The sequence below is a fragment of the Ambystoma mexicanum genome, chromosome 2p, assembly GCF_040938575.1.
Source record: "Ambystoma mexicanum isolate Mex_15411 chromosome 2p, UKY_AmexF1_1, whole genome shotgun sequence".
In the NCBI taxonomy this organism is placed as follows: Eukaryota; Metazoa; Chordata; class Amphibia; order Caudata; family Ambystomatidae; genus Ambystoma; species Ambystoma mexicanum.
In genome coordinates this window covers 698,228,323-698,372,501 of record NC_090923.1, presented here as the reverse complement: position 1 = coordinate 698,372,501, position 144,179 = coordinate 698,228,323, and positions in this window count along the sequence as shown.

The following is a 144,179-nucleotide window of genomic DNA, read 5'->3' as shown; positions in this document are numbered from 1 at the left end:
GAAACACTTGTGAACAAGCGCAATAGAAATAAAATATCAATCAATCAATCAATCAATCAATCAAGTACATGAAGGTGGGAAGGGCATCCATGTGTCACAAAACAAACATGGCATAGTACACACATAGACATGCAAACATGCGTGCATCAACACATGCAGTTGTGCATCATTCATTGGAATCCATACACCACTGACTCTGTTCAACTGGTGTAGTGCCATCTGCATGAATGGGTGTACTACTGAGGGTTCATCATGTGTCCTGCTTACTGTCTCATTCTCATCTGCTGTGGTGTCACTTGACTGAAATGATGCAATTGACGCTAGCCAACACTGTCTGCTAATACACAGTTCTCTGGTCTACCTTTCATTGCCATGCAATGCCCCCCTGCATGTTCACTAAGGTGTGTGGGGTTAACTGTAGCCATGCAACCCAGTGCATGCACATTGCACAGCATGGCTGAACTTGCCCTTACACTGCCGTCATGTTGACTGATTGACATCAAAATGTACTTGTTGATGTGGATTGTTGGGATCGTACACATGTACTGCACTGCACCCACCCACTTCTGAGCCATGTTACACCGTTCTACATGCCTATTCACTGCTGCAATGTCAAAGTGACCTGACATGTATGTTCAGATTTTCATCCTTTCACTGTTATGAAACGCACTAGCACAGGTGCATCCTGTGACACATGTACTCCGTATTAGAACACCCTATTGGGTGTTTCACAAAGTTGATTGGTGAATCTGTGGGCGATACTAACTGGTATAGCCAGCAGATTGGTTACAGGCTGCAAATTGGATTGTAATTACGGTGGAGCTGCCTGCACGTGTGTATGTATACACTTTCACATAGATCAAAGCAAGCAGCGTTGAAGCTTCTTGCTTTGCTGTATAGGAAGGTGTTGATATACGACATACAGGTGTATATGTACACGGGAGGATATGTATAATTTCACATACACATATGCAAGCAGCTTCAACGTTGTGTTGTGCAAACATAGCAGCTACTTACTTTGGTGTGTGTGAAAGTGTTTATTTAGACATGTGTTCTCAGCAGCATTTTTGTTGAATAACAAATATGTCGTTATTTTATGAAAATGCTGCTGCAATTTCAGCATTGCATCCATTATGTTAAAACGGCACAATCCTGAAGGTGCACTGTCGTGCACTACGATTAGGCCCAGGCCCACTTAGCAATACTGGTGGAGCCTGGGCGTGGTGATTTGACACACTGAATCATGTTCTTTGGCACATTCACTGCACAAAGTGCTGAATAAGGCCCTGAATGGTGTTCTATAAGCTGCATGGAGCGGTAGTTCGGACCGTACTGGGCATTATAGTCCCTCATACCTTGTTGAAGGCCCTCGCTTTGCTCGGGACATTCCCTATGTCTTCAGGGCCCATGATGCCAGGTACGGGCCGAGCTGCACATCGATGAAGCTATATTGGTGATGATCATTTAGTTATGCATGTCTACATGCATATTACTTATGTCTTGGTGTGTTTTGATTCACTTGCAGCTGTGGCCATTTGTCTGTGCAAACATGCTTATGCTACATATCATCTATTTGTTGACATCTTTCATTTCCGCCTGTGATCTGTGCCTGCCAGAGGTTGTGTGTGATGCAGGTGATATACTACATTCAGTACAAGTGTAGGCTTCGTAATTTACACGCATCCATTTCTGCTTTCGGGATGCCCTTGCATATCAATGCACTGGATGCATGCCTGAGTTTGAGTTGTATGTGACATGTCTGCTTCATGTGTTGGCTGTCGATGTAGTGATGTCTATGTGTGTGTGTGTTATGTTCTGCTGACATGTGTACTCATGTTTGTTTTGTTCACGTTACAGGTAATGATGCAATGGAGCCATAGGATGGTGATGTCATTCCAGACACAGGGTTGCTTTTACATCAACAACCCAGCACAAGTGGGGGTCGTGGGGTGGAAGACCATGAGAACCCATTTGTACTCCAGACCGTCGTGTCCAGGGCTGGCAATCACTCAAGCTCTGATGAAGACTCTGAGCACAATGTTGAGTTGGATGTGCATCATGACGATTCATCGCCGGTGAGTGATCCTGATGTGGATGATCTTCTGTCCACAACACCTGCAGTGAGGCACCAGGCAGTGTTGGAATGTCCACCTGTGGTGGTTCTGGGTGCACGGTCACACTCCACACGAGTTGCTGATGTGAATAGGACATCATGTCGACGGAGGGATGCACTCCTGCAGCCGCGGGCGGTGGCAATCCAGCAAGGACCACAGATTCTTGGGTCCTGCAGGTGTAATGTCCGGTAACATGGTGGCTGTGTGCCACCGGGGGAATACTAAGTTGGAGCATGCCATGTATGCCAGTTCACAACAACAGGGGGCAGTTATTGAGACGATTGCTCAAGGCATGGAAATTGTGGCCCAATCCCTGCTCCCCCTGATAGGCAGGTGGCGCTCCAGCTGCAGGCAACACAGTCCACGTGCCGCACAATCAGGCTGGGCATGGCGGCCTCAAACAGGGCTGAAATGGTGTCTCTGCCGAAGCACTTGCTGCTCACGCAGAGGTACAGAGAGAGGCCTTAAGGGAAGAACAAAAATCCCTCAGATCTACTCTACTTTCCCAGTGGCAACGGTCAGAAGTGAGGGTGGAGCAGCTTAAGAACACCATCTCGGCTGAGCTACATGCAAGCTGGAAGGTGTTCCAGATGTCATGTGAGGCCATGCAGGCAAAACTCTGTGTTACACTTGCTACCGTGCAACCGTGCAAGAGGAAGCACGTGTATCACATGATGTGCTGCATGCTGACTTATGTGCCATTGCCACACAGGACCAGGCTTACCAGACCCGCATGCTTGCTGCCTTGGAGGGGCAAGCTGCGGATAGGCATGGTCAGGCAACTGTGCCATGTCCACCTTCTGATTTACATCCAGAGGGCGAGTAGGATGACATCTCATCTTCCACACAGGTCAGGCCGTGTAGGTTTTGTGCCCATGGAATTTTTTTTAATTTCAACATCATCGCATGTGGGTGTTGAGGTGCACTCTGTACCTCCCCCCGCCTGGGAGCACCCCAAACCCCCCACCCCCTTGGGTCAAATGTGGCCATTTAAAAAAAATATATATATTGTTTGTCTATTGTGCATTCATGTGACGGTGTGGTGCTTTTTGGCTTTTGAAAGCATCCACTGTATGTTACAGGTGGTCCCATACATGTTTGTCTCGTCTATGTGTTTGTGACACATTTGCCACTCCTGCTTCCCGTTTCCATGGGCTTGCAAGGATGGTTCGGTGTGACAGCAAATTACACAGGGGCATTGGACTTTCGTCATATCTGTGGCCAGTCTGCATTCCTTCTTGTGTATACACCCCTAGTGGGGATTAAGAATATTTTCTCCACAGCATGTCTGCAATCCATTTTGGTGAGAATATTTGTGAACTGTGCTTTTTTGAAGTTGATTGTGATGTTTTTTAATTACTTGCCTGTATACGTGCTTGATGCACTTCATGCTGTAGATGGTAGCCTGCACCCTTTAGCTGTCAAAGCCACACTGATCATGGGAGGGCGCCGTGTGGTGACAATGTCAAGTTGGTAGACTTGGGCTACAGCGATTGGATTGGTCACTGTCTGACATTGTCAATGTGGGGCACTATGTACATGATGTGTTTTGCTGGTCAATGGATTTTCCTGTGTTGGGTTTACTTTTCAGGTGTCAAGGGATTGGTGTGGTTTATCACACTGAGGAGTCTACAAGGGCAATGTTCACATGTGATGTGTACAGGACACGGAGGGTCACTTCATTTCACATGCATGTATTGAGTGCATGTCCCTACTGACACAAACACTTACACAATGCACCACCACACATACAACCACCCATCCATGCCCAAACGTGCACACAGATTTCCTTCTCTGCCATGCTGTGTCCGTGCAGTGTATGATCACTTACAATTTCAGGATCGTGTACATGCCTCACAGGGTAATTTTTGTTGCTTGTCCTTTTTTATATGAGGCTCAAGGTATAGCCCCAATGCATTGGACCCTCACTGTGCTGTGTGCTGAGCGGTGTGTTACAGGGGACACAAACACAGCACACAGTTTTGGTATTTGCAGATTTGGATTGGATTGGATTGCATGACAACAGGTATTCTGTCTTTTGTTGATGGTACCGCTGGTGGCATGCATTTGTGTATGACATTTGTGTGGGAGGTTGTTGGTCACTCATTTCATCTGATTCCATGTCAACTGGAATTGTCTCAGGCCTGTTTCCATTTATCACGTGGCACTTTGTGAGGATTTTGTCATGTGTTGTGCATTTGGTTTTCTCTTTTGCTGTTGCATGCCATGTCATGGTGTGGCCGACGAAGGTCATGGGATTTGGGAGGGTCTGGGTGACATTTTCATGGCCTGCTTTGCATGGGAGAGGTGGGATATGCACCTTGCATGTGTTCCTTTTGGTTACACCGGATTGGTTATGTTTAAGTAGATAGGGATGCACACAATGTAGCACTTCCGTGGAAACATTCTCAGGTTGGTAAGGTTGTGACAGTTGACTGCCTCTTTGTAATAATTGATTGTCACCTGGTATGTGCCAGGCCTGTGTGCACTCCACAGGCGTGGAGTTTAGGTGAAAAATGTGGCCATAAAATGGGTACGGGCTGCCTCGCCACATGAACTTTCTCCTCCCATGGGCAACACCTGTACGTGTGGTTGGGGATGTGGGGGCACCACCATGTCCACCGGTACGCACTGCTGTGTTGCAACATTGTGCAGGACAGATGCTGCCACAATGATCCTTCACACTACTGGGGGTGCATATAGTAGCTGCCCACAAGAGCGGTCAAGGCAGCGGAAGTGTGACTTGAGCACTCCGAACGTGCGCTCCACTATGGCCCTGGTTCGAATATGGGCTGCGTTGTATCTTACCTGGGGTGGTGTGGTGAGGTTCCGTATTGGTGTCATCATGTGCGTGCTCAGTGGGTAGGCACAGTCCTCTGGGAGGTGATGAAGGTTGTCATTAGTTGGGTTTGTGTATTTGTCGGTGTGTGATATGCATGCATGTGCACAGACATTTCTACTCCCCAACAAGCCATGTGTTGCCATGCTTCCCAGCTTCCAGGGCCCGGATCAGGGCAGACATTCTGCGTATCAAACTGTCATGGGTAGACCCAGGATAGTTTGCATAGACAGAGGTGATGATTCCATGGGCATTGCATGCAACCTGTACGTTCATGGAATGCCAGTGCTTGCGGTTGCGTAGATATTCTCAGTGGCCCTAGGTGGACGTAGGGCCACATGTGTGCAATCTATTGCACCGAGCACTTTGGGGAAGTGTGACACCCTGTTAAAGTCCTGGACCAAGGCCTGCCTTTCTGGGGTGTTCTGGACATGTAAATGTGCCTGCGGACTGAGGGGTGCGCAGTCATGATAGCCAACACCTGGTGTAGGCAGCGTGACTGAGTGGCCTGTGAGACGCCCCCAACTATGGCAGTTGTTCGCTGAAATAACCTAGTGGCCAAAAAATGCAGGACATTGAGCATCTTTTCCAAGGGGCTCAGTGCTTGGGAGCACAAGGTGGGTGATATGAGGTCATCCTCCCACTCAGTGACCAGGTTTACAATGATATGAGGTTGAAACATATACCTGCCATAGACCTGGTCATCAAGAATCCCAAAAGGATGGTCCTGGGTGCAAAAAAATACGGGGCTGGCTATTCTCCTCCTCCTGCGGTGTCAAATGATGACTGCTGATAGAAATGGGACATTCATCGTAGCTGTATATGCATGTTTGTTGTTTGCGCACACTTTTTTGCTGCGCCGGGGCACTTCCGCCTGCTTTTGTGTGGCAGACGTGTTTATGCCTGTGCGTGTCTTTTGGTGTGTGCAGGTTTTTCCTATTCGATTACATGAATATGTGTTGTTCGCAAGCGTGTGGGCATTCCGTGTATTTCCCAGCAGCACTTCCCAGTTACGCCCTCATTTTCACGTGTTGTTCCCCATTCCACATGTTCTGCACCCTTTTTGGTGTGTGCGCTATACGTTGGGCGCTTTCACTGTACGTGTTGTGCACAGCATTCCGGATGTCGTAGTGATGTGTAAGGTAGACACGGATTTGGCGCAGCTCCCAGGAAAAACACGTGCACAGACTTCTGTTAATCACTTGCGTGCGATTCGTATGCGTGCGCTGGATTTTTCACACTTGCACCACTGAATTTGGCACACAATTGTTCCAGGAATCAGCCCACTAGATGTAAGTACTATTACATCTTCTGCCAGCAGGCAGCCATATAAATATAGTCTCACAACTGCTAGCTTAGAACTGAGAGAAATCAAGTGGGGCACCCACCGTCTTCATTTGCGACTTTCACCCCTAGCAAGGAAGGTCTTAATTGTAATCACCAAATCTCTATGATGATAATTTACTTGCCATTTCCCTGTACATTCTACTTATTATTGTCTAGTCACTTTGCACATAACACGTGTATATTTGAGAATGTCACTGGATGCAACTATTACGATTAAATCTGACAGTAGGCACTTACATTAGCTCAGTCCAAGAATTGTTAGCTCAGAAAGGAGTGAAAAGAAGGGGGGACGTATGCCCGTCTCAATTTGTAATTTGTAACCTTCACCCCAAACACGGGGGGTTCTAATTGAAAGCACTAAATTAGAGCGGGAATATTTATTTCTAAATACTAACATTAGACCATGCTCGGAATATAATGTACACATTTGTAAACAAGTCTGCATTTAATTATCTCAAGAAACGTGAACAAGTGCATACATATGCACACATATTCTATTCAAAGATAGCGGACGTTTCCCACTTAGCTAACGCAAACAAAGAAGGACTACCGTCAGCTTGACGCACTGCTTTGACAACGAAGCAGCAACTCTATTGGTTACCTAGGTAACTAAACAATGCATTTCTTACTATGGTGCCGGGCTCCTGAACTGGAAGAGTCAACCTACACGATAGAACGGACCTGAATCATGGTAAGCCACTCTTGCAAATAGCTTGTCATTTAATACATTTTATAATACTAATACTACCATACCACGCTAAGAAGCAAGACAACTTAGCCTGAGTAATGATTCGCCCTGAGATAAGGCATACAACCAACCGAGACACTTAGCAACCACATTGACAGTATTGTAAGGGAAAAGCCTTTACAAAAACATGCAGTAAGTAACTATCACCAAGAGCACAGAATGGTCGAATGCTAATACACGTGCATCAACAAAGCACACTATAATTTATTTTAAAAAAATGGCAGATTTGTCCTCCTAAACTTTCAATATATCCCTTCCTTCACACTAACAGGTGTTCATTACTATTCACAGGAAATGCGGGATGTAACCCTTGAAATGCCAAATTGCAAAGATTTCGGTAAGCATATTTTTTACATTCCACTGGAAAACCATAGCTAGGTTTTCTATATATTATTACTTTTCGTGAAACACCATCATCCTATTATAGCTTTAATACAAGGTGTTGCTTTTGTTTTTCTCTCCTTCCCCCCAACAATCCTCCCCTACACCAACCCTATTATTTCTGTCCATTTATTACGATGGATTTCTGACTATTATTAATTGTGCATATCTAACTACATTGCATTTCGCAAATCCATTACTTGCATGCTTACTATGTTGTACCGTTTTATTTTTTTTTTGGATACATAATATGTGCTTATGTACATATGTGTAAAATTGTAAATTACCAAACCACGCCCAGTTTTGAGAAAGGCTGGACTGAATCAAAACACGTGTTAACGTAAGGGCACCAGCAAATAATAATCAGAAAATATTAAAAAATTAAACAATGAAGCAATGGCAACTAAATAAGTTGTGGAGTTAATTTCTTATTTTGGCACGATCTTGAGAAGTCACAATACTAATAATTACCAGCGGTTTCTGGCTATATCCACTTTCTTAACAAGGCGCGACAAAGCTATCTGTAAATAACCCAAGAGGCAGCGTGCAACAAAGCAACAGTCAACCAAATGAAACAGGCATACAGAGGAGTCGCTGCTCGACCAGTTTTTACTAAAGCCAGCCTCCTTTTCTTATCTGTACTAAGTACTAGTAAGATAAAATTATCATGAGATAAGTAAAATGATAAATCACTTCCTTTTATAAATATTCCATCATTGGTGAAAATATAATGTGCTCGAATTATTTTTACAATGATCCGATTCATTAGATAGAAGTGGCGGTACTTAATATGCATCTTCCATATCTATCTCTACTAGTTAAAAAAAGAAAAGTGCCATTTAAACTCTTAAGATCTATATAAAAGACAGGTTACAAATTGCCACTCATTTCATAGCCATTCAATAAATGTTTGGTTAATGTTGGAAATACACTAATACACCTAAAATGGCAGACGGATAGCACCCACACACGTTGCAGCCCCTTATGGAACGTATATGAGCGTCGGTCACATGACCATGCTAACGTTTCCTGTGGGTCTGAGGTATGCCAGGAAAACAAAGGTAATAGTAAATAAGGCGTTTATTTACTTATATGGATACGGCGCCCTGCACTGCCACTCACGCTCTGATCTATGTCTCTCTCTTCTCTAACCCTCACCATAGAACCTCTTTCAAACCTAAACATTCCTAACCTCGCGGCAGGCAACATTGTAAAATCTGCAATTTTTTGTAGTGTTACGTCTTTAGAGATCTCATCCAGCCATTTTTCCTTAGAGGTCACTTCAAGAACAACCGCCACCATCTCTTCATTACTTTCTGACTCCAAATCCATATTCTTTAACGGTAACCGTGACAAGTAATCTGCAACCACATTTCTCTTACTTGGTACATACCTTGTCACAAAATGATAGTCCTGTAATTTGATGCTTAATCTAGCCAATCTAGGTGATGCTTTACACATTCCTTTCACCGTCAAAACCTCATTGAGTGGCTTGTGGTCTGTTTGTATAATAAACTTGTAACCCCATAGATACTTCCTAAAATAATTTACAGCCCATGAACATGCCAATAGCTCTTTTTCAATCACAGAATACCTGCTTTCTGTGTCTGAAATCGCTCTCGAGGCATAACAGATTGTCTTCTCCTTGCCATCTTCATCAATTTGGGATAACACTGCTCCTAGACCATTTCCACTTGCGTCCACTGTAACCTTCGTCAAACTGCCAAAAACATATCCACCCAATTCTGTGGAATTGCAGATTTGCCTCTTTATGTAATTCACTGCTTCATCACACTCCCTACTCCACACAAATTTGGCCTCCTTTTTTAACAGTTTCCTTAATGGTTCTGTTACATTTGCAAACTTCTCAACAAACTTGTTATAATATTCGCAGATCCCTAGAAATGATCTAAGCTCATCCTTATTACTGGGATTGGGAGATTCCCTGATTGCTTTCATAGCATCACTCTTTGGTTTATACCCCTTGCCATTAACTGTGTGTCCCAAATAATCAACTTCATTCATGCCAAACTTGCATTTACTCTTTTCAATTTTCAAACCCACGCTCTCCAACTTCAACAAAACATCTTTCAACCTCATGGCATGCTCTTCTCGACCTTTGCCAAATACAATGGTGTCGTCTTGATATACAAATATCCCCTTCAACCCCTTCAGCACATGTTCCATGACCCGTTGAAATACGGCTGCTGCAGACGCTAACCCAAACGGCATGCGCTTGTATCTATACAATCCATGAGGGGTCCTATTGCAGGACTTTTGTTTTCCATCCATTTCAGTTTCAGGTAATTTCAATATAAACCTTTTAAAAAGATAACTCTGAGGTGAAAGATTCTCTTAAACAATTATACCTATGAGAAATCAACATTTTTAAAAAGATGACGATACATTATAATAAAATGACAGATCCTCCTTTCCTAAAAAAATGTATAAAAATCAATTAGAAATCGGGATACTTAGAATTTACAATGTCAGATATTACTAGCCAATAAGTAAATGTTTTTGTTAAACTCCTAGACAAATTGAATTTTTTCTAAGCTTTCCCCTTGTAGTTCCTCAACCACCATGATTGTCTAATTTACAAAAAGAGAGTCCATGCTACCAGGGGTGTCTCAGCTTTTAGCAGATATTATAATGCCGGGCACTATTGATGAACCCCTTAACCCGCAAGGACAGGTATTACATTTCTTGCTCTAATATGTGCATATGTAGGACAGAAAAAATGAAAATGAGCTCAATCTTCTTTGTCTCTGTTGCACAATGTACATGTCTGTTCATTGGAATTTCTGGATCTAAAGACCACAACATACCCCAACATTAGGCGATTAAAGTGCGCTCTATTAATCAGCTTTCTGTCAACCATTTGGTTACACCAAAGCAGGTCATCCTGAGATTAAATTTCTGTAATTATCAAATGTCTTCTATTGGGCTGCAAATTTACTTCAGAAGATTCTCTATTATCAAATACCTGGCATTGTATCTGTGCTACCAAATCTTTACAAACCTCAAGCACTAGGAGATTTGGACAATTCAAGTATACATCTGCGGTAATGTTATCAAAAAGACGATTAACGTGTTTCAGTTAAAAGAGCTTGATGATTTGCTTATGTAAGCAACCTCACAAGCCCAATTTTAACAGCAATTCACCTTGAAGATAATGTAGACCCACTTCCATATGTATTGCAGAAATACGGCTGATTTTGGTAGACCCAAAATCATTTTCAAATAAGAGTTTTCAACTATTTTGGTTTCTTGTCCATATGTACACCCTGAAAATTCCACCCTATACTTGACCATTGCCTTTGGCTTTATTGTAAAAATCTTTATGATTATATCAATCGGTTGGATTTTACACATTTCTTTTTTCAAAGCAAGCTATCCTGCCTAATGATTGCTTCATGAGAGATATTTGTTTTCACCCAATGTGAATTTGGGGATAGCAGGCTGGAGAATGAATGCCCAGATTATCAAACTCATTCATTCCGGGAATAGAACAGCGGTTACTGGTCATTGTTGGAACTTTTGGTTGACTCCTCCCTTTGGAGCAAACCAATATAGCTGATTTTCTCAAATAGACTTGCATGTCTATTGCATTCATAAACTCAGTATATCTGTTTATCAATATCTGTAAAGACATATACGTCCAAGCGATTAGCACAGTGTCATACGCATAGACCTACAAAGGTGTGATATTTTCACCTGTCTTTATGATGTTAGCCTTGCACTCTAACAGAGCATCCTTCAATGCATTCATGCAAATTGAGTAGAGCAGTGGGGCCTGAACACATCCATGTCATAGCCCCTATTTTTATTGGGAACCATGGAGTGCAGTGACCACTACACTGCTCCTTACACACACCTCATTATTTTTATTAAAACAAATATTTGTATTGGAGTATGTCTTGGGAGCATTTCATGGACCTGAGTACTGCCCAAAGTTTAACTCTATTTACTTTATTGATGGCTGAGCTCAGGTCCATGAAAGTTAGATGGACTAGTTTTGTTTACATATAATGAGTGAGCAATCAGTAAATAGAGATGTAATCCCTGCTCCAGGGTCCCAAAAGTCCTAATATATATGGATAGAAGAAATAATGTCATTATTAGTTAACCAGGTTTCTAGAGCATGTATCTGCCAAAGATTTATTTAATAATGAGATGGGTCTAGATGATTTTTGGGAACTCCTGTCTCCTTTTTTAACAATAAGATTTGTAATGGCCTTTTTCCATAATTCCGGTATTTTCTGCATGTGTGGAATTGCATTGAATAACTGTGTAAGTATCTGTGCCCAGACCTCTATCAAATCTTGGTAGAGGTCTGCTGGGATGCATTTTAGGCCTAGAGGAGCAAATATATGCTAGGATTTTGATCACCTATGTGACTTCTTTTAAGGAAAATGTAAGTGGGGTAAACTTGCATTCATTAATGGTCAATGGTTCTTGGGGAATCAAGATTACTTTTAGAGGGGACCCTATTATTCTTGGCAGAATCTGGTAGCTTATATAGATTTGTAAAATGATCCATCCACACTTCGTCTTAGAACATTACTTCCAGACCTGTATATGTATGACTGGAGAGAGGGCCCTTTCTTGAAATTTCCCAACATTTTTTGAGTCACCCTCGACAGAAGACGCTTCTAAATTCAGTCATACTATGTGGTAAAGTTCTGCTTTTCTTTTTTCTAAGGCTTTCTTGTATGCTGTTCTATCACCTTGAACCTGCTGTTTCATTGTGTATTGATTTTTTATGACTTGCAAAAGATTTTTCCTTGCATTTTTCTTTCATCATCAAACCAGCCTTTATTTGGAAGTTTATTTTTTTTCGATTTAGATGTCATGACAAATAGGTCTGCGATATTTGGGACTACAGTAGTAAAATCAGTTATAATTTGCTGAGGATCTGTTTCATCTGCCAAGAATGTTCTAAAAAGAAGAATAGTTGGTGCTATAATTTTATGATGCACTAGGGCTACATTCGAGGAAGCCCATTTAGGTCTTGTTGTGGAATAATTTTTAGAACTAAAACTTTTCAGCTAGACCTTACCTCTACAAATAGTTGCACCACATTGGCAAGAGCACTCGTGCTGTCCAAACTGGATTATTGCAACACCCTTATTTGGGGTCTAATAAATACATCACGCAAAAAATCCAAATACCGCAAAACAATGCCCTTAGAGCAGCATGAGGAATCTCCAAGAGAGCTCACATATCAACGACTAGAAGACAATCTAACTGGCTCTGCACAGTCGACAAAATTAAACTCAAAACTGCTTCTCTAACATTCAAGAATCCCAACAACCTAGCACCAAGCTACCTAACAGAGAGATTTAAAAGAAGAGTTTCATCTAGACCCACGAGAGCTGCCTATACGAACTGCCTATCAGTTGCCCCGTTCAAAATTACCGCAACTGGTGGAAATAGCTTCCCCGTCAAAGCCACCCAATTGTGGAACTCCCTCCCACCCACATTAAGAACGGACCAATCATACCCACATTTTAGAACAAATGTGATTAAGTGGCTTAAAGAAAATGACCTATAGTCCAGCCACATGACCTAGTTAACCCAGCAATCAAATTGGACTTTTGAACTTCCTGCACGACCCACACCTGCACTGAATTTTGGACTACTTACTGTATTGAATACTCATTTGTAATGCATATGTATTACCTGTTGTATTCATACTAATCTGCATTTTGTCTATGTAACCTGTAACCTATAAGCAACTTGTAAACCTAAAGCATTCTTTTTCCCATGCCCTGATACCTTCGCGTATGGTGCGTGCTACAAACAAATAAACAAACAAACAAACAAACATCCATCACTTCTTTAATAGTGGGTACACTGCTAAGCCTATTAGGTTTTTGGGGATGATTGTATATTTTAATTAGGCAAATGTTTTCATCCTTCTAATGTGTTAATTTAAAAGCTTGCATGATATTTTATTTGGGGGTGCATTCGTCAATTTTACACATCAATTAAATCTTAAAGAACACAGTTAAACCTCCATAGCTCTACCTCTAGACTTTTTGCTAGCTTAAATATGGTAAACAAAATAACCATCAAGGGTCAATGGATCCTCAGCCCAAGTCTCTTGGAGCAATAGTATATCAAATTGTTTGAGCTTGGATCAGGTTCCCATAGCACCAGCAATATTCCAGGAAAGAATGGAGAGGGTTGAAAACAGAAAGGGCTTTGGTGGTTCATGATTCATTTTGATAATTACAGATGTTTTATTCAGGGAAGTTTGATTGGGAGCTATGAAGGCTGTCCTTCTGTTTTCCACTTGAGTTTGTAGTGGTTCTAGTCAGTCAATTTCCTTCAAAGCGTAAAGAACAGAATATCTGATATGAGATGTCAGACCCTTGACTATATGATCAAAATCAGAATCTATTGTCCTTAATCTCGCCATTCCTTGCAGGGTTGGAGGTTGGGGGAGCACCCTCATTGGATGAGATAAACTTATTTTTCCACAATTGTTCCATGGAATCTGCTTTACTGCTGGTTTGGCATTCATGTCCCCAGTTATATTGTTTAAAGGTGACTTAGGCTTACAAGGGTAAAAGTAATCTAATGGAAGCAGCCTTGCCACCCTTGTCTGTGGGGCAACATACCAAGTTTGATTGAAAGACATAAGTAGTCCCTATCTGGGATGCAAAGGTGATAGCTATGGAGTCTCCCTTTATTGATGTATCCTTGTAGCCCATCGAGTTAGTGTGTGTGGCCATCAAAATGTCTTGTGGGTTAATGTTCGAAGCATTGAGATTTGCGTTTTACCAGTGTGAAGTTATGTTCATTAAAGACACCTTGGATTCCCAAGTCCCTAGGGGTTTCCACACCCAGAATTACTCCTACCAAAGAGGTTGCAGCAGGAGGTCGATTTAAAGTGTCTATTGGAATAATAAAAGAAAATAGTGTTTGCCTTAGATATAGATTTTCCTTCATTATGTGAATATCATGTTTCTGTTTACCTTGGATTTCTGCTTTGTTTGTTTGTTTGTTTTATTATTTATAATGCACATCAGACCCGGGGGTATCAGGGTGCAGCAGTTACAAGGATATGCAAAGCTTAGTTACAAGGATTATGGTATCAGATACCTTACTTACAAATGATTAATTACAGGAAAGGTATATATATGTGTTGCAGCCAACTTACAGAAAAGGTAAATACAAATGTTTACGGATAATACAGGATAGGCATAGATATTTACAAATATTGCAGGCAATGTTTAAAAGAGTTGCGGTTGCCACCGTGGGGGTAGCCAGTCATGAGACGCGAAGAGGGATGCATTACATACAAGGCATAAAATGTTGATTGCCGTTAGTAGAAAGTCATTGCTAGTTGCTGTACAGGACTCAATATTGTGCATTTACTGGTCATTGGATTTCAGCCACAGGATGATGTTAGTTCTAAAATGTTGGTAAGATTGGACTATTCTCAGTGTAGGAGGCAGGGAGTTCCATAATTTGGCCGCTTTCACGGGGAAGCTGTTGCCTCCAATTGTGGAAAGTTTGAATATGGGGATGGACAGGCAATCTCTGTTTACTGATCCGGATGGTCTCAGGGAGGTCTGCTTGTGGAATCTCTCAGCAAGGTAGATGGGGGCAGCTTTGTTAAGAGATTTGTGGGTGAGCGACAGGGTTTTTAGAAGGATGCTGCCATTAGTCCGCAGCCAGTTATTCTGATGATGGCTCTCGGAGATGTGATCTCTCCTGGAGATGCCTAATGCCATTCTAAGGGCATTATTTTGTAGGGTTTGGATTCTTCTGATGGTGGATTTAGTCAAACCTAGGTAGAGGGCGTTGCAGTAGTCCAAGTGGGACAGGATGAGGGCTCTGGCCAGAATGGTGCAGCTACTGTTAGAAAAAAATGGATTACCGGTTCGGATAAGTTTACACGTATAAGCCGTAGAGGACCCTAGTGAATTAACCTGTTTGGCAAAGGAGAGAGTTGAGTCGATATAAAAACCTAGGTTGTTTACCTTGTGTTCTACCTTCATGCTATTGCCGTCAATTATGAATTAGGAATAGTCAGGTCATAGATTTTTTAGGTTAGAGGGGGTGCCCAGGATGATGAGTTCTGTTTTATCATCATTCAGGCATTGACCATGCGTGGCCATCCATGCCTGAATGATGATGTACACTCTGTTCACCAAGCCCAAATCCTTGTCATAATCCCCTAAAAGTGGAAGGAGGATCTGGGTATCATCTGCTTTGGTACTCCTCTCTGCATCTGTGGCTGAAGATTTTTTGTTAGTGTGAAGTTCCATACTTTCTAGGACTGGTTGCACACTGATATGGAGATTCCACATTGGGTGAATCATAGGAGAAAACACGTTTTCTTTCAAAAAAGTGATATCCACTTTTGTTGCCCTTAAAATGTTGCCCATGATGTTAGAAACATTAAAAAGGGTAGACTTACAATTCTTCAAAACGTCTCACATTGGTTGTATCTGATTCTTAATGCTGGCTAATAGTATATCATATAGGTAATTCTTTACATCCGTCGGCTTCCCTGAATTTAAAGGGCTCCGAAGACATTGGATGATTTTTTTCTGCTTTTTTTATTTCATTAGCGGACACTGCAGAAGTGAGTAAACTGGATTCTGGTACTGGGGATGCTGGACTGTTTCAGTTCAGTTAACTCACTCTTTGTGCCTGTGTCTCTGAAATATCAGAAAAGGGGATCTGGAACTTCGCAGAGTTTGGATTGCTCGCTGATTGTCCACAGCTTGATGCAGTGGTCATTGAAGGGGCAGATGTCCGATGAGCGTCGAGAGCCTCTGGAGCCTCTATTAATGAATGTTGACATGTAAAGCCCGCACCTGTGGAAATAGCAATAGTTTGCTGGGGCATTTCTGGATTCATTATGGAGCACTTTTCTTTTACTGATCGGGGAGGGGCTCTTAGGCCCCTCATTTCCTGCTCCACTATTTGCATTTTCTGATCGAGCTTGCCACTTATCTCTGGTTTATTAGAATCTAGAAGTGACTGAATTTGTTTGGTTTGAGGTGCTTTAGGTTTTTTAGATTGTGTGGGCCTCTTTCTTTGCCCCCCCCACCCTCCACTTTGCTGCTGGCCTTTCTTTTGCCCATTGGAGTGAATTCCCCAGTGGTTGACAGTTATATAAAAACCTGCAGTCACCAATCCAGTTGCAGAATTGTTTTGTGTTCCAAGTTACTTTAAGGAAGCTGTGTCTCCCAGTGTTATAGACTCCTGGGCTATTTCCAGCATACTATCAGCGACAATGTTATGTGGCTGGTCAAAGAGCAGTCTGGAAGTTAGAACCTTTCCCATATTGTAGTTGATATATAGTAGTGTTGAGCATAGAATGACAACAACCATACTGCCCAGGGGATTTTCAGACAACCTCCCATCACCCCATACCAGCTCCTTACCTTGCCATTGATTAAAAAAAAGTGTTACCAGGCTGACGTCAGTTTCAGTTGTTTGCCATTGTTACTGGCAAACAAGTCCAGAATGTGTTCATCTGAAGGATGGAGAAAAGTGATTCCTTGATTAATATGCCTTGATTGCTATCTTGAGATTGCCTATTACACCAGCATTAATGCCAACAATAAACCTCAGTAACTCGAGCAGGGTGTTCCCGCAAGATTCTCTGCCACTGCCGGCACCTCTGGATCAGCCCGCTCTGGCCCAACTCCATTCTGCTCAAGCGAGCTTGAGGGAGATTTTGTTAGCGCCCCAATGTTCCGTGTGCTGCACCTCTACAGCACGACACATCCCCACAGCTGTCCTTTACACGTCAAGTGTTGATAGTGGGGCAAAAGCCCACTCCAGGCTACCCCTGCTCCTATTGTTATTATGATTACGATGATGATGATTATTATTATTATTATTATTATTACATTTATTGAGCACGTGCCTAGCTTTCGGAAACAACAGAGCACTTTACAATCACATGGGGAAGAACACAGTAGAAGAAGCAGAGATAAAGGGAGGAGGAAGCTAACAAAAGGAGACGGTGGGCAATTGGCAGCAAGGGATCTTCAAGCAACCAGGGGAGTAAACAGTGATGAGCAGATCACAGAGTCTCTGGTACGGAGGGGAATGGAGGGTTTGTGAAACTAGATGTTAGGAAAGAGCCATTGCTGAAAGAGGAAGGTCTTGGGCTCTTCTATGAACTCTAGAAGTGATGAGGCGAGTCTGATGTTGGCCGGATGGTGGTTCCAGAGTCTTGGGGCTTAGACAGAGAAGGCCTGTCTTCTGGTTCTTTTCATTCTGCAACAGCAGAGTTCAAGTCTGCACATGTCCTTACTTCTAGTGGATCACAGGCCTCCAGAGATGGCGAGTTTTTCAGTGAGGTAGCTTGGTGACGTCAGGTTGGCAGCCTAATAGATCATTCATTGGTACTGAGTTCCTCAGTAACATCACATTGACATATGGACCAACGAGCATTCTCTTACCTCTTGTTGAAGCAGTCAGGTTGCTTCAAACATCGCTTTTAATGGAGGACAGTAAGGTGGATCTTGTCAAGACTAATCACAAACAGGAGCCTAGCAGAATACCAGAATACAAGACTCATACATTTTAAAAGTTGGTAGGCCTTTTCTGCACCTTGCATGCTGGCAATCCTGAAATTTGATAGGCTGAAAAAGTGGACTTGCTGTTGTGATAATCATTGCCTGTTCACAATAGCTACAAGGCACCAAGTGCAACACTCGGCTTTGCTGGCCTAGGGAAACTGACAATGATTTTATTCCAAATTAATAGCCCACAATCGCTCAGCAGCAGTCGTGAGGGTTGAGGTAAACTTCAACGCTCATGGACGCATAGACAGAATCAACAGATGTGTTCGCTTTTCAGGACATCTGGTTCAGAATAATGAGAAATCCTGATAGGTAGAGTTTCCTAGAGGGGTAGTAGAGTGATGGGTGGGAAAGCGGGAAAGCACCAATTATTGGCAGGACATTTAGGACCGCGATATAGCGCTGTAGGCAGTTGCACAGTAGCATGCTAAACTCATTACTGAGGTTGAGGTTTTCTCGCTGGTTTGATAAATACATTACGGAATCTTTATATTGCGCATTCATGACCGGCTCCGACAGTCCCATTAGTTATCTGGGCTGGCGGAACATTCATCTCTTCCCACCAGGCAGGCCATGATTGTCTGTTTATTAAAAATCAAGGACCACCGTTCAAGTTTTAACGTATGCGTCTGAAGCGCGGCCCTGCTTCATAATTAACTCCCAATTCAAACAAGCAACTCGAGCGGCGATGTGGAAAATGACAGGGAATTGGCATTTAAAATGATTGATTTAGCAAGTTAATTAGGATTTAAATTGATCAGGGAAAAGCGCCGGCAAATGTTTTAGTACGGTAATTGATATGCAATTGGCGGGTGTGCTGTTGCTTCAGGCCAATCAAATTTCGAAAATGCCCTCAGCCGCTCTTAATTCCCACTCCTTGGGTCTCACTCGCATTTCTTTTTTTTAAAAGTCGGACTCCAGAGCCGGTGTGTGCGCCAACTCCGGCCTCTTCATGGAAGGGCCAGTGAGTGCAAGATGAGGTACAGTACAGTCAATTGAAAGGAAAGTTATGACTGTGAGGGGGGGCAAGGGGTGTCATTGGTGAGAAGATAATGAGCATCTAAATGTGTGCAACGTAGATACACTCACCATGATCAGTTATGCAAATCGGGGATGATTTCAAAATGGACCCCAATTCACCAACAGGGATGTGCATTAAAATTAGAAATGTTTAGCCCCAGGAATGTCATTTCACCAATGTGCCAGACTTAGTGGAAGTGACATCAAACGACCCTTGAACTCTGATGACAGACCCCATCCCAAAATGACATCACAGGAAGTGATGGAACACAACCTTTCACCCGTTGACAAAAAAAGGTAGGGGCATCGTTCCTAAGTACACAACGATAAATACGGTCATGATGTCACTGTAATTTGATATACATTTCATAGAAGAATGAATCACCATATGTATCATTAATATCAATGTGTATAGACCCATATTACCATATGACTGTGAATGCAAGCAGCCATCCAAGGCCAAATAATAATGATGAGTTATTTAATAGCACTTATGGTTAAGCCCTTTACATAGCACAAATATGCATACCATATAACCCCACCTGTGTTGGTAGTCATTTATAGACCTCAGAAGTATGAAAGGCCAAGTTAGCCTTGTCGGTATTCCAACCTGCAGATCACACACACATTATTTGTAATGCGTGTAATACCCAGAGGTTTCTAAGCGTGGACCCAGGGATCGAGCCTGCGTTGCTCTGTGTCGTCTTGCTTTCAAGGCGAGCACATTGCCCATGAGCTATCCTCCCGAGACAAACAAACATCCTGAGCAGCATGCCATGGAGATAGGAAAGATAGACACATTACAACAAAGCATTAATTGTGGCACAATGAAATCAAGGGCCACTTGATGTGTTATGGTCAAACATTTATACACTCTACACAAGCTTTTAGGCACAAGGATTTTGTCAAGTGTCCAAGGACACGGAGATGGAATGTCTAGTGATGATCGTAACAGAGACAACTGCAGAAAAAAAGTGCTATAATTGTAACTTGCGAAAAGGAAAACACAGTTTTTGGCTGCATTGTGAATTTGAGATCTTTCAGAATAGACTAAATCCGACTTAATCAGCGACTCACCCCCTGTAGGGTGCCTAAAATAAACCTTTAATGAGTCTAGCAATTATTTTATAGAATTGCAGAAAGACTATAAGTTATGCCTTTTCTTTCTTATTTAGGGTAACTGGTCAGTGTTACACTTGTGGAACCCCCTGTTTTCTTTTTTTTTTTAAGTGGCCTGAACAAGAAAGCCAGCCGCTCCAGAAACAAAGAGGCACATGGTGCTGGCAACTGCCCAGGAGCTTCCATATAAGTGTTTTCTTCTTTTTTTTCTTCCTGGGGTAGCAAGGGAGACCACAGGGGTAGCAAGGGTGACCTCAGGGGTCGCAAGGGAGACCACAGGGGTAGCAAGGGTGACCTCAGGGGTCGCAGTTGCAACACCTGGCGACACACAAATGACGTCTCTGTTTACCCCCTGATCTTTTGTACAGACGCAGGGTGATGTCAAAGCATGAGAGAGGGTAATTTTTGATTCTTCCATCCATTTCATTTTAAAAAATGTATAAGCATGTCTATCCCTCAAAAATGAAGAGCAATTGTTCTTCCTCTTTTTTTTAAAACCATTTTCCATTTCATTTTCATACTCTTTAAGAGCATGGCATTGTGAAATAGGCTTTCAGTATCTACTGGGCGCTGGAAGCCTGTCATATATGAATTCCAGCTGCACGCTCCTAACAGTAATGTATACAAGGTGGCTGACAAGTAGATTATTCCACTGGCGCACAGCCAGTGCCGTCCTTAGTGGTGGCAGCGCCCTGGGCAGAAAAATAACAATTTGGCACCCCCCCGCCCCCGGCCCCTACCATGGTCAATTTTGGGGGCGGTAGGAGTGGGGGGTTTTGGCGCCAAATGTTTATTTTCGGTGGTGGAAGAATGCACCCTATTGTTGTTAAATGCACCTGCTCCCGCAAGCTCGTTTAATTTCAAAAGGACATTTCTCCCAACACACCAGCTCACGGTAGCCTTGAAAGGCTCCCCTGAGCTGGCGCCCTGGGGGGCTATGGTACCCCGGGCGGTCGCCCGGTCTCCCTGCCCTAATGCCGGCCCTGCGCACAGCCTCTGAAGAATATGCAGTACATTTTTGTGAATACGAAGACTTGTACATTTCTTAGAATCACAAAAGTGCCTTTTCTGCACTTATTTTTTACTTGTGTGAGTCTTAGAAAAATTGGGTCAGTGTTAAAAAAATATATAATACATAACCACGCTGGTTTGATAAGTCTGCAAAGTTTGTCACCAGAGAGCTGCTTGAGAGTTCTGGTAGGTTATATATCATTGTGGTACTGAAAGGAGAAAGGAGGTTAACCTCTTCCCTATATGAACCTACTAGCTGAGGGCTCCAATGCATGTTCAACAATCAATGGAGAGGGGAAATAAACAGGAAGGAACACGCTCAGAAGCATCAGGAGCCTTGAAAGGAGGAAAGGTCATTGTGTTTGTATTGGTGGATAATTAGGGCATTTTAGTTTAGCAAGGAAGCCAAGATAAGAGATGTTACTGTGAATGTTGATCTATGCCATTAAAGTTAAACCACACTATGCAGTGTCTGTGCTCAACTACGCTCTGTCACCTGAAGGAAAGTATTGACCAAAGGGCCAAAGGGCTCACAGATTCCTGACCATTCTTTTGAATCTGATATTCAGGTCATTTTTAAATTGACTCATACAATGCACATTTATGTGGAGCAAAATGTAACATAGTCTCTCCAAATTAACATTTTGTTGGGATTGTGGGGTGTTTTGACCCACTTTTCCTCTGCCATGTGGCATCACTGTGTTCTGATGGTGCCAAAAATAGTAAAATGGCTTCAAAACCCTTGTGCGCGCCAAAACCTCTGAAAATCGCGCTTTGCAAAGCACAAAAAGATGGCTGCCCAATCTGCCATGCATGTTGTCAGTGGTGGAACAGAGATCTCTCTCCTGAAACATGTCACTGGGCTCCACAACATGTGAAAATGGAGCACAGAAGGAAAAGGTAGTGCTTTGAAAGGAAACCCCAAAATTTTGCTTTAAATAACTTTTTGTTGCTGAAACTGCAGAATGCCGATACAAAACACCCTCAAACATCCAAAATTCTTGCCGAGTAGTACAAATCACTTAGTGTAAGAAATCATTGTGAACTTGCAATGTCCTGAAAAGCTGAAAGCATCAAGGGATTTCCACAGCAAAAGTGGCCTGTCTGTGAATCTGTCAAAATCTGAGGGCAGTACCCTGGGCAGCCTGAATGACAGCTGTCAGTAGCTTGCCTGATTAAACTTTAAACTTGTATAAACTGAAATCAAATGTTTGCAATCTAAGAGGCCTGTTGTTGAGAGTAACCCATCTTGTAATTGTTTTGATTCCATGGTTTAAAATCTTGAATAAGTACTTAGCTGTGATTTGATCCCACAAGTTTGTTTTATGCTAAGGGAACATACAACATAGGTAACAATTAAAGTAAGCTGGCTAAAGCTACCAGACTGGAATAACAGCTTTTCTCACAGAGGCAAGGCCTTTCCACCAGGAAATCACACCAAAGCGATAATTATAGGGTTTGGGAAGAACCTGGTCTGCAGTGGGGAAGGAAACAATGGCAAACTGCAAAGCAGGAAATGCTAGGTGTGAGGACAGTCGTAAAATGGCCTCTGCCAAGAGAACAGGAAGGAGACTGCTTCTGAACTGAAGGGAGAAAAAAAGAGGCAGACCCGAACAGCCATCTGTGGCTGAACATTCACAAGGAACATTTTCTTTAAAGACTTCTAACTCACCACTTAAAATTGTCAAAAATACAAAACAGAATTGTAAATCTAAATTTTGGTTGCACATTTCAAGAGGCGTAAAGATCGTGTGACATGTTCTGGAAAGAAACGTCATAAAATGTGATTTTACACCAAATGTATTTCTGCTAGAAGTATAAAACTTTATATATTTATGCCCAGGTTATAGGCACACATTTATAGAAATTTGTTGATAAATTGGACATTGTGTTCCTGAGAAAAAGGGCAAAATTCGATGAAAAGCTGACACAAGATCCCACAGCGACAGGGTTTTGAGGAGTAGCTGCTACACAAAATATGTAATCTGTATATGTGATTGTTATAGAGGTTGCTCACGTGTAAATATGTATTGTGTCAAATGTAGATTTTGTGTTCAAGAGGCTAGGGGTGGACTCTAAGCCTCATAAACCCACACCATAAAGGTGACACACTGTTTATCTCCTTCTATCAAGGCAGAGAGGAGACCCTGACCAATCGCCTGTCAAAGGGGCAAGCTTAGGCTAAACCAGCACACACACCCCCTTTATCATAGCATAGCATAAATAGAGACAGCAGAGAGCATATAAAGACAGACAGATTCACTCACTAACCAGACGCTGATGGAGCACCCTGCTGCTGAACTTCCCATCTTCCTTGCTCCAGACTCCAGAAACTTGGCAAATTAGAAAGGCCCATTGCATAGCTGAACCATTTTCAGCTAGGCTCAAATTTCAGAACCAGAATCCCACAAACCTAAGGGGAACCAAAATACAGCCAGGCTGCGCTGTACTGCTTGTCTGCTGAAAATAAATTTCATCCTAACCAAGAAGGGCAGATCCAATCCAATCCTGTGCCGTGCTGTGACCAGAGAGCCATTGCAGATCCAATCTAGTCTGGTGCCGTGCGATGACCAGCGCGCCTTGACGCTGCCCAATCCGATGTGCCCAGCAGTCTGTCCTAAAACCAGATCTGTCGGAATAGAAAGTATATCATGCCCCCTATTGTGATAAATATATTAATATTGGCCTACGCCAAGCTGCTCGAAAGTTACTTGCGAGATCTGTGTTACAAGTTCCTGACCTTTAATCTACGTAGGCTGCCATTTTAGGTCAAACTGCCATTTTAGGATTTGTTGTGGAAAAGTCACCCTGTGAGCTAAAATGGTGGACGATGTCATTGCAAAATACAACATGGCCGTCTTGACCTCTGTACATAGCTAATGTGTAATCTGCCTGCAGGCCACTTGTTGAGGTCATGAACTGAGACCTCGTCCTTCGTTGACCTATGTGTAAAAGGACCGCTTGTGCGATGAAACTAATCCACGAGCATATATTGAAGATAATGTGTTTGCATACTGAATGAAGAACATCTGTCTAACTACATTGTATTTATGTTTAAGAAGGCCTGTATGCAAAACTTTAGAATACAGAGTTAAAGACAAACCAGTTAAATGCGGTTATTTGAGACTCGGCACAAACCCTAGAATTGGTGATGTATAAAGTAGAAAATTAACCCAAAGTGAGGCTGGACATAGTGCCCACAAAATGTATAAAAAGCGAATGCATTCTAATGTACAGTCTCTCACTGAACACTCTGAACTACGCTGGAGTTTGTTGTGTTGTACTGTGGGCCGATAGCTATCTGACTTTGCACTGTTTTTGTAATTGAATTCAGTAGAGAATAAAGTACTTTGTATGTTCCTTTGTAACCCGTGTTCGGTGTATTTCCTTTTGGGGTACTCAGCCTCGATATTTTATTTCTGTTTTCACAGATCCAGTTCCCTGACCCGAATCCTGACGGTTCCATTTAAAAACATATCTAGTGAGTATCTAGAGAAAGAACTGTGTCACAAGCATATGTACTGTCTATAGTCAATCCCTATCTTAAACCCATCCTACCTTGTATTCCAAATCTGTGTTGTTAGAAATAATTTTTAATTGTCTGAACTTTCCATCCAAACCATCCTGTCTTCTTCCTGTACTAGTATTGTTAAAACTATCTTTGCACTGATATTTTTCGTCTGAAGAAGGCAAGCTCCTCTGTAGACAATCACCCTGATCAAGTGGCTGTGTTCCTGTGTGGTATTCCTTTATTCGTAGTCATCCTCTAGTGTAAGAAATCCCATTTGTCATTTTAAAAGTGCATTCCTGTTTTCCATTCTTGCACCTATCTCGAAAAAACGACCTCCACTAAAACGTCCATAACTTCCTCAGTGCTAGAACCAAAATTTCACCTTCTGCTTGTAGCTAACATCCACAGCTTTAAATCACATCTAAAACCGCATCCCACATCCATACAGTTCTACCGTTATCACGATTATCACGGAGTAAAAAGTTTGCCGCAAATTTAGTTTTTGGGAAATTCTGACACGTGTAAAACAGCTTTTGATTGCTTCCAGCGTCAATTTTCAGATTTCAAATTGTTTCTTGGTATTAAATCATTGCTAGTGTTTGCGTGCAACTATCCAAAGCGGCTCCCATGAGAATTATAACAATTTCAGCAATTTAAACCATATTTAGTGTGTTTGCCCAGTCCATTCTGAGATAACTTTAAAAACATTCTAAGATAAATTTAAAACCATTCTGACAGCTTGCCAATCAATTCCGTTTTTCTCTTGTGTTGCTGGAGGAAATTGGGATTGATATTGATATGGAAAAACCAGGCGGAAAACGCTCCATGGCGCTACGGAAACTCGTAGTAGGGCGGACGGGTCCGCCGCGAATAACGCTGGCGTAAACCCACTCCGCCAGGGTCGTAATGAGGCCCATTGTCTATTGGGGGTTGAGGGGTGTGCAGGGGGTACTAGTAACCACAGTGCCATCTGATCTGAACACACACACAAAAATATTATTTCTGTGCTGGATTGTTTTGCTAACTATTACTCCTTGGGCCTCATTACAAGGTTGGAGGTAGCCATAGTTATTAGCACCATGGCTGCCTCCAAACCAGGCTCCAATACCGGGTTCCTTCAATGGGGATTTACCAGGTCATTCCAACATTGGAGGACCCCGTAATTCCTCCTTGAAGAAACCGTTCCCCATTCCCATTTGAGCCCCCACAGGGCTCAATGGGAACGGGGAGGTAGGCAATAAAGGGCACATTACGAATGGCCCGTTATTAGCTCCCTCTTCCCCCAGCGGGACCCAGAAAGGACTGTTCCGGGTCCCGCAAAGGGAACCTCGTAATCGGTGCTCACGTAATGAAGAGCACCAGGGTTGTAATGAGGCCCCTTGTGTATTAAAGAGATTATTCATTGTTACATCACCCCATTGGTGATTATTGTGTACCCATTAAAATGTAGTGTGATTAAATTGTAAATACATAAATAAATATTTTAACTTTGCAAGCCAGCCTGATTCCTGGTTCAGTGTGACAGGGGTGGGTGGGTTTCCAGGAGAGGTGCGTGATATGAGTGTTATATCGTTCAGAATAAAGAACTTTTAGACAAAAATAAATAAAGATTTCAGTTGTGCATTACATGCCAGGCATTGACTTGGGTGAGTGCCGGATTGAAATCACTTACAGAATGATCTTTGAATCCTGAATAAGTTCCTATTAGCTAGACACCTGACATTTGCACTCAAATAAATAACAAGAGAGATGTATACACCCGGCCTACAAAACACACTTTGGGGGTCATTACGAGTTTGGAGGTAGCCATGGCGCTATTAGCGCCATGGCTGCCTCCAAACCTGGGTCCGGGTCCCGTATGGCTGAATGGGGACTTACCGGGACATTCTAACCTATGTGGACCCGTTAAGTTCCCATTCAGTTAACCATTCCCCATTCTCATTTGAGCCCCCATAGGGCTCAACGGGAATGGGGAAGGTGCTAATAACGGGCCTGCAAATTGCGGGCCCATTATTAGCTCCAAGGTCCCTTTCGGGACCTGCAGAGAATGGCTGGTCAGACCAGCCGTTCCTGCTGGGACCCGCTAAGGGACCTCGGAATAGGGCGGTAAGGGTTTACCGGCACCGGCATCATTACCGGTGACCGTTAATCCTTACCGCCCAACTCGTAATTACCCCCTTTCTCTCTTATATGTTATGTTATGTTGTGTTGTATTATGTTATGTTAGAAGGCTTTTATAAAGTTTCATATATCCACAATAGTGGTTGCAGGGCACCGTGGCTTGTCTGAAAATTGCTGAATTGGGCTGCCACACAGGGATACCACACCTCAGTCTACAGCAGAAAAGTATAGGCAGAAGATAAGAGGATAGACATACATTACTATCATAGGGGGAACACAGCGAGGGTAGCAGACAGAGAAAAAAGAGAGTGGGAAGCTATTAGGGGAGGGAGAGGGTGTTCAATTAGCAGCAAGGTATCCAAAAGCAACAATGCAGGTGGCTTTGGGGAGCAGATCACTGAGTCTCAGATTTGGTGGGGAGTACAAGGTGTATGAACATAGGTGTTGGGGATGTGCCATTCCTTGAAGAGGAAGGTCATGAGCTCTTTTCTGAACTGTAGAAGCGATTGGGCAAGTCTGATGTTGACTGGGAGGAGGTTCTAGAATCTTGGAGGGTAGACAAAGAAGACCTGTCTTCTGGTTATTTGTTTCCTGTCAGAGTTCAAGTCTACACATTTCCTTACTTCTGGTGGACCACAGATTTCCAGAGATACTGAGTTTCTCAGTGAGGTAACTTGGGAACTTCAGGGTGTGTGGCAGACTTGTATATGTTACAGGTTTGCTGTGGGAACCTGTGCAGTTTGATGAGGGTATGGGTCATGTGGTCGAATTTTCAGAGTGCTTTGATGAGTCTTGCTGCAGCATGAATGAGAAATCTCAGGGGTGCCAAGGTAGTCACAGGAAGGCCTTTCAAAGAGGCAGTGCCACCATGCAGGTGGGAGAGGACCAAGGATCGGAGAGTTGATCTGAAGTTGTTTTCTGAGATAAAGGGACTGATTTTCCACATGAGAGAAAGTTGGTACCAAGCTGTGTGTGTCTTCCTTTCTATGGCCTCATTATGAGTATGGATGTAGCCAAGCCCTTAATAAAGGCATGGCTGCCTCCATACCAGTGTGAATGAGAAATTACTGGGTCATTCTGATCTTGGAGGACCCGGTAATTCCTCATGCACAAAACCATTCCCCGTTCCCATTTGAGCCCCCATAGGGCTCAATGGGGATGGAGCTAATAACGGGCAGGAACCGGAAAGCACGTCTGGTTTTATCAGACATCTGTTCCAGGTCCCGCTAGGGGACCTCGTAATCAGGCGTCCCGTAATGAACGGTGCTGGTCCCGTACCAGCACCATTCATTACGGGACACCAGGGTCGTAATGAGACCTTATGTCCTGTAGGATATTTGGCGCAGGTGGCCAGCTGCCATTTTAAGCCCTTGAGGTTAAAAGGACAGAGTCAGGTCTGGATGTCAGGGTGTTTGTTATTTTTAGTCTGCAGTAGGAATTCAGTCTTGGAGGGGTTGAACTTCAGGTAAGCACTGGACAGATGTCTTCGATGGAGGATATAGTGAGTAACATCTGTGTGTCATCTGCATATTGGTGAATGTGTATGTTGTGTGGATTGAGGAGGGTTCAGAATGGTTCTATGTAAAGATTTAAGATCACAGAGGACAGGATGGATCTGAAAAGAGCGTCCCAGGAGTGCTTCCCCTCATCCCCATGAACATGACAGCCTGAAGAGTCAAGTATGCAGAAAGTCACTCATTATACAGACAACCCCAGGAGCACCAGTTACTGACATGTATGCAGAGACACATTCTCTCAGACAGCCATTTCAACCTTATCCAGTGAATGTCTTTATGGATACAGGTGCGTCAACAGTGATCATGGATTCAAATGCCAAGATGCATGACATTGACTATTGCCAAGAAACCACTGTGCTGACGTTGTTAGTGACACCACAACATAGTTTCTCAGGGGACAAAACAGTAGTGTTATTTTATCACATATTATGGCATGAGTTGCCAGAACAGGTGCAAAAGCAACTCAAGAAACTGGTGGGGATGGAGGCAAAGCTTTGGTCAGGAATACAGCTCATGATAGTACATTATTTTAGGCCACTGCAAGAGAATGCAAGGAAAAGTGTGAGGAAAGGAAGCAAGCGGAAGCAAAGTTAGTGCAGAGGAAGCTATCCAAATATGCCATGGATGGGGAAGTATTGACGAGCACGGGAGAACAAGGGGCCCCACAGATGCAGTATGCACCACACCCACGGGGGTAGGATTCATGGGACGCGGGAATATGCAGCAGGGGTTTTTTTTGGAAGAGGTGGGCACCTAGGGGACGTGGGTATGGGCAACAGATGCAGCAGAATCAAGGGGGATTCCCAGGGGAGTTTCCGAGGATATGGGCAACAGACACAGCAGGGCCCAGGGCGATTTTCTGGGGGGTTCCAAGGGCAGGGGAAAGAGCCACCCCAGTGCTGGGTGTGTGGACAGATAGGACACATTTTGAGTGTGTGCAGAAGCATGGGAGGGTTGCAACGGAATGGGGGAATGCAAAACCAGCCAGCATATCAGGGGGAACAGGATGAGTATTGAACAAAGGACCAGACCCCATATCAAGGACAGGATCCAAACGCATACCCGCAGACACACTTGCCCATGACACAGGCACTACAAATGCAAGCACCTATGCAGCAGTATTTGCAGGCACCACAGATGTCACAGATGCAAGGTAACACACAATACACATACACAGCACAGCAAATACCACAACACACAATCAAACAACGGAACAATGGCACACGCAGACTCCGTGTCAATGACTCCCATTAGGAAACTGGGGAGGGGGCTCACTGTAGTGAGGGAACAGGATGTCCTTATACTCTCAATAGGACAGCCCACATATGGACTTGATGTGTTCCATCATATCGAGTACACCAAACCCTGTGGAAGAACCATGTATATGGCTGATGATAGGTGACAAGACTTTTTCCTTTTTTATAGATACAGGGGCAACTAAATCCTGCATCCGAGAAGGGAAATACATCATGTCAGGTGATGGCATGGATGCTCGAGGATTCTCTGGGGCGACAGAAGTGGTTCCTTTTACAGACAATATTGCACTTTCAATAGGGGAGCATGATCTATCCTTGCCCCTACTTTACTCCCAAAAGACATCCGTAAATATACTGCTGTGAGACATTATGAGCAGACTTAACATGATCATTTCATTCATTGGCAAGGGGATAGTGTGCTCCACATCAGAGATACACTGTCTCAATGTGAGGGAAATCACTCATGCCTATGGTGGATGAAGGGTGCAGAGGCGGGTGCCAGTGGATGAGGATCTGTCCAATATGGGACAGAGATTATAATAGCATGGCTTCCAGGGATTCAGGGCAAGACGTGACACCGTCCAAATGAGTACTTCATTAGTACAGAGATCCCTTAAAATGAGGAGGAATGGATGATAGTGCCACTAGAATTAGAGACATGGGATAACGGTGCAATGGACAGATAACACAGGACAACAATGGAGAGCAGTGATCACAATAGCTGAAGGGTACAGGTTAACTACAGTCACAGATGAAGAACTATTCAGAGACAACAGATGAGACCATGAGATGGTGTTTGAAGTGATCATCACATATTGGGTGAAAATACATTACAGAGAGGTACCAAAGAGAATGGCGATGGTGCTGAGAACACCACTGACATTTCTTGAGGATGATTTGGCAAATGCACCCAGCATTCTATGGACTACAAGTCCCTATGCTGTGGGGCTTCTGAAGCGGATAGGAGCAGTGAAGATAAAGCTGAATCCAGGAGCAATTTTACCATGTGTTAAACAATACCCACTCTCAAGGGAGGCAGAAGAAGGTATCGATGAAACCATTTCAGCACCTGTGAAGCAAGGCATGCTAGTGCCATCAGAATCACCATGCAACACTGCTTGGTACCCTGTCAAAAAGGCGACAGGGGTATCATGTCATTTGATATAGGACTTGCACCCTTTTAATCATATTGTAGAAGCAGAATATCCTCTAGTTCAGCAACAATGTTGTGCAGCATTCTCACAGTAGCTGCCTACTTCACGGTCATAGATCTGAAGAATACCTTCTACTCTATAGCACTACACCCAGGCTCACAAGATTTAACTTCATTTCTGTATAGAAATAAGAAGTGAAAACATGCAAGAATTCCTCCAGGGTACTGTGGAACACCTTCCATATTCAATAGGGTCCTCCAGATGGACCTAGGCAATGTACAGATGGAGAACATGGGCATATAATACGTAGATGGCATACTGATTTGTAGAAAAACAGAAGAGCAGTGTAGAAATTACTCAGTACACATGCTGACAGTATTAGCAGACAAGGGATACAAAGTGGACAAGGTCAAACTACAATATTATATTACAGAATGGTGAAATGTTTTCCCCTCTCTTAGCTCTATGCAATTTCAGTGCACCAACATTTACCTTCAGTGTGCATTTATTATTTTTCACACTGTACTGTACCCAAACACATAGTTGTTTTTCAATATATTTTATTCAAATTCTGATAATTTTAAAAACATCATTCATGTAGAAACAAAAGCTAAAGGGGACATAAGCCCAAAAACAATGTCTGTGATGGGGTTCGTAAGTGATTTGTATAACTGGCATAGTCCTGTATAATGTTATTGCTAACCATGGACAAAAAAAGGAAAATAAATGATTATTTCTCCTTTCTTCAACAATATTTGTTGCTAGTACTTTATACAAAACACAATGGAGAAATATGGTGACAATATAAGGATTAATAGAATAGCCCCAAAATAAAGCACTTAAGTGTGGCTTTCGGATGGTCGACATATGTTTCGGCCCGTCAAGATTTTGGTGCGTTATCCCTAATGCCTATCAACTACTTTTTTCTGGGCCTTCTTCAGGACAGGACATTTCTTTGCATCATGATGGTATTTCACACCAACCCCGTGAGTGTGTAGAGTTTCTTGACACTCTTGTTTTTTCATGTAGACCTGAGCAATAGCCTCTAGACTGGTTAATTCTGTCTAGAGTTGTAGTTGGTCTTGTCACTCGACCATTTCACTGATCTTGTTTTCACAGATACGTGGCATGTTTTCACAATCTTGCATTTATTGACGACAGTCAGGCCAGCAAAGACTCTGTTTTTTCTTATTATTATTTATAATAACTTGGAAGCTGAGGAACACCCGAGCCAGCAGGTAAGTTATTAAGTAGGTTTATTGTAGTTCAATTGCCAGGAACAAACATTGGCATGTCCTTTCCAAGTCAGCATACTTCCAACAGCCAAGCATAGAATCCCCTTCAGACAACAATACACCAACACTCCACTCAGACTGACCTCCCCACATTCCATGTACAGTGATGTCATCACCTCAGCTACCAAGATACATTACGACATTATTCTCTATGCTCCTTCAATCGTTGTCTGGTAATTGACTTCAGCGCACATTTAACTACTTGGGTCTTAGGTCAGACATGACAGCATTGGCTGAGTCCTCTGTTTGTTCTGGGGGATGGTTTGTTTGGCCTGTGGGAGCTGAACGGTTGAGCTCGTAGTAACCCCCAGACCTCTAGCATACCATGACCACACCATCAGATCCTTGTGGGACTCCAAAGATGATGGGTAGAGTGATGATTTGGAAGAATCCATTTGTACAAACTGCTGGCGATTATAAAGATAGGAATTAAACCAGTTTAGGATGATCTCAGTGAAAGAACCGAAAACATTTGTGTTCAAATGAAGACAGGCTTTACTAGTTAGCTAGGCAGCCCTATTATTGTCTTGGCTTGCCAAAGGTCTTGTTATCAATGTTGCTTGTCTGCTGTCTCCATTATGCACCTTTCTGTTGTTTTCCCCCTATGCCCATAAACAAATAAAAAATAAATAAATAAATCACCTTGAGTGGTGTGGATTATCGGTGAGTCTCTGGTGGTCTGTTGTGTAAAATGCTGCTAAGGGGTCAATGTAACGCTCACCTGACTCCCACGGAGGCGCTGGCCTGGTTCACGCTGCTGTGACCTCTTCTAAGGTGATGCGCAGGGTTCGGAAGACGGACTGGACCGGGCCCCCCAAATCTGGCTTGTCTGGCTCGCAGAAGTATCCATCTGTAGGCGAAAATAGGGGATTAACTGTCTGCGGGGTAATGCAATCGGCCTCCCACTTTCCCCTCTCACCCTCCTCGAAACCCTTCTGTGATTCCTCGTAGTGTCTCACCTTAGGGTCTGGAAGGACGAGCTCTCCATCCTGCTTCTGATGCAGGGGCGCGTTGGTATCCAGTTACTTCACTGGATTTTCGGATTGGTGAGAACCAAACTTGCTTGGCTTCCAGGTAAGTTTTTTGATAAGAGGTTCCCCTTGTGTCCATGCATTAATGTACTAATGCTAGTGTCTTTTTCCCCATAGGGGCCGGGGTACGGAATGCCGGGGAACAGGCACCGACCCGAGATGAGAGGTGAAATCCTTGTAGAAATCAGGTAAGTCTTTAATGAGCGTTTTTTGGTAATGTCTTTTCATTCGCTCATTAACGCTGATGTCTCTTTTTCCCCTTAGGGGCCGGGGTCCGGAAATGCCAGGATGCGGCGCGGACCCGAAATGAAGAGGGAATGAATCAACAGGTAAGTCTTAACATGGAGATTTAGCTTTCCTTATTCCCTTCTCTCTCTCACCTTTTGTTCTAGTCTTTTTCTCCCTAGGCGCTGGGGCGTGACTGCGAATCCGTATGATCTCTGCTGAACATGGAGGCGCCCTGTAAAGGTGAGTGGAATGCGGCGCTGCAGCGATCGACGCAATGAGCTTTTAAATAAAAGTCTTCCTTTTCAGGATTGTCGGCGAGATGTCTCCGGGATGCGGATTTAGCAGGTAAGGACTTTTCCTTCTTCTGTTCTCTTCTTCTCTTCCTTTGCAGGTGATCCAGGATGCTGGGAGGCGTGGCAGAAGTCAGGATGCAGGAGCAGACACGGTGAGCGTCTAGCTGCTAGATGCAGAACAACGCGAAGCACGTGTGGCTGTTCGGGTGGGGTTTAAATAGCCTTGGAAGAAGTTCCAGGTATGTATCCTTCCTCCAATCAGGTATGTATCCTTCCCTGACCACGCCCGGATGGTAAATTAGTCCCACAGGTAAAGTAGTTCCTTTCAGGCCTTAAGGAGGCCGGGATTCTGCAGCATGGTCTGCATCAGGTAAGTGCACCCAAGCACTTCCATAATGAGCCTGGCGCCTATGGCGCCAGGACTGATGTCTTTTATGAGCCTGGCGCCATAGACGCCAGGACACTGTCCAAAGGGCCCCTATATGGGGTTGCTGGGTCCTTCCTTGGGGACTGGATGTCCGCTTTCGGGGACGCAGGGCTTGAACCAGCTCCCCGGGAGCGGGCATCATGACAGTCAAGAAGAACTCAGCTCCGCATTCCACTCATTTTCAATTGTATTTTAATGGCCCAAAATGTGCCAATGTTATGGAATTTTAGTATTAAAAAATCCAATTTTGGTGCAGCCCTATTTGAAACTGTATTCCATTTCAGTCTGGTTCTGGCCACTAGGTATTTTACAGAGAGAGTCTCCAGCTGACGGTGCATTGGGTACAAGCAGCTGAAGAGTTGATGCAGGATGACCTGCCCATCTATAACATAGTGGTACAGTTTCATTTATTTACTTTGCAGTAGGTCAGATGATGCATGGAGATCTCGGTCAAGTGGACTCTGCCCACCTGTCAATCACTGATAATCTGTTGGTGCCTTCTTGCTTTGTCACTCTTTTTTACCCTACTTAAGCAACCTTCTAGCCCCTCTTTTATTTTGCCGTTTGTATGCTGGTGCAAGTTAAATAAGGTAACTTGAACTGTCTTGTTTTTTCCACTCTTTTTTCCCTTCTTAAGCAGTCATCCAGTCTCCTCCTTTTGCAGTTGGTCAACTGGTGTGAATGGATCTAGTTAACTTGACCTCTGATCCACCCACCTTTCAATCACTGCTAATCTGCTGTTGCTGTCTCATGTTGCTGTTATTATTTTCCCGCTTTAGCAGCCTTCCAAGCTGTTTTCCTCTGCAATTGGTGAGCTGGTGCAAGTGGTTATAGATTACATTACCTATGTCCCAACCACCTCCTTAGCCTTGTCCCTTCCTTTCCTTTCTTAACTTTTAGATCACAGGGCATCTCTCACCTGGGCAGATACGGAAATGGGCAATTCCTTTTAGGACCTGCTCAGAACGGGAAGACCCAGGAGCAGTACCCCTGCACCTCAAACATCAGGTAAGCTCCCTCAAATAGGTGTTTCAACCCTCTATCCCAACAGCCAATCCCCACCATCGCCACCAATCAGCTGACCAGGAACATCGTATACACTGCATCACAGCAATCTCATCTGCATCAGTATAGACGCCATCAACATTCCATAATTCACCACTCCATGAAAATTAAAGCTTGCTAGCATCAGCAATCAACCACTCAGCAGACAGTTGAGCTAATCACCACACAGGACTTGTAAGCCATCTTCATCATTGAGTCCTTGATGGCATTCACCTCCACCCACTTCTGAGACATACTCTTCCACAATGGCTACACCATTCTACAAAGAGACAGTCCAAGCATGATTAGCAGAGGCCTTGCCATCATACCCCTGGTATCATGACCATGCGCCAAATTGAATTTACCCATCATTGGATCCCTCAAAAACCTCTCTTGCACTTCCCACTTTCCAGCATGAACACATGCACGTTTCACCTCATCTGCAGATCACCCAAGTTCTAAACCTCCTTCATCTGAAACTTAACATACTCGGTAAAACTAAGGGCCTCATTACAAGGTCGGCGGTAAGGGGTTAATGGCGCCGCTAAGGATGCTGGTGCAGTTAACCCCTTACCGCCTCAATACGAGGTCCCTTAGCGGGAGCCGCTAAGGGACCAGGGAGCTAACAACGGGCCCATTATCAATGGGCCCGTTGTTAGCTCCCTACCCACTCCCATTGAGCCCTATGGGGGCTCAAATGGGAATGGGGATGGGTTTACTGAATGGGGAAATACCGTGTCCTCCAAGGTTGGAATGATCCGGTAAGTCCCCATTCAGGGAACCCGGGCCCGGTATCCGGTATAGGGGTAGCCATGGCCCTAATAGCACGATGGCTACCTCCATACTGGTAATGAGGCCCTATGTCTCTCAAGGACACCAACAATATCTTCCTCTGGGACTTTAACACCCTTGGAAGCCCAGCAACAAAGTAAGTCCATGAAGGAAGGTATTGCTGCCTTTTCAACACTTTGAAAATCCCACACAACATGAAAGATTCAACACACAGGAAAGGTAGTATCCTCCACTTCACCATTACGCCCTCACCCCTCAAAACCCACCATCCAATACAGCTCTCCAATACTACTGCACTGGTTGAAACATCTGTCAAACCCATTTGACATTAGTGAAATAAGCCCAGTCAAGCACACTCAATGTAAACCCAGGAAACAGGGTTTCAAATAATGCAAGAACTTCCTAGTGGAAGATCTCAAGAAAGACATTACCAACATCCCACTCATGTGGGCCGATCTATCTCAGATGAGCTAAGATTGCGACTTACTTCTCCAAGAACTCAAAATGACCCTTTTCAACCAACATCAACCACCAGGGCCCATGAAACAATGTACCCTCAAGACTAAACCTTCTGCACTGTGGTACAATCAAGAATGCAACTATAACAAAATAACCATCAGAAAACAAGAAACAAGTTTTGCGAAAATCCATAGTGCATCTGACCTCTCTCAGTGCTAGACGCAGATGACTAATCAACACGGACAAGGCCAAATACTACCAGAACACCATAGGCAAGATCAACAATGAAAGCAGAGCCTCCAAGCAGTGCATCAATCGTCTCTTCAACCCACAAAAGCTGCACTCCATTTAAATATTAACTGCACCAACTCTTACATCATCAACAAGATCAGTATGATCCGCCAGCACATAGTGAGCAATGCCACAACTAACTGTAAACCACATATCCCTTCTTGAAAAAACACCTCTATCTGGAAAACTTTCTGGACACTCACCACGAAACACCAGGCTGCCACTGTAGCATCACCCAAGACCATATTGTGCACAGCCGGCATTCTCCTTGCCTCCGTACTGAAGACCCTACACACTGAAGCACTCCTTCCTTAGCTGAAATCATTAAGAGCTCCCTCTTGTACGGCATGTTTCCCTTGACCCTCAAGACTGGGCAAATCTTCGTAATTCTCAAACAATAAACCCTGGACCACAACAACCTCAGACCTACTGCCCCATCACCCATATTTCCTTTCTAAGTAAGATCCTTGAGAAAGCATTAGCCACACAACTCCTCCAACTCACCAACACCAACATCCACTTGCAACCCTACCAATCTGGCTTCAGATCCAGATGCTGCATGGAAACAGCTACTATCAAAGTGATCAACAATGCTCTTAACAACGTTGACCATGGCTAACCTTGTTTCCTGGTTCTCCTCAATATATTGACAGATTAGGCCACCAGACACTGACTGACATTCTACATCACTGCATGGTGTTCAGGGAGACTGTTCTCAGCTGCTTCAAATGCTAACTCACTAGCCACTTCCAATTAATGGATTGCTACAGATAACCAACACTACCAAAAACATTTGTAGACCCGCAAGAATTCACGCTCTCTCCCTTGATCTTCAAACTTTTCATGGTACTGCTCGAACCCTCCTGACTCCACACACTATCCACATCCTCCGATATTCAGATGACACACAGGTCTACCTCAGGATCTCCTCTGAGACATCACCAGGCATATGCCCTGCCTCACAATGATCTAGTCCTGGATGTCAAGTGATTACCTGAAACACAAACCTTCCTAGATGGAATTCCTGCTGCTGACCTACAACACTGAGCACCCTGATAGCCAGACCTAGCTTTACATTATGAGCCTTGGGGGCTTCACAACACAGCTGACCCCCTGTAGCATGTCCCTTGGGTTCTAGATCAACAGAATAATCTCCTTCAAGGAACATAGAGCAAGGAGGATGCAAAAGCCTTGATGTCAATTTTACTTCCTGCTGAAAATCAAGCACTTCGTTCCAGCAAACAACTTCAGATATGTTGTCAAAGCCTTGGTCCTAGCTAACCGGGATGGTGGCAATGGCCTCGTGGAAGGAGTTCCGGCAACCACCCTGGCACCCCTGAGCTGTGTCCAACAGCTGCTGTATGACAGGCCTAAGGACTCTGCACATTCGACCACATCACCAGAGCCCTTATCAAACTGCACTGGGTCCCGCAGCAACCATGTATCAACTTCAAATCCTGCTGCATCCTCTGGTCCCTATGCTACCTCACTGAAAACCTTAGCATCTCTGGAGACTTAAGGTCCACCAGAAGGATGAAAATATATAGACTTGAACACAACTCGTGTAGTAGGGATATATCCAGAAGACATGCCTTCACTGTCTATGTCGTCATTATCTGGAATATCCTCACTATCAAAAACGGACTTGCCCCTGCTCTTCTAAATTTTATGGAGGAGCTCAGGACCCTCCTCTTCAAGAAATGGCATCTCCTTAACACCTGGGTATACATCCGCTTCACTCACCACCTACATTGCTACTGGGCGATCTGGTCCCCCTATTTCCTCCCCATGTTACTTTTTGAGCAGATTCTGCTCACTTGCCCACCCTCCCTGCCCCCAATTGTTAACTCCCTGCTCTCTTGTATTAATCCCTTGAGATGGGACTCCCTCAAGTCGTCTTTCCCCTATAGATTGTAAAGCAATGTTTTGCTTCCCAAATATAGTTCCACATTCATTAATGATAATAATAATAATAATAATAATAATAATAAGAATAATAATAATAATAATAAGAATAATAAATAATAACAGAAACGGCCAGGCCAGTTTCCTGGGCCTTAGCTCAAATCCAGAATCTGACGTTTGTGAGCTCCACAGGCAACACATGGAGAAGTCCCCTAGACAATTACCTTCTCAACGAAGAACATCACCAGTCATATTACTCTACAGTGCTGAGAGATAGAGATCCAAGTGTGCCCCAGCCCAACGACACTGAAGCATGCAAGAGAGCAACGTATCAGTCCACCAGTATGGACCAGCAAAACCATTCGACTGCCCGAGTGTATGGGACCCATCACACTTTTATGCATGACAATATATAAGATATTCTCAATTGCAAAGACAACAGATTCTAGATCATCTCTCCCTGTATTCCCCTTTTCCTCCTTGCTCCTATTCGACTCAGTCATGGAGAATGAATATCAAAGTTTCTTTCTGTCCATCTCAGGATACCCATGTCACCAGGGATATTCGTGTAGAACTTTGAAAATCACCCTTTATTCCTTCAAATAAGTTTCTGAGTTCTGTTTCATTTCAGCTTGGCTAACCTGTGCAGGTACACTGAGGGCATTGCTCTATGAATCACGTTTCAGAGGCGGCATTAAAATAGCCAGTTTACTCCATTGGGTAGACGCTTCAGGATATATTTCCCGAGGACTACGCTAATTCTGTCATATGCATAAGTCATGAAAGCTCTTGTTAGGTATTTTTAAGCTGTCCCCAGTCCCTTATACATTTATTTTGTAATGGGACACCGGGAGTCATTACTGTAGAGTTGACCCATGCAATTGGATTCTGTGCATGGACAAATGGCAATTGTTTCAGCATTGACGGGACCTTGCAGCAATTCACCTTCAACATATGTTGTTCATTTTAGAGCAGTGCACGGATAATGTGTAGACTTCTTTCCCTCGCTCCTCTGCTTCCCATGTCTTATTGGGTTACAGGTGTGCCTCAGGTTCAAAGCAGTCGTGACTCGGGTCCCGGCTATGTGCTCAGTTACCTTTCCATTCTGTCTATGTTGCAATGTACAGCTTTGTTGAAGTCAAAGAGAGTCTAAAAGGCAGACGATAATGTTAATGGGTCACAGGGCATATCTTCAGGAACAAATCGTGCACATTTTCTTGTTATCAGGGCTGTGATGGGCCATCTGAATGTTTAACTAAATCCCCACACTGCGTTAATTGTTTTGATAATGTTTTATAAGAAAAGGTAAACTAATATACTTTAGTTGTTTGCTTGATTCAGAAGTGGAACAAAGCCCGACATTTGCAACACTGGTCATTGTATTCACATAATGCCTATCCCTAACTATAAGAGGCATACCCATTAGAAATAATGCCACAATTAGGTGCATTTTCCTTGATAATACAACTCACAGAAGAATGTAGATACATTTCATGCAGTCCCCTTCCACTTGTGAGCAAGCACATCCATTCCTAAATCCTTTCCTTGCAAACTCCCTCCTGAAGACTCATTTTCATAACAGAAACGTGAAACTACATCTACCACAGTGCAAAGAAAGAAGCAGGGCAGGATACACAATTGACTCTTCAATTGGGCCATAGTTACATCTGTTGGCCTATCACACTGATTAGCACGAAGACCATCATTTCAATGGCATTCTGGAGTGCAATAAAGAAAGTGAAGTTTGCCCAATGTAACACATGGGCAACCCACCCCACCTGCATTTTCTTTTTTTCTTTGCATTCGGCTACATATACGTCTGCATTTATAATCGGATGCACATAATTTATAGGTACATCATGCAAACAACAGGGACCACTGCCCAGTGCCCTCTGCAATAGGGGTCCCACCAATTGTAGAAAAAACTGTTGCTCTTCTCTTCCAAATTAAGCCATTTGCCAATATTATGTGGCAACTGGTGGTTTTTCAAAACCAATATGTCTATAGTTTTTTGGGATGCCAGGTTACTGGAACTGCAAGAGTTGTTCGCATAGTTCCCTAACCAAACAACCACTTGGTAACAACGCAGAGCAACAATGCTTAGACATAGAAGCACAATGATTAATAATACAGGAGATTTGCAATACTTTAATTGAATTTGTTTAATGTGTTATAGTTTTAAATTAAAACTTTACACATATACATTCATTATTTAGACAACATTTTGAAAAATAAAATAAAATGAATTGCTATCATAGTATATGGTGATGCTAATATTTCAAAATATCACACAAATGACATTAGAAAAACTGAATACAATGTATATATCATACCGATAAAACGGTATCAATTTCATAGACATATAAAAGCCTTAAAAAGTATTATTCATATTCATGACAGAAAGAAAGTAAAAGTGCACAGTCCACCATTCTCCAATTAATCAGGTCATTCACAAGTGGAATGTTGGTATACATTTTAAATATGTTAGATCCGATCTTACTATAGTTTCCACTCCTGACCAGGTTTAGATGTGTCTCCATCAACTTCCAGACCCTGAAAAAGGATTGTGCTTGCTCCCGTTCTGCATGTTTATGCAGTTCTTCCAGAATGTGGAGCCTTTTATCAAGTCCTGGAGCTGAACAAACTTACTAAAGTGTTTCAGATATACCTTCTCCATACACATAGTGCACATAGTGAGAATGTGTCTGGCTGTCTCCTAGGCAGAACTATTGCCACAAATGCAGCATGTTAGCGATGTTCCATCAACACTACAGCTAAGTCATTGCCTAGTCTGGGATGCTGAGGAAAACCCTTATTGATGTATTTTTATGTCCAGTTCAGTACTCTGGATGACAACCCTTGTATAACACCTCCCTCTTAGAATCCCCCTGACCCCACTGAGCCAAGAAGTAGGTTTGTTTTGCAAATTAAAAGGTTTATTCGAGAAATATAACAATATATATCTATCACACTTTTATAATAAATTAATATTGGATATCACACTTAAAATATGACAGTGATCAACAATGGATAATGTTCTACGGGTAAACTGAGTTGGTTACTTAGAAGTAGTATAGGGGATGAGGTAACTGAAATGTGTTATGGTTTCAAGGAAATGCAAGGTGGAATAAATGCCGTACAGAAAATAAACTGATATGGTTTCACAAGAGATAATATGTTCACTTTTCCCCTGGTGGCAATTCACCCGCCCCCCTATATGCAATGCAAGGAGATGGAAGTAACACACACAGTCTTCAGGAATACAATCAAATACAATACGGAATTCAGTTCCCCCCACAGCAAGCTTAGACAAAAGGTATGCTTTTTAAAACACGGGCAAGAGTGCTTTGTAATGTGGTGGCAAGGAAGTGAAAAATGCTAAAATTGCTTTTAATTCCCTATCGGAGGGGAATTAAAAGAGATGAATCAGGGGTCTAGTGATCTCTGCGTAGCCTTCAATTAACTTTCTGCTGTAATTAGTCAGTCCAAGGAGGCTCCTTAGTTCCCGCAGAGTCGTGGGGTCTTTCAGTTTCTGAAGTGCTTCCACTTTCTTTTCCTGGGGACAGAGGCCCTGAGGAGTAATCTCATGCCCCAAGAAATTAACACGGGTTCTACACCACTGTGCTTTCTGAAAGGAAAGTTTTGCGCCGGCGGCCCTCAACTGCGTCAGAACATAACGGATCTCCGCGATGTGTTCCTCCACAGATGAACTTTTGATGAGGACATCATCTACATAAGCAGAGTTACCCCTCGCACCCAGGTCGGGCATGGCCTTATGTAAGAAAATGTTGAATTCATTGCTGGAGTTGAGGTATCCGAAGGGAGTCCGGGTCCAGGTGTACTGCTGGCCCCCAAAGGTAAAAGCCAGTTTGTATTGGTCCTCCCTACTGACAGCCACGGTCCAGTATCCATTGGTCAGGTCTATTGCAGTGAATACTTGTCATCCTTGAATCTGGACCAGCCCTTGGTCAATGTAGGGCAGAGGCCATCGGGAAGTATGGACCCGTTTGTTGAGCTCCCTAAGGTCGGCGCAGAGTCTCCACTGGCCGTTTGGCTTCAATATTCCCAGCACTGGATTTATTGAAGGTGCTGTGTACTGGACGGATTATTCCCCGGGACTCAAGGTTCTTAATTATTTCAGTAAGGGACTCCATGGATGCGAGAGGCAAACAATATTGCTTCACAAACACTGGAGTCATTCCAGGGTCCGTGAGAATTGTTGTGGTGTGGATGTCGGTGCGACCACAGTCATATGAGTCTACCGCAAAGAGATCTTGGAAATCCAAGAAAACTTGTTTCAACTTTTGCTTCTGTTCCAGAGTCACGCAGGCATCAGCTAGGTTGACCCTCTCTTCCACCATCTGCCTGAAGCCGGGAAAGACTTCTGGTTTGGCTATCTCAGCTGCCTCCTCCAGCTGGGTGGAGAAGTCCCTGGTCAGAGTGCTGATTTGGACTGGAGGCTTCAGGTGGGTAAGGCAGCCCTCATGGACCTGGAAAATCACCTCATCCCTCCTGACGTCACAAGTCACATCTTCCTTACCATAAGGGCGAGAAGTGTACACCAGGAAGTTCCCCCCATGCCGGGTGAAAATCCTGTCTGGTGTTGTATTGTCCTCACTGTCACTGTCAAAACAGTCCTTTGGGATTGGTCCTAACAGTTATTTTCCTAAATCAATGGAGAAATGTCGGTCATCAACCGCCATTCCAATAATGGTGCCTGCGGCTAGAGTAATACTCTTTAAGTCGCTGTTATCCACCTCTATTGGAATGGTGTCATGTTCTATGTTGACTAATGGAGTTGGGTTTACCCCCAACCCTTGCTGTTGGAGAGAAGCATTTAGATGTATATAAGCATCAGGGTTTTTCAATTTTTGTCCTCTTTTAACTTTCACTTCCAGGGAGAATTGTCGGGTCCTTTCTGGGATGGTGACTTCCTCTTTAATCTGAATTTCAACTGCATAAGGTAGCAATTGAGCTGACCTAAATGCTTTTTCTGGAACATCAAAGCCCATGGAATTATCCGCTAATCGGGACCAAGCTTTGAAGTTTATTAGGGCCAAACTAAAGGCGAAGCGATTGAGAATGTCACTGCCTAAGTAAAAGGCGGCAGTGACGTCTCACACGACCCAACAATTATGGACTATGCTCTTGTTGCCAATGGAGATTTTGAGCATACACCTGCTTGGCAGGAGATGTTTCGAATTGGGTGCTTCCAGGTCCATTTCCCATTTGTCTATCAGTTTGAATGTGGGAATGGCTGGATCTTTTGTTACCGTTGTTCACACACACTCGGGCGAGAACAGAGTCCTTCCCATCATTTAACTGAACAGGGATGAACAACTGCTCTCCAATTTGCTGAATATCAGCCAGGCTCTGAGCTGATTTCACCTCTTTCTGGACTATAGGAGTGGGAGTGTCTGATTGTGGATTGGTAAAGAATTTCAGAGTGTTTCCTTCCAGTGTGGAATACCACCTTAAACTGGAAGGAAGGTTGATTTTCAGAAATAGAGAGGACCCCCCATCACCAGTCTGTTGTCCTACTGCTATTACTGTCACGTCTGGAATTTGGTTGTTCTGGAAGTGAAATTCTACTTGGTCAGATTTTTGTTCAACCATGTGGCAGGTGCCATTTAAACTAACATGGTTGACACTCTGTTTTAATTTTATTGGTCGGCTAGTCTGGGTCCAGAGGACCTTGTTTACACAATCTATTAGGGGTGAAAACCTTCTCAGGAGGTCGTTCCCTAGTAAACAAGGGGTGCCCTCTGGAGTTACTACTATGACCGGGTGTTTCACCTTGTGTCGCCCAATTTTAATGTCCAAGTCTGCAGTCCCTTCGATGGGAATTTCCTTCCCGTCAAAGTTCTGCAGTTGTCCAGGAAGAGAGGGGAGAGGAATACGGTAATTCTCCCCCCTTCCTGCATTTAGTTCCTCAAAGGCCCTTTTGGACAGAAGGGTAGCTTGGGATGCAGTGTCCACCAGTGCCAAAATTGTACCCTGCCCCTGTACTTGTACCGGGGCATAATATCTTCCCTCCTTATCCTCTAGGGGGCACAGATAATGCACATTTTTGGACAACTGGTGGGATAACTTTCTGGTTTTGGACATTGCTAGCGAAGAGATTTGGGCAGAATTCTGTGAAGAGCCTGGGGAATCTGAAAGAAAAAGGTGGCAACTGGAGATTAGAGCCATTGTGGGTTCCCCTGGTTCCGGTTCTGGGCCGCCCCCCCTTTTTGGAGGCAGTCACCAGGATGGGTTTGAACCAGGGGATTTCTGTATTGTGGGTTCTGGGATGAGATGAGGGGCGGCGATAGCTCAGTCTCCATATCTCTCCTGTCTGGATTGGAATCCCTTGGGACCCATTTTTCTTTGGGAGGAGTTACCCCATATCTAAAGGAGAAGATCCTTTTCCCAGGATCTTCTGAGGATCCCTCTCCCTCAAATTGGAGGACCTGTACCTCCTCCACAAAGTGGGTCTGTTTGGGTCCTTTGTTTCTCCTACCCCCCCTCTGCTCCTTGGGAGGCAGGCTTTCAGGGGCAGGAGATTTTGTTTCTGTTTCCTGGTTTTCCAGGGGTTGTTTACAAGTTGGGAAGGAAGCTTCCTCCAAGGCTTTACACCCCCCTTCCCCTGGTGCCTCCTCCCCGGGAACCGGTGGGTTATCGGGGTGCTGCCCCCGTCATTGTTCTGGAGCACCAGGTCCAGAGTTTGGGGCATTCTGCAGTGGCATGCTCATCTGAGGGTTCTGTTGAGCCCTCAGTATGTGACCCAGATCTCGTGCCATATTTTGGACCTGGCGCTCAAGTTGTGAAACCCGCTCAGGCTGATACGGGGCTCTATTTTCTCCCGTGGGCTGATCCCGGGAAGGGTAGCTATCCCTTCTCTGGTAATACCCTGGATTGGGAAGATTTGGGTACCCCTCCACCCTTGGCCTCCCCTCTCCCGGATTAGGTTGTCTGGGCTCAGGGAATTGGGGAAAGAAGGATGGATGATTTTGGGGCTGGAAATTGGGTGGATACCTGGGGAAAAAGTTCTGCCCAGGATTTGGTGAATTTCTGCCCTCCTTGGGGAAGTTAGGAGGGAAGTTCCCCGGGTCAGGTGCTTGGCTGGATCCCCCCCTTGGGCTGGAGGAGTCCACACATAACCCAGGATTGGTAGGTTTCCCTTGTAGCAGGGACTTGCATAGTCAGGGGAGCGGGGGACCCCATTTGTGGGACTACCTCCTCGACTCCCCTGTCTGTGACTGACCCGAGGGCCTTCTGGGCTGTGAATTATTTGGTGCAGGCAGGTTTTTAGGCCCCCCCATTTCCAAATCTAAAACGGGGGCAACCTTTACCTCTGCCACCTTAGCAGCAGCAGGGGTGCTGTTGGTTTTGGGGTTTTTCTGCACATTATTTTTATTTTCGATGGGCTTCTGCACCTCATAGATCCGGGTAGCCTGTTCAATGACCCAGTCTAAAGATCTTTTCTCATGAAAATCTCTCACGAGCTGGGTCATTATGTATTTGGGTAAGGCATGGAAAAACGTATTGATAAATCTCTGCTATCCGTGTGCACCCTTCTGGTGGTCTGCGCAAAAGCACGCTTTAATTCTTGCACAAACTCTTGTGGGGCCTGATCCTCCCCACATTCAAATTGTAGGCTGCCTTGCGAGCCTCTTGAGGATTTCTGTGCACAGAAAAATGTTTCAAGATGGCCGCCTTGTATGTGGACCACCTTGAATGGTTTTGATCCTCCAGCCCCGCAAAGAAACTGGAGTATTCTGGTGAGAAGGTCCACTTTACATATTGAATACAGCTTTGGCTGTCCTTCAAATGGAAAGTCTCCATCATTTGCTCATAGAGCTCCAAGTGTTCCCAAACAGAATACTTGGCGTTCTTATGATAAGGTGTGATGACACTCCTTATTGCCTTTATTTGTTTCAATGGGTCCTTAAGCAAGGCCCTTTTTGCCTTATTGGCCTTTTTGGTTTGGGTAACCCTGGTCCATTCATCCTCCGACTCAGAAGCGCTGCTTCCAGAGGTGCCCGTCTGATCTTCCAGGTTTTCCCAGATTCTGCGAGCCTGGGAATGGCTAGCAGAATGTGGGGACCAGGTCTCCTGTGTCCTGTAATGCTCAGAGGGGTCTTTAGATCCCTCCTTGCTGCCAGGATTTGATGGGTACCCCCCACTGACCTAACTGGGCAGAGGTTTTCAGGATGCCCTTAATGGGCCTACTCTCCTGGGTTTCCCCACTAAATTGCACTGTGCTTGGGTGCCCATACCCGGATGCCCGCCCATCGATTCCTGGGAGGTACTGGCCTATGAGCCACATACTTCTAGCTGGATAGTAATCTGCCATCCCTGTGGCCCTGGGCTCATGTGCGCGAGGGGACATGGGTGTGGCAGAGTCCAGGGACTGGGAGAGATGAAGGCCTCTGGTACTAGGGCTCCTGAGGTTATGCTCAGGAGTTTCTCTTTCCCAGCGAACCTCATCTCTCTCCGCCCCTGCTCCCTGTTGCAATGCAAGAGCCTGCGCTTTCAGTTCCTCAGTTAAGGCCTTACTAGACTCAATCAGTCTCTCCTGCATCGCTACCTGTTGCTGGAGCCTATCATTGTGCTGGCAGAGAGCCTCATTCTCTCTCTGTGCCTCCTGATTGGTCCTGGAGTACTGGGCCAGTCTTTGCTGCAGGAGGGTTACCTCCTGAGCTGTGTCCCTATTTGCCTGCTTCTTTCTTGCCAGAGCATCCTCCACCCTCCTGGTGTACTCTAACAAGTTCTGGTGTTCTTTTTGGAGGTCACCCAGTCCCTGGAAGACACTTTAAATCAGTTCAGGTCAGCCCTAACAATGGTTCAGGGATGGTTATAAGGTTGCAAACGAATTTTAGCAGTTCAGGCAAAAAGCGGCTATCTTTTTACAGATGACGAAATCAGGCCAAATCGCAAATCGCGGTAAATTTTGCGAGTGCGTAAATCGCGATTGAGTGGGGTGGGTGTGGTTTAGGTTCCAAAGCAAATGGGGGAAGCTTCTGTCTGTCCGTGCCTCCAGCTCGGGTGGCTCCCAGAGGCACTTCTCCACCCACTTCTCCCAAGAGGAAGCCACTTTACGGCCCCCCCAATATAACATTTGCCTGAGTCCAGGACAAGGCTTTGTTCAACCTCCTGCAGGTGCCCCTTCCCTAATCTAATCAGAGAGGTGTCATCTCCTTTTGGTGGGGAAGCAGGAGGCAGCCAGGCCTGGGAATGCAGTTTGATCAAGTTTCAACTCCTGTCGGGGGTTGTTGTCATGCAGAATTCAGCTAAATGTCACTTTAGTTCCCAGTTTAAATCAAAACTTCCAATTTTTACATATACATTAAATAATCACTTCCTTCAAGTCATTTCAGAATATAGTTTTACATTGTATCCACCTCTTAGCAAGTCTTTCCTTGGCCTGGTCTGGGTTCCTCTGTTCAGTTTTACACAAAAGTCTGGTGGTTTTAAAACGCTGGCTTTCTGATAGTGGTGAGTACCGGTATTGCATCCATTTTTGGGATCTGTCTTGAATTAGAGTGGTCTTTTGCTTGATAGTATAGGACCCTTGCTTAACATTGTTTTGATGGCATCCTTACAGTAGAGTGGTGATGTGGAACCCCCCACAAGAAGGTTGTATCTTTGGAGTGGTCTTGTGCCAACTGCGCAGTTCTCCTGGATTCTGGCGTGAATGTGGGCGGCGACATCTCATCCCCACATCCACACAGTCTATTGATTTAGTTTGTTCTGGGATAGAATAATGGCCGGCGACAGCTCATCCCCACATCTACCCAGTCTATTGATTCAACATGGGTCAAAACCCTTGACAAGCAGGAACGTTCTAAAACAGGCATGGCGATGGACGGGCCCACTACGCTCAACACCGGGAGCCTATTAATTCATAATTGTAGAATAAATCTCCTGAAAGCCTTAGATGGACCGAGAGCAAGATAGGGTTCCATCTTTTATAAGTGTAATGGACATCTATTACAAACTTATAACTGTTCAGCCATATCAGATGCTTAAACCTTTCACACCAGTCCCATAGGTCCAGATGTTTAGCAGGACGCCATCAGAGATTAGAACTATTTTTCCCCAAATGGGATTCCAGCCCCTTAAATAGTCCATTCCTCTACTAAGGGCCAATTTAGTTTCAGATCTCTGGACCATAATGCCCAAAGTGATTAATAGTGGATTTGAGGGACCGTTCATCAGTTAAATGATTAAAGTTACCCACTTCTTCAGCAACATAGATTTAAGGGAGTGCAAGCCTAGTTCTATTCTCAAGATGGACATAGGGTCACAACTTGGGAGACCCAATAGCTTTCTACGTAATTTACTTTCGATTAGTTGCAGCCGTTCAAGGTCAATTTCCTTTAGGCTCTCCAGTCCATAAATGACTGCTGGAACCAAGCATTGCATATACAGCTGTCTAATGCCCAATAGAGAGTAGGCCACCCGTTTCCTGGCAAACTGACTAATCAATTCTGTAAGTTGAGCAGCCTTTCTTACCCGGGTTTCAATACAGATTGTATAGCCCCATCTGACTTCGAATTCTATTCCCAAGTAATTATATACTGAAGTGTAAACAATCTCGGTATTTAGAATCAGAAGTCTTGGGGCCTCATTACGAGTTTGGAGGTAACCATGCACTATTAGTGCCATGGCTGCCACCAAACCCTTAACGACTCCGCCATGGTAAATGGAGCTATTACTGCCCCATTCCAAGGTTGGAGGGGGCAGTAATTCCCCATTCACCAGGGCCCTTCCCCATTCCCATTTGAGCCCCCGTAGGGCTCAATGGGAATGGGGAAGTCGCTAATAACGGTACTGCAAATTGCGGTACCGTTATTAGCTCCAAAGTCCCTTTGCGTTCCTTCCCTTAACGCCAGGTAAAACCAGGCATTAAGGGGAGGACCCGCAAAGGGACCTCGGAATCGGGCGGTAAGGGATTACCCGCACCGGTGCCCTTGCTGGTGCCGGTAATCCCTTACCGCCCAACTCGTAATGAACCCCTTGGTCTTGCTGTTTGCTTAGCTGTAAATAGCATAATTTGGGTTTTGTCGTTATTAATGACTAGTCCATTTTGCTCTGCATTTTCCGACAGGCACCAGGCAGTACGCTGAATACTGTTGAACTTGTGGTCTAATAAGACCAAGTCATCAGTGTATGCCAGGACCCGACAGGGACAATCGCCTATTTTCGGGGGAAGGCTTTTATCAAGGCCAGATAGTGTGGCAGATCGGAAACAAAAAGATTATACAAAATTGGTGCTGTTACACAACCTTGTTTGACTCCAACATTTTGCATGACCGGGGGAGTCATTGTTCGACTATTATCCAGCCTAAGATAGACAGTATTGTTACTTGGGAGCAGTTTCAAGAAATAAAAAAGACCCGGTGGACAACCTAAGAGTTCTAATTTCCTCCATAGTTGCTCCCTCCTAACAGTGTTGAAAGCTGCTTAAGATCGACAAAAATGGCATAGAGAGGGGGCCTATTAGTTACTTGTGCCTGTTCAACCATATGGTCAAGGAGGAGAAGGTTATGGACTGTAGAGTACTCAGCAAGGAACAGCACTGGAATTTATCCAGTATGTTTCCATGCTCGGCCCAAGATTGGAGTTCTTTAAGTAGAAATTATGCAAACAAATTCCCAGAGGAATCCAACATGGATAATAGCCGGTAATTACCAGGGGAGCCTTTTTTCAAAATCGGTAGCAAGTGGGCAGTTTGCCAAGAGGCAGGAATTTTGCCTTCAGCCAGTACCTTACCAAACAATATTTTAAATAGGGAGTACCAACAAAAGGAATTATGGAGCAGGATAGCATTAGACAAGCCATAAGGGCCCGGTGCACGAGAGGATTTCAGGCTCTTTATTTTCCAATAGATGGCTTCCTCCATGATCTTAACTGCTGTTCCTGATGGATTAAGGTCCATCCCACCAAGGTTGGGTTCCTGCGCCATTATATGACGATCCCCCAGAAACGTTACTCATCCACTGCTCTCAATGGAATTCATCATATTATGGTTAGTGTTTCCCTTGGCTTCACCCAATATCATCCAGATACTACTCATGTTCCCACTAGCAAGGATCGTAGCCATACTTTGGCAGGCTACGTTATTAGTGTCCCATTGCTGCCTTTTCACCCAGTTGCTGTAGGCATTTTTTAAGGCTCTCCTCTTTTTGAGGAGGGCATCGCTAGGGAGGTTAGCTGTTTCTAGCCCCCAAACATCTCTCCTGAGTTTACATTTGGCCTCTCTAATGACTTTATCATAAGACTTGTGTACTTTGGATCCTTTGGCCAAGACTGGAGCCTTTGTCCTTGCATGTTTAACTGAAAAGGTCTGTATTCAGTCCTCAATGTCATCCTTTGCATATTCTGAAATGATTGGATAATGGGCCTCTCATGGGTGGATGTAGCTCGTGTGGCCTTTATGATATTGTTATCAGACCATTTTACCCTTTTGTCACCACTGTTTACTCCCATCTCCCCCATATGTGTAGTATTAGGTTGTGTAAACTCAGAACGAGACTAAACACTATAGCCTCTTGGTCACTCCAAGAATTTAGGCTTACACCAAAGTTCTCCACCCGCAAAGCCAAAGTTGCATTCACAACAATCTAATCTAATATAGCCACATATGTGCCTGACCTCGAGGTATATTTACCAGGACAGTCACTCTTTGTACGTCCATTTATCATTTCTAGTTCCCAAGAGTGTAAAAAATCTCATCCAGCCCTCCCCCTCACTATCCATCTGGTTCATTGTCATGGAGCTTCTTGCTGATCCCGGAGTGTTCCAGGACATCAGGGTTGTTACTAATTTTTTTGTAAGGCCAGAGGAAGAGATTCAGCCAGCCATTTCAACATAGTTTTTATGTTCTCCAAGTGGACGTTGTCCTTTCCAGGCAAGTGGGGCACCAAGCCTGTGTTGCTGGGTTTCCCTTTAGCTGTCAGAGATAATGTAGGATCTTCCATATCAGGTTTAACGCCCAATGCAGTGCCTCCAAAAGTTGTTTGTGGAAGCTCAGAAGCAATTGTGTCATAGATGCATGTTTACAATGGACCGCTGATACTTTGGGGTTGATACCCTTAAGTGGCTCCACAAATGAGAAGTCTTCAGAGACTGTGGAATCAGATGTAATCGTCCAAGAAAAGTAAACCATGTCAGCCATTTAGTCCTGCTTTTTTATTTAGATTTTTGATGATACATATCTTATTTCCCAAATGTGTTTCCTGGGCTAGAGTTATAGCTGGAAGAGCTGCCAGTAATGCAGGTATAGCTCTGCCCTTGTCCCTCAGATGGGTGTTCGTTGTAGAAGATATATCTCTCACTTCGGGTAACGGCTATATCACCAATGAAACAGAGCTTATGTCCTGCTCTTCTATTAGATTATAGAAAAGGGCTCCTGGAAAAACCCTATTCTGCCCAGGAGGGCTCAATGGTTAACAGAAAAAACACAAGTGAACGGGTCAAAAAAATGATTCCCCTCACTGTTCATTCACCATTTCCATCTAGCAAAAAAATGCCACAACTAGTTGTTTTGGAATACTTCTGTTTGTAATTAATAACATACAATTGCTGATTGTTTTAAAGCTGAACATCATACGTTACAAAGTAAAGCAAAATCAAATTGCACAACAACACAAAAGCAAGTAACAATTCTTGCATATACAATTATATAGATAACATGATGCAATTGCTCCTGCCGATATATCAAAGAAACGACAGGGGTCAATACATATAAACAAGTGGAACAGGTATATAGACTGTATATCGGTATAAAAACAGTGAGAAAAACATGTGATACTGTGGTTGAAAAAAAGGTTTGTCTACACCAAGGTGTTTCGGCCATATGTAAGGGATATCTGGGCCATTTGCTTCTTATGGCCTTCATCAGGACGGGAAAGACAATGTTGTCAAGATGTTCAGATAAAGCTCCTATGTGATTGCAATGTATGACTAAATCATTATGTGTCTATTGAGTAAATAGAAGACACAGCTTACCTGTGGGATTTATTGGAGGCCACAGGTGTACCCAAAAGGGGAAGGATTATGGGACCTGTAGTGTCTCATGAATCGCAGTTGCATTGGACAACTATTACACATAGAGGAAACCACAGTGTCACATGTTTTTCTCACTGTTTTTGTACTGATATACAGTCTGTATACCTGTTCGACTTGTTTATATGTATTGACCCCTGTCATTTCTTTGATATATGGACAGCAGCAATTGTTGTTGTTGTTATCTATATAATTGTATATGCAAGAATTGTTACTTGCTTTTGTGCAATTTGATTTTGCTTTACTTTGTAACGTATGATGTTCAGCTTTAAAACCATCAGCAATTGTATGTTATAATTACAAACTGAAGTATTCTAAAACAACTCGGTGTGGTACTTTTTTACTAGATGGAAATGGTGAATGAATAGTGAGGGGATTCATTTTTTTGACCCGTTCACTTGTGTTTTTCTGTTAACCTGCTCTTCTGTTAGTGCATTAGTGCTTTCACCTGATTATCTGCATTCACCCAACTGGTTAAGGTACCAGTCCCCCTACTTGGGCGCTTTTTGTTGCGTCTGCCATTCTTGCAGGCTTTCTTCGGTTTCTTTACTGGAGTGATGATAGGAGGCAAAGCTGCTGCCCTCTCATTAGATGTTTTGCCGGATGCCGCTCTTCTGGCTAAACGCTGTTGTTTTCTGGAGTAAAGAATGGCCGAGCTTTCAGTTGGTTCATTATTCCCTGCCTCAGGTACATTGCCATCTGGCTCATTGGGTCTTCTCCAGATTCAAGTGAATCAGGCACAGATTCTTTAACGTGTGGGATGCTCTTCAAGGATTGCTGTAAGTTCTAATGAATCTTCCCACAGAGCTTTGATAGGATCTTCATAGCAAATTGCATCAATAATATAAAGGACCGAAGATCTGCAAACACTGACTGGGTATTCATTTCTGACTCATGTAGGATTGTTTCTTCCACCTGAACATCTCCTTCAGAATCTAAAACTAGATTTGGTGAGGTGGACAGGAGGGAATCAGCCGTTGCCACTGGTGAGTTATGTTATGATATGGCATTTATAACGTGCCTATACACAAGTGTTTCATGCAGATCTTATTACCTGAACCTCCACATCTGTCCAAGGTCTCATAGGCCCTTCTGCTATCATTGCCTGGCTTTGTAGAATTGATAGGCATAGGTCCAGTAAGGAATTATTATCAATGTCGTCATAGTTAGAACAATCATGAGGCAATCTAACTGCGTCAGGACCATCCATATTTAATTCCGTCGCTAACCCCTCAGAAGCTGGAGGAGCTCCCTGAAAAAAAGCCAGGATAGTTCCTTGCTGTGGGTTAATTTTGCTCTTTTCAGTCATTCTTTTCGCACCCTTATTAGTCATGGCATGAAAGGGGGCGTCCGTTTTTGTTTCATCGCCGTTCCTCAAATTATAGCGGGAATTCTGGGGTCTGGTGTGAAATGGCGTCCTTATGTCCTTGTAAGGATAAAAACGTTATTTAAACTTTGATATGGTAGTTGCTGCCGTGCTCACACATGAACCTATGGTATTACTGCCATGGTATTACTGCCAATAGACCCAAGTATCTCAGTCTCCAGATTCGATCGTGTGCGCCCTATTCATCAAGATTCCAGAGACGCGGGACCTTCAGGCTATGGTAATTATTTAATATTATCACACTCCAGTAGGTCACTGCTTAGTGTGCCGTCAGCGAGGGCTATGAGTGACATACTGCCTGCACTGTGCAGCGCTTGTTTACTTTATCCTCACAGACAGGAGTTATGCCCACAGCGTACTTCTGGATTGTGAGTCTAACACAGAGCTTGACATCGCAGTAAGCAGGAAGGTTAAATGACATGTGCATGTGCACTCGAGGAAATGTTCAAAGGTTTATCTCCGATATGTAAATAGCTGTTGCTGGTTCCTCCTTCTCCGCAGGCACTGCCTCTCAGACCGCAGCTTGCAAATTAGTAGAAACAGTAAAAAGATTCTTCCGAGCGTTGTAGACGAATGAAAGGCAGACTGTTCTCCTAGTTCCCAATCAAACGGTGACACAATGTGCACAGAGATGAAGATAAAGCACATACTTTTCTTCAAGATCTCACTTGTATTAAGATCAAAACAATACAATCAATTTACTCGATATCTGCACACGTACATTCCTACTTTGGTGACCCACAACGGGTTACACACCACTTTAACCATCAAACACAATTCACTAGCCTTGTAATGTCATAAGGCACCACCAACTCTTGACTAAATTTAAGAAGTAGAGGTATATCCGGTAACAGTTTTCAGCAGTTTTACTGTTAGGTATCCTGCATCATTCAGGTTACTTAGAGTAATTAGTGAACAATATCATAGACACACACTGGACTTGAATGTGTGTGAAAAGTGGCTCAAACGTAGCAGTCTTTATAATATGGGTAACATTTCTATTATCTCAAATGTATCTTTCCAGTAAAAGAATGTGCATGCTACCAGTCCTATATGTCTAGTAAGGATCCCAGACAGTACATCTATATAGGCCTCATTATGGATTTGGACGTATTCCAGTGGTAAATCCACCAGAATACCACCAAATGGATTGAACGTTATCGCCACTTGTTCCAGTGGAATTACCGCTGCATCACAAGTTAAGGTATGGTGGTGTTAGTCCCAATGTATTCTATCAATTTTGCTGATTTATGTCAGTAAGGCGGCAGAATTACCTCCAGCATTTTAATGGAGGTTTTTCCTCCACCTCACCACCAAACCTTTATTACACTGGTGCGGTAATGCACCAGTAACAAAGTTACCTCCTTTTTACTGACGTGTTTTACTGCACTGCCGTACTTGTAATGAGGCCCATGTATTTTGGATTTATCTTTATTTGAAGATCAGTGATGACAATTTCAAATAGAGATGACTTAATGACACATTTACAAATGGTGAAGTCATTGCCTGCCAGGGTTAATGTATAGAATACAAAGGTGAAAACAAGTGGTGGTGAGCCAGTTTATGATAACACCGTGATTTCCAAAGATAATATTAAGCATGTGATGCAAAACGCTAAAAAAGAGTACTGTACAAGCATAAACAATTACAATGTGAGGAAGAGGTGGGGCCCTTAGAGTGCTGCAGAGAATGAGTCCAAGACAGTTCACTTTCCAAATAAGGGTGCCCTTTTAGGTATGCTTCTTGTCAATACGTAGAATGGGAGAGGCTGGGTAGGAGCATCTCCCTCCTTGGTCAGAACGCGAATGTTAAAGCAGTGGTCGCCCTTGTCACTGCTTCTTGATAAATCCTATGTACACCTACTCTGGATACGGCAACCCAGATTTTTTCACCACAGCAATTCTTTGGTACAGGAAATATCTCTGCAAGTTGAGTTTGGTTGATAATGCATGCGGCCACTAACAACACACTCTCAATGGAAAGGTGGAGGAAGCTCTCACCTGCAACGCATATCATCACAACCATTCACACTTCCATTGTTTTCAAAGATATAATTTCTCAAAGAAATAAAGAAAGCAGTCAACACCGTCATTTAAATATTTTAATAATAATAATTTTATTTTGATATAATCTTTATACTTTATACAACATCTAAAATTCATAACATAAAATACATATAGGCCCTCATTACGACCCTGGCGGAAAGTAACTGACCTGACCGCCATAGCGTAAATAGCGTTTCCGCCATTGCACGATGGAGTAAAGTGCGGCTAATTCTGACCCATCGGGCACGAGCATTACGCCATGGCGGAAGTGCAAAGTCCGCGATGGCGGAAATGTCCCCAAAACGCCCCTCACCGCCGTCGTACGGCGCCCTAGGTGCAATTCTGCCACCCATCATAGCGGTCACCGTAATGAGCGGTAATCGCAAAATACGGTGACCGTAAATATACGGAAATGGAAGTAAAAACATGGGGCCGGAATGGGAAACAGCACGCCGTACACCTATAAAATCAGAATCCCAACACAACCATCAAAAATCCGACCCTGAGACACATCCCAACCCGTTAGCCACCCTAGTTAAAACAATCAAAATGGGAAAAGTTGCTAAAAAAGCGTGCGACCGCAAACGGCAGGTCCACTTCTCCCATGAGGAACTCACCGTGCTCACAGAGACCCTCCAGGAGAATGCTGCCGTCGTCTTCTCGACGCAAATGACCAGGACGGCACTTGCGAACAAGAAGGCCATATGGGCCCTGGTGGCACAGCGGGTAAGTGCGGTGGGGACCGCACCCCGCAACCCACAGCAATGCAGAAAGCGATGGGACGACTTGCGGATACGCGTACGGAGCATACTATCAGCCAACCGTAACATTGCCACAGCAACCGGGGGAGGATCGGAATCACCCATCAAGTTGACCCCCTGGGAAGAAATCTGTGCCTCCACCATTGGAATGGAGAGTATAGAGGGAGTCGGAGGGATGGAGAAAGGAGTGCAGACAACCGAAGAATCAGGTAGGTGGGCCAAATAAAACAATGCTAAATCCACAATGTCCAATCATGTGAAGTACCATGTGTCCACATAGTGCAACAGAAACACATGTCCAGGAGAACGTCCACATACATTGGCCTGATAGCGCACTCTAAAAGTCACATAAAATACATAAATAATTAAAAATCCTAAAAACACCCTCTACACGTGCAGCATGCACACCCTAACTGCAGGCTGCAAAACAACTGCATCCTCAATCCACACAAAAATGAAACCACCTCCAAGGCCCTGACCCAAATCACCCTCAGGTACCACCCCAATGCATGTGATACATTGCCATTCCAATTTCCACAGACCCATAAATAACGCTCGCCCTCCTTTACTCCACCACAGGGTCCGATTCAAACGACGAGCTTCAGGACACCCCTACCAGCACACCTGCAAAGAGGGCCAAGACCAACGGCCAAAGACCCTCCACCTCAGCTGCACGGACCAAGACACGGCAGCAGCACAAATCAAGTGGCAGCACACAGGAGGGGACTCCAACAGGCACCCCAGCAGCCAGCATGCCCACAACAGCAGCACCACAGGTCCCCCCAATGGATGCCACAGAAGGCACTGCTTCTGGTGGCAGCAGCACCATAGGTGACACTGCATTAATGCCAGCATGCTCCGACACAGAAAACGGTGCTGTCGATGTAGGACCCATCCATGACCTGTCTCAATCCCCCTGTTTGTTTCATCCCGTACACCATGAGGATACCACGCAGGGGCACCCACAAGACGACGACTGGCCATCCCCCACAAGCCCTGTGGCAAGGCAACATGAGGTGATCAGCCCCTCTGTGACACCACCGCAAATGGCCATGGCCCAGCAGAGGCAACAGTCCCTCGACCAGGTGATCGTGCAACAGCAGCAACTGGCCACGCTCCTCAAGGAGCATGCTGATGAATGTGGGGGTTCTAAGGCAGCCATAGAAACATCTACTGAGACACTTAGGGCACAAATGGAGCGAAGTACAGAGACACTAAGGGTACAAATGGAGAGAAGTACAGAGACACTAAGGGTACAAATGGAGAGAAGCACCGAGAGCCTGAGGGGGGAACTGCATGCGACGTCCAAAGACGTATGTGGTGAACTTGCCGCTGTGCGCCGTGTGCTCACTGAGCTCTCACAAACCCTTAGGGACATGCATGGACGTGAGCAGGCAGAGACATCATCCGTTGCAAGTTCCGTCCAGGGCAGCCCCCAACGTAGATCTGGGAGGAACCTGCGCTCCACAGGCAGGGGTGCCCCTGATACCCGGAGAGGGGGCTTGCAATAGCGTCTGCCCACTGACAATGAGCATCTTTGGACACTGGTGTTCGGGGGGGAGGTAGGAGGGTGGAGGGGGGGTGTTGGGCTTTCTTGGGTGGCGGGTCGATGGGGTGTGTAATATAATTTCACATATGCAATGAACATTTCATAATCATCCAATGAGATGTGTGGACATTGATCTTTGTGTACGAGGCCTTTATAGGCGTACAGTCCACATTGTGCATGTTCCAGACACACACAGTGCCACAAGTCCCGTGTCCATGTATCAGCCACCAGGCGTGAGTGCTAGAAGCATGAATCTATGATATTCTGACGAATTTCACGGGCCTCCTGTGCCTCGCGGACTCCTTGAGGTGCTGCCACATCCCCACCCTCATCATGACCATCTTCAGGTGCTTGCAGTTCTGCGTCAGGGGGCATGGGCACATTTCTACGTACGCACATGTTGTGTAGCATGACACATGCCATGACCATCTTTGCAACCTTCTCATGGCGGTACAGGAGTGCCCCGCCAGACCTGCTGAGGCAGCGGAAACGAGCCTTCAGTAGGCCGAATGCCTGTTCTATGACTACACGGGTACGTGAGTGGGCATGGTTGTAGTCCTCCTCATGCTGGTTCTGTGGGTCCCGGAGTGGTGTAAGGAGCCATCTCTTCAGTGGATACCCGGCATCACCTGTATGTGGACAATAAAGGATGTTTGTGGAATGACATTGCTACGTACGCATCCCCCCCCCCCTTCCTGCCAGGTCATTGCCGCATCACATACCCCACATTATCATGCATGAAATGAGACTCACCGAGTAGCCAGGACCTGTTCCCTGCGTGTCGCTCCATGTAGCGTGGTATTGTAGAGTTCCTCAAGACCATAGAATCATGGGTTGATCCAGGAAATCGGGCACAACAATGTGTAAAGATCCTGTAGGAATCACAAACCATTTGTACAGTAAGAGAATGATATTGTTTCCGGTTGCGGTACTGGACCTTCATGGCATGTGGGACAACCAATTCCACATGGGTGCAGTCGATGGCACCAATGCAACCCGGTATGCCGGCAAGTGCATGGAATCCCACTTTTGTGTTTGTAATCTCCTGCTCCGAGCGTGGTAAAGAGATGTAGTCGTCTGCGTGCTTCAGGAGGGCATCGAGCACTTGCAATAGTGTCCGTGACAACAGTGGCTATGAAATGCCATGCAACTGTCCGACTGTGTGCTGGTAGGTGCCTGTGGCCAGGAAGTGGAGTACAGACACCACCTTCAGTAGGGGTGGGATGGCGGTTGGGCTATCTATCATGCTGACAAGGTCAGCGTGTGTCATGTTCACAATGGCGATTATGGTGTCCCGGTCCAAACGGTAGAGGGTGTGGATCTGCTCAGCAGTGAGGTTGAACGGATGAGCTCGGAGGCGTGGGATTGCGGGCTGCCTGCGTGGTGGTAGTGGCTGTGCTGGTGGGCCTTGCTGGCCCTGCCTTGCCCTCCTCCTCCTCCTGCGTCTCCTCTGTGCGGCCGGTTGTTGTAGTAGTTGGTGTTCGTCTTCTTCTTGAAGTTGGAGTACTTGCAGTGCTATCAGGTCCCCCAGGGCCAACATCGCTAGTCCTGCCGGTAGCATTTTGGAGTGGGTGTGGTTGTGGGAGGGGGTTGGGTGTGCAATTTATGTGTTTTCAGGCTGTATGGCCTCCACCTGTGGTGATTCATTCCACCTGTGCCAGCTGCAATCCCCTTTGGGCGAGCACGTCCCGCACACAACGCTGCAATGTGACGCATGGCATCTTGCTATTACAATCATGTATTTAATCCCGATGGCAGTGTAATATTGGTTTATATGTTCATTTTGCTATGGTCCCATTGTTTCACATACAATCTTTGCAGTCGCGAACAAACTTGTGAAGGGTCAGTGGAATGTAGTACTCGATTAATGGTGGACCCTCATGCAGCACTGTACCGAGGTTCACCGACGGGCGGGGCGTCCCATTTGTGAGTGAAGCCAGTTGCCATTTTCACACACTGCCGCACTACATGGATGAATTTGTGATTTCGAGCGGTCACAGATGCCTTTTCGACGTGATGTTGCAAATGAGGAATTCGAAGGACAGCGCTTTCGGTTTTCAGCTAGCGGCGAGGAGACGCCCACAGGTCTGACTGCAAATATAACGTTCTATTGTTTAATGTCCTTGGGACAGGGGCCATGGCGAGAATGCAATGATTGATATGAATAGTATGGGATGCGCAATAGCGTAGTGGACGATAAGGCAGGACGTTCCCAAATACATGTTACTTCACATCACTAGAATTCCGGCCTGGAGCACAGTGGATTTTGCAGACTGCATTACGCACAGACTCAATGGAAATTTCAAATGTTATGTGAGTAAATAATCAGGCGTTTTTATACCGGGATGAGGGAATGATGTATGGATGCATGGACAGATGATTTAATTGAGAGTTTGCCATGTACATGGCTTTTTGGAATCTATCCCCTTCCCCTGCGCTATGTGATGCAGAGCTGCCATAGTGGGACCATCGTCTATCTGCCCTTGTTGAACCCTCCCTGTCTCGACGCGCCTTCAAACACTTGTGTCTATGCACGTTACTAATCCCATCTAATGGATTCTGTTTTAACAGACGCATGCACACAAACACTCGTTTGTAATAGTGTTTTCACCTCGATTTATATAGTTATGATTCGCAAGTGATTTTTTGGTGGAAATAATCCTTTTGAGTGGGCTAGCATGCATATGGCTGTAGATTTAGTGTGATCATTGAAGTGAGTGAACAAATGAAGTTCTGATGCCCATACTATTCTTTTTCATTTCATTTGGGTGACAGGTATCTCCTCCCCTTTTGCCGCTGCCATCTGTATGCCACTCCTGCAGATGGCTTTTACTCCCGACACCTGCTGCTTCGAGTTAATCAGTGGAGCACCATTACGATCTTATGGGACGATCGCCAATGGGCCACATGCCCTTACGCAGTACTAGTGGCTAGGAGCAACATATCAACCTTTCAGCTGGACTAGTGCCTACCTAATGGGACGGCCCTGCGGTTCTAGGCTTTTCCATGTTGCCTTTTTGAACGTGGATGTAGCCCCTGTGTACCATGAAGGAACAGGGCGTCACACAAGAAGAAGCTGGTCATTTATTGCGGATGCAGCCCACAGTAATGAAAAATATTTTGGAGTTTATGACCTAATAGCTGTATGGTCTTGGTGAATTTGATGTGCATTAATATTTTATTCAGATATTAACCGTGTAGCATTATTCTTTGCAAGTTATGTAGCATATTCCTATTTGTGGAGCGATGTATTGTGAGAAGGTCTGCATTGGGTTCCGGCTTCTGAGTATAGTTGCGTGGTACTGTACTGGCCGCGTTTGCCTACGAAGCCCAGTAAGGTCAGGGATAGGGGCTGCCATTTTGACTGTTTTAATGATGTCATGCTCAGGGGCGGGGGATTAGCTTTTGTGTAACTGATGCCGGTCAGCCAGGTGGATTGGTGGATTGATGTGGTTATCAGAAAATGGCTGGTCACAGGTGCCTGTGTTTGCGTGCGTTTCTTGGAGGGAGACTGAGGTCATGTCCATTGGAATTGCTTCTGTATTCGTGCCATCTGTGCCCTGCAGCTCCCATTGGCCCCTCTTGGGATGAGCCTGGCTGCTCAGTCACTCTGCCAACTTGTGTGGTACATGCTTATGCTGATGGTTGGTTTGTTTACTGGCAAGAGTACAGGGCTGGTGCAGTCTCCCTCAGGATACTGCTTTGAATGTTGCCTTACACTGGTGTCAAGCGATGGGGGCCTGTTGTTGTTTTGTCTCATATTTCAGTTCATATTGCTGTACTTGGACCTTCACATGCCTGTGCTGCATCGGTACGGCAATGGTGACATGCCAAATATGGATGGCCACTCACAAGGCACTTGGAGCCCCTACATTCATTTGTTCGTTGGCATGCATGGGTGACTTGTACATTTCACTGGTTGCATTGTGTAACTTCATTGCGCCTACGAGGAGTTGTGCAATGTGGGCAGGGAGTGGTGTACAGGCACTCAGTAGGGCCATTTACGGTTGGTTCACGATGCCGTATTTCTCACCATGGCGGAATGGTACTTTCCGCCATGCTTGATGGCGTTAAGTAAATGTCCGCTAGGGTCAGAATTCGCGTACCGTTGCGCCATGGTGGTAATTACGGTTTTGCATGGCACGCGTGCGCGTACTTGGTGCAGTTAGCGTTGGCGTTCACTACGGTGTCGCTAATGGCATCGTACTTTGCGGTGACGGGTCATAATCGCACCGAGCGGTATTCGATGGCGGTATTACATTTCCGCCATCGTTTTTCGATTTCCGCCAGGGTCGTAATGAGGGCCAATGACTCAAAAAAATTATTGAGGTAAAGTGAAATACAATACTACGCAGTTTTACTTGAATTCAATGTCCAGGTTCCTCAGATATTTCCGGGACAGTTCATTGATGGTGTGCAAACAGATCAAGAATGATACAACAAGTATGTCCAAATGGTGTAACAGGGGTCTATGGGGTCTATGGTGTCACAACTAAGTGATTCCAAACTCAACAGTCACAATATCATCAATCAGGAAAGAGAGATTTAACGTGATGCCAAACCCTAAATAGTGCAAGCTGGACTGAACTAGAGTATGAATTCAAACAATAGTCCTAGGAGGAGTCTGTAGTGATTGCCTCATAAGAATGAACCAATCTGCCTAACTTGCACATATATCAAGGCCCCAGGTCTGCACACTGTGACGACATGCCTGGCCAACTCCAGTTGTCCAAGATTGCCACAAATGCAGCATGTCCTATGTTCAATGGGTATCCCCAAAAGGGGGCCCAGAACCGCCATTACAGGTAGTTGATTTATGCACAGTTTTAAAAGGAACTGTCTTACATCTGGGGTCGGGCAAATGAGGAGCAGATACGGTTGGATCTTGTGGTATCAGTGTACAACATGGGACACTGCCTCATACCCTTTTAACTTGGCTTGATGAATGTAATTTCCGCACCAATCTCATCTGCTGAATTTATGTTCAAAGGATTTTTTTAAATGGACATACTGGGTGCCTTTATCTTTATCAAAGTACCAGCCAATTTCTGCAAAGAGGGTTTCATTGAAGGTGTTAAAGTGTAACCCTCGTGGAGCCATCTTAAATATTTTTGTTAACAACAGTTATCACTTTCCACCAGTAAAATAACTTGAGATACAATATCCACCAACCTTTTCAGTGTTCATGGTATGTTAAGTGTGTTAGTTTTTATGGGTGACTAGTTACAATGGCAATACATTCTGCATTGTTTTTTCTGATTGATCAATTGTTGATCAGGAAATGATAACCCTCTGATGTGGTAATGAGTCCAAGACAGTTCCCAATCCAGACCAGGGTGTATATTTAGGTATGCTTCTTGTTGATGTGTTACAAGACCAACATATGTGTTATCAACAACACCACAGCGCGACAACAATCATATTTTTCACTCAGAGATCTCAGACAACAGGATGAGAGGCAGTCAGCGTTTTTTCTTCAAATGTTAGATAATTCTTCATTGTCATGTCACCTTTGGTTTTGTAATAAACAATGAGTTGCCAAAGATGTTGTTTGAAGGTCAAGCATCATCACAATCATCAATGTTCCATTCAGGAGGACTGCTACCGCTAGATATCGAAACAGCCTATCATTTGATAAAGTTACACCATTACATACAATGTTTTTAATAATCATGATATTTAAATAATGCCATACATCAATATAGTCTATAACTATTAAAAGAATCTCACAAAGCTGTACCATCAGTGCCATCGTACAAGATATGTGCACACCTATAAGCACACACCATTATGTATCTTTGTTTTGCAATAAGCATTGTAAAAATCGACAGCAAATAAATAAACCATCACTGGTGGTACTTAAAATATGGAACGGTTGCGTTACCCGACCACTTTAAAAAATGAAGCACCTCCCTAACACATAAACAATTGAATTCAATCACATTTTCCAAACAGTGATTTACATAGTGCTCATTGTAACCACTTCTCTTCTCCCACTATCGGTGCCAATACAAGTTATGCTACTTTAAAAACGAACATGTTCTGTGACACCTCATCAGTTTGAATACAATGGGCTTCTTCGCTTACTTACACGAAGAATGCCATCTCCATTTCCTGTTGCTCAGATGTCCAACTCTGAATGCATTCATTAATTAATCACATTATACATATTGTACAATCTGCTCTTTTTGAGAAAAAAAAAAAAAACGTTAATTATGAATGTTTACAGAAGTTGTCTGATGTTGATTCTAAAAGTTGTGAGGCTCATTATGACCTTGGAGTCCCAATAGTTAGGAGGATAGAATCTCAAAGTCTGCAAGACTCGACTCTCTTTCGGGTCAATCATTACATGTTTAGTAGAGGTACAACTGTAAAGGTGCGCCAAAGATCACACAATTAGTCAAAATAATACTCAGTGATGCAGTACTCATCTGCAAGTCAAACCCAAGCTTTATTCAAACAATGAATCCTACCCGGGTCAGCATACAAGTATCTCATTCTTGTAGCTTTCAACATTTCCAGTGTTTACAAGCGAGTTCTGTACCACAACTACATCAGCAATGACGTCACATTGTACTATCAGTTTAAAAACCTACGGGGAAGTTGTGTTGGTTTGTGACGCAAACTATATATGGAATACATATGGGTTAGTCACTTAATTGCTCATTGCCTATATGATGGCTCTGCCTGAACCCATCCTACTATTGATACAAGTTTCTAATACATCATTACAGGAAGAGTTAAAACTTGATCTGTTCTCAGACTGGGAGCCATTATGCATCTTTCCTTGCTACAGTGATGTCGGCCTATTTGCTTAGCCCCACAGCAGCACTCAGGGAATTGCTTTGGATGGTTTGTAACTTGTTCAGGTTCTGCTCTAAGGTGCCTCCAAGGAGGGTGTTGCGGTAGTCTAATTTAGAGCCAATAATATCCCTGGCAATATTTAGGCTGTTCTTGGTCGAGAAAAAAGGTTGACTTGCGTTAATGAGCTTGGTCGCATAAGCAGTGGATGAGGCAACAGCTGTTTGAATACTTTAACAAAGTGAGAGTGGCATCAAGATGGAAGCCAAGCATCTTGACAGCCGCTGAATTATAGATAGGGTGGTCATCAATGGTGAACTTCTTGTACTCCGGAATGAGATTGGCGAGGTGTGCAGGGTTGCCAATGAGAAGGAGTTCAGTTTTCTCATTGTTGAGATATAAGCAGTGGCCGGCCATCCAGTCCTGGATGGTTTCCTATAAGTGCCTGTGTTCTGTTAATCTATTACTCCCTTTCTAGTTTCTGACCTTGGCTCTGGCTGTGAGCTACTGTCTGGCTCTGCACAAGTGTTTAGAATACATTTGTTTTTGTAAATTTAGCATCTTGGCTTTTGGGTGTTTGTTAATTCTGATGCCTGCTGCAGCCACTGCGTTAGACAAATGGCTGCACTTCTGTTCTTCTTGCCTCCATTTTGGCGACCTATTGCTGCATCTATTCATCTTGTGTGCCTGCCATACAATGATGTCCCTCCCCGTGTATTCAGCATCTTATCTACATATAGTTCAACCTTCCTATCCATATAGTGAGTACCTTTCTTGGTACACAGGCAGGAACCTCCTGTCTTCTTATACTATGTACAACTATTTATAATGCATGCTATTTGTGCATTCTACAAACTACTTTTAGTCCTTACTTGTGTTATGCATCTTAACTAATCCTTTATGACAGTTTGCATATAAATTCAATCTGGTTAAGCTTCTGTTTAATGGTGCTCCATTTAACTCATATTATCAACCACCCCTAGGTTGATGGGGTAGTAAGGCTATCTCAATTTGTTACACTTTTCGCCCTTATGATACTGGGGTGGGGTCAACCAGAAGGCAGTACTGACGCATTCATCTGCGCCATAACACAACTGTAAAGACTTCATGGTGAATAGCAAAGGAGAATGTACTTTTAGCCAATGGAAAGACTAATTGGGACAGTTCTAACTGTGTTTTTCACCATGCAACTCACATTTGGATGGCATGGTTGGTGAAACAGATTGTCCTACGGTGAATTCAAAACATTTTTTTCAGAACTACTGTCTTCTTGTTTGGAGATGTTTGAAAGAAGCAATGTTCTTCAATGGCTCTGGTCAGGTGTTTAATTAAAAGTCTGGCTACTACACATGAGCATTGTTGATGAGTATGACTGGCTGCCCATCGGACAAAGAGCCACCTTCAAGACCCTTTGCATTACCCACTGAGATGTGCACAAGACTGGTCCAACATATGTACAAGAGAAGCTAAAACCCTACCTCGCACCCTAAAATCAAGCACTGCCCTCTTTCTAATGATTCTAACCTCGAAATCTGTAAGGATCTGAGGATCTGCCTTCTCAACCTCAGCCCTAACTATGCCTAACCTTAGCCCTAATTATGTGGAACTCACTCCCCCCTCATATTCGACACACCCAAGAATGCATGACCTTCCGCAAAGCTTTAAAACCTGACTCTTTCCATAAAACCGACTAAGACCATCTAAGGCGACTGAGACCTGCAACCCGATGACAAATGTTCAATGAGATCAGGAGCAATGATGCAACCAAAAACACATATTAAGTCACTAATAAGCTTACTCTGAATGCAGCAATCGCAAATGCGCACTTGAAATCCGGAATACCGAGCTCGTTAGATCAGAACTCCACCCAGACACTGACCTCTCCTATCACTATGCTCACTCTCTACTCCACACCAACACACAATTCGAGCGCCGCTACACCCCTCGATTCCTTCGGCAAAGCTGCTCAGATACAAACATTACTCCATGAACACCTCAACATTCTGATAAAATGCAGCTATAACCACAAAATTTGTTGACATTCAGTATTTAAACAACATTGTGCTTAATATATGCTCGCGGATCAGTTTCGTTGGCACAGGTAACACTTGATCTACAGGTCAACGAAGGACAAGGTCTCCTTACATGACCATAACATTTGGTCTACGGCAGTTTAGGTATTAACTTCATGTAGAGGTCAAGATGGCCAAGTTACAAACAGAAGAACACTGTCCACCATTTTAGAACACCGGGTGACTTTGGAGTGAGAATCAAAATGGCGGATGAACCTAAAATGGCAGCTAAATCGATCGAAAGTTCAGAACCTTGCAACGCGGATTTCTTCGCAGAGCGTCTGGGCTTAGGCCAATATTTACAATAAAGGAGGTATAATATGATATCCCGTTTAACAAACCCTCCTTTTGGCCTAAGCCAAGTGCTAAACTACTTCTAGTCACTTTACGAGTAAATAAACGGTTCTGGCACACGTCTTAGCGAGCTTGTTCTTGATGATGCTGTTGTGTCTTTCTACTAGTCCAGCACTCTGAGCGTGTCTGGCCGAATGGAACCGTTTATCGATCTGTAATCCTGTGTATATCTGCAGAATTACAGCAGCGATAAAGTGTGGACCACTGTCCGACCAGATGACTCTCGGCAACCCAAATCTTGGAAAATATTCCTTTAACATAGTCTTTGCCGTGGTCATAGCTGTGGCATCTTTAACAGGATAGGCTTCAATCTATTTGCTAAAAGCACAGATGAGGACTAATACATACTTGAAATTGTTGCAACGCTCCAGCTCAATAAAATCGAAATGAATATAACCTCGAAGGGGACGGAAGTTGGACCAAAACTACCCCTAGGAGTTGATGTGCCCTTTCCCACATTGTGCTGCAAACAAATCATGCACCCCTGAACGAAGCGTTCAGCTACTTTAGGGATTTTGTCATTTACCCACACATTTTGCAACACTTTAGTGATTTTACGAGCGCATATATGTGTGGGACCATGAGCCATAATGACCATCATCATAATATATGCGTCAGGCAGTAACCACTTCCCTTCAACTTTGTCCAACCAACACCCATCATCATCCAGTTTCCCCAAACCCTCAGCCCACTTCTTAGATTCTTCTAATGTGGCATTGGCTTGGAAATTCCTTACGGAATCAATACCCTCATCCAAAGTACTGGCATTTGTGACTTCCCTTGAAGTATACATTTCTGAAGAGAGATCAGTGGCAGTCTGTTTGGCTATCTGGTCAGCAAAAGCGTTCCCTTTTCCTACATGATCTACAATCTTCCGATGTGCTGCACATTTTATGATAGCTAGCTGAATAGGGAGTGCAAGCGCTGAGAGTAACCGTACTATCAAAGACCCATGTTGGATTTTTGTACCATGTGAAGTCAAGAAACCTCTTTCTGCCCAAAGTCTACCGAAGTTGTGAACCACCCCAAAGGTGTACTTACTGTCAGTATATATGTTTACTGTAAGCCCTTCAGAAAGTTCACAAGCTCGGGTCAATGCTATAATCTCTGTGGCCTGCACGGAGTTATGTGTGATTCTCTTGGTTTCCACTACCATGCTCAATGTGGTGATTGCATAAGCAGATGTGTATGAACGATCCAGAAGTTTTAAGCAGGAGACATCGCAAAACAGCTCCCCTTGTGGATTGTTCAAAGGAGTATCTTTCAGATCGATTCTACCCTTTGACTCTTGTTCGGTAGTGTAAAGGCAGTCATGTGACTCTTCGTCACTGCAAGCAGTACCTTGCGGGAAAGCTAAAAGTTCAGCCGGATTAAGAACACAACATCTCTTAATTTGTATGTGTGGTTCAAACAAGATCAATTCATATCTCGTTAATCGTGCAGAGGTGAGGTGTTGCGTTTGTGTTCTATTTAATAGAACATCTACAGAGTGAGGTACCATCAGGGTTAAAGCATGGCCTAGGACCATTCCCTCGCTCTGTTTTATGGACGCAGCAGCAGCAGCAACAGCTTGCACATATCTTGGCAAAGCGCATGCTACAGGATCAAGGGCGGATGAAAAGTAGCCGCACAACCTATTCTTCCCTCCATGTTCCTGCGTTAATACAGCCAAAGCACATCCATCACATTCATGCACATACAACACAAAGGCAATTTCATAGTTTGGTGTGCCCAAAACTGGTGCCGAGCACAATGCAGTCTTGAGCAAATCAAATGCTTGCTAGTGTTCCAAGTTCCACGGCATTGGTGAGGAAATGCCCTTCTTCATCAAAGCCAAAATTGGTTTAATCACTAGTGAGAAATTGGGGATCCACTGCCTACAGTAAGAAGCCATACCTATCAAGGCTCTAACTTCCTTCTTGATGACTTTGGAGTGAGAATCAAAATGGCAGATGAACCTAAAATGGTGGCTAAATCGATCTAAGGTTAGAACATTGGAATGCAGATTTCTTCGCAGAGCTACTGGGCCTAGGCCAATATATACAATAAAGGAGGTACAATATGATATCCCGTTTAACAACTTGAACATTACCAAGTAATTTCTTAATGGGATGGCTGTTTTTGTGATTTCTACTGGCTTTTCTATCAGACGCTAAAGTGTTTACTGCATAAATGGTGACAAAGAGCTGTATTACTGATGTGTAGTGCCTGTCTGTGATGTGTCATGTGTATTGGCAAAGGAGGGAGGTGTGTTGTGTAGTGCCTGTCTGTGTTGTGATGTAGCTGGTGATGACATGTGGAGTGTTGATGTGTGAATGGTGGAATGTTCTGTGTGAGGTTTCTCAGTGGTGGCAGTTAGTTCTAGCCTGCCTGCGTGATGGGAGCCGGTGTTGTTCTATGTCTCTATCTCCTTGTTTCCTATCTGTAACAGTATCTAAGGAACTGGTAATGAAGCAAGCTTAATCAGCCTGGAACCTGCTTCATTTCAATTACCTAATACAATTTAATTAGTAGATATATCCATCCCCTGGCTGAACAACACCGCTGATTAGTGAATTATCTTTGCCAAAATGTCTAGTGTGGTTCTTGGCTTATTTGTATGTGCAGTGTAAGGACAACCAATGATGATGCAAGATGGAATTTTACTAACAAATGTAAAATCTGCAATAAAAATATAAGACACGTTGTGGAGTAACTAATACTTAGATTGAACAAATAAGACCTTATACTAAAAAGAAAATCATACTACAAATAAAACAGAGTCAGACAGTACTTTTGGTCTATTAGCATTGATCAATATCACAATTGAAACTGTATTTCCTGTTCAGGTCCTAGTTACAATGATTATGTTTGCAAGTCTTTAAGGATGGATGAAGAGAATATCAGTATGTGAATTTTAATTTTGCGCCTAAAGATAAGACAACACTTACTTTTGTTTTGTGCTTGTTGTTGAAGAAACATGCTGTCTTGGCTAGCACCCAATAGAATATTCAGTAATGATTGACTTTGGAAGTAAACACTACATTATTCACTGGGGTCTTGAGGTGGTTATGTGGCATGGAGGCTGAATCTAACTGTGTAGCTTTCTGTATATTTTAGTCATCTATTTTTGCCTTTCTAGACATACAATATGTTTTGACATCTATGGGTGTGGGTGAAATCTTGAATGGCTTTGAAGCTATTATATATATTATACTTGATATGGAAATTGATCCAAGTTCTCAATGGCATGCAATGTTACATAATAACATCAGGATAACATGGTGCCAAATTGAGTGTTGAGACATCTTGAAAGAGTTGTCCGACATTGTGATGTGACTTCCTCATCTAGTGTATTAGCAAGTGCCATTTGATATAATGTGGTCTTGATGTGGTAATTCAACATGGAGTCCGAACATGAATGGGTAGTTCTTATATTTGTGTGTATTTTACTTGCCTCTCTTTGCCCTACTAGACATATGTGTTTTGATGTCTAAGATTATAGTTTGATTCTGGAATAGCTTTGAAGCTATAATACCATGGATAACAACATTGATCAAGTGCTCAGAGGCATCCACATTTACATAAGAACATTATGATAAAGTGGTGAACATTTTTTATGCTGTCTTAAAAGAGTTGCCCCACACCACGGGAGACATCCAGTCTATTCTCATTTGCAACCCCAAAGTCACCCAAAACAGAAAATAAACGCACATATATAACGGTATGAGATAGACAAAGGTAAATGGTTGTTTTGTGGTGACATTTATAGTACAATAAGGGCATTGCCACAACCACTTGATGCAACAGAGCTTCAAACAGTGTATGGTTGGCTAACTGGCAGCCACAACAATGGGGCAAGAATACATCACAGTATAGGCGAGGGAACCCATCACAGAATCAGCTGTTTGATTACTTTAACTGCTCTTGGTCAGTTATGAAATCATGGGACAGAACGTCCGATAGAAAAGCACAAGTAACATTTTACTCTTTCAAACATCTCACACACTATTGTGTGACCCCCACAAAACTTTACAATGTAAAATGATTTGCTCAGCATGACATTTGCATGTCGTTTTCTAAACAAACATCAGCTTTCTGATTTTTAATATGAAGTGTTTGGGTGCGGGAATCTAGATTGCAGCAGATTAAAGGACATGCTCTGTAGCCTTCCCAATTGAAGTGCATTGCTCTCTCATGTAGTAAAGTTATTTTGCAAAGACATTTTTTTTATTTTTTATTTTTATTTGATGTTTTATTCAAGTATAAATACTTGAATTTTTCAACAGTAATTCATACAAGATTTCATAATTCACAACATTCATAAAATTTCTATAATAACAAGATACAATTATTCAATATTCATGAGCAATTGATGTCATAAGAGAAAAAAAAAATCATAAAAATTTACCTGAAATACGAAAGTCCATGATAAGGTTATTCATTGATTCTACATACTTTAGTGTCATTGATGAAAAAGACAAAGACAGTTTCATTCTTGCATTTTGTGGAATCAGGTGAGATTAGATTTCACTTTTTTCCCCTTTGTCTAGGTTTTACACAGTTTTAAGCTATATAAGAAATTTAGAATAGCATATCTAACTGATTTCCTGGTTGTGTGAAATAATAAATTCCACAATTCTGCTGATGATTCAATAGTTGACCCTTCAAATAAATGTTTGAAATATACAATTCTTCGAGGTAACAAATGAATGCATTCAGTGCATAGGTGAAGTAGGGTTTCTGTACCGGAGGAGCATAATCGACAATTCACAGCCTCAGGTGGTAACATTTTTCTTTTACATAAAATCTCGTGGGTGGGCCATATGTTTAATCGAAAACGCAGAAAGTCATCTCTTTGTCGCACATTTGGAAAGAGAATCAGGTAAGGTTCAGTCATGCCATATCGCTTTAATCTGAAAGGATTCATTTCAAAAGATTTGTACTTAAGGCACGCTTCTCTTGATCTTATCCAATCTAATTTCCAAAGTTGTTTTTTAACCAAATTTGGATTTGCAATCAAGGTAGCATCAGAGATGTTTAGATGAGTTAGGACTTTCTGCGCTTTCTTTCGCCATAATGTTGGAAAATAATGATCTGATTTTAACAAATAGATGGATATGGAATACATCATCCCTTTATAGGCCCGAGCACTCGCTATTAAACATTTCCTGTATAATATACAAAGTTTCCAGTTATAAATTGCGTACAAAGATAGTAGGCCCAACTCATGTCTCAGAATCACCATAGGAGTTGACATAGGTAAATTCAAGAGTCGCTTCCAAAAGCTACCCTCTAAAATGGTCCAGTATGCATAAGATTTTATTTTTAGAGTTTCGCTGCCATATGTGACAACTGGCACAAATTTTTGCTTATAGTATATTATGAATGGTTTTAGCGAAAATTTGCAAAATTTGACCTTGATCAATTTGGCTTGGGACAGAGTCATCATTGCCTTTTTTTTAACCTGATTATCTTGATCCAGGGAGCTGAACTGTTGCGTTATCAGGATTCCTAGATATACATAAGAATGGACTGACTCTAGATCTTTCAATTGTAAAGGCCAATGGTGGTGTTTGAATTTTTGCTTAGGTGTACCAAACTGGATCACTTTGGTTTTCGCAGTATTTATGGAAATGTAATTTTGCTCACAATAGGACCCCAGGGTCTTAAGTAAGACACGGAGCCCATTCGGTGTTTTAGAAAGTAGGACCATGTCATCTGCATATAGTAAATGCTTAATGGCACTATTATTTATTTTTGGTGAATCTGATATAAGTGGACTAAATCTGTCATGGATATCTGCGATGAAAAAATTAAACAGAGCCGAAGCTAAAAGGCACCCCTGTTTCAGCCCATGGGTTGTTTTAACTGGGTCAGACAAGAGACCCTTGCTATCCAGCCTAATCTGGATGGAGGTGTTAGAATGGAATTTAATAATTCATTTGAGAATGTGCCATGGGCAACCTCTGTTCATTAACTTTAGATACAACAATTCTCTAGGCACGGTGTCAAATGCCGTGCGAAAATCAATGAAGGCAATATAGAGTGGTTCATGCTTCTCTTGAGATCTATAAATAATGCTGTTCAGGGTAATGATGTTGATTCCAGTTCCTACTTCAGGAATAAAACCTGTTTGAAAAGGATTGCGTAGGGTGTACCTATCTAGCCATGCATTGAAATTCTTGAGAATAAGTCGTCCAAAGATTTAGCCCGGACAGTCTAAAAGAGCTATCGGCCTGTAAGCTTTAGGGTCTGTTCTCTTCCCCTTTTTAAAAATGGGCACTATTACAGATTGTTTCCATGTAGGTGGAATTTGCATGGTGGAGAATATATTTTAATAGATTTGCATGAGAATAGCAGCCCATTCATAGGGATGTGCTTTTAGCATTCCATTATGAATACCATCAGGTCCACTGGCTCTGGAGTTACTCAAAGTTTTAATGCAATTAAGGATGTCAAATGAATTAATTGGAAAAGAACAATCTGTGATGTGTAACTGAAACCAACTCTCTAAATTCTGGAATGGTGATCAATACAAGTTTTCAAAATAGATTTGCCAACTTTCTTTTTGCACAGAGTTATTCATAGCCGCAAGTTGCAGTCTCACAGAGATGCTATTCATACAAGTCCAAATGCCACTAGTTGATTTTTCCACCATTTGTTTCAATATACGTTCACTATTTTGCTGATATTGATTAATCTTTAAACCCTTTAACCATTGGGAATATGATTTTTTTAGATGTTTTTTCATCGCATTTCTAAAACTGATAGGGTGGTGTATTAGGTCTCGTATAGCTTTCCTTAGACTGATCTTGGCTTGTTGGATTTGGGAATTAAAAGGGTAACGATGGCTGGTTCTAGTATACGATTCAATAGAATTAGGTTTTTTAAACAATTGCATTTTGGTCACCTAACAGTCATCATTATTAACCAATTTTCCACTATACATTTCATGGAGCAACCCCTCAAGGTGCCTTAAACTATGGGTGGTCCATTTCAGACGATTACCCTGGTTGTTAATGGTGACACCTGTGATGTTTTGATTAATTTCTTGTGCATGCTTTGAGATGGCGAGATAAAACTGTAAAAATAACTGGTTATGATCACTTGTATGTGCAGGTATAATTATTAGAGAGTCTACTTGTGGCACAAATTCCTTATTTACATATATATAAGTCCAAAATAGCTCCAGATGAACCTCTTTGCCATGTATTAGACAACGTGGTACCTTGATTGCAGGCATCATTCAGCATTATTAGGCCTCTTTCCTCCATGATAGTATTCCACATATTTTCATCGCTCGTGAATGATGACTTCTGAGATGATAATAAATGCAGGTTTAAGTCACCCATTATAAGAGTGCATCCAGAGTGTTTGTTTGATGCAATATTATCTAAGTGCCATAGAAGGGTGGCAAAGAAGTCTTCAGACGTGAGTTTAAGTCTGCTCCAATAGATGTTTATGATGGTTAGCTGGAGATTCACCGCTACTACTACCTGAAAATATGGGGATGGAGATTGGTGCATTCTGCCCATGATTCCACTCGATTTTTTGATTGCTAATAAGAGACCTCCTGAAGGTCTACCTGTTGCTTTTTTCGTGGCTAAGGTATCAAAGATGATGTGCGAATCCCATGTTGGAGAATTTATTAGCCACGTTTCTTGCAACGCCACAATATCATATTCCTCCAAAGTGCTTTGTTTTGAGTTAATAAAATGGCTATTGCCTCTTGTATTCCATGATATTAATTTGATGATGGATTGAGGATTGAATTGTTATGATCTTTTTCCATTGTTTATGTATTGGGCTGCTTGATTTTGTTTTCTATTGTTCGGATGATAAATATTCACGTATGGTTTGTCAGCCTGATTATCAGGAGTCAGGTTAACTTGTGCTAGCATAAATCCCATATCAAATAGGGTCATTCTCGCCTGCCATATTAGGTTGTATATTAGGGCAAATTTGAAATAGATATTAACTTCCGATGTATCGTCATAACTGACAAATTCGATCTGATCAAGATCTGCTGATGTGAGTTCTTCCAGCATTGGTATTTCTGTGCATATATTTAATATGCTCGTGCGATTGATTGTTTCAAAGGGGTGATCCCGGCATTTCAAATTCAAACACGGTAAAATTATGCGTTTATTTGAATTCGGCCAGTTGGATTTGGCCAAAGCTTGTAGAGCCTGTTGAGTCTGAGTACAAGACTTTTGATGTACATTTGTTTGATCATTATAGGGTTTATTCTCGAACCTTGGTCCTTGCAATAATCACCCAACTTCCGGGAACGGTCCACTTTGTTGTTGAGGCATGGTAATAAGTTGAGGTTGTGTGTCGTTTATGTAAGATTCAATGGAGGCTTTGATTAAATCACAGAGATCTTGCTGTGTTGCCATGTTTGGAGCAAAATCTCCTGCAGTAGAAGCTTGTAATTTGGTTGTTTCACACAGAGGTTGGAATTGTAAACATGGATCAGATGACGGACTTACATTCTCCAAGATATTTTTTAAAACAGTTGAACTGCATTCTTTTGCTTCTTCTGTTTTCCGACTCTCTGGAGTAGATCATTTCATGACGTTGGTATCTGCTGGAGCTTGGGTCAGAGTATCAATCTTGGTTTCAGAATTTACATTAGTTATGACCTGCTGGATGCTTTCAGATTGATGAAACTGGTAAGCTTTTATTGATTCTCTGATTTAATCTCGCAACGTTTCTATAGTTATCACTTGCTGTGGCAGATTATTATTTGCGGGGGGGATGTGTATCTATTGATTTAATTGCGGTAATGTCTTTAAACATAGTTGTATTTATTGCTGGAGCAATTGTTTTGTACACATCTCGGTAAGGCAAACCATTGCTTATCTGATCGGCCAATGCTATTAGTTTGTTTAACGGCTCATATGGAATTATTTGTTGAACTGAGGTACTTGATCCCTGTGCTATCTTCGTTTGTTCTTGCTTTTTGTGTGGTATTTTCACATATTTGCGTTTTTTCAGTTTCCGATTTTTGGTTGGGAAGCATTGCAAATTAGGTTTGTCTTGCGATTGCTCCTTGCTCTTATCCTGATCTGAATTGTTGAGATTTCTTAAATGGACTGTGTCATTTGATTCAAATGCATCAAATATGTTTTTCTTTGGCTTTGATTGATCAAATCCTTCTGTCATCAGGCTTGATTTGACGTTTATTTGAGTATCATTATTCACTTGCTGAAATGAGGGCGATTGTATGATTGGTTCTCTGTTATCTATCGACAAATGCGCTAGAGAGGAGTTCGATATTTCAGATTTCGATATTACTTTTTTGGCCAGTGATGCAGAGTCGCATAACACTATGTCTACTGCTTTAACTGAAACTGAATTAATTTCACAAGGCATGCACTTTGATGGTTCCCTATTGACCAGGTGCTTATTGGCAGGGTCTAATGATGTTCTTACAGCTTCTTGATCTTCTGATTTCCTCTTTATTATACAGCTATTGTCTATCAGTTTATCCAGTAGTGTTGTTTGATGTGCAACTTTGTTTTCCAGTGATTCATATAGTTTTGCAATAACCAGTAATGCAGTGTTCATGGCGCTCAGGGTGTTATTGAGCGCCGGAGCTTCAGGAAACGAAAATCGATTTGCTTGCGCTCTTTGGGTGAAGTAATCTGAGTCTCGTGCTTCGTCCTGAAATCTTGTATGCCATGGGGTGGGGGCGATGAATGAAGGGGATTTGTCCTCTATTTGTGCATCTTGTTGTGGTGATTCTGATAGGTGCGATTTGCTGTTCTCATTGGGGTCACTCTGAACATTTTCTTGTGCAGTTGATGTCAATTTATCTGATTCGTCTGTTATACTTCTAGTGCAATCTTCATGCAGCTGTATTAAATCTCCCGTGTTTGAGCAGATATATTGAGTTCTATATTATTTGAGCTGGACGAAGCATCCATGAAACCAAGCGCTTCCTGGTCAATTTCACCCATTAAAGTTAAATGCTCGTAGGCTTTCCGTAACTTTATTTGTGCTTCTACGGAGCAGGATACCGGCTCCAACATATGGGGAAGTGGAAGAATAGACTCAATAGCGTTCTCCTTTCTATGCTGCAGTTCTTCGTTTGGCAGTCCATTTGCAAACTGTTTTATCGAGGGAGAACTCTGCTCTGTGTCTTTCATAGGCAAATCACCTGATGTTACAGCCAATTCTAATGTAATATCCGTAAGTTCCTCATGAGATTGCGGAATAGGTGTTCGAGTAGACTTTATGCATTGATTTTCTTCCATGTTAGAAGTGGTTTCTTGTCCTATCATGCTTCCATGAGTTAAATCGACAGTATGGATAGTAGGGGGCATACTTGGTTTTGCTAGAGTCTCCCGTACTTCCAATGTGGTAATTGGGTCGGTGGGATCCACAATTAGCTGGGTCGACAATGTGTTTAGTGATGTAATTTTAATAGATAGCACTTGATTGCTATCTTTAGTCAAGCCGATAGATGGATTATTATTCAAATGATTGTTGTAGCATTCCTTAAGCAGATGTACATTAGTATCAGGCGACGCAGTCTCTACGGTTTGTTTCAATATTTTGGTTAATGGGTCACCTGCTTGCCGTTCTGTCCTGGTTAATTCCGCTGAGTTGATATTTTGAACTGGGTCGATATATGTCCGTTCACTTGTTTGGGGTTCCGCTGTGTAAAAGGAGCGAATGTCAGCTGATGAAGACGCAGTGCGACGTAGCGACGTACTCGCCGACCCCGCACGTGGGAAGGCTGTTTTCGCCAAGAGGCGTTTCATTGCTGCAGTTTGTGCTTTTGACTGGGGGAGAGCGATGGCCGTTATTTCAGGCATGCCTGTTATTAATGTATACTTCTTAGGCGTCATACGTAAAACCAAGTGTTAAAGATAAGCAGAATGAAGCAATAAAAAAACAATTACAAAGACACTAACAGATGCAATAATTTACCACCAAATAAACAGCTCTAAAAAATGTAAGTAGCTTTACATAATGTAAATTACTAAAATAAAATATTAACTGTGATATTATCTTCTGCTGTGAATTAAATGCTTACTGTCGGAGCTTGGTACTCACACCTTCGTGTGGGATAGAGCAGTAAGCTTCATGAAACTCTAATACTCTCCCGCTACCCCAGCAGCCCTCAGACAGCCGCTGACAGCCCTTAACGAACAGCGCTTTCCGAAAAAGTGTGCGCGCAAAAGCGCGGGTTTCCCAAAAATATAGGGCTTGTGGGTAGATGGGGGCGGGACTAGCATCCTTTTTTTTTTCCAAAAAACGTAATCCGAGCTCCAACACAGGTCCAACCAAGATTCGGGACAGCCGCTGACAGCCCTTAACGAACAGCGCTTTCCGAAAGAAAGAAAATATAATTATTTAAATTTCAATTCAGTGTAATTGCAGTGAAAAGCTCAACAGTACTGAATAGGCCCCTTTGCAAGTTCTTCACCTGGGCTGCTGTCATTTCATTGTTGTTTCGTTGTCCTATCTTTGTCTCATATTCAATTTCAGGGTTACTGTGAGCTTTGTCCATGTTTATTTTTAAACATTCTCTGAATGAGAGGTATACTTGGGGAAGTAATAATAGTTAATAGGTGCAGTGTTTTCACCAGTTTATTACTATATCTTGCATGTTTCTACAGGCCCTTTGTGGCCTTCATATTTAACAATTTAAAATCAGGCCAATCCAGAGAATCAAGGGTCAGTTGACAGCTATGTGCTTTATATGTTGCATTGTGGAGATATACTTTAAGTGTTTTCTGTTTAAAAATTGGTGACTCCTCTTTGCACAGTCCCCATTCACCAGCATTGCAGTGGAAGTGTGGGGGTGGGGGGGTGTTATGATTAAGTACATTGCACCCTACAACACTCCATCGTCCACCTTGTGCATTAGAAACCAGGCATAATCCCACCTGCCCTGTTCAAACAACACCTTCTCCCCTCAACGTCTGAGGGGAAAAAAGGATTACACGGTGTACTTTCGCCCAGTACCACCTGCTTAATCTATGACCGTCAGACTAATCAGAGCCAATGTTTTAGCAGTGTTTGAATCCTTAGGCAGTTTCCCAACAACACAGATGATCTGCTGAGCACACACTGTTGAGTAATAACTCCAAGAGCTGGGGCAATCCCAGTACCAAGTCTGCGTGGGTGAGGAACTGCTGCAGAGTGCAAAAACTGCTTGTAAAATGAGTTCTTAACCCTCAGAAATTGGCACTCATTTTATCAACCAATTAAGGGTGAAACTTGAATTAGGATTGCTGGTATTTGAAACAGCAAACTGCTGGGCACAAATATATAGAGATATTAAAAGGTTTGGGGAGGTGTGAGGTACAAGGGTAGAGGTACTAGGGAATTGTTCATTGTGTTGGAACATCTTCGTAGAGTGGGACTTTCTTTGTATATGGTAGGGCAATATTGTAAGTCAGTGCACTGTGCAGCTGTTAGTTTCGACAAATATGACCTATTATCCATCATGACAAGTAAAACACATGCGTTTGCCACCTGAATACAGCCTCAGTTACCAACATCATACCTGATATGTGCTTAATAAGAAGTTGATAAAGGGTGCCTTTCAAATTGTTAATAGTAATGTATTAAAATATGAGAATTGACGCATTAACATTCACTTATTAAAATTACAAGAACTATTATTTTGATCTTTTCAAAATGTCTTTTCATTTAGTTCGTGCTCATTTGATGTCTTTTACACTGCCCAAACTGGCATGAAGTCCATTAGAACTTGGGAAAATCATTACACATGGAACAAACAATGCACTCAGGTATCATGTGATGCACTTTTGTTCCAGGTTGGCTGTTAATCCATCATTTGTATGCTTGGCATGCCACAAGACGGTACCATCAATTGAGAGGAAATAAAATGTTAATTTGTTTCAATATAAAGAGTTTAGGTGAAACCAATCATCCATAGGAAATTTGAGCAGCAGGACCAATCAGCACAGCGTTTGACATTCCTATATTATGTCCCCCACGAATGGAACATGTTCTGCAAATCCGTGTTATTGTTTATACAGTCTTAACAAAGGGATTTGTTTTTCATTTTTCCATTCATTTTCCCAGAAAGAAAATGTCACATTTTTGATCATGTGCAAAGCCCATACCGCTGGACGAATTTGCGCCAAATAAGAAAGAAGTTGGACATGTCGCGCTAGAAGGAAAGCCTTTCCTTTCTTGATGCAAATCCATAGTGTTTTTTTTTTATTTTTTATTTGGTGAAGACCCCGCTCTGTACGAAATAAAACAAGCCAAAAAGTTAGTTATATCTCCCATGATGCATTGCTGTTGCCAAGCATTTTCAGTTCTGAAAGGCAGCTATTACACAATTTGCGAAACAAGTTCCGAATTGACATTGAAAAGTGCCCTAAAATTATATAATTCGTCAGTCAGTCAGTGTGCAGCTGTTTCCTCATCCCTACCGCAAAGTAGGCAGGCAACTGAGTTCATTCTTCCTCATGTCCTATTGAATGTTGCTACCCTTAGTGTGCCCATACTGAACTCCAGGTAAAGTGCCTGTGCACAAGGTGGGGTGATGATAACAAGGTACTTTTTGGAACCAAAATCCGGTTTGCTCAAAAGATATCCCGGGTCCAGCCCCAAACTGCAGCTTGCTTCCTCCATGTTGTTCCTGCTTAGCATTAGCAACACTTTCTTGACCTTCGCAGCTGTTGCTTTATTAATGAAAGATGGATTAATGCATAAGCTGCGCTGGTCCATGTTGGCAAAAGTACATTTTATGTGTGCTAACCATGGGAGAGCTTTTTCCCCCTCCAATTCCAATACATGTACTAGTGCTCCCTGATACCTCACAATGCCAAGTGTGCCCTATAACCTATCCTGCTTCCTCATAGAGACCTCGTCCCCAATGTGGCACATATTGGTCTCCAGATGAATTAAACATTGGGAGTGACCTGCGAAAGCATGAGTAGGATTTTAAGAAATGTCTTTTCATCTGGTGATAGGTCCGGTACATTTGCGTGGCCCCAAATGTCTGCACTATATGGTGCTTAGGTTTTGGCCTGCTTATTATATATTTTCAGTGCTGGTGAGAATGCATCGCTGCCATGTCTATGGAAAAAGCTTCTTACAGCTACTCTGTATTTCTCCAGATTTTTGCAAGTTTTATACACATGGGCGGTCCCGAGACCACTCTCGGTGAATCTGACGCCTAGGCAATCGCAGAAAGGGACTTGCTCCAGCCTATAGCCGCCCACACTGATATCCAGATCTCGGCATTTTATATATAATTCCAATACCTTGAATTTGCCCAAAACGCACTTCATGGTGGTTCTGAGGCCTGTAGGGTAGTTGGACAAAAGGACTTCATCATCTGCAAAGAAACAGTGCGAGATACTTGTCACTACCCGATTTTGGTGGATCTAAACTATTAAGTAACAGTCTCTCAATAACATCATCAATGTATTTGCAGAATAGGGGTGAGGTCTAGGAAACAACCCTTTCTTACACCTCTGCCAACCTCTAATAGGGATGTAACCTATCCAGCTAAGCCATAGCACACCACTGCCTGATTTTTGGAATACAAAGGCTGAACTATGGATAATAGGTGTTTAGGTACTTTTCTGTTTTCAAGAACCTGCTATAATAAGTTGTGTGTTACCCCATCTAATGTTGTCGTCAGATTGACGAAGATGGCATGGCATACAGTTTAACTTGAATAAGCACAGTAGTTCTTTGTACCAAGAGAAGCAAGGGGAAACTCTGATCAAGGGTGCATTTGACAGTTTGCTAGCCAGCTTGCAGGTTGCTAATAAACACATTGGAATCTGCCCACTCTTGAAAGTGCTTCAGAATGGTCTTGGCAAATATTTACCCAGAGCCATCCATTAGCGATATTAGACGATAGTTACCCGGGTTGTCCCTTCCTCCTTTTTTGTATATTGGAACGAGATCTCTGTTCAAGTTGATTACTGCATTAAAAAGGTGCAACAAAACAGGGATCCAAATGAATGGTTCATCCTTATATAGGTCAATGGGGATTCTGTAGGGTCTGGGTGCTTTTCCACTCTTTTGTGTCTTTATAGCCTCGTGAATTTTACTCAGGTTGACTTGGAAATCAGTCCTACCGTCATGTTGGGTCTCATATTTTGGGGCCCTCATGTTAGGCCGAGGGCTAGATCATCTAGGCTACACCATACAACTCAGAAAAGTGCTTGCGCCAGATGTCTGTGCTAATGCTACAATGTAGTACTATGTGTCCAATGACCTCTTTACCAGAGACCAAGCTGTGAGGTTGCCTGTCTCAATAGTTATTAAAAGATAATCCATTTTGGACTTTTCAAAGGCATCTTTCTTTTCCCTATTAAGGTTTTGTAATTCACTCTAAAATCATGGAATCACAGGGGAATGGTCCTCCAGGCAAGAAACCAGCCACAACTTGGCTGGTCTTCATTGCATGGCATAACTTTCCTCCTTTGTCAATGCTTGTTTTTTTTGTTTTTTTTCATAGACTAGAAGTATATCACTTGAGGTAGGATGCTTCTGGTCAGGGGTCAAACTCACGCATGGACCCCAATGTCAGAGCTCCCCACCGTACAGATGTTTTCAATGTGCCCCAAGACAGCCTTATCGATTCCTGGCTTGGAGTTGGGCTCCTCGAGTTTTGCTAATTTTTCTGAGCGTCGAGCATGGCCTGCCACTACTAGGAGCAGTGCTCTATTGCTGCATTTAGGGTTTAATACATGTTCTGATATAATTGGTGTTAATTAGGGAGATTAGAAGGCAGGGAGCTTTTGGGCAGGAATATGAAGGATGATGGATGAAGGTTTGGGGCTTAGAGATAACACAGATTTGTTATGTGTTTTCAAGCCTTTTGCAGAGATTGAGAAGCTGCGCAAACAGGGAAAAGAAAGAGCACATACTCACAAACAATGTTACATGTAGTAATCAGTATGGTTGCTGGTTATGGGAAGGAAAGAATTTCAAGTAAATTTAGGAATAAAAAAAATCAACATTTAAAAAAATGCTTTTCACATTAAATTAAAAATGTGTAGGGGAGATGAATTAATGTGATTTAACGTCTAGCGTTTGTGTATTGAGATTGAGAACTGCTATATTTAACTTTGTTTAGTTAATATAAAGGGTGCCACTGAGATGTGTTCATGACAGAGCTGTGGTTACATTGTGTTTTGTTGTCATTGGGTGAGATCTGAAGAAACCTTTCTAGATTCAGTGTTCTCTGTGGTGCGATTCTCAATTCAGAATTTGTGTAGAAACTGTAAAAGTTGATTTTAGGTTTAACATTTGATTTGTTTGAAGGGAAGATGGGAGGGGTATAAAGAAGGGAGATTAGTGTTGTCAGTTTTGTGAAAGAGACCGTGGGCACAGAGATAAATCTGCACTATTTTGCATGATTTCTCAATACGTTAGATGTAACTAACAAAGACAAGGTTGAAAAGTTGCTTTTATGTTTGTTTAATGTTTGATTTGTTTGAAGGGTGGGTGTGAGGGGTATACAGGAATAGTGTTGTTATATTTGGGAAAGAGGTAAGGGGCACAGAGATACATTTGAGACATGACTCATGAAAAGTATACAATGTAAAAACCGTGACGCATGAGTATTGGTTTGAGAAATGTGATTGCTGATTCAGAGTGTACATTTGTATATTAGGCGTTAATGGTGTCGAGTTAACTTTGTTATGTTTATATTTATATGAAAAAGAGATCAGAAGGATTAGGCATTTGTGTAGCCACTATGTTGCATTACATTCATGGAAGGGGGCGCTAGCCAGTCAGGGCTGCATTCTCTGCATGGTAAAAGGGTGTTCAATAAATATATATATATATATATATATATATATATACATATATATACATTTAAATTACCTTGCAGTGTCGCGTTGTGCTGTTCCATGTTTTCTGAAGTTTTTTCATCAGTTGATGATGTGATGGTCATTAACTGAGGAAATAGATTTCAGGAACGAGGGCATGGTGCTAAGGTGTGCTGCAAGGTAAGTGTGTTTATTTCCCCAATTAAACACTCTTAGAGTGGGATTGTGCTGTGCAGTATTTTCTGAAGTCATTTACATGTTCATTATGTCACGGTCATCAAAAGGGGAAAAAGGATTTCAGGAACTAGGGTGTGGTGCCAAAGTGTGCTTTACTTTACTTTACTTTACTTTAATTTATTTGTATCATGCATAATGGTGCCAGTATAACAAAACAAAAAAACAAAAAAAAAAGCCAAAACACAAGAACAATCAGTCAATCAAGGGGGGAGTCTCAGAGGTGTAGGGAGGCTAAGATTAAGCAAACAGACAGGTGTTTAGCTTTTTTTTTAACAGCTCGAGTTTCGGGTCGAGCCTGAGGTCCAACGGGAGACACTGAAAAGGCTCCCTTTTCCTGGATATACTTCGGGGGGTGACTAGAATTTTAGAGCTATTAGATCTGGGAGTTCTCGTAGGGGTCTTTATCATGATCAGTTCCCCAGAGTCCCCTGTAAACACTTAAAGGTAATCATAAGGAGGCGAAAACGAATTCTCGCCTCCACTGGAAGCCAATGCAGGGCTCTTCTAGCTGCTGAGATGTGATCACGTCTTGTGAGTCCCATTACCATGCTCACGGCCCCATTCTGAATCACCTGGAGGCGGTTGGTGTCGGTTTTGCTAATGCCAGTCAGAAGGCTACAGCAGTAATCCATTTGTGTACCTACAATGGCTCTAGCTAGAATTTCTGCATTGTCCTGTGTTATAAGGGTATGCAGGTGGGCAAAGAGTCTCAAGTAGTAGGCTGCTTCTGAGGCAACACTCCCCACATGGGCCTTCAAGGAGAGGTGCTGATCTAGAATAACCCCTAGGGATTTAACTTTCTTGAGCATGTCCATCTTCACGTCGTCAAGTTGAAAACCCCTATATGCTCTAACCAGCTTAGATAAGGTAATGGGTGACCCCACGATCATAAGTTCGGTCTTAGACCTGTTGAAACCAGGCCATTTAATGCCATCCAGTTGTCAATACATGTGTGAGCTTTGTTCAGCCTGGCTTCATCTTGCGCATGGGAACCTGACAGCGGGATAATACACTGGGTATCATCAGCAAAGTTTGTAAACCATATCCCTTCCCGCTACAAAATGGCAAAGAAAGGACGCATGAGAATGTTGTAAGTGCAGGGGGAGAGGCTAGATCCCAGAGGGACCCCATATTCAATAGGCATTGCAGCTGCCTCTGCAGTGTCAGAACATACACTGCTTAACCTGTTGTGAAGAAACAAAGCAACCCAGCGGAAGCTGCTGGGGAGAAGTATGCCACTTCTTCGAGCCTGGAGACCAACAGAGTGTGGTCTACCAGGTCGAAAGGGGTAGAGAGATCCAGCAGCAGCATGGTGGCAAAACCTTTGTCAGTGCGTGCAAGGAGCCTCAATTTTAGTTCCAATAGTGCCGTTTTGGTGCTGTGGCCAGCTCTAAATCACGATTGTCGGCAGTTTAAGATGGAGGAATTGTTAAGGTGAAGGGCTACCTGTTTGTATGCAACCCTGTCCAAAATCTTTAACAGGAAGGCATTGTTTGCAATAGGCCTGTAATTCAGAGGGTCTCCCTTCTGGAGATCAAGATTTTTTTTGCAAAGTGGTCACCCAAGACCGTTTCAGATCATCAGGCACGATGCACTCCCTAAATGAGGCATTTACACATGTGTGTATTGCTGCGTGGAGGGCGGGAGGACACGTTTTAATAATGATGGCAGAATACAGGTCCCCCTTGCAACTAGTGGCCTTGAGATGAGCCATTACCTCTGCCAATTCCTCCAAGGAGATCGGGGAGAAATAGAATTCAGAAACCTTAGGGCATCTTTTAAATCCCTCCAAACTCAATTTAGTAAACTCGTTTGAGGCAACAATTTTTTTGTGGATGATATTGGCCTTAATACCCTGCAATTTCGTAGCCATGGCATCCTGGATACTCTGACACCAAGCTGTGTCTTTCACCACTCAGCCCGTATCCGTGGCTGAGTTAGACTCTTGCTCCTTTAAGATTTAAAAAGATCTTTATTCTCCGACTTGGCAGAGACGATCCTGTCACTAAGAAAATGTTTCTTTGCTTCCAGTAAAGCAGCTTTATAGGCTCTAAAAGATCTTTTTATACAATGAGAAGGCTGGAGATGGGGTTGCCTTTCCAACTATAGTACTGATTAAGCATGGTAGATTTAAGATTTCGAAGAGCAGATGAAGACCAAGGCTTGTTTTTCAGCAAAGGTCTCCGTTTCCTTATTTTCTCTGGGGCCAGGAGGTTAGTAATGTCTGCGAGAGTGGTGTTGAGAGCTTTAGACATTTTCAGCATCGAACATGATGGTGAGAAGTTTATGGCGGTGTTCCGCTGATCAGGGCTGATTTTTTCCAAAGTAAGAAGTCTAGGAGTTCTGCCCCTAAAAACAGGCAGGTCTTTTCTTCTGTCTTTGACAGGAAAGGCTGATTGGATGAAAAAGGTAATACAATGGTGGTCAGACCACAGAGAGGGAGTGACCAGGAGAGCCTTAATTAGCACATTGGTGGCCGACACCCAGTCTAAGGTGTGCCCAAAATAGTGTCTCGGAAGGCGATTCATTTGGTCCAGGCCCAGGTTGGCCAGGGCTGTCTCCAATTCTAGACCTCTGGAATCGTCCCGGTGGCCTAGTAGGTGCTGCAAGGTAAGTGTGTTTTTTCGAGTTAACCACCCTTGGCACCTGCATGGTCTTAAGGGTGTTCAATGAAAACAAAATAAAAAAAAAACCTTTGCGGTGTGGCACTGTGCTGTGCTGTGCTGTACTTTCTGAAGTCTGGTTCTCTGTTGATGATATAATCATCGCCCACAGGGAAAACAGATTTGGGGAAGTAAGGCATAGTTCTGAAGTGTGCCACAAGTGAAGGTAAGTGTGTTTGTTTTCTGAATTAAATACCCTTAGCAAAGGCATGGTGCTAAAAGTTTTAAATTAAAAAATAAAATATACATATGGCCTAGCGGTGTGGCTTTGTGCCATGCACACTTGCCAAAGTCCCTTTTCCTGTAGATGATGTCACGATGATCAAAAGAGAACATTGATTTGAGGAAGTAGGGAGCTATGGATGTTCAATCAAAAATAAAATATTACGTTGCAATACAATCTGCAGCGGCAGGCTGAGACTGCTGGTAATGGTACTGCTTCCTGATTTAAGGTACCCTTGTTTCATATGGGCATTTAACTTAGGCAGTAGTGTGTGCACATTGTTGTGGTGCTTAATATTAAACCCACTTCCCCCAGCTTCGATTTTTCTTTGAACTTTCATAGTGACTCTGAAAACAACCATTGTGGGGATAAGAAGGGGATGGGAGCGGGAGGAAGTGGATATAGGAAAGATAGGTAGAAGTTGACAACTTCATTTTATACAAGTTTTATATATATATATATATATATATATATATTCAATGAAAAACCTTTGATAAAGGGACATTATGGTTACATATAAAACCGACCGAAAAACCCCAGAAATTCACCAGTTATGGTAAGCTAAGCAACCATAACTCACTCCACCACCGTGCACTGCTAAGACTAACACCCAGGACAACAAAGATGACATCACAAACATCAATGATGACATCACTGATGACATCACATGTGAAATACATTTTGATGAAAAGTCCCTACAAGAGGTTGTGTTTATATTGTTGGTAACAAGATGTGAGGGATGATCGGGAGACCTATCATGAACTACTTCATCTATTAAAGAATGTATTCATCTAAAATCCTTTTATTGGAGTGTTGTTGTTAATACAGAAACCTAGCTCCCACTTGACAAAATCCATTCAGACTTTACGAAAACATGTATATCTAGATCTATAATCTGTTTGCAAACCTTGTATTGATGTATCAAATGGCACCACATTTATAAGCCTTTTCAATATTTTGGGACCCCCCCTCTAATTCTGCCACCACTTGACAAAATCCCACCAAACTTCACAAAATCATTTATATCTAGATCTTCTATTAGTTTGCCAAATTAAGTGTAGATTTGTCAAATGGCACCTCATTAATAAGCCTTTACATTATTTTGAGAACCACCTCTTATTTTGCCCCCTCTTGACAGCATCCCATTAAACTATGCAAACTCATTCAGGATCAGGTCAGTAATATAATTGCATAATTTCATGGAGTTTCATTAAGTGTCGCCAAAGTTATAAGCCATCCAAGAACTGCTTTTCACCAACCCTGTAATGCAGAGGTATCCGTGAACTTCACAGGACTGTTCGCAGACTTTCTCTGCAAAAACACCAGTTTTCTTTGATTCTTGCAGCCATATTCCATCCCATTCTCATCACCCCTCACGTCCCAGGAGATTATTTGATAAGTTTGACAAGTGCAATGTTGTGTTTTTTTAAATGTTTTTACCGCGATGTCCGCGGACACCGGCCGCTGTCACGAATCCAAGATGGCGGGTGTTTCCAAAATCTGATGCACCTCACGCTTCACTCTAACCAATCAGCAAACACGTTGTGTGTCCGCGGACATGACGCAAGTCTATTAGCCAATCAGTGTCCTGTCCGTGGAGCGAACAGGGAAGTGTGTCCGTGGAGCGGACATAGATATCACTAATATTTTTAGACCTACTTTTTTTTTTTTTTTTTAAATACTGGACGGATTTCCACAAAATGTACAAAAGCACACTTCCGAGACCAAGCCGCCGCCCCTGTCGGGCAAGGTTATTGGGGGGGTCCCAAAATTTCTTTTTTCCCCACTTTGCGCATGCCTACAGCGCAAACCGCTGGCTGGATTTCCACCAAATTTGAGGCAGGAGCGGTGGCTTATTCCCGAAAGCATGCTTTTGTTAATTTTGTGTAAACCTGTCCAGTTGTTTTTTTTTTTTAAATAGCTGAAATGTAAAGTACGAAAATTAGTGTTATCTATTTCCGCTCAGCCGACACACTTCCCTGTTCGCTCCGCGGACAGGACACTGATTGGATAATCGGCTTACGTCATGTCTGAAGACATGCAACATGTTCGCCGATTGGCTGAGGTGAGGCGTGAGGCACCTCACATTGTATCGATGTGCCCGGCATCTTGGATTCTCCGACAGCGCGGTGGCGAACAGATGCAAAATGCAATTTTGGGGAGTGTGTTGGTGTGCAGGAGTGATTGGGGAGGGTTGAGGAGTAAAAGATGGGTCAAATACTGTATTTGTTTAGGTGACAGGTGCACTTGATGTGTTTGCCATGCCCGTGGTCATAGAGGCTGTCCGCGGACATAATGAATGCGCTTCTAGATAATTTACTTTAGTATCATGTTGTTTTTGAGTTGTTTGGTACAGCATTGATTATTATGAATATGATCTATAAGCAACCCACATACCACAGTCAAAATGTTTGGTAGTATAGGTGTTTTATGCTGCGGTGGTTGTGGCCAGGGCCTAGAGTCTTGGGTGCGTGGCCAAAGGCTGTAAGTCGTAGGCCATGCACCCAAGACTCTAGGCCCTGACCACAACCACTGCAGCATCACACCCATAGAATCAAACACCCATCAAATATGCACAACCCAAAAGTTTGTGTACTGTTTCATTTGAAGAATGTGTATGTGAAGTTTTGGCTAGGTTATGCAGTTAAGATTGTAGAGTTTGTAACAAGGAGTGCAGCATTTCTGAGTTTATTTATTGGATACTTACTGGTTGAGTTTTTTGTGGTTGTATGCAGTTTTTTCATGACATGGGTAACTGGACCAGACATACTTTTTCGATCTCTGTCATAAAAGAAAAGATCATATGTTAGAGCAGGTAGTTCATAATGAGTTATTGCATTGCATAATAGGCATTTTTGTATTTTTTGACCCTCATATTTAGTACTTTACAAGTACTGTAGTTCAAACCAGTGTAATGCGCAATTTGCTCAGTTTCTGTGTTTGTTTTCTAAATTATTGGGTCTGTGGAAAAAAAAAAATGCATGCTGGATTAAAAAAAAACTACTATGTTCTTTTACAATATATTTCGTTCATTGTTTTATGTTTATTTCTTGTTTCTTGCTAAATTTCTATCTGTTGGCTTGTTGCAGATTTTTGGGCAATTAGATACCTGTTGGCGTATTCTAATTGTTTGTTTTTACTTTTACGCTATTCATCTATCTGTTGGGTTGTTGTAGATTATTTGGGGCAGTTACGAACCTGTTGGCGTATTCAAACTGTGTATTTCTTGTTACATTTTAGTGGTATTTATGTATCTGTTTGCTTGTTGCAGAATCTTGGGACAGTTAGATACATGTTAGTGTACTCTAACTGTGCACAGTTTTGAAGTTGAAATTTTGCTTATGTTCATATATAGATTATATATTAAATTTTGGTTTTAAGAATATTAAGTAAGCGTTTACAAGATTTTCTGGCAATCTTTGCTTTAGAGTATTGGTACTATCGTTACATTCAAACCATCCACATTTTTTTTATATCTGCAATGTAGTGACCTGCATTGGTTGTGGCTCCTGCGTGGTAGATTATACCTACTGTTGTGAAGATTTTCTTACCAAGTGATACTCGACAATGTATGAATCCAGTCAGTTTACAGTTGTTTTTGGTGCCATCTGCATTGTAACGTAAAAGCATTACTATTACGTTTTTACTATGTATCTGTATTTGTAAGGTGGAGCAATTATCTGAATTGCAGTTAGTACATAATCTGCCATGGTTTGCATTTTGTACAAGTTGCTGAAATGGAATGGATTCACAGTTAGGTATGGATAAATACAAAAAGTGTTCATTAGGGACTTCTTCCTGTGCCACATGGCTGCAGAGAGTGTATGTATGTTTCCACATGTATGAAATCTGAAAGATTTAAATTATAGGTATGTTTTTGTTTTCCAGTACTTGTAGTAAGTACATTAGAAATTCTTGTGGATCTTATAGTTGAGTTTATAGTGAATGTGACAATTCCAACAAAGTAGTCCAATTCATGTCTTATTCCATGAACACTGTAAGTGCTGTCAGGTTTGTTGGTTGCAGTTCTATGAAGGACTAACATTTGCAAACACAATTGGTCTGTACTGTGTATGTAAATGTTCGCAATAATTGGTGGCTTTTGAAATAGAATATGTATTGCTACATTTGCGTAGCAATTTACAGCAGTTACATTTGAAAATTTGAATGGACCAGATAGTTCTGTGTAGAAGTCATTTGTTTGGAGTTTGTGTTGTTTTTTAAGAAGTAGTTGAGTTACTTTGACCACTAGATTCTTGTTTGATTGTGGTACTTGATGTGATGAAGTATTTGTTTTTTTTTCTTTTGGAGAAACTATATTGATATCCTGTATTGTTTCAGTTTGAGGTAGTTTTCTATTACAACGTTCGGCTTGTTGTGGAACAGGATAGGTTTTCAGATGGGGGTGTGGAGTGAGCACAGCCTATTGTATTCTATAATGCAAGGAATATCAGCATTTACTTTACTTGCATCAAGGTTGATTAGAAATAGCCTGTCAAGTGTACGTAAGCATGATAGTGCTATGTAGCTCAAGCCTTCTTTAAAGACTGTGCTACCAATATCTATTAATGCTTTATCTAGGGAAAGACCTTGTGATTTGTGAATGGTCACTGCGTAAGCTAGAGTTAGTGAAAATGTTCTCTGCATAGATACATGTCTTTGAAAAGAAGGAAGTGGGCTGTTGAGCGTCCTATCCTTTTAACTTCTGATAGTTGTCAAAGAGAATATTGACAAATTGAATGTTGTTGTCACGTGGGCATGTTTGAAAGACAACAACTGTACCAAGTGCTCCATTAACTAGTCCTTGTTCCACATCAAGGTTACGTTTTAGCATTACTCTACAGTATAAAGGTAATTTTAATATTTTCTCCAAGCCAGCCAGAGAGTGTGAGTTTTCTAGGGTATTTAGCCTTGCTGTTGCTTGTTGACACATGGGTAGTGTCCTACCATGTACGTCCAGTTTATCTGTGGAGCAAATTTCAATTATTGGTTGCATTTCTGTTTTCAACATTGTTTCATTGAATTTGGAACAGCTAGCAAGAGTTGGCATCAAGGACATACAATTGAGATTTCTGTGTGCTCATTGTTGCATGACATCAGTAGCACATGAATTATGGCCAAAGAGTGTATGGTTGTGCCTGGTTTTTAATATTGATAGTGCTTCTTGAGATAGTACACCAACTCTAATACTTTTAAAAATGTTGATGTATGTGAGGTCTGCAGGCTGGCACATCTTTTCAGTTAATTCTCTGTATTGGAAATGTTGCCAAAGGTTGACATTTCCTTTGCTGCCAAGAGTTTTACGGCACAGGTTGTGCCCTAAGGTTTTAAAAATAGGTTCAGCTTTCACTGGTGTCAATTGAAGAAGATCTCTGAAAGCAATAATGGGTTTACCTCCAAAGAGCTGGTCCTAGTCTGTTTTGAGGACCTCTTTTAATCTGAGGTAAATCAAAGCCAACATTAGGTTGGAGACCATGCTCAGCTAATCTATTAGCAGCATTTTAATTTGCTTGAAAACTACGCGCAGTTCCATTGCAGCTTCTGTGCAAAGTTTGTAATAGTCTAATTTGTTTTGGTGTTCTACTGGAAGGAGTAGTAATCAGTGTAAAGTGACACTGCCTATGTTGTAGGCAGCTAAACCTGTGGGGGCAGTTACAACAGCTGACAGTTTGTTGTTTGTCAATTGTTGAAGGAACCTGCTGATGATTTTGATTAAGAATGTTTTGCCTGAACAAGCTTCACCACTCATGTATAGAAGTATAGGTTTTTAGTCTTGGCAGGTACAGTGTTTATTTTCCTGTTCCACACCGTGTTCAATTTGTTGTGTTATTTCTTGGAAAATGCTACACAGCTCATTGTTCAGTTGTGATTTCAGTACAGCAAAGTCTTCTGTAGCTTGTTCATGCTGACACATGGTGTTTTCTACTTCTGACATGGCTATTTCTGCCTCACTTGCTATTAGTGGATGTCTGAGTGGTTCTTTGCTTCCTGTTACAGAAGGTTGACTACTGTCGAGATTGTCCACTTGAAGTTGGGCCTGGAGGTTTTCTTTGTGTTGCTGTTCATTGTGCAACATTGTTTGCTACTTTGTAAAGTTTACATCTGTTATAGTGCTTTCATTTGCTTTGAAAGCATCTTCATAGGAGTCATATGTATCCAGTAACTCTTCTTCTTTTCTCCATGGTTTAAAAAGTTGTAGCAGGGACATGTAATACAGTTTTTTATGATGAGGAGCTTTTAATGACAATTTGTTATGATTAATTAAGCTGCATTTGCTAAGTTTCACTAAGCTGCCTTCACAATTCTCTACTCTGTATCTACCTTTCTTTTCATCTGGTTTAACATTATTGTTGTATGTGAAATTTTGGGCTATGTGGTAGAGACACATGGTTTCCAAAATGGTACTCCTGTTAGGGTAGTATGTGTCTAGTAAATTGTTTTTTTCAAAATGTCTTGGCTGTGGGATCATTTTTGGCTATTGTTTCTATGTCCTCATATGATTTGAGAACTCTTTTTCTAGATTTAGCAGGACAAAGACTTAGCCATAATATGTTCTCAGATTTTCCATACAAGGCAGTACGGTCTGCAGCTTCATAGCAGCCATATTCTCTGTGAGAGAGCATTTTTTATGCCTAAGCTATACAATTTCTGTGATAGTGTTTTGTCAGATGATATGTCATCTGTGCTTTGGTTAAGTAGGCTGTGACATAAAGTGCAACTGCAGTGGAATTGTCTGCAATGTACTACACATCCATGTTTTTATTCCATAGGAGGGCAATGATTGGATTGTAATCATTGATGTATTTTGATTATTCTGTTATTTTTATGTAATATGTGTTCTTAGGTGATTTACCTTTGACACTATGTCTGACTGAAGACATGAAGTTGTTTACTTGACCTGTTGCTGAAACTGGTCTAGGGAAACCAAAGCAGCATTTGATGTAGTACTTCCATTTTTCTTAAATATTTGCAAGAGCAATATTTCCCACATTGTGTCTTTGAAATTGTAAAATGTGTGCATGAAGGTCACTATGGGACTCATTATGATTTTGGAATGGCTGCCTCCAAAATCGGGTCCGGGTCTGGGTTCCCTGAATGCAGAAATACCGGGCCATTCTGACTTTGAAGGGCTGGGTATTTCCTCCTTTCAGGGAACCCGGACCCGGTCCTTCCCCATTCCCATTCGAGCCCCCAGAGTGCTCAATGGAAATGGGGAGGGAGCTAACAACAGGCCTGTTAACAACGGGCCCATTGTTAGCTCCCTGGTCCCCACGCAGGACCCGCTCTGGACGTCTGGTAAAACCAAACACCCAGAGCGAGTCTCGCGAGGGAACCTCGTAATAGGGAAGAATGGGTTTAACGGCTCCGGCACCATTACCAGTGCCATTAAACCCATTCCGCCTTTCTTGTAATGAGGCCCTATGTGTTGTTTGTGATGGGATTTCACAATTGACATATTTTTTGATGAACTACAAAAAAGTGGCATCACTGTCCTGACCACATTTAGGAGCATCTTTAATCCATAATAGCATGTGGATGTGTGGTGCTCCTCTGGCTTGGGATTCTTTTCTCCAAAAGAAGTGTTGAACGTCTCCGAGGGGAGGAACGGTCTTATTACAAATAAAGTGTAGCATAGCAATGAAGTGATGATGGAAATATCTTGATACATTTACAGGATCTAGAGAGCAGAGTTCTCCTGGTGTTTTTATATCTGTGTTTGTTTTATTTTTGTTTGCTATGTATAGGAAATCATGTAAATCTTACCATGCATATTCTGCACAACAATGTTACAAAACAAGTGGGTGGGCCAAGGTTTTTTATCAAACAGCGTACATCTCCATGATGTTGGAACCAGTATTCTTTTGTACTACACATGTTTGCTAAAACATTTGTAATACTTGACAGTATAACCTCATCTTTTTCTTGCACTTTTTGTAATAATTGCATAGCTGACATATTTTGAAAATGGGTACCTGATTTTAATGTGAGTGCAACTCCGGAGAGTTGCTAGTTCACTTTCAAAGAGAAGGTAGAATATGTATTCCACGTTTTGTCTGAATCTGGGGTCATCAGAATACATTCGTAGAGAGTGATATTCTATGCTGTTATCTGTGTGGGTCTAGCATCGTAGGAAAGAGTAGCGGAAAGGCCCTAGCTTCTATACTTTTTTCCCATATGCTGATTGGAGATCCTTTTGCTTGTTGCATTTGGAATGTTTCAAGTGAATCATCTATAGCGTCTTTAGAGTGTAAAGGATGAATTGCATGATAGTCTAAAATATTGGATTCTGTAGTAGGATTGAATTGACCAGTGTGGCTCCTGAATTTTTCAATGGTTTCTCTCAGGTTTTCTATTTTGTTGTAGTATTCATTGTTGTTTTTTAGATATTGCAGTGCTTGTCTAACTTTATGTAAGTCCATGAGTTGTTGCCATATTTCTTTTCTTTTGTAGGTACACCATTTACTAAGACAATTAAAGATTGATCTATTGGCCGTGGCACTCCTAGAGTGTGTACTTTTTCTGTGAGATCCAATGGTAAAAAAACTACTTTGGCACGAATGCCTTTGACTAATTCAGAGGGAGGTAATTTTGCTGCTATTGATTGGGGGTGCATTATTGCTTGAAATGGGTGCAGTGTTTGAATTATGATGCTCTCATATAAATTGAGTTGTTGCAGGGATTTTGGTAGTGGGAATGATTCCAACTTATTTGTGATAGCATGTGAAGTCATTCGGTTGTTGTCAAGTTTTGCAGTGCAGTAATTGCAAAGTATTAAGGGGTCAGTAATGTTGTATTTGTTTTCTGCTATGAGGTATAGAGCTATTTGGAACCATTTCGAATCTTCATTGTCTTCATTGTCTTCTATTTTGTACGTTATGTCTATAATTTTTGTGGTACTTTTATAAGAAGTCCTGATGCAATACACGCACACATGGTTTGGTACTTCAGCGGAGGTACTTTTAAATTTTCGTTTTTCTTTTTTGTATGTGTTTAATAGAAGGTTGCTATTTGTACAGTAGTAGCTAGTTTGTTGTAAATCTATTTCATTTTGTAAGTGGCTTTCAATTCCAAAATATTATTTCTGCATATGGTCTATTTCTTCGAGTAGTTGTTTGGCTGTAGCATGTAAAAGATTGTTATTTATGTTGGCTAGTGCTAAAGCAGGACTTTTAGCATAGTAGACTAGACTATTTGGACTAGATTTCTTATAGTTGAATGATGTGTTGATATAATGTTGATATGATGGAAGGTGCTTTTGCAAATAGGTCCTGAAATGCAGCCTAATGAATGTCCTTGTAGCCCTGCGCACTGGACAGGCATCCATATTTTGTAGCAGTTTCATTTTGAATTTGTCTTTGCTTTTTACATACTGATTGAGGAACTGGCGTAAAGGTTTGAAACATTTTTTGGCAATGTTACACATTGATGTGCACGGACATTTGTAGACTGGACGTTTTGTTTCAGTATATTGGGGAGGTGATACTGAGTTTATCTGGGGATATTTTTGTGAGCAGAGTTTCTTGTTCCGTAATGGTGTTATTAAGTTGTTCATACCCTTGTCCACTGCTATGTATGGCAATTGGGTGTGTTTGCTTTTGTTTATATGCTTCTTCATTAAAATATGGTTCTGTGCTCGTGGTGTGACTCCATTCACAACCACAGATGTTTAAGAAGCTATTTTTGGTGATATTCCATTTATTAAGAAGTCTTTTTTGTAGTTTAGTAGTTAGTTTTGTTAGTGGTTTCATTCTGTTTAAAACTAAAATAAATAAATTCGAGAAGGTTTGCACTGTCTACAAGAGCTTCTATTATTAATTTTCTATGGAAGGTTTTAAGCGTTGTTCATGATTTCTCTCCTGTTTTTAAAAGGTTCTGAAGGACTCTGTGGCGAAACATTTTTTGTAAAACATTTTTTTTGCTATGCTTACTTGCCAATACATCAAGATTTAAAGGTCCACTGTTAGCAGTAGTTGTAGTTGTAGTCTTGTTAATCACTTTCTGTTTGGTTTTACATTTTTATAGAGGAGGGAAAGTTTCTGTACTGGAAGCTTGTTTTGTTTTGCTTAATGACTGTATTAGCAGTTTTGTTTGAACTTTTTGTACAAAATCTGCTAGAGATGGAAACTTATTTTGGACACTTTTATTTTGATTTGCTCTAAGTCCGCGTTGCTTTCTACGGAGTTGCTTTTTGGTAGGCATTCTTTGGGGTCTGTTGGAGAAAAAAAAGAAAGTGTGGGTTGGGCTGCTGTGCAGTGTATGTGTGCTTTGTGCATGAGTGTCTGAGTATGATGGTAAGTATGATTGTGGAGGTGTGTGAATATGCAATGGGCAGGTACATCAAGTTGTGAAGGCTATTCTTGTATGTGTGTTACTATACTGGGCTTCAGATAAAATGCTAGTGTGTTTGAGTAACAGGTAGAACAGTATGTCAGTTTTGTACTTACTTTTTTGTATGGAAAGAATAGGTTTTTTCTAAGTCCTTGTCCGTACTTCAGACGCTGCTGCTTTTCAGAAGACTGGTGTTCACTGAAAGTGTAAAAGAAAGGAGTTAGTGAATATGTGTGTTTATAACACTTTTGTTAATGTAGACATTGTTTTGCACTTTTCTTTGCCTATGTGCATCCTGTATATTGTATTTAGAATATTTAGAAAGGAGTTAGTGCATATGTGTGTTTACAGCACTTTTGTTAATGTAGACATTGTTTTGCACTTTTCTTTGCCTATGTGCATCCTATATATTGTATTTAGAATATGTTTTTCCAATTACTATAATAGTTAACGTATAGAGCACACTTGTTTTTTAATGTTATGTTAATGGATGTTAAGAGGTAGAAGAAATAATCATATACATTTTGTTCAATTTTTACAGGGTAAATGGCAGAGATTGTAAAAAAAAAGCATTCAATGTATGCCTTTGTGAAGGTGTGGGTAATAAAGCAGAAGGATATGATATAGCGGCAGTGGTGTTGTTTGATCTGCGAGCCTTTCTAATTATATTGTCTGTGTGTGTACTCATCTTGGCTGCATGTAATTTTATAACACACTGGAGAGTCTTTTTCATAATTATACTGTTATTTTTCACATCTTATAATATGAAACAATATTTTATATATAGGTGTGTAAACAAAAATTTGGAGAGCTGAAAGCTTTGCAAGTGACACTTCATCATAGCAGATGGGAGAAATATAGTAAGTTCATTTTACAGTTTATACAGATTCAGTGGCATTTACTCTGTTCATATTTTTATTTATTTTGTTTTACATTTTTAATGTGCTTACACAGCCCGCGGGCATCGAGGCGCTGATACAGGAATTGTTTGTTTATTAGTTATATAATTATTTTGTCTTAGTGCATCTTTATACTGCGTTTAAACACCCAGAGGTTTCTAAGCACAGATCCGGGGATCGAATCTGTGTTGCTTCGTGTCATCTTGCTTTCAAGCTGCGCATGTTGCCGCTGAGCTATGCTCCCGAGATGTATTGTATTTCTAGAAGACGTGTACATGTACTGTGTTCTTGCATGTGGATGTGCTTGAATCTGAAAGTGGAAATCTTGGGAAGTTTTATAGTAGTTGCTGCTGTAGGTCCTTTGCAGTGACAGCCAAATTGTACTGAGAGTGATCAATAGTACATCTACATTTCTGATGTAGAGTTCTTGGATGTGATTGGTGGATGATTGTGTGACTCCTTAACAGTCTCCAATGAGGAAATGGTGCAGAGAGTGCAGTGGAAAGGGAGGAAGGGCTGCCCTCAGTGTTACTTACGCGCTCCGCAGACAGAGCAGCTGTTTGCAGACAGGACATGCTACATCCGGGGGTACGAGCATGAAGTGGGAGTGTATTTTGTGGATTAGCCAATCAGGTGTTGAGCTTCTCCTTCATATTGAGAGAGGCTGTTTGTAGTGAAGATGGCAGAGGTGCAGAAAGTCAGGGTGTTGGTGGTTGGAGATATGTTTGTGAATGGTTTGGAGCAGTATGCAAAATCTAGGAATGTGGCTAACCATTTTGACACAAAAGGAGTGGAGGTGGTGTGGAGCACTGTGCCTGATTTGAATTTGCAGGCAATTCTAGTACTTTGCCAGGATGTGGCTAGGTTTATTAGTCCACATGTAGTTGTCCTACACTGTGGTGCTGTGCATTTGGGCTATGTTAGTGGCCCTACTGTGTTGCAAGATCTGCAAAATTTGGTTCAGGCAATCATGAAAGTCCTTCCAAATGCCAAGCATATTTTTTCTGGGTTGACACCTAAGCCAATATGGGACAATAGGGACAATAGATATGTTTTTGTCCTCAGCTAGGTGCTTAGTCAACCGAGACATGTATGGTTTTATGACTAGATCGGGCATGTTGTTTTGCAACAATGACAACACTGGTAATGTTGATTACTTTAAGGAAGATGACATTTCTTTATCTTTTATGGGAAATGCCATGCTATTTTGAAACGTAAGGGTTGCTTTGGAAAAGCTAATGTGAAGATTTTTGGAGGAAAATAAGATAGAAAAAAATAGAAAATAAAATGTCATTCAGCCGCATCTGCACAAAAAGCCCAAAAAAGGCTCTTTTCAGAGCCAACCTCAAAGGGGAAATTGGGCACACTATTTCAATTTTCATCCCCCATGCTCAGAATGTTCGATTTGACCACGGACAGCGCGGTTGTTCGCGGGCAGCATGTATTACATACAGGGATTTTGGGATTGCGAGGCATGCAAATGAGACTGAACAGAGAAGGGATTGGTCAATAAGGTTTACTGGGTGTGCTGTGTAAGGAGAGAGTTTGTCTGATAGAAAAGCAGATAGTATGGCTGTGTGTTTCAGAAAGCAGATTGTTTGGATATTGAGAGATTCGTGGATAATTGGTTGGAGGTGCATGCAGATCGCTGTGGAGTGGCTGCACATCTTGGATTCTCTCATATGGAAGTGCACTGGCATGGAGTGCATGGAATGAAGTGGGTGGATTTGGTACCTCTCTGTGCTTCTTTGGTGACACAGCAGCATCCAGACATTATTATTATTCATTGTTGAGGGAACAGTTTAGTACATGTGTCTGGAATATCTTTGCAATTTGCAATGAAAGAAGGACTTGGGAAAGTCATGGACATGCATCCAAATTTCAGAGTACTTTTTTCCCCATATTGTGCAGAGACAAATGTGGCTGCGTTCTTTTTCATTTGGTCCACAAATGGTGAAAGCAAAGCGCAATGTTAACAAGGCTGCTTGTGCCTTTTTGAGAGATGTTGGTGTGTTCTCTTTTCAGAATGAAAACATTATATTTGTAGCACACACATTTTTCACAGAGATGGAGTACATCTTACTTATGCCAGCAATCAGATTTTTCTGCAAAATATACAAAATCCATTGCAACCTTTTTTGGCATTAGAGCAATCCATTTTGCATTAGGTATTGACGATTTGAAGTTTTCAATACACAAAAAAAAACACCACAAAAAGGCTATTTTCAGAGCCACCACTTCCTCCCAGAGAAAAGTGCAATGGTTGTGACAGAGCAGCACTGCACAGTTTTTAGATGTCTGCGGACTTCTAAAAAAAGCACAGGGCCCTGCACTATTTATTTGTCACTTCTGTTTTTAAACTATGAAATGTGGCTCTGAAAAGAGCCTTTGTTTTTGTTTTTGTTTTTGTTGTTTTATGTATATTTTTTTAAACATGACACACAAAGAAAGGAGGGGAAAGGAGGGTAAGGAAGGGACACCAACGGGGGATAAGAAAGAGCAGATGGAGAGAAGAAGATGTAGGGTGGGCATTATTCAGGTAGGTCACAGACCTTGTGATGTTCCTTGACAGTAGTCTCAAAAGCAGTCCGAAGGTTCTCCCCTCTGCAGAGTACTCCATCGCTGTGCATGCACAGTATTGTGACCCTCGAAAGGTAAGGGTCAACAGCATCATGAATGGCCTGTGAGGCAGCTGGAGGGATGCACTGTCCCACAGGAGTGTCTTTTTGTGGTGACAGGAGTGGAAATGGAGGATGCTGCAGAGGAACTCAATCTACTACGTTTATCGCAAGGTACAACCTTACGAATAGCCCCATCGTGGAGTGACTTTAGGTGTTGTTTCATTGATGTAGTACCAAAGCTATATGAACCAGCCTTGCCACGACTCAGCACCATGTGTCACTGAGTGCAGATCACCTTGTTCGCTTGAGTTTTTGACTTTACATCAACGGTGGTAAATAACCATCACACCCAAGACTCATGATGAGTGCTAGTAGTAGGGGCTTCCACTACCTCATCCTCTTCATCCTCTTCATCCGTCTCCTCTGCATCCTCATGCCTGCTCCCCTTTGCAGGCCATTGGGGACGTGGTGCTGGTGGAGGGGGTGGGGGTGCTGATGCTGAGGCAGTAGCAGCAGAAGCAATTTGGGATGCCATCTGGAAGGTTAACAACCAGGAACTAGGAACGAGGAACCAAGAACAGCAACCTACACAAATGTCCTGTTGTAAATCTTGGAAATCCAAAAGCAGAATGAGGATCAGCTCTGGGGTGTGGCCTTTTATATCGGTGCTGGGGCACACTTCGCGTACACCCGCGCCATTCCTGAGCACTTCGAACACAAAGAACAGGCTCAAAAAGTTCCAAAAAGTATGTCGATCGGCAGGGACATTGTCTGGGACATGTGCAATAGTGAACTTTTACTGTAAAATACCTTGGATTGCTCAAAAAAGCAGTTTTTAAATGTGCGGGGGCCCGGACAGTGTCTGCAAATAAGGACACATGCTCAGCGTGGGTGTGGTCACATGATGACATTGCGGACACGTTCGCAAATGTGACGGCTGTCTGCAGGACACCAAATGCACAGTTACGGTTGTGCGCGGGTGTTCTACAGACAGTGTTTGGGTCCCCAAACTAATTAAAAGTGCGACACACATGCGGTGGACAGTTGCAGAGAGGCGCGATGTTCGTAGGATAAGTATGTGATGCGCATGTGCATGGGTGTTCTACAAACAATGTTGAACTCCTCGAATAAAATAAATGTGCATCAAAAAATTGCAGACAGGCGGACGGGATATGTGTTCTACGGATATATTAATTCTGGTTGCAGACATTGGATTACATTAATGTGTGTTCTAAGGACATCTCCATTTTAATTGAGAACAGTACAAACAGATATGTTGTCATTAGGACACCCTTATTTGGGTTAATTGTGGACAAGTGGACATCTTGTGTGTTCTGAGGACATCGGCAGTTCAATTACGAACAGTAGAAACAGGTATATTGTCCTTAGGACACTCCCATTTTGTTAATTGCGGACAGGCAGACATTTAATTACGGACAGTACGAACAGGTATTGTGTCCTTAGGACACCCCCATGTGGGTTAATTGATAACACTCCGGACAGCCACGCTGTCCGCGGACACCCTGTCTGCCTTTTAAAAAAAAAATAAGACACGGACATATACTAAGAACACATTTAAAATGTTATTATTGTTTAACAGTAGAAGAATTAGGAAAGAGAGAGGGAAGCAGAACTGAAACTAATACAGGGGAATTAGGGGTTTGGACATGATGTGTGGGAGGGGAGGAAGGGATGGAAGTTTCATCGTACCGTTTTTCTTGGTGGGGAGGATTTGCGGATGATATGATATGATAGTTTATTTATATAGTGCCTATTCACAATGTGTTTCCAAACGCTTCAAGGCAAGGCAAAGCAAGGGAACAAGGGAAAATACAATGACATTCTTACAGGCCATGAACAGTAAGGATGTGCAATTAACTATCGTACTCGGCTTGACGACACTTCAGATAATGCAAGAGCTAAGAAATTGATAAGGATGGGAGTGGGCGAGCGGGAAGTAAATGGAAACAGACTGGCGACTACCGTACTAGGCCTGTCGACATTTCTAGTAGAGTCGGAGAAAAACAAAAGGTGAGGGAGAGGGGTGCAGAAAGGGCGGGAAGGAACAAAACAAGCGACTATCGTACAAGGCCGGACAACATTTCAGATAGTGCTGGATGGGGGCTGGGTGGTACAGTAAGGGGAGGTGGGATGATACAGACGAGGTTGCTAGGTCCAGGGACAATTCTGATAGAGTAAGTGCATAGAAGAAAGTAAGGGGAGGAGGGAAGGATAAAGGAGAAGGAAGAGGAGGGGAGAACAGAGAGTAAGCAGTCAAACAAAGTGGAGAAGCAAGAGGGGAGAGTGAATACAATTGTAGAAGTCAGAAGTAACACATCATGTTGCAAGCCAGGATACAAGATGAAGACGGGCACAACATGATTCAGGGCCACCATGAGTACAAGATGCAAAGGAAGTCCAGCATGAGAGTTGAGAAAGGGTGACACACTGTGAATCAATTAAGTCCATACAAGTCAAATCCAGCATTGGCCACAAAACGGTGATGGTGAAACCAGAATGCATCAGGACAGACTCCTGCAGAAGTATGCTGGAAGGGGGAGGCGGGGTAGCCAGGTAGAAGAAACAAGTAAAACAGGCAACACCTGTGTGCAAGAAGTGGGGGCACAAGGGAACATCACTGGGGGACCAGAGGGGGTGAGGATGGCCTGTGGGGACAGAGGGAGTAAACACATGTTGGTGCTTGCTAACCTGCTGTCTGAGCAGGGGGTCGGCCCCTGGGTCCTCCTGGTCTGAACAGAAATTGCCCTTTTCTTTGTTTCCCCTTCGCTTCGGACGCCCGGGCGAGAGATGCCCTTGATCTAAGAGTTAAGAGCATGAAGGAAGAGGCAGGGCTAACAAGGTAGTTGGTGCTTAGGCCAGGTGACCTAGATCCACTAGCACCTGCTCCCCAACTGCAAAGGAAAAGAGGCTGGAGGGCCCCTTAAGTAGGGAAAAGAGCAGCAAGCAGGAAGGTACCAGGTGGGTGGGGCTTACTAAGTGTTCAAAAAGAGCAGCAAGCAGGAAGGCACCAGGTGTGCGGCGCTTGCTAAGTGGTGAAAAATAGCAGCAAGCAGGAAGGCACCAGGTGGGCGGGGCTTGCTAAGTGGTGAAAAAGAGCGGCAACCAGGAAGGCACCAGGTGGGTGGGGCTTAGGCCAGGTCACCTAGATCCATTTGCACCCCCTCCCCATTTTGCCAGGATAGTTGTCTGGGACAAGGAGCGGGGGAGCAGGTACATGTGGTACAGTGGTATTTAATGTGTTCTTTAATGTGGTCCACAATACACTCTTTTAGTTGATTGAAGTGTTGTAGTAATACATCCATTTTCAGTTCCATTCGTTTGAGAGGATCTTCTATTATCTCTTTTGGCATATTAGTTTTATTGGTTGTCTGGTCTGTTAAAAAAAGTAATGGTTATTAATTAGCTTATATAGAGAAATGTTGTGTCTACAATTTTTATCACCCTCTTCACTCATTTCATCTTGTGGGCAATTATCTTCCAACCATTCCAAAGTACTGGACATTTCTGTGTTAAAAAAAAAAAATATATATATATATATGTATATATATATATATCAGTTTTAGTGTACATAATACAGAAAATGTATAAGTATATGAAATAAATATAGTGTACTTACTATTTTTGTTACAAACCTTTGCTGTTACTGGTGTGCAAGTATGCTCTTACTTCTTGCTGTGCAGTTTCTGTGAGGTAATTCAGTTGGAGGCATATTTATTTTGTTTTGGTATATTCCATTATATTGGAAATGCGACATCAGTGGATGGTTGGTGTCTTACATATACCATTTTTACTTCTTATTTATGTTATGTTATGTTATGTTATTTTGCATTTGTATAGTGGCTTATGTACCATTGGTATGATCTCAAGGCGCTGTTAGGTTGAACGCCCTCGGGAACCACAGTCCTAGTCAGTTGATAGAGAGCGAGTCGTAAAGTGCGTGGGTGCACCAGGTATGTGTGCAGCTGGTGTGGTTGTTGCATGATGGCTGCTTCTTAGCGGTAGGTGTGGTGCTGAGGAGATCAGTTGAATGTGTTCAGTCTGGAGGGTTGACAACCAGACTGAGTTACGGCTGCATTAGGCCTGAGGAGACACCTAAGCTAGCCTGTGTGTGCTAGCTAGCTGTGTTTTATTAGGATGATGGGTGGTTTGATGGGTCATGTTAGTATGAGAACAGCTTTACCGAATGTGTCATACTACTGCTGTGTTCTAGTTGAATGGTGGTGTATAGGAGAGAGTAAACGTAGAAGTGTGATATTGTGGTAATCAGTGAAGTGTATGCAATCAGGCAAAATCTACCTACTAAATTTAACTTTTGACGCTATTAGCGTACATTCAATGTTGTCGGTGATACTATCTTAATTCAACTCTAATACAGTGACTCTAGTAGGGGATGCTTCTAGGATGAACTTTAACACAGTGATGCTATTGGCACACACTCAATGATGTTGGGAATACCTTCTAGGTTCAACATTAACACAGAGATGCTACAAGGGTGCGCTTTCTAAGTTCAGCTTTAACACAGTGACGTTATTAGGGCACACTTCTAAGTTTAACTTTAACACAGTGACGCTATTAGGTACACGTTCTAGATTCAACTTTAAGATAATGGCGCTATTAGGGCACAGACATTGATGTTGGGAATATCTTCTAGATTTAACATTGACACAGCGACGCTATTCGGGCATACTTTCTACATTCAACTTTAACACAGCTACTCTATTAGGGCACACTTTCTAAGTTCAACTTTAACACAGGGATGCTATGCGGGCATGCTTTCTAAGTTCAACTTTAACAGTGGCAATGCAATTTTAGCACAATTTCTAAGATTAGTTTTAATACAGTGAAGCTATTAGGGCACACTCTCTAGATTCAACATTAACACAGTGACGATCTTAGAGCACACTTATTAGATTCAATTTTAACACAGCGACTCTATTAGGGCACACTTTCTAAGTTCAACTTTGACACAGTGACAACGCAATTAGGGCACAATTTCTAAGATTACCTTTAACACAGTGACGCTATTAGGGCACACTCTCTAGATTCAACATTAACACAGTGACAATCTTAGGGCACACTTATTAGATTAAACTTTAACACAGCAACTCTATTGGGGCACACTTTCTAAGTTCAACTTTAACACAGTGACTCTATTAGGGCACACTTTCTAAGTTCAAGTTTAACACAACGACTCTATTAGGGCACACTTTCTAAGTTCAACTTTAACACAGCAAAGCTATTCGGGCACCTTTTCTAAGTTCAACTTTAACACATAGACGCCACTAGGGCACAATTTCTAAGTTTAATTCTAAGATAGTGATGCTATTAGGGCACACTCTATAGATTCAAGTTTAACACAGTGACGCTATTAGGGCACACCATCCAAGTTCAGCTCTAACACAGTGACGCTATTAGGGCTTGCACATTCTCTAGATATCATTCACAAGTCTATATAAGTGTGGGATATGCTATCATTCACAATTCAATCGAAGTGTGGCACATGCTATCCTTCGCAATTCTATCTATCATTTACAGTACCAACTAAGTGAGCTATATGCTACCAGTCATAATTCTGTCTAGATGAAGTACATGCTATCATTTACAATTCCACTTAAGTGTGGGACATGATATCATTCATGATTCCATCTAAGTGTGGGTCTTGGTAACATTGTTGCACCTGTCTTAGTGTGAGGCTAGTTAATCACCATTGTCTCTGGGAGTGGCACAAGTTAACTTTGGTAAGTATGTTAGTATGTTATGCAGGACAACCTTGAATGGATTTAGCTTGGTGGTCAAATCCCTCTAGGTGTGCATGGTGTGAGTCTTTGGCAGTTTATGTTAAGGAAAGATAAGGTAGAGTGGCGGGGGCTTTCTGAAGTAGAGTGATTGCTCTACACCCCACCCATGCCACACTTACAGTTTTGTTGGTGTCTGTTCACTGCTGGCTTCACTGGCTTCCCCTGCTGACACCTGCAGACACTTTCTGGAGCCGCCATTGCAGGAGCCGCCCTTTGCCTTGGGGTTCTTAGCCGCAGGGGCCTCCGGGCAGAGAGCTGCCCTGGGAAGGTCAGTTATGACCAGGTGAAATTACCAATCAGGGCGGGTTGGAGGGGGGAGGTTGGGACTGGGAAAAGGCCAGACACAAACAAAGGACGACAACCCACAGACTGCACTCTTTGGATGCAGCCCAGACCAGAAAAACAGCCTCAGAAGCCAAAACAAACACTAGACACACACCAAATTAGCACATAGTGCTCACAGAAAAATATAAATACATAAGTGGTTAAGTAAATAAATGAATAAATAATACATTTCGAAGATAGAGAAGACAGAGAAATGTAATGTATTTATGTGGTTCTTTTTGAATATGTTTGTCTGTTTTTATTCTATGATCCAATAATGGAAGATACCCTCTAAATTTTTGGATAGTGCTGATGATGGTGCCTGCGGACATGCACACTATCCGCGGACATCAAAATCACTAGCGGGGCAGTGGGTTTAGTATTTTCTATGTTATATAAATGTAAGGTAAGGGAGTCTTAGTAAACATTTCTCACATTTCCATTATCTATATTTGTACTCAGTGGAAAAAACTTTGTTAAAGGGTCGTTATGGTTAAGTTGCGCTACTAAAAACCTTTGAAATTTAGTGAAAAAAACTTTGTTAAAGGGACGTCATGGTTAAGTTGCGCTACTAAAAACCTATGAAAATCAGTAAAAAAACATTGTAAAACATTGTTAAAGGGACGTTATGGTTTGAAGTAAAACTGAAAAATCCCTAAAATTCGCAAGTTATGGTAAGCTAAGCAACCATAACTCGTGCCACCACAATGCACTACTAAGACTAACACCCAGGACATCAAAGATGACATCACAAACGTTTTTACTTCAAACCGTCCCGTTAACAAAGTGTTTTTTTACTGATTTTCATAGGTTTTTAGTAGCGCAACTTAACCATAATGTCCCTTTAACAAAGTTGTTTTCACTGAATATATATATATATATATATATATATCTATATATATATATATATATATATATATATATATATATATAGATATATATATATATATAGATATATATATATATATATATATAGATATATTACATGGCCACGGTTATGGTTTAGTTGCTGTTTCCATACGAAGAGCACTTTTTGGGCGGCCTATAACTCCGCTCCCCCTGGACGAATCCTCCCTAAACTTTGCAAAAAAAGTTTATGGGCCACTCTGAATTTTTGCAAAGTTTGGTGATGTTTGGTACAGGGGGGGGGAAAGTTATAGGAGGGGTCCCAAAACGTCTATTTTTCCCATAGACTGAATGGGGGGAAAAATTTGCGCACGCCTACAGGTGAAACCGTTGGACGGATTGTTACCCAATTTGCGGCAGGGGCTTGGTCCCGAAAGCTTGCTTTTGTAAATTTGCGGCCAATCTGTCCAGTAGTTTCCTTTAAAACAACCAAAGAATATGTCTAAAAAAATGTGTGATATCTATGTCCGCTCCGCGGTTATGCTTCCCTGTTCGCTCCAATAACAAGATACCGATTGGCCAGGGGGGTAGCGTCATGCCCGCAGACACACGAAATCTTCGACGAATGGCTACAGCGGGCCGTGATGTGCGTCAGAACGTGTGGATGCGCCCGACATCTTGGATCCGAAGACAGCGCGGTCGCTACCAGAGGGGAAATGCCGTTTCGGAAAGTGTTTTGCTCTGCTACAGTGCGTGGGGAGGATTACAGATTAAGAGATGGGTTAAATACTGTACTTGTTTGGGCGGTAGGTGTTAATGATGTGCTTGCCATGCGAAATGGTGTTTGGGAAATTATTTTGAAATCCTATAGTGATTGGAGAGGTTCAGAGTGTAAGAGATGGTCGAAATACTGTGCTTGTTTGGGCGGCAACTGTTAATGATGTATTCTCAATTGGTGCCTTGTTCAGGATATTTGTACGTCCAGAAAATAAGGGGTGTAATAAGAGTAGTATTTCAGTATGTGCTGTGTGCAGGCACCTTGAAAATGATCGAAGGACACGCGTTGTGTTATTGACCATTGAAATTGAGTACATGTCGTTATTACATTACATTTTCATATGGGTCTCTTATTGATTAGTATGCCACCATGGTTGTGACATGCTGCAGTAATTGTGGACAGTGTCTAGAGTTTTGGATGCATGGCCGTAGGCCGAAGGCCATACTTCCAAGACTGTAGTCCCTGACCACAACCACCGCAGCATATCACAACCATAGATACACCTGTAGTATTGATTATGGATTACATGGTTGTGGGGAGTGTGTGCTGTGTTGGGTGCTTTGCCGAAGACCATGCACCCAAAAACAAAGTTATATGGGCTGCAGGTATAAGCCAGTGCACACCAACACATTGTAATATCTATGGACATACAGCTAGGCATGCACTCTCTGGCAAGGTCAAGCGAAGCATACCACCCCTATCAATCCACCCCTTCCACTGCACATCACTGAGGTGGTTGTGGGCAGGATGTAGAGTTTTGGCTGAATGGCTGCCGGCTGTAGCCAATATACGATTTTTCTAAAACCCTAGGCTCTGTCCAAAACCACCACATCATATTATAGCAATGCATACACCCGTAGTATAGGATAGCATGTTAGATGGTTTTGGGGAGGTTGTACAGTGTTGGATGCATGGCCAAAGGCCATGCACCCAGAAACGACCTTATCAGCAGTGCAGTTATAAGGCAATGTACACGTATACATTCAAATGTTTGTGTGCACATATCCAAATGTCTAGGTCCAGCCCACAAGCACTGCAGCATATTGGACAGGCACGTTAGTGGCTGTGTTGTTATGGTGCAGTTGCTGTTTCCATAGGAAGAATCATTTTTGGCATACCTGTGGTACCCTTGAACGGTTCGTTACCAAAGTTTGCAAAAAAAAAAAAAATCTAATACTCTGACTTTCTTTGGAAAGTTTGGTGATGTTTGGGGAAGGGGGCGAAAGTTATAAGGGCCAGGGGTTCTCAAAACATCTCTTTTCCCTTTAGATTGAATGGGGGAAAAAGTTTGTGCCCACAAACATGTGGCGCTTTCCCTGATTGGTTGTAGAACAGCGTGAAATACGTCAGCTTTATTTTGTGGCTCTTTTATTCATGTTTTACTGTCCGCGCATATTGCCAGAAACTCATCCAAAAGAAGACAGCATTGGACTTGTCACACTCAAGTAATAGTATTTCAGAAGGTGACCTTTGAGGTGGGCAGAATGGGATGTGCAAGTACAAACTGAAGAAGTGGACATTTCTTGCCACCAAAGTGATATGTTTAAATGGAAGTTTCTGCTCACTGTACCACGATTAATTACGGTGTGTGAGTTACAATGTTTGTGAAATTAAATTGCGGTCAGACTGGCGTCGTAAGTTTACAAAACTAAGGACACCATCTGCAGTGTTTGCTGGAAACAGCGCTTTTGGAAGTGTATGGGAGTAGCAGATCTCATAATTGGATTGCAATATGTTGCTTCAAAGAAAGAATGTATTTGGTTTCTCAGGCCACATTGAGTTGCTTTTTCGGTTGACCGCTCAATACGCCCGCGCATCCGAGTGAATATATAAGGGGTAATTGTTTTTTGACCTTGACCGAAAGGGAAAGTTAGTAGCAATTCACGGAATGAAAGGGTCGAAAAAAATACCAATTGATAAGGTTATGTTTTTAAAAGTTTGCAAGGGACTTGCAATATCAGTATACAAAGATTCTTCGATGCAAATACATTGGCGTGTGACTTGCACAAACAGAATGGAGGCAGTAAATATTATGTATGTTTATTTTTGCCCACTCTACAGTCACCCGCGCTTTATTGTACCATTACCGCACATCTAATTGTGATAATATAATTGCCATATTATGTTTATGCACTGTTACATTTTTCCTGTAACATTGCAGATTGACCAGGTTGTACGTTTGTAGCTTATGAGTGCACTCGTCCTTTTTTAGCATTAATATTTTTTATTTGAAACAGTAACTTTGTCCTCATAGCTTTGGGTGCAACTTTCAATGTTTTTTTGGTATTCTTTGAAAATAGGAGACATAATTTTTTTTAAATTGTCCTTTACAATTACTTTCATAAACGATTGATCCTCTTCCTGTGTAGTTGGTATTTTTTTTTTACTCTTACGGCTAGCGTGGCCAACTGTCCCGGATTTCGGGGGATTGTCCCACAATTAGGTGCTCCGTCCTGAGGTTTGCAGAGTGGCTGTGCGGGACGCAGGTTGTCCCGAGTTGTGACGGAAGAACCTGCCTCCAGCACAGCCACTCTGCAAACTGAAGGGGTCATGTACACAGCACGGCGCTGCCGCCTGCTGCTTTTTTTGTCCGCCGGCTCTGCAGCCCTGGCTCCTTTTGAGTCTACAGGTGGGACTGTAACGCTCTGACACCTGGCTTCATGGAAATGCTAATGCTTTGTTCCTGGGGTCGTGATGGGCATGTTTGCAGTTAAAAAACGTGACCATCTCCTCCCAAGGACAAACCATTTGCATCTCAATTAAGCCAGGAATTACGAGCCATTAAAAAAAAAATTACATTTACAAAGGGGCAGGCCAGGTGAATGACGTGACATCATGACCGCCTTGTGGGCAAGTGTCCCGTGACAGACTATCAAAGAGTTGGCGACCCTACTTACGGTGCATGCAAAATGTCACCATTTGTAGCCTGCTACTATAGGTTCTCATGGAAATTAGTAACATTTGACTAACATGTCATGTTTAAACACATTTGTCTTGTACTTTGAACATTTTCGGTGTCTTTTTTGAAATTTTTTGGTAGAGGTTGGTTATTGACACGTTCTTTCTGTAACTTTTCCCGCCTAGGTATATCATGCCATACTGTGTCTGCCATGGTTTTCAAATGCCGAGTGAGGGCTTCTTCAGACGGCAAATGCAACTGCTGGTGAGCAGTTGCCTGTCCATAATAATTATGTGGAATGAGACTGTAAGCCCGATTTTTCCGTACGCTGAACTCGCTATTCGGAGCAACGTCACTTCATTTATGGTGCTGTACTCCAGGTCATGACGGCTTCTGGGAAATTTCTGTGGAAACAAAGCGACTGCTTCAACGAGGAGTTAAAAAAATGTGTATGGCAAAAAAACAACGTGCTCCTCTTCTTCACCATTTCCTATGCCGCCCTTACAAGCATTGTTATGATCGTATTGAAAATGGGGTTACTCTGATGGACGCTGCCAGTTTGTTGTTAAATAAACCTACTTTGCAAACTCTATAATGTTCACATTTTCTTTTACCTTCCACTGTATTATTTCCAAATGTAAGTTATTAGGTTGTATGTCGCTGTATGTTTATTTACAAGTGTTGCGTCACGTCATGTACTTGTGCTTTGTGCAGCCTACCATGGAAAGGTAAGAGGGCGTATGTATGCAATAACTGCCTTCCCTTTCTATGGTGGCCATCTTGAAAGAGGATTTTGTTTTGTAATCCAAACTGCCAAAGCCGCCGTGGATTACAACAAGTAGGCGTACTTTTCAGTAGCACACGTTACTGCTTTCCTAATTTAGACTATTACTGGCAATGATTATGTAGCCTATGTACTTTACTGAGAAATATGCAGTACTTGGAGTGTATGCCAATTTATTTATTTTTTTTCTTACACTGCGAAAGGCCCGTTATTAACACATTATTTCCTTTGTTTACGGGCACCTTTCTTTTTTGGTACGGCAGGCAATAAGGCAATTTGTGAACGGCAATATGCAAAAGGCCACAAACGGTAATATGGGTTGGTAGATGTACGGGGACAAATTTTATCCGTTTGTTATGTGCAAAGTAGCGCCACTGTTTCTTATGCTTTCACATTACACCACTGTTGTTGTTTCTTAGGGAGGAAGGATGCCTTTAGCTGATGTGTTTTTCAGATAACTACAACTTTTGCTACCGACATATAATTTGTAGTGCATTGCTAATCGCTGCATACCAATACATGTTGGTGTTGTGTATGGCAAATGTTGGAGGTGGACATTGCTACATTATTATAAAATGTATTTCCACACTGCCCACGAGGCATAGATTGTACAGTTAAGTGTGTACTGATTCTGGGACATGTCACGGTGTAGCATGCCAGCATACCTTCATGTGGCATTTTTCGCAAGGTGTATACTGTTTACCAAAAATCCCTTGCTAAAGGGACGTTATGGTTACGTTGCTCTCCTGAAAATCTGTGACATGCACTACACAATATTTTTCTTAACAAGACCTTATACTTACATTGTCCTACTAAAAACCTGTACAATTCACTAAAAACTAAAAAAAAAACTTTGTCAAGAGGACGTTATGGTTAAATTGCGCTACTGAAAACCTGTGAAATTCACTAAACAAATTTTACAAACGTGCCATAATACAAACGTGCCATTATGGTTCCAAGTAAAACCGAAAAACCCTGAAATTCCCCAGTTATGGCAAGCTAAGCAACCATAACCCACGCCACCACCATGCACTGCTAAGACTAACACCTAGGACATCAAAGATGACATCACAAATGTCATTGATGACATCACTGATGACATCACATGTCTGGCTCACTCTTTTTTCCTTTACTGATATATCTAGCTCAGTAACAGTGAGGAACAAAAAATTCCAAAAAGTAGTATATGTGTACACTTATACTTCAAATATGTTCTTAAAGTAATTTACTCCATGTCCACTTACAGCATATGAAACATATACAAAGGGCAAAACAGTCTTGGACAACAGCAATGCTTTCCATGTATGAAGATGATTAGTAAGGTTATCAACACTGTCTCATAGTACTGTTGTTTTTTTACTACTGTACTTTCCCTGGATATGCTCATATTTGTACACATTGTACTTACACTACTTTCCTTAGGGCCTAGTCACAATATGTGATAGTTATACATAGAGAAGTAGTAGCTTTGAAGCAGAGCAATAATTTCTGTGCATGAAGATAATTAGTTAGGTTACTTCACTTTCCTTGTATATGCTCATATTGGTATGTGTTGTTGTCTGTGTTTTGTGTGCAGTACTGCAATAATGTAGTAAGTGGGTTTTATTAGGTACTTATTAAATGTTTCACAGTATGCAAAACTCTAATAAGAAAGCATTTATAATTTTAGTACTTAACATGGCACAATTATTAACATTGCATCTCCATCATGTCTGCTGCACACTATGTCTATGTTACTACATGTGTACATTAGCATATTGCACAAAACTTCATAATGCAATGCTAATTGGATTAATTCATTGCTTAATGCACTACGTACCTCATGATATTTATTCCAATGATCCTTGGCACTCTTTTTATTAACATTACAATAAGAATCCCTTGTACAGACTTTTCATGAAAGGTACATGCAGATGTGATGTCATCAATGACATTTGTGATGTCATCTTTGATGTCCTGGGTGTTAGTCTTAGCAGTGCACAGTGGTGGCACGAGTTATGGTTGCTTAGCTTACCATAACTGGGGAATTTCAGGGGTTTTTCGGTTTTACTTGGAGCCATAATGGCACCTTTGTACTATGGCACATTTGTAAAGTTTGTTTACTGAATTTCACAGGTTTTCAGAAGTGCAACTTAACCATAACGTCCCCATAACAACGTATTTTTTCAGTGAATATATATACACTATATAGAAAACAAACCTTTGAACAGGAGTTAAAAACTAAAAAAATACAACTATTGGCAATGTTGTCAATGCATCATCCTTAATCGCCTCAAAAGTTATTGCATTTAGTGCTGTTGGCATATAGCAATTTGTATGGAAGGGTGCAATGCTGGGGCAGCAGAGGCAACACTCCCATAATTGGCACCAGATTAAGTCAAAGTGAGAGGTGCATCAGATGACACACTGGTGATGATGGTCCTGCTTCCTTATGTGGTATTGCAGGTCCTGAGGTTGTTTGCATGGAATTGCAACCAAGGTGGATTGCCTGTTGCTGGAACCTGCTTCTGAAATGTTCATCCACTTGCTGCTCGTGGTAAGAGATCAGGTGGTTGAAGAACACCGTGGTGCCTAGGCTTTGTGCAAGAACTGTAGAAATCCTTTGCTTCAGACCTCACCACAAAATGTACACTGTGCATTGTCGACATCCGATAGTGAAGTTTCTTTAGGCACCTTAAAGTACTGCTAGCATAGTTAAGGTGTAAAGCTCCTGAGGTGGTATTCCTTAGGAGGGGCTGACTGCTCTACCCATTCAATGTCTCCCGGGTCTTTAAGACAGTCACAATGTTGATTTCTTCATCCATCGAGGATACCTTGGGATGTTGTGTCACCCCCTCCAGAAAATAATCAAAAAGAATAAGGGTAAACAAATCAGACAGAAAACAAGGCACAACAAAAGGAAAACACAAAGGAAACAACTTTGTATAGGAAATAGTGGCAATGAGAAAATTTGGTAGACAAAGTGTTCACTGTGTCTACCTGACATTTTCTCCAAAGAAATGAGGCAATGTAAGGATGCCTGCGGAGTATGAATGTGATTTGTGATATGTATGTCTGTGATCCAATGACCTCTCGAATTTCATACTATGCATGTGCCCGTAGGCTAGTCTATTTGCAGAATTCTTTTACCCATGATTCGGTAATCGGAAAGGAAATAGTCTGTTTTTGTGTAGTCTTTACATGCTTCCTTCACATGAAATAAAGTTATTGGAAGATTAAGATGCAGCTTTTATTTTATTAGGTGTACACATGGTTCTCGATCTGCATTGTTCAATGTACTTTTTCTCGTCTCAGTATTGATAAAATGACTAATAATAGCATTAAGATGTCTCAATTCACATATTGTCTTCATAGCTTCCCTTTTTTGTTAATTTTCAATACAGACATAGTTATTGTTCATGAATCTAGATATCATATCAGCATGTCCCTCTTGCTCATCCAAGTTTCAATTTGAGGATTAGCTTTGAAAAAAAAAATCATGTTTATAGATAGTCCTTAAAAGGAGTTATGTGTTTATATTGTCCAAGGTATATTTGTGTACCAACCCAGTCATCCTTGTGACAGTCCCCCTCTAATCATGCAAATTCTCATCACAGTCCCCAACTACCCCACCCTATTCTTCCCTGTCACCATTCCTTTCTACCCACCTCCCTCTTCCTTGTCACAGTATTGAACTACATAGCATCAGTCTTCCTCATCACCATCCCCCAGTAAACCCACTGTGTTCTTCCTTATCTATGCATTACTAATCACTTCATATCTAGTGGACACAAAAAAGATGAAATACTTGATAAACCTGGTACTGCATTGCTCAAGAACCGATATTGATAACAAATGATATGACAACAGGTAGATTATCAGACAAAAATACAGAATTACAGGTGGTGGATGGTATAGCATAAAAAAAAAACCTTTTACAATTCAGTGAAAAAGCTTTAGTGAAGGGAGAGATAAGGTGCTTCAGTGCAGAAAAACCCTTGAAATTCAGTGAAAAAAACTTTAGTTGAAGTGACGTTAAGATTACACAATCTTATGCAAAGAAACTCTTGAAATTCAGTGATACTTTTTTGTTGCAGTGATGTTAAAGTGATGATGTAACACCACAAACACCATGAACTTCTGCAGGTGCTGAAGCTGTGCCACCTTAACTATGACGCCCCCATTGTGCAGCAAATAAGCACCAGATGACATTACAAATTATATTACTGAAGATATCATATATGGCATCATGAATGACATCACCTGTACAGGAGATCATGTGTGCAAGAAAAAGAGATGCAACAACTGAAATGCCTGTTTCTGCTTTCAAAGTATCTCTACTCACTAAGGTGTAGTCCACTTCACTGTAACATAACATGCTGATATATTTGCATCCACCTAAATTAGCGCATGTGATTTCTTCTACCTTTGACTCCCAGTGGCACTGATGAGATTCACTTCTATGTCAGTATCCACAACTACCCATTTACCATTAGTAACTACACCAATCAACCTTCCCTGTCCTACAGCATCTCACAAAATGTCACCTTTTTCCACATTCCCTACATTCTATGTCCACTGCCGTGCAATCTTTGTCCATTGCCAGATGTTGCATGCTGTCATATCTATAACACCTCTTCAAATTAGATCCACGGGTTTCATCTCCTACAAATTAACGTGATCCTTGCCTTCCTTCTGTTGCCACCCTTTATGCCTCTCCTTGCTCTATCGACCTGCTTCACGCTGTTGTCCTTGGTATCGTTCAACCAATGCCTCCTCCATTACTGTGCTGGCCACTTTACTCATTTCTCCTTGATCCCTCACCACGTTCTCTCCCAAATCCTTTACGCACCTCGCTCTGAGTTCCATATCCTTGAATATATCAATTGCTCTGTCCAATGTGAGATGCTTATCCTTTCAGTTCCATACAAATGTTGTCATTTATTGACCTTATTATGAGTTTCTCTCGTATGTGCTCCTTCAAAGTTGCATTTGAGAGCCAGACCCCATAACACTGTAACAAATTATTCTATTGACTGTCCGTTCTTCTGTTCTCTTGTGCAAACATGATATCTTGCTAGGATCATGTTCACCTTTACCTCAAAGTGCTTGTCAACCGTAGCTAAACTAATAGTGAACACATTCATAGGCTGTTCTGCCATATTCACTTGTGGTTCAGGCAACACTTTAAATATGTCCTGGTTTGCATGTCCCAAACAATGCAACAGGAGGGCATCCTTTCTCTCTGCTTAGTAGTTTGGACCATAAATAGCAAAAACATACTCCAGTAATACCTCCTTCCCTTCTTTCCACTTAATAGTGGGTATACCAGGTGTTGGTGAAAACAACACAGGTCCTGGGATATTCGACATAGTCATTAGGTGGGACTTGTATTGTACTGTTGAACCTGCCTAGTAACTGTGATGTGCTGCTGGGTGTCTCACTATTGTTTAAGTTCTTGTCGTGTGTCTCTTTCACTGTCTCCTGGGTTTTTCACAACTGCAGTAACTCGGGAATCATCACTTCTTTGCAATGCCTCCCAATCTTTGTGCACTGGATGGCTCACTGGTCTGCTGGTGTCTTCTCTCTAATGTGTCCTGCTGGCAACATTAGCTAATTCTGTGGACACGAGATGGCAGACAGGCCTGCTGCTGTCTTCACAGTGGCCTGCAGCCCACATCTTCGTGTTGGCATACACCTGTGGTTGCTGATGTCACTGCTGAGCTCTCAAGGCTTTCACACTGTCCTTGCACTGTGTGCACTGGTCAAGCACCTCAAGCGTCCCACTACCCATCAGCAAGGTGCTGGTGACTTACCAGCGCCAGGTTCATCAGTCAGGCCTCACACTCCAGAACATCAGCACTGGTGTGCCCACGCTGCTCTTGGTGCCTTCCACTGCCTACATGCAGGCTCAGGCTGCAGATGTGTATCTTTTTGCTCATTGCAACATCAATGTGACAAGAAAGTAGGTGCATCCAATATCGTGTGGATTTCTTCCCCTTTTATTCATGTATACTCCTTAACATATGCAGCCTTCCCTCCTTCTCCTTCACCAACCTCCAAAACCCTTTCCATCAACACTGTAATGGAATGTAAACTTGGACAACATTCTTAATTCTGTATTAATCCGTTTGCTTATGTGCAGACGATGGGGCGTATTACAACTTTGCCGATAAAATGGAAGAAATACCGGTGTGCTGGCATTACCATTCCTGGTGGGGCTGATTGCCAGAATTACTGGTGTATCATGATTTGCCGGGCACCACGCTGGAAATGGTAATACCGTCACAGTGATATTAACAACATCAGCATCCATCTGCCAATACCAGCACTGAAACTGCCGTAATTACAGGTGTTGGAATTACTGGCACTGGAATTAGCATCACCGCCAGAAAAGGAAGTTTGCCGGTGGCCATCTTTAAAACTCAATCCACCCCGAATCTCCCATTTCCTGCTGCCATAAACTGCTACTGAAGGTGCCATCACCATGACTGACAGCAAAAAAAACCTGGTATTACTAGCAGATTTGTGCTGGTAATACCAATACTAGCACTGAAACTGCTGTAATTACTGGTGCTGGAATTACTGGCACTGGAATTAGCATCACCGCCAGAAAAGGAAGTTTGCCGGTGGCCATCTTTAAAACTCAATCCATTCCGAATCTCCCATTTCCTGCTGCCATCCACTGCTGCTGAAGGTGCCATCACCATGACTGACAGCAAAAAGACCTGGGTCCCCGACATCAGGATGCAAAGACACCAATTCACAGAGGCAGAGTTGACTGCACTAGTGGATACAGTTGTGCAAAACTCTGAGGCACTCTTTGGGGCCAGACACCAAAAGACCGGCCAGCAGAGGAAATAAGCCATTTGGCAGGAGGTCATGACAAGGGTCAAGGTCATGGGGACTGTCCTCTGCACAATCAGGGACTGTCGTGAGTGGTGAGACGATCTGAGGTGAAGGATTCTGAGCCTCATTCCGCAACACAGTAGGGAGAGCACTGCCACAGGAGGAGGGGCGGTGGCACAACTTTCTGCCTCATGGCCTGGGTGCAGACATGTAGCACGATCCTACACGTAAAGGGGGCATTGAGGGAGTCAGGACAGCAGAGACTGGAGCAGGGTCCCAAGGAAATGGTGGTAAGTAGAACAAACCCTGTGTAAATGAAAATGTTGTATCCAAATACATGGCTCACCAAGCAGAGAAACACCTAATGTGCAAGGGAAGTGGTCCAACACATGTGAGTCACAGCAAAAAGGCCAGATCGCACATACATGCCAGGGGATGCAGGTAGATGTAGACATGCACATGCACCATAGCCAAAATGTACAGCCCCACACATGGACACATGATAAGCGCCCATGTGTGCAAATTGTTGGCCCACTGCACACACAACAACAGATCACCTTGGCAAGCCAACAGGCAATATGCACTCCCACCACCTACGTGTGGGAGCACACATCAAAGCCTTCACATCAAGGAATGCACATGAAAAGAGCAGGACACAGAGTATGCTACATAAGTGTAATGCACACCCACAGACATGGAACAGAGTCCATGGATAGAGAGAGGGCTTGTCCCTCGACATCTGCGACAGCAGCTGAATCCAGATCTGCAAAGGTCACACCCCTTGTCAGCACGCCCATGCAGCTAAGCATGGCTATCGGTCCTTCAGAGCCACAATCATCCCCACCACCATCAATGGCTGCTGCAGTAATACCACCACCATCAGCTGCAGCAGCCCCAATATCATCACCACCTCTGCCATCGCCACCATCACCACCCACTGCTGCAAGTGGCATACTAGCAGTGTCTGTGGCTGCAGCCGTTACAACACCAGTGGTCAGTGGCTGAGCCACCATCCTGCGGAGAGAAACCCCATCCCCAAGAGCCACCTTTGCTAGGCCTGAGTAGACCCAGTCTGGGACTCAGTGCTGCCGTCCCTGCTGTGCCCACAACACGTCGATGGGCACTGCAGCCACCAGGTCAATGGAGCAGGGCCCATGTGAACATCACCAAAGAGGAGGAGGATGACATTTCCTGCCTGTATGCATGCTACAGCCACTGCCCATCACAGAGCACTCCCCCTCTGCCTCGTCCTAGTGTGAGGTAAATGGACTCACACCTGCATACCATTGAAGGGCGGCAGTCAGAACTGTTCACATTGCATGCCAGCAGCTTGAGGAAATGCACCTGATGCATCCATGGATGAAGGTGACCAGCCGCGTATGGCCAGGTTTCTCGTCCATGCCACTGCAGCCATGGTCACACTGGGATAGAGGGTGCAAAAGCACACATAGGCATCCTCTGCCTCTGCTGAGTCGCTCAACCAGGCCATCTAGGTGCAGTACATACTGGTGCAGGAGTCTGAGTCATCCATCTTTGTGACCTACACAGACGGCTCCCTCCTCAGCACCCCGAGGTGCTGCTCACTGTGCCACGTCACTGCCAAAGAACAGGAGAAGTCCTCCAAGAGGTGCAGGAAATGACAATCAGACACTGGATGGTTTTGATGGCCTACTACGGCTTTCAGGCACCTCAGGAATTGTTGACTTGTGGAGTTTCACAAGGATCATGTCTCTCTCTTTCTTTGATCAATCTGTACATCACCCGCTCTTTAACCTCATGGCCAGTATCTGCATTAAATATACCAACTATGATGATGACACCCATCTGGTCTTTGAGCCTATGGGTGACTATGAGAAGGACACACGTTAATTAATCAAACACACAACATGATTCAGGGATGGATGTATACCAACTCCCTCACTTAAAATAGCAGCAATACCAAATTCATGTTGGTAGGCTCCAGCCAATGCCGGAGAAAGTTAGAGTCCAGGTACAGCCAATTTGAAATAGCTGAATATGACATTTAAGTGATCCATTTGGACTAAAATCTAAACATGAAAAAACATGTGACGGAAATCAAAGTCTCTTTTGCATACATAACAAAATTAATTAGGCAGATCATCCCTTACCTATCACCTGTCAACGTATCTATAGGTGGCCACAGACCTTGTGAACTCAAGAATAGACTATTGTAATAATCTCCTCGTAGTCACCTCCAAAATTTTGAAGTGTTTTTGATCTGTAATCAAGGAGCATGAGAAACACTGTCCCTACCTTAGATGTAATACATGCGCAACATCTTCCCTAATGTCCCTCCAACCCGTACTTTCTGACCTATCCTGCAAAATAAATTATTTTTTAAAACTACACCAAAAGTAGGTTCCTTTAGGAACTACCTTTCATAGTTAAAAAATAGAACTAAAAAAAAAAAAATCTTATAGACTCCCTCTACTTTACATTTCTCAGTAAAGTAGTTAGACTCAATAAGATTCTCCAACATTTCCATTAGTATTTTGTTTTAAGTTAATGGGAATAATGGACAATTGTATACAAGAGAAAAATATAAAAGGACAGAAACAATTTTCTGTCCCAAATACTTTTCTCTAGCATAAAATGAGGACCATAATCGATGCACCTTTATAAACATCCACGGTCTCCACAGTCCCCTTTCCAGGCCATGCATCATTAAAAGACCTGGATGTCACGTACTCACCATCGCACAGGGTAGCCTTTCTACCCTTTTTAATTTTATATTTGTAACACTCCCTCAATGCCTTGTTTCAAACAGTCACACATTCATCCACCAATCACTTCCAAAAACTGTACATGTAACCCTATTACCATATTAAGCTTCCACACACCAACTGCCATTTTTATGGTGTTAAATCACTGTATATAAGTTATTAATAATTCCTCTTTTCGTATATATGAACGAACTATAATCCTCCTTTAAGAAACATATTTTTTGAGACATATACTTATGTCTGTCATTATCAGCAGCGCATGCTGGGGATGAAAATCATTGTTCAATTGCCTATGGCATAAGGCTCAACCATGACCCCAGCCCAAACATGACCCCAGCCCAACCATATTCACTGCACTTACCCTGCATCCTAGCTCAATGCCCACTATACCCTAATAATGTAACCAATGGGCAGTGCTCAAGGCTTGCACCCATGGCCAGTCTCCAAATCCATGGGGAATGGGCTTCGGCTATGCCACATTCCCCAATAAGCAAATCATGATACACATTTACGTTTTCTTAGGGCCAGGCCCACTACCCAAACACCAAATGTATATCATTAGTTTGTCTGCTTACATTCTTACACGTTAGAGAAATAAAACACAAGCAATATTTCCAAAAATATGCTTTCAGGTCCTTGCTAGTGCTCGTCGTGCATGTTTGTTGTAATCTAGTCCACCACTTCAGGCGTTAACCCCAAGCAGAATATTTTTTTACCATTCAAACATACCGGTTCAGCCAAGCTGCATGCCCCAATAAGCACATTTGAGTACACATTATTCCATGCAGACGGCCAGGCCCATTGCCCAGACACCAATGCTATATCACTGTCTTGTGTACTTACATTTTCACACTTTCAAAAAAATAAAACACAGGACATATTTGCAAAACCATACTTTGAAAATCTTGCTAACCCTCCTCGTGCATATTTGCTGCAATCCCATTCAGCACTTCAACCTGTACCCTCGAGCAGACTTCTTTTCCCATTCAAACCTATCCCAATTTTTAAAAAAAAACATTACCACATAGCCGGTCCCTTGTGGCCATGCCCACTTTAAACCCATTGATGGTCCCACGTGGTCATGGCCAGTAGCCAGATTGTCCAGGTTATCGACTTAGGCGATGATCCAGACAATCTGGCTGACACCCATGGCCACAGGCCATACCTCAGTTACCAAAGGTATATCACTATTTTTTTTTTTACCGACATTATGCCACTTTTCAAAAAATATAACACAGACACATTTGCAAAACCATGCTTTCAGATCCTTGTCAATGCTCCTTACATGAGTTTGCTGCAAATCCACCATGTTTTTTTTTGGAAAAGTGTCAAAATGTATGTGCATAAAATATTCATATAACTTAGCCCCCACTTGACAAAATCCATTCAGACTTTGCCCAAACAGTCAAGGTAAGGGCTATAATAATTCTGAAAACGTGTGTCCACATTCGTGAAATGGCAACAAAGTTATAAGCCATCTAAAAATGTTGACACCCTTTCTATTTTGCCCCCATTTGATAACATCCCACCAAACATTGCAAAAACATTCATATCTAGGTCTTAAAAACCTGTTTGCAAACGTGTGTGCAGATTCACCAAATGGCACCCCATTAATAAGCCTTTAAAATATTTTGTGACCTCTCCTCTAATTTTGTTCCCTTTTCACAAAACAGCACCAGACTTTTCAGAACCATTCAGAGTCAGGTCTAAAATGATATTCAAAAATACAATTTCATTGAGTGGTGCCAAAGTAATAAGCTATCCAAAAACTGCTTTTCATCAACCCTGTAATGCAGAAGTAGGCGTAGATGTCCACGAACATCCCAGATGTTCTTGAACATCACAGGACTGGCTCGGATATCTGGACTGTTAGCGGACATCACAGTTGAAAAACACTTATTTTTGGGGCTTTTTATGGCCATATCCCATACCATCCTCATCACCCCTCACCCCTCCAGAAATGGTTTCATTAGTTTAACAAGTGAAATTCTGTAGGTTTCAATATGTTTTTACCTTGATGTCCGTGGACAACAGTGGCTATCCGTGAATCCAACATGGCGGGCGTTTCCAAAAATCTGTCGCACCTCATGCTTTTCATCATCCAATCAGTGGGTGCGTCCAATCTATCACTAATTTGCTTTTCTGACTTTTTGCCCGTTTTAAAAAAATGGATGGATTTACACCAAATTTACAAAAGCACGCCTTCGAAAACCAAGCCGCAGTTCCGGCCACAAATTTGGTGAAAATCCATCCAGCAGTTGGGCTGTAGGCATGAGCAAAATTTGTTTTCCATTGCGTCTATGGGTACAACCACACATTTTGGGCCCCCTGGATAAAACCGCATCAAACTTCACAAATCTGACAGGACCATATACTTTATCTGCAAAGTTTCGTGAGTATTTGTCCAGGGTTTGCAAAGTTATAAGCCGCCCAAAAAGTCCTCTGCTTTTGGGTTGATCAACTTAACCATAACTACATGGTCGCGAAACGCGTTGTGTACAGGTCGTGTAATTTGGCGTCCTGCCTCTGTGTGTCTTTGTGTGGTTGCTGATTGTACTATTGTTTTTTTTGTACAATTGTTTTACTTTTATGGAAACATTAAAATACATCCGTTTTTCAATACGGTGTTTCCCTGCTTTTTGTCCGTGCTTTGGAGTTTTCTGCAATTGCTGCTGTACCTGCGGGAGTGCGGCTCGCCCTTCCTCTTGTTTTTGGATATATATATATATATATACAGACACTGCAGCTACAATTATTATAAAAATGGAACTTTGGCTTTTGACGGGCATATATGTAGATTTGTCATAGAAGATGAAAAGAGATTATGAGCAGAAACAAATATTGGCCAGATAATATGCGAGTTGATATCTGCACTCTATACATTTGCTATGCAGAACATAGAAGTCATAACAATCACAAGTTGGCGTCCGTCCAAACGGATGGAGCGCCACAGTAATTAGTAGGATAAACGTGACCTGGTTACCCATGACAACCATACTAAACCTTCCTCGGCGTTCACACGGCCGCAAACGGGAGACAGAGTAGCAAACCACTTGATTCAGATGTCACACAGAGATAGAGCTGCAGCGGCAGATGGCAGGCTCTATTTACACTTGATGAGGAGCTCTGAGTTATACTCTTGAATACCACGAGTTATAAAAATGCAGCACCTGACTTAGCATAATGTCCATTATTTGTAGAATGTTAAACCACAGGGGACCATGTAAAGCCTGGAGAATTGTGTAAAGACAATCCTGTGCATCTATAACAACTGAAGCGAAATGGAAAATTCTAAGTAAGTGTTAAGAGTGATTGCAATGTTAAAAAAATACTACTAGTTTACAGTAAATATATAATACTAACAACAATGTATTCCATAGAATACAGTAAATACTACCTATTCCTAATAGACCATTTCCATTTACTGTAGAGAGCCACTCTTGCTACTTACGGGGAACAGCCTCAAGACTTCAAGGACAAGGCAAGATCTTAAAATTAATGAGTGCCTTTTGACTAAGGTTTTTGTTACAGAGGCTACAATGATGTGCTAACCATCTTGGCCTCTGAGATAAAATATACTATGAATCGCTATACAGATAGATGAATGAGGACCTAGCGTCATACAGCAACTACATCTGTTTTTACGTCTGCTTATAGGTACAGTTGGAAGAACATAAGAAGCCTTTGACCAATTCAAATAAAGACCGCTGAAGACTGCGAGTATACTTAAGCCCAATGAATAGCATATACTAACTTGAATGACAAGAGGAATTATAGCAGAATAGCTAACAAATGTTTGTGTGGTTTATTTACAGAGAGTCGCAGATGGCAACAAGCAAGAGGCTGCACTCAATTGAAAATGTCATAAAATCAAGCAAATTCAGAATCAGGCTGTTTTGGATTTTAAAAAATATATATATTTTTTAAAAAAAATATATATATATATTTAGTACACAAAGTACTTTTACATTAACTCGCAATAACTCATTCACATCATCATGTGTCATAGAAAAGAAAAATATCATAAAAATAGTGCAATATTCCAATGGTTCTCTGCATCTCTTACAATCCTTGAAACATTTGCATTAGACTGCATTACTTCAAAATAATAAGCTGCCATAGCAACATAAAAGAATGAAAGGACAGCAAAAGTTAAGAAGAGAGAAAAGTATAATCAAGAAAAACAAGAATACTCCAAGGGTTTTGACTAAGGCATGTGGCTGTTAAATGCTGTTTTGCACCTCAATATGAGTTAAACCATTACCCTTTCAATATTATCAAATGTTATCATCATGAATTTCCGTGGGGCCAACGTGAGTTATAAGTGGTTGGTGGTCATTAGTCTGTATCAAAATTCAGAAGATATTACTGAGGACAGCAAAGTTATGAATGTACTAAAGTGAGAAATCCTCTCAGGCATCATCCCGTGACAGCGCAATAGCAAGTTTTTAGAGATTCCAACTCATGACAGCACAATCTACAATATCTTAGTTCTTCGATGATCCCTAATTTACGTACCATTACTTCCATTGTTGGTAAACAGTTGAGTCTGAATTTCATGTACCAGTCACTATATTTGGCTGATGGGAAGTTCTTTATATACATTTTTACCTCACGACCTATGATATATTCTATCTCTCTTCCTCTGTATAGTTTCAGCCTAGTGAGATCATGCATGTCGGTCATGGTATCCCAACTCCTTATGTGTCCCTTTAGTGAGTTTTTAGCTACAATATCGCTGATACCAAGCTGGACCATAAATGACTTGCATTTTTTCTTAAATTTGCATAGGAATGTCTTCTCTCCTTTTAGGATCATGTTTCACAGGTTGAAGTCAATGTGAGGTTTCTCTGCTCTAGACAGTTTGCACCCACCATGAGACCAGGCCCAATTCTAACCGAATGGCACTCACTGGGACCGAGTGTGGGAGTCTCAGAACGCTTTTCAGGATCCTTTCTTTCATTCTATCTAAGAATTTCCGATTATTTGTACTTAGTAGTTTGCAACCATATAACACTGTTGCAGATTTTTTTGCTCTATTGAATTCGATCATTGATAGTAGCAAGAACCCTCACAATTCCTGTTTAACTGCTTTGAGCAGAGATATAAAGTCTCCCTTTGCCTCTGATTGGAGGAAACAAAATATCTGAGGTAACATATACATTCTACTCTCTGAATAGGTACGTCGTTTGACTTCCATGTGTAATGGGTTTTTATTTTCCTCGTGCAACAGGTCATTTATGAAGGATTTTGCTGGGTTCACTGTCAGATGATTGCTAGCGAGGTATTTCATCATGCCAGTTAAGCAGTGCTGTAAGCCTGCAGGGGTGTAGTCTACCATCACTAAGTCATCAGCATATGCTATGCACCCGACTCTCAGATCTATCCAACGAGGTGTGTATCCTTCCCATTTAATCGCCTCCTCCCATATATTGGATAAGTACAAATTGAAAAGGGTGGCTACTATTACGCAGCCTTGTCGTACCCCTCTTGTTACCAGAATATTCCTCGATAAGTCTACCTTGGTCTCACTTGCGTATTATTGTCAGAGTATAACATTTGAATCATTCCAAGCAACCCCATCCCTCTAACATTTCCCAGAGGCGGGCTAGGTCTACGGTATCGAACGCTGTTGATTGATCGATGACTGCAACATATATATTTTTAGGTTCTCTGCCTTTGACTTCCAAGAGACATGAGTGCAGTGTCAATCTGCTCTGATTTGTGCCTACACCCCTCCTAAACCCAGTTTGCAGGGTCTTCAAGCGGTTTGCGCCATCTGCCCAGTTTTGTAATTCAAGGAGTATCAAAGAGGTGATAGTTGTTTGGTAATCCTCTTTCTCCCGTTTTGCATATCAGGATTATAATTGTGTTGTGCCAGGACACAGGGCAGATACCAGTTTTAGCTATTTGCTCATATTGAACAGAATCTCAGCCCATAAATTGGGGTTATTTTTCATTATCCTGTTTGTTACTCCATCGGGACCGCTCACTCCAAAATGATTACGTTTCCTAATGACTGCCTGCATCTCCTTTGCATCAAAGCAGTAATCCAAAGTTGGCAGTTTTCCTACAGGTCCCTTATCTTCTATACCCTCTATGTCTCCATTAAATGTATCCTGCAAGAAGTTGACCCAGTCCGGTTCCGAGACACCAGTTAGTTGTGCAGGGGTCTGTATTATGTTTCTGTAATTTAAGGGTCACCAGTTAGCCCTCAAGCCATTTTTTAAATTAAGTTAGACATTATATCTTTATTTTTTTGTATATGTTTTTTTACCTTGTGATGTTTTAACCATAGTCTATACTTTTGCTTTAAGAATTTTATGGCTACCCGCTTGAGTTCTTCACTTTTTAGGATGTTCTTCTACCCTGACCTTATTTCTACTCTCAACACGCCTCTTCTCCTGGCCACCTCTCTATCAGAGTTAGCCAGTTTTTCATCCCGCCACAATCTTGGTATGGGTTGACCGATATTTTACATCCTTACTTTACCCGGTTTTTCGAGGAGCATTTTGGGAAGAGGTCTGTAGCAGTAGAGCTTCTTCATACACCCACAGGTAAACCATGCCACCATTTTCACACTCTAAGTTTGGAATGTCCACATTGCTACTACGCTGTTCCAGTCTTCCCTTTGCTCCTAGCAGGACCATATCTCTCATGCCCATGGAGTGCATTTTTACCCAAGGTGCTTTTCTGACAAGGGCCAACAGCAGGATCGAGAACAATAAATGTAAAAGGGTGCTATTTTATTACCCCTACTTTGTTCAGGTGATATAATCAAATAAATCCTTTGTACTTGGATCTGGGGGGGGCAGATTGTAAGGCTCTCAGCATCATAGAGCTTGAATGATCTGCCTAAATTACAGGGGCAGCTAATAGTTATATTATGCAAGTACACCTCAAGGTACAAGAGGTTACCGAAGGTTAACTAGACTCTGACAAAGTTCCACTGATTGAGTCTGAATATATAGGAGCAACACATTTTGGGCAAATAAACAGATGATAGATCTGCTACAAGATTTATATTTAGTTGTAACATTTTTCACATTCAAGGTGTTTCACACCCTTGGTTGTTTTCAGCACAGTGACACTTCCGCGCACTGCACTTTACAGTTCATGTTTTTATCATAATGTGGCTTTTAAATGTATGGTTGTCTTTTCCTCTGTTTTGAATGTTTTAACTAGATCTTCAGGTAAACTGATGGGCGATTATAAAATAATGTATTGATTATTAAATATTGAAAGTAATTATTTATTTATTTGAGTGTTTGTCTCTACCTATACCAGAAGTCCAGGTGGGTTTTATATTTTGAGAATCTTGTTTCATCAGGGGCAACCTCCCTGCTGCTTTATAAAATTCCTTGATATCTCTCAAAGTATACTTGATTATCAGGATGTCCTTAGATGTATGGCAGCTTTCTTCAGGCCTTGACATGACATACACCCCGTGGACTCCATTGGTGCTTGTGGGTTGTAGACCTGTTCGTTTCCCACTCCCTTCTGCTCACATCAAGGGTGTCTTGTGTTGGGCAGGTTGTTCAAACTTCCAGGGTGCCATAGTGGCAACTACTCTCTTTGGGTGTAAATTATAATGTGTGGTTTGATTTTTCATGGATGGTAACCTTGGTCAAAGGGTATGTTTTCCATCTCTCATCTTTGCAATTCATCCATTACTCTTGGGGCATTCTGTGTACATACTTGGACACCCCTATATGATCCAGCCCACCGCAGAGGATGCATGTAGTGGGATGTTTGAGGTTGCATTCTGGTACATGAAGTACAGTGTGTGTGGCTGGCCTATAGGGGAAGCATGTCTTGGCCATTCAGTGCTGCATCTTGAGTCATGTCCTACTCATGTAGGTTGCAACCTGTAATGTGGTGGGGGTACGGGTGGGTCCTGCATGTATGGGGCCTTGTCAGGGCATGCAACCCCTATTTGCGCTTAACCTCCCTTGCCACTTGTACAGCAAGGTCAGTGTGATGGAGCATGTACTCACCCAATGCCAAGGTCCGTTGGCCTCTGTGCCCCTCCAAATATGCTGGCAGCGTGCTGTTCCACAGGAACATGGCATAATGGGTTGATCCTGGGATCCGGGCACAGCAGTGGGTGATTGTGAGGCCAGCATCATAAGGTGACCTGGACATTCAGGAAATTGATTTTTTCTGGTTTCTGTAGACTTCCTCTGAGGTGTGGAGGGTGCACCAGCTTGAACTTCGTACAGTACAATGTTGCCAACACATTGGGCATGCCTGCAACTGCGTAGGATTGGCTCTTGGTGTCATTCAGCTGTGCCTAGGTGGTGGGGAGGACCCTGTGATGGCTCACAAAGGGTGCACATGTGTCTCCAGCAGCTTCACCAGCACTCTTGAGTAGTCAGTCTGCGAGATGCCATATGGCCATCCTGATGCCGATTTGGCTCCCTATGTACTACTGGATGTGGGTGAGGAATTCTGAGATAGTCTCCCTGTTGAGGCGGTCCAGGGATTTCTATGTATGTGACGATCCATGATGTGGCCCTTTCGCAGGGTATGGCTGCACGCCTTGTGTGGCATCTCTTTATCACCTGCATCCTATTCCTCCTCGCCTATGCCTCCTGTATCTTCTGATGGTCCTCCAGCCCCTGCAGATCTAGGTAGCACTGTGACAAGTGGCAGCATGGTTGTGCGGTAAAGTGTTCCTGGGGAAGGTGTGGCCCTTGTGTACTGTTTCTGTGTGCTTTGGGTGCACCTGGGTGGATTGGGTGCACTTGTGGCCTCATTTCCATCACCTGTGCACATTTACAGGCTGCTTTGAGGTGCTGGTATTTCTGTCTTGGCTTTTCCAGTATTAGCAACAAATTCAAACTCCTAATTAGCCAGTGATATTGGTATGCTGGTAATACCAGTGCTTGTTTAAGGTCCAGACGTAAATTATGTTGCTGATATTTCCGGCACTGGTATTTGCAGAACTGGGGACACCAGCGCTGGAAATACGGGCAACTGTGTTTTTGCCATCTGTTACTTGGCAGGAACAGCAAAGTGTTGGTAAATGGAATTACCTCTGTTTTTTAAGTCCTTTCTTAGTACTTTACCCTGCATTCCAGTTAGTAATCCATAGCCATCCTGTAGAGCAAGCATCTGGTAAGGAATTTACAACCTGTTTGGGGTTCTGTTGGAGGGAGTTACCTGTGTTTTTACTGTGATTTTCATTCCGTTTTCCTATGCTGGTTTGCTTCCAGAGTGGATTGTCTTTGTGGTGTAGTCCTTTATTTGTTTCTGTCCTTTTTCCACCTCTCCTCCGACCTTACTCTTACTCGGCCTCCTCCACCCTTCATTTCCTTTCCCATGCCCATCTCTCCGCACCCTCCGACCGACCCCATCCCTGATAAAGACATCCATCTCCAGGAAGCACTCTTAGGAGTAAGACCCAGGGAAGCATTGCCTAGGCAACCGGTTTAGGGCAAAAGGCAATGGGCAGCCACCGCTGCCTCTTTGCTGTTTTGTTGTGGGCACTATACAAAGTCGTCTACTGCCACAAACAGGTAAGGTGGCAGGAATTGGGAGCATAGCCAGTGCTGCACTTTCTAAACCACGCTACCATGTGACATTTACCACTGTTTCGAAATCTTGCTGTGCTCCAAAGCTAGCCTATCTATTGCATTTAGATGAATTTGTGAGGGTAGTCATTGTATTTGCATCTAGATGAATCTTTGATGGTAGGCAATACTGTATGAGGTACATTTATATTGCCAATGGCCATAAATTAGCCACACTTTCAATTGACCCCCTTCTAGATCCAGCTGTGTCTATGGAACTAAGAACCAGCTGGGACAAACAGGTACATTGCACAATCCATGCATATGGATACAAGCCGAAGGCATGGCCACCCACCTGCATGCATCTGCTATCATGCACTACTCTAAGGGGCATTGTCCAATCCCTCTGCTATTAGAATACAGCCATCCCCCACAATAGAAATTCGGTCTAGCTGCCCACATAATGCTTCTCCTGATCATGCATACTTCCAGGCGACCTCTCTGCACCCATCCACATGCCTGCTCGACAATGGGTGACTAGAAAGGATTAGGCTACCCCTACCTTCCTTCGTATTGGCTAAAATGCACACACACATTTTATATTTCTCTGACACATTTCCAATACCTGTACTTCTGTTACCCAAGGGCGTCTAACGTACAGCGAATTGGGGCCATACCAATGGTGAAAGGTGCTGTACAAATTACAATTACATTGCATTAACTGCTTATTGATTCATACTTCAGGACACAACTGTTTTGCCATTTATGAGCGTGGGCAACTTTTTCAATGTTAACTCCACATAGATGTATTAATTAAGAGCAATTTACAACATGCATACTAAAGTTACATACATCCATATTATAGGTGATGATGGATGAAAGGGTGGATGGATGAGTAGACGGATGGGTCAATTTAGTGCAATCCTCACTGAAGAACATGGTCAAAAAGACAAACAGCCCCTTGTATCTTATGCATCAATGTAATCAGCATAAGCAGAACTGGGTGTGCAAGACATTCTGCTTCAAATTCCTTTGAATACTGCAAGACGTTGTGAGGGATTTTCCTCAAGAAGAAATGTATGACACATTAACAGACAACATATGTTTTCCTGTAATGTGGTTGCCAGTTAACACTTTTAACAATGTCACCACGTTGGTATATAATCCTGGGTTGCTACAGTAATGTAGTCTTCGCTGCCACTGATTGGCACCTTGAGTTCTTCTGTATATCCTACTGCTAATTCATCGTTCTTTTCAGATTCAAACATAAAGGCACGCAAACCATCCATAATACTGTTGAGAGATATAGGTAGGTCAAAAATAATTTGGTTATATGTCATACCCATAACTACACATTTTAAACGATGTAGAACCAAAAAGGATGAGAAATTATTTAACAATGGCACATAACAGAAGAGAAATGTCGATAACATGCTTATCACACAATTTGTATTTCCCATACATGTTAATTGACAGTATTGTCACTTTTATTTTTTAAAATTACATTGCCTGACAATGCTTTGTGACATGCAGACACAGCAGTTGCAGCTACTTTCATATCCAAAAATGTTTCAATAAAAAATCCATTAATTCCTCAATGCATTCTTCCACCAGTCGACCTTGCATCAGTAAAACATCATTTGTAATGTAAAACACGTCTACTGTTGTGGAGGATGCTGGAGTCTTTTATACTTTCAGAAAGATGTAGAAATGGATGTGGTATAGCAAAAATGTAGACTTTAAAATAGTTTTAATCTGTGAGAATAAGCCACGAGACACTAACATGGTTCATGAAGTGACAACCGCAAAAGGCTGTGTTGATATTCATTGCGAAAAAGAACAAAAAAAAACATCTTCTGCCTGTCCATAGAAAGAGGATTGCATTAAGGAAATCAGACATTGATTTTCTCTGGTGGCTGCATGCATCAACAGCAAGGGCGTGTGATATGTCTTGTACTGTGACATTAGTCAACGTTACATCGATCAGTTCTGACTGGCCATTAAAACAAAATTACTGTTGGCGAACAAGGTTGGGTTGCAGTGTTAAGGACATGCAAATGTAATAAATGCCAAAACACATGCCTACAATACAACAATATGAGTAATGCAGTGGGTGTACAGACGATTGGTCAAGAAACAGTGAGAGGGGTGACTATTCATCTCTGACGAGCATTGAACAGATCCAAAGGCAGGATGGCTCTGGTTGTGGTGGGCAGATGCTCGATCTGAATAACACAAGGCCTAGTAAGATTGTTATTTTGTCCTCCCTTGTTGCCCCTCCATGTCTTGTTGCACCTAGAAACACTTGTGTACAGACGTGTGATAAATGCCACAGCATATCATATCATATCATATCATATCAGAGGGTTCCAATGGAGTGGATGAGAAGGTAGAATGAGCGAAAGTGAAAGGGGACATGGGTGGATGGAACAGCCAGGTTGAGTTAAGACGAGGAGCAGAGGGAACTAGATGGTGAGTAGATGAGATGCAGTCAGTCAGGCAAGGAGGAGCAAGACCATTGATAGCTTTGTGGACTAGTAGAAGGAACTTGAAAAGCAAGCTTTTGAGAATGGAGATCCAACCAGCATAGTGGCAGTAGCTAGAAGTGGAGGAGGAACTAAGTAGGTTGTGGAGAGTGCGGGCAGCGAAGTTGCAAGACTTTGCCTATAGGAAGGAAGGAGTTCAAAGGTAGGCCAAGGAGGAGGCATGAGCAGCAGTTGAGATTGTGGTGCACAAAGCTGAAGATTAGACTATTTGTAGTGTGGTGACTAAGAAATTAACAGACGTTTGCATGTTGAGAAGGTCAATATAACCAGCATAGCAAGTGGTAGTGATCAATTCTTGCAGATGAAGGTTGCTCTTGCAGAGGACAGCAAGTTTGCATGTCTTTTTCACAGGGAGCAAAAAGGTCATGTGAGCAGGACATAAGAGGGGAGAGGGGAGAGATGGCAATGGAAGCAAAGAGAAAGATGACATACATTTTTAAAGAGTATAGACAATGGAGAATGATCCAATGATGAATTGCAGTGGGGCAGATGGTAAACATTCCGAGATGGCTGTGATGATGACGACGATTTCAGTGTCTTTCAGCAAAGAGATGATAATAAAAGTCAAAGGATGGTGCAAGCTTACCCTTGGCAGAGGTATAGTGGGTGAAGAACAGATGTTCATGGAGTGACCCGTGTGGGATGCTCACAGAGAGAGGGGTGATGTTAGAAGTTTGTGACTTCCAGCAGATGTTTAAGAGCTAACTTCCAGTTCAGAGGGAATCCAGGCTAAAGCACATTATAGAAACCCAAGGACATGAAGAGAGAGGAGAACAGAGGAGTTTTTGGCAGTGCCAAAAGAAGGAGAGAGGTGCCAAAGCAAGATGTAGAAGAGAGTTTGGAGTGGTAAGCATCAGAGATGAAGTTAGAGACATGCATGGGTTTGATTGTTAGAGGAGCAAATGGGATGATAGAAGCAGAAGATGGGCTAGTGCTTCAAATGATTGGAGTATATTCAGAAGGAAAGGTATGGGACAAGTACTTGAGAGTAGAATAGGTAGAGGGAGAGGGGGGAGAGGAAACACAGTGAGCAAAGTTATAAACAGAGAGGGAACAGCCAGTTTGTACTGGCTTGGAGGGTAGATGAAAGTTTTCAGGGCAGATTGTGAAGTGAGGAGATTGGAATTTTGAAGAAGGAGGATTTCCCAGAGTCCATTTCCGCAAGAGAGTTTTTGTAAGCTAGGAGTAGTATCATGGCCTGCATTTCCACCAGTGTCTTAGGTCACGGCACATGTTTCTTTTGAAGGAATGTTTGGATATCAGAGTTTCTCCAGAGATTAGGCCAGTGGTGGAAAGGTGTGAATGTGCATGTAGGCTAGTGTTAGTCTAATGGAATCATAAGTGCATAGTACAATCCATAAAAAAGTATTGTTGATGGAAGAGGCATGAAGAGAGGAGAGTGGCAGGAGAGAGGTCCTCAAATCATCTAGGTCCATTATCTAGGCAATAGGGTTCTTCTTGAATTTCTTCTTGGTCATGAAAAATGGTAGAGGACATGTAGAGGGTGGATTGACCGAGACATCAACGTAAACAATAGAATTATCTGGGGAAGATGGGTCAATGGAGAGGACAGAAGAGGAGAGTGAAGTGAGGAGGAACACATGGTCAAGAGACTTCGCATCAGAGTGAGTACAGTGGTTGGAAAGGGAGAAGTGGCTATGGTCAAATAGAAATGTGGCTGTGGAGAGCATAGCAGGTTAAAGTCCCCCAGCAGGAAAGTGGGAATTTAGTGAGAAGTAGCTCACAGAGATGGGTCTAGTCATGGATAAAGAAGTCACAGTTGATTAATGAAAACTGGAACAGTCAGATGATAAGGGGGGGGCATTGAATAGTGACATATTCAACAGAGGAGGTGGTCTAAATGGACAGTGCAGAATAGTTAGGACTTTAAAGGAGTAGTTAGGACATTAGTGATATGGAACCCCAGTCAACCACCTTTCCAAACAGGTCGAGGAGAGTGTGAATAAGTAGCAGAAACAGTATGGACAGCTGTTGGGCAATCCTGGGGCATCACAAGGCAAAGGCAAAGATGACTGTTAAGTGCACTTCACATCCAATGATGTATCTATGGATCAGGAGTGCTTAACTTGAGGACATGTAGACAGCTGGGATCTCCTGGCATTAAATGTAAGTGGCAACACGTATAGGCAATAGGTCCTTGGGGGCCTCTGTGCTCACAGGTCGATCTGCACCTGGAGGCTCAATAACAGTGGATGTGTGTCTCCCTCCATTGGTCAGGTCAGGCACCAGCAAGTACCCCTCAATGGGGTAAAGATGGCTCTACTTGCTTTTCCATGCAGTTTCAAGGGCCCCAGACTGGGTCAGCAAGCGCAAGACAACAGGACACTGAGACTCAGGTTTGAAGTACAGCAGCAGCAAGATGGTGAGATCCCACCATGTACAGAAGGTGCTTGCAAATTGTACAGACCCAAGGATAAAAAAGTGTTCATGCTAACAGGCCATTCAATCTACACATCATGCAGGTTAATTCAAGATCTAGTGATTCTTCCAAAATCATAGGGATGGGGACAGCAGAGCAGGACTCCACTTGTGCCTATCAGTCCAAGGGGGGGAGGCACCTCTTCCATTTCTCTGCAGTGCGTGAGAAGGCAGCATTTTGTTACACAGTGACAGTCTTGGCCAATGTAGATTGCAGCATGATAAGACTGAGCAACATTCAAACTGTGAGAATACTCAAATGATGGATGTCAAGCAACAGTCCAGCAACAGTGTCCCCACTGCAAGTAAAGTATATTGGTAATAGACAGCCACTACACTCAGTTTCAGCCACTTCAGACCCACCTTTGACTTCCCTGAACTTCTGCAAAAAACACACAAACCTGCATGAGCATAAACAGTAATTTGCTACCTGAAAAGGGATAAAGGCAGCCACCAAAGGCTATGCATCTAACAATAGGGCTAACACCATGAGGGTGAGTCATTTCGACTATGTGGTTACTGAAAAGGCATGATAACTTAATAAATAATGATACATGGTGGCACAACTTTAAAAAGTGCAAAAACAGTAACATTCCCACAAGCCTGTTCAGAATATATACAAATGCATTAAAAAAAGTGAAAGGTTCTGCTACACAAAAGAGAAGATCGTAGAATATCTGAACAAGCTCTCCCTTTTTTAAATGTTATTTTATTTGAATTCTTGTTTAGTGCTGGCCCTACCCAGAGGGTCTCGGAGCTCCTTACATGGTTCAAAGTAGGAAAAAGGTTGGAGTTAAAAAAAATAACTTGCAAAATATTTTTGGGGATAAGCAGGCAAGATTAGGATAGACATGTGATAGCAGTGGAGGTGGGTAGGGTTATGTGTGGGGAAACAGGAATGTATTGATGTTTTGAGGCTGTTTCTGAAAGTGATGAAAGATGCGTGAGTATCTGAAGATATATAGTGTTCCATGCCCTGGCAATCCATTGGGTAAATGCTTGTTTTTGTGTGCATGTGAGTTTGAATAGTTGAATATGAAGAAGGCATGGGCTGGCATGTCTGGCATGTGTGTGTGTGATGGGTTTGAGTTTGTCATGAAGTTAATATGGAGTTTTGAGGTGGATGGCTTTGAATACAATGCATAACTATGTGAAGGCAATTCTCTGTGGTTTGGGGAGCCAGTGGAGCCAGGCAAGTGTGAGGGTGAGGTGTGTATTTGTGTGTGGGTGGAGGATGAGTCTGGCTGTTGTGTTTTGTATGACTTGCAGGGAGCTATGGCTCTGTTAGGGAGTCCAGTCGGGTGAGAATGTTCATGGTCGGCTTAGAGATAACCAGTGATTGGATTGCAGTGCAGAAGTTGTCACGAGGAAGGATTTGCCTTATTTTGCTTTGGAGGTGTAGTTGTAGAGTACATGCTTTGGTTACAGTTTAAATGTGGTGTGTGAAGGAAAGGTGGGGTTGATGGTGAAGCCAAGGGATTTTTCAGACATGAAGAGGGATATGTGTGGGTTGTCCATTGCACGTCCTTGGATTCATGGGTTGAGGGCAGGTTTGTGCCTTTGGGCCAGAGGAGAAGGTATTCTGTTTTGCAAGGGTTGAGTTTGAGGAAGTGTGTGGCCATCCCGTAGGTGATAGTGGAGAGAAAGGTTTTGAGGGTGTGGAGTTTGAATAGGATGAAATGTGGAAATATATTTGTGTGCCATCTGCAAAGAATTCAACATGATAGGAAGAAGCCTTGCGGGACCGCATACTTGACAGGAGCGGAGTCTATTCAGTAAAGGGGCATGGAGAGAAAGTGTGTCCTGGTAGTGAGAAAGAAGGTGTACCAGTCGAGCACAGTGTCAGAGAGATTAATCTGGTGGGCTTGGGTGTCTAGTAGAATGGTGCAGTCGATGGTGTTGAAGGCGGCAGAGAGGTTGAGTACAAGCAGTGCTGTGTGTCCTTTGTCTGTGATGCTGTGAAGGGCATTGAGGATGTGAAGAGTAGCAATCTTAGTACTGTGTCAGGTCGAAAGCCAGATGGGAAAGTGTTGATTATTTTGTTTGTGGTGATGTGTTGTTGCAGTTGGGTAGTGACAACGTGTTCCATGTTACTGGTGAGGTATAGTAGGAAAGCAATTGGGCAGTAGTTTTCAGGGAGCATAGGGTCAAGAGATGTTTTTTGAGGAGGGGTGAGATTTGTCTAGTTGTGAGTGTAGTGGGGATAGTACAATATAAGTAACGGGAGTTGATGATGCTGAGCCATTGGGGAACTAGGTGTGATGCAATTGGATGCAGCTTGAGGTGGCCATGCATCATCCAGGAAGTCTGCAGGTTTTGTTTTGGCAGCGAGGGTGATGATGGTGTCAGTGTCGATGAGGCTAAGATCTCCAATGTGTTTGAATGTTTAGGAGTGGGGGGTGTGAGTGGGAGAGCTGCGTGCGGGGCTGTCCTGATGGTATGTATTTTGGAGATGAAGTAGTTCATGAGTGAGTGCAGATGATGGGGGTGCAGAAGGTGTGGATGGTGATTTTGAGGGGGACTTGATGAGGTTGAATAGTTTCTGGGTACGATCAGTGGCAGATTGGAGTACTAGAAAGTAATTGTTGTCTTTGGCGTTGCCTATGGATGTTTTCTATTTGTTATGGCAGTGTCTCAGGGGTGTCCTGGTTGAGGGTCATGAATTATTTTGCAAGGTTCTTTCTAGGCATCTGGCTTCTTGCTTGATGGAGGGGAGGGGATTGTTGAACCCAGGTTTGTGGTGTTTTTTTGTGGGTTTTTTGTATTTTAAAGGGGTGCAATTTTGTTGAGCTCCAGTGTGATGATGGTGGTGTATTGATTAGATTTAATGGCCACTATATACTCCCCAAACAATGTGAGTTGAGCAGGCAAGTGAGGCTAAAAAAGACCAGAGACACCGCAAAATCAGTTGCTATCAAATAAGACTAGAAGTGTATAGGGGGGTCCATTGAAGCCAATGGAGGAAAGATGCAAAAAGAGAAATATTTCATAACAGTTACTTTTCACTATGAGACTGAACGTTCTATGATGATACAATTCATATGCCCGACGGGCACTTTGGGGCAGAATGTAGGTGACTTGTATCTCCCAAATAAAACAATACACAGAAAGTAACACTGATTCCACCATAAGGCCTTACTGACAAAGGACAACATGCAAGCTCGTAGGCTGTCTTTAGATCTCTGTTTGACCCAAGATTACACTGCTACCCTGTAACGTGTTGCAGTGCTGTTGATGGAGCCAGAGACAGGACTGAACTATAAGCCTGTTGTTACTATCAGAAACAGTAATCAGATGGCTGGCTTCACAGTATGCAAAAAGAAGACACCACACACATGGAGGAGGAAAGCTAAGCTGTGCAAGCTGAGTACAACTCAGTATGCTGACATTCTGAAGGGTTTTGGTTCCCTGACATGCAGAGAACTGTTGTCTCAAGGTAGTCTTCCCCTGATGCCAGCTTGCTGAGAGAAGGAAAACAGCATCAGCCAGAGAGAGGAACTTGTGAATGCTAGTTTAAGAGAATGAACAAATCAAGCCAGCTTGTAAAGAACCACAAACATAGAAAGACGTGATGTCTCTGACCAGGAAAATAAGGTAGTTTAGCGCCGGTGTTGTAATGAGGGCCAATATGTTTTAATAGGTACACAACAATCACCAATGGGGTGACAGAACACTTAATAATATCTTTAGTACACTAGGAATAAGTAATTAGCAAAACAAATGCAGCACAGAAAATAATACTTTTGTATTGGTTCAGATCAGATAGCACTATGGTTAGAAGTTCCCTCTGCAACACCCCTCAACCCCCAATAGGGAGATATAAAGAGATGGGATGAGAGTGCAGGTATTCAGGAATGGCACAAATCAAACAGAATATCAGTCCCACTTTCCCCCAGCAAACACAAGAGAAAAACGGAATTGATTTTCAGCTGTCAGACTGGCTTTCAAGACTGTCCTTAGAATGGACTGGGCAAAAACACCAAACATGGTCAAAAATGCTGAAATTGTTATAAATTCTTATGGGAGCCGCTTTAAACAGTTGCACACAAACACAAACAATGATTTGGTCAGCAGAAACCAATTGAAATCTGAAGTTCCAAGTCGGAAGCAATTTAGAGCTATTTTGCATGTGTAAACCTTTCAGATTTTTAAAATCGCTGCAAACTTTTCATTGAGCAATATTTGTGACAACGGGAGAATCACACTGATAGTGCGGTATTGAGTTCTATGGATAGCTACGGATATTGGAAACAAGTAGGAATTGAAATTTTGTTTCTACTACAAATACTGAGGGAGTTATGGAGGTTTTAGTAAAGGTCATTTTGGTAAAATAGGTGCGAGAAGGGAAAACAGGAGTGCACTTTTAAAATGACAAATGGGTTTGTTTACACTAGAGGATGACTATAAAGAGGCAAATACCACACAGGAATATTACAGTCACTCTATCAGGGAGACCGACCCGATAAGGAAACTCAACTTCTTCAGATGAGAAAAGGGTCAGCGCAAAGATACACTAACAATACAGGTTCTGAAGGAACGATAGAATGGGTTGGATAGGGACAAGACAAGGAAAAGATACTTTTAACAATACTGGTTCTGAATGAAATTTAGGATGGGTCAGAGATAGGGATAAAACTATGCAAAGTACATATGCTATGGGTACAGTTCTTCCTATTTCTACACACAGGATAAGTTTTTAAATGGAACCATCAGTTCTGGTCATGGATTGAGTCTGGTCTAGGAAAGACAGCACATCAGGCACAGGACTGGATCCTCTAGGCCGGTCACCGGATTGGCACAGGATCTGCTCTCCTAGTCTGTGGAAATTTGGATCCGCTGGATGTCGAGTTCCTCAGGCAGGCCTAGTGGTGGCAAGCCAGAGAATTTCTGGATACTGGTTCAAAAGGCCTTCTCACTCCACACAGTGCTTTACTGAGTGGAGAGAATACATTTTAGGATTGTGGCCTTGCTGGAAATCAATAGTCTCTATTGCTGGTAAGAAATTTGGCATCTGGATCTGGAAGAATATTTAAAGCTGGATGTGGATCACACATGCTGGATCACAGTGCTTCACCAGAATCAGGAAAGTGGCTGGATCTGTGAGTCCCTATGGGTTGTCAGCTGTCTCTATTTATGCCTAAAAAGGACATCACAAAGGGGATGTCTGGGCCGGCTTAGCTAAGCTTTTCCCTGTGAGCTCGGATTGGACCACACTTCATCTCCGCCTTGCAGTTTGTGTGATTGGTTCAAGGCCGGATGATGTCATGTTTTATGATTTGCTTTACAATCCTCTGAGACCTCCCTTTATCCACTGGTCTCAAAATCCGATTTCATATTAAATGTACATTTCTTCATTGGTCACCCTTATACAAATCACACACAAAGATGTCATATTTTACATAGCAGCTATTCCTCCAAACCCCGCAGTGGTGGGATCTTGTCTCCCCTTTCTACAGAATTTTGTCCTTTTCGCTATGAACACAATCTACAATTTTTCTGCAAATTTCCACAAGTATGCGTGTTTAACATAGGGATATGCATGTACATTTTCACCATTCTAACAGTAATACAGTTTGCATTAAACCACATATCTTGCCATTCCTGTCCAGAACATGTGACACAGTTCTGCCACCTCTTCACACTTGCAGTCAGAAATTAAATGAACAACTTTGTCATTTTTATATTTTTCACCATTTTGAATAGCAAGTTATAAGTCTTTTAAAATGTGTACTTTGTTATGTTTGGCAACAGATGGTTGCTTGGCTCTGCCTCTTTTTGTCTCACTGCAGTCCAAGGCATCCCCCTCCTGACTTGTTTCTTCACGAGGCCATTTACAACCCTTTTCACACTTCCAGTTTCCTGGGCTGCAACTTTGTCATTGTTCCTTTGCCCTCTGTAGACAAGATTCTGTCCCACCCTGCAATTAACACCTCCCTGTGAGTTTCTGCTGAGAGGAAGGCCCTCCTTCTGGGAGAAAAAAACTGCTTTTCCAGTTGTTTGCAGCTTCATCTAAGCTAATTAACTTTTAAAATTAGCAAAACCCACATCTGTTGCATCACATACAAATACATTTCTTTCTTTGCCTTAAGATATGTGGGATCAAAAACACAACTAAAATCTGTATTCCTTTTTGGCAACAATCCTGTTTATGTTTGCTAATTCAGCAGACTTTGGAGTTTTTGGTCATTTTAAGGCTTTCTTAGTCCCCCTCCGACAGCTGTCATTCAGGCGGCCCCGGGTACTGCACCCAGATGTTGGCGCAGAGGCTGTCAGTTTTCTGACTGTGTATGTTTCACAATGTTTCATTTGATACATGGATTTTAGCACCAGGCAAGATTGTGAATGTTGAAAAGTGTTGTCTTATAGGCATTTTGGAGTTTTTGGCAACAAAGCACATGCCATTTGTAGGCACATTTTTGGGTTTCATTTGCAAAGTGCTGCTTTTCTCTCTGCACTCTGTTTGCTGGTCATGGGACACACTGGCAAATTTCTGCATGGTGTGCTCTATTCCACTGCACATGCACCATGGGTGGCAGGTTGTGCATCCCTCTTTTTGTGTGCTGAAGCACACAGTTTTTGTAGGTTGTTGGCATTCACAGGGGTTTTGCCGCCATTGTTGCAGTTTCTATCCCCATAACTGGCAGGGTGATGCGGCATAGCATAGCGGAGTGGGTCAATACATCCCACAGAGCCCCCCCTTCTGGCTTGATTTTGACCGCCCGTCAAGGGGAAGTCGGGTGATTGGGATGTTCTTTTCTTTTGTCCATGTGGAGAAATTCAGCTGCTTCTCCCGTCAGTGATGAAGCGACATGCTCTCCTCGCCGGTTCTGGTTAGGAGTTTTGCTGGTTCTGTTTGGGAGTATGGAGCGACACTCTGGACTCCATGGGTCTTTCCTCCCAGTCCCTGAGTGGTCCTCCTTGGTAGTCCTTCAGATGATTCTTAGTCCAGATGCTAGAAGATAGAACAGAGCATGGTTATGGATATTTTTACCACTACTGTGTCCACACATCATTTGGGGGATGTCAGCAGTGGGAAAGAAACTTGTATTGGTTATAATTGGCACTATTTCCCATCTGGGTTTCTGGTTGGTTCCTCTATTGCCGCAAAGTATTCCTTGGATGGCAACTCTTCAGCTGGTTTATGTGGACCCACTTGTCTTCCCCTTCTGCCAAACTGCCCTTGGGGATGCGGATTCTGTTGGTGAGTCCTTGGATGGTCAGCTCTCCTCCATTTCTGAAATTCCATTAATAACTAGGGTCCAAATTAATATCAAGTTGGTTGAGCTGGTCCCGGCTCATATAAAAGGTGGAAGGAACATCTTGCACAACCCAACAAGTATCTATGATGCTTTTGTTATTCCTGGAAATTTTGATCATACAACTGCTAAGCAGAGGATGTTTGGAACGGGGTGGTT